Below are 144,179 nucleotides of genomic sequence, written 5' to 3'. Positions count from 1 at the left end.
TCTCAAACACTATCCGAAGCCAAGAAACATCTAGAAAAGATTAAATTACAAATTAATCCAATTTAAAGATAAAACCACTGCTGTCCCGAAGACACTGAGAGGTAATAATAAATCTGTCTGGATTGCGGGATTTCGCGATACTCAAGATGGCGTCGCCGCAAGAACATGTCGCCGGCGTGGACGACGTCTGGATCCAGGATGGTGCCGGCGGAAGATGATGTCGGGGATCGTGGAGCAGCGGCGATGACGGCGTGAGTATGAGAGACGGAGTGAGAGAAAGGGTCGTATGTGGAGTGAAAAAGTGAGTGGACGTGAGTGGAGATGGTGAAAGGTGAGAGGAGTGTGTGTTGAGGAGGAGTGGTGTGTTGAGGGTTAACATGGCAAGAGGTGTGCTGTGACGTCACCAGTTACAACTGGACGGAAGTTGTTACAACCCGGAAGCTGCTTAGCGCATTTATTATTAAAGAAGATTTGGGAGGCAGAATGAATAAACAGTTGAACACCGCACACTACTGGTTCATCCAACAAGGTTTTCAATTAGACTGTGAACTGTCATTGTCTTGGTAAATAAATTTTTTTACATTGCTTGCCATTTTTTAAGTAGAAGTGTTGAAAAATATAAAACTCAAGGATATTTTATTTAAAAAAATTGCTTTTTATGTTAGATGACTGTACAAGGAGATCAGAGGGACAGCTGACATCTTCAATTTTTAAATCTGATGATCTTGAGATCCTACAAGATACAACTGAAGTGAATGCCGTTACTCCAGACACATCATCATCCATTCACAGCAAAGATCTGTCATCTGATCCTATGAAACAGGTCCCATCTTCTGATTCATTACTGACTACTAAGGGAAACCAAAGTCACAAAAGAGACATTACAAAACAAACTGCTCCTAAAGCAAAGAAGTCATTTTCATGTTCAGAATGTGGTAAATATTTTACATGGAAATCACATTTTGTTAACCACCAGAGAATTCACACAGGGGAGAAGCCTTTTTCATGTTCAGAATGTGGGAAATGTTTTAATCGTAAAGGGAGTCTTGATGAACACCATAGAACTCACACAGGGGAGAAGCCTGTTTCATGTTCAGAATGTGGGAAATGTTTTATCAATAAATCAGCTTGTGTTAAGCACCAGAGAATCCACACAGGAGAGAAGAAGCCTTTTTCATGTTTAGAATGTGGGAAATGTTTTGCACATAAATCACATTTTGTTACCCACCAAAGAACTCACACAGGGGAGAAGCCTTTTTCCTGTTCAGAATGTGGGAAATGTTTTGCACATAAATCATATTTTGTAACCCACCAAAGAACTCACACAGGAGAGAAGCCTTTTTCCTGTTCAGAATGTGGGAAATGTTTTATCAATAAATCAGTTTGTGTTAAGCACCAGAGAACTCACACAGGGGAGAAGCCGTTTTCCTGTTCAGAATGTGGGAAATGTTTTGCACATAAATCATATTTTGTAACCCACCAAAGAACTCACACAGGAGAGAAGCCTTTTTCCTGTTCAGAATGTGGGAAATGTTTTAACATTAAATCAGATTGTGTTACGCACCAGAGAACTCACACAGGAGAGAAGCCTTTTTCATGTTCAGAATGTGGGAAATGTTTTATCAATAAATCAGTTTGTGTTAAGCACCAGAGAACTCACACAGGGGAGAAGCCTTTTTCCTGTTCGGAATGTGGGAAATGTTTTAACCAGAAAGGGAGTCTGGATAAACACCATAGAACTCACACAGGGGAGAAGCCTGTTTCATGTTCAGAATGTGGGAAATGTTTTATCAGTAAATCAGCTTGTGTTAAGCACCAGAAAATCCACACAGGAGAAAAGCCTTTTTCATGTTTAGAATGTGGGAAATGTTTTAACAATAAATCAGATTGTGTTACGCACCAGAGAATCCACACAGGAGAGAAGCCTTTTTCATGTTTAGAATGTGGGAAATGTTTTAACCAGAAAGGGAGTCTGGATAAACACCATAGAACTCACACAGGGGAGAAGCCTTTTTCATGTTCAGAATGTGGGAAATGTTTTGGCAGGAAATCAGATTGTGTTAAGCACCAGAGAACTCACACAGGGGAGAAGCCTTTTTCATGTTTAGAATGTGGGAAATGTTTTAACAGTAAATCAGATTGTGTTAAGCACCAGAGAATCCACACAGGGGAGAAGCCTTTTTCATGTTTAGAATGTGGGAAATGTTTTAACCAGAAAGGGAGTCTTGATGAACACCATAGAACTCACACAGGAGAGAAGCCTTTTTCATGTTTAGAATGTGGGAAATGTTTTAACAGTAAATCAGATTGTGTTAAGCACCAGAGAATCCACACAGGGGAGAAGCCTTTTTCATGTTTAGAATGTGGGAAATGTTTTAACCAGAAAGGTAATCTTGATGAACACCAAAGAACTCACACAGGAGAGAAGCCTTTTTCATGTTCAGAATGTGGGAAATGTTTTAGCAGGAAATCAAATTATGTTCAGCACCAGAGAACCCACACAGAGGAGAAGCCTTTTTCCTGTTAATGTGGGAAATTTTTTAACCAGAAAGCGCTTCTTGATCGCCATCAGAGCAGTCACACAGAGGAGAAGCCATTTTCATTTTCTTAATGTGGGAAATATTTTACTTGGAAATCAACTGTTAATAAACATCAGAGACGTCACATAGGGGAGAAGACTTTTTTTATATTCATAATGTTGGAATAGTTTTAACCAAAACTGAATCTTCTTAAATGGGTTGTCTCTTGTCATTCCTCATGTTTGCTGACAAAAGGATAAAACTAAACCTTATTAATTCCAAATATAAAGCTATACCCATAATTCACCCCTTGAAGATTAGTCAGAAGGTGACTAATAGAAAAAACATGTACCCCACATCTCAGTATATAGGGTGAGGTGACTTATACACACTCACTCTCCAAGCGTTTCATTTGTATGGGTTTCATCGTCCTCACCAAAGGCGACTCATCAAGAGACTATTTAATATTGACCTATATTCAAGCGATACTTTGGAAGTTTATAAGCCACTCCAGTGTCAGGAATAGGTAATATGATTTTGAATTTACCAAATGGCTGCAATGAAACAAAGAGTGAAAAATTTAAAGGGGTCTGAATACTTTCCATACCCACTGTATCAGTAAAAATAACTCCTCTTTATTAGGTAAAGTATGAAAGAATTGCGCCATTTTCCGATATCCATCGCTTCTCCATTTTTCATGATCTCGGGTTGGGTGAAGGCTTATTTTTCGTGTCAAGCTGAATTTTTTAATGGATACCATTTTGGTGCAGATACGATCTTTTGGTCGTCCTTTACTGAATTTTAATGTTGTTGTGACCAAGAAAAGTAATTCTGGCGTTTTGACCTTTTTTCTCATTACGCCATTTAGCGATCGGGTTAATTCTTTTTTATAGTGATAGGTCGGGCGATTCTGAACGCCGCTATAACAAATATGTGTATGTTTGATTTTTTTAATTGTTTTATTTTGAAAGGGGGGTGATTTGAACTTTTATATTCTTTTAATATTTTTAAAAACTTTTTTACTTTTGGCATTGTGAAGACATACAGCATTGTATCTTAATTAACCAGATGACTATTTTTTAGCAAATGAAGAATAATAGAATGTTATCTGTATGTTGGCTTTAAATTTAAGTGTTGATTTCTGGTTGGTCAACAAAACAGACTTGTTTGTGTAAGCCGATAATATTGACTTTTATTGTGCGCTTATCCTTGATCACTAGTGATGTTTGCTGATATGCTAATTATACATTGTGTTATGGAGCCAGTTTGTTGACTTATAAAGCAGAGAGGGAAAAACTATGCAAATAGCTTAAATAATCAAGTAATGCAATAATCTCATCTCCATTCTTACCCTTTATGTAAATACTGAATGAGGGACACTTTTTAAGTCTAAAAATAGTTTACATGCCTCTGTATAAAGAGACTGAGAGAGAAACAGCCAGAGAGATTCTGCCAAGACATCTATACATCCAAAGGACAAGAGACAGGACAGCAGCCACAACATCATCACAAGGGACACGGATCTATCATTCTATGGGAAACAACCTAGGGGTTTTCAGCCTCGGTTGGAAGAATACAGATCTGCTCCATTCACCATCACTGAACCATGGATATGTTCGGAGAAGCCAGATTGTGATCTTTAGATCAAGTGGCTTTGCACCTTGTATGGACTCAATGGACTGTCATCTTCCTACACTTGTTGTTACCTCCTCTCTGTGTGCGTGCCACAGGTGGAGTAGTTGACCCTGGAAGATAAAGCCAGGTTGTGATCCTCGGATCAACTGGCCTTGTATGGACTGTCATCTCCCTACGCTTGTCATTACCTCCTCGCTGTGTGTGCCACAGGTGGAGTAGCGACCCTGGAAGATCTGAAGTCACAGCTGCCATTATCGCAGCGAGTCAGCAGAAGCATGAGACTCTGTAATGTGCCCCATCTTGGGTATTTTCCTGGGACTGTTCTATGTGTTATCTGCTTGTTTTGTTGTACAATAAAGCATTGCCCACACTGTTTTACCCTCACCCTGCGTTGTCTGAGTAGCGTTTTGAACATGTTAAAAGTAGAGCAGGAGTTCAGCAGGACGATCTCTGATCCATGTGGTTTTGGCTAGCGGGCGGCGCACACAGCATTCCAGCAGTGACAAGCATAGAGGTCTGCTGGAGACCTCTGGTTATCATGCCAACCCATCGGTGACCCATGATCATGTGATGGGGTCACCGATGGGCGGGATTTCCGGAAATCTTGCTGGAAGTGCCGCTGTCAGAGGCTGTTAGGGGCAAATGGCAGCTGTTCAAAACAGCTGACATGTGCCGGAAAAGATGTCGGCTCACCGCCGGAGCCCACATCAAAGGGAGGAAGTACATTTACACCCAATGTCAGAAAGGGGATTGTTTTTACAGAGACAGAAGTGGTAATCAATCATGTACAGTATACATACAATTACAGAAATACACAGCTTCTAATGGTAAATAGTATAGAGTTACCACAAGAAAATATAATTTGTGTAAACCATGTGTAGATATAAAAATTCAGGCAAATGTCAAATGTAGCGCCATCTAGTGGCCATGTGCAAAAGTGCCATCATACAGTAACATGTATCCTAAGACAGTGTCAGTATCAGGCTGTGTGCCCACATTAGCATTTAAAACCTGACACAAAACTGGACTCCTTCCCAGAAAACGCACGTTTTTGATGCAGTTTTTTCCGCACGTCTTCTGGACTCAGGAAATGGCTAAAAACGCGGACTTATGTGGAAAATAATGTGCATGCTGCGTTTTTAGCCGCTAAGCGTTTCCTATGCGGAAAAAAATGCATCAATTGGCACAAAAAGGCCAAAATGCATTAAAATGAATGGGATGCTTATTTTAAGTGTTTGTGAAGTGTCTGATCCGGCAACAACACTTCAAAAACGCAACGTGGGCACAGCCTAAAGGTGCAAATGAGATTAAGTGCACCATATTTATTGAGTACTAGCTGAAGAGCCCGGCGCTGCCCGAGCATAGTAACCAACTGTGGTTAGTTATAACAAATTATAATGATTATATTACACATAAAAACCGTGCATCTAATCCTATCCTGTGTGATACTGACTGCTGAGCCATGTATCTAATCCTCTCCTGTGTGATACTGACTGCTGAGCCGTGTATCTAATCCTATCCTGTGTGATACTGACTGCTGAGCCATGTATCTAATCCTATCCTGTGTGATACTGACTGCTGAGCTGTGTATCTAATCCTATCCTGTGTGATACTGACTGCTGAGCTGTGTATCTAATCCTATCCTGTGTGATACTGACTGCTGAGCCGTGCATCTAATCCTATCCTGTGTGATACTGACTGCTGAGCCATGTGTCTAATCCTATCCTGTGTGATACTGACTGCTGAGCTGTGTATCTAATCCTATCCTGTGTGATACTGACTGCTGAGCTGTGTATCTAATCCAATCCTGTGTGATACTGACTGCTGAGCCGTGTATCTAATCCTATCCTGTGTGATACTGACTGCTGAGCTGTGTATCTAATCCTATCCTGTGTGATACTGACTGCTGAGCCGTGTATCTAATCCTATCCTGTGTGATACTGACTGCTGAGCTGTGTATCTAATCCTATCCTGTGTGATACTGACTGCTGAGCAATGTGTCTAATCCTATCTTGTGTGATACTGACTGCTGAGCCATGTATCTAATCCTCTCCTGTGTGATACTGACTGCAGAGCCGTGTATCTAATCCTATCCTGTGTGATACTGACTGCTGAGCCGTGTATCTAATCCTATCCTGTGTGATACTGTGTGCTGAGCCGTGCATCTAATCCTATCCTGTGTGATACTGACTGCTGAGCCGTGTATCTAATCCTCTCCTGTGTGATACTGTGTGCTGAGCCGTGCATCTAATCCTATCCTGTGTGATACTGTGTGCTGAGCCGTGCATCTAATCCTATCCTGTGTGATACTGACTGCTGAGCCGTGTATCTAATCCTATCCTGTGTGATACTGTCTGCTGAGCCGTGTGTCTAATCCTATTCTGTGTGATACTGACTGCTGAGCTGTGCATCTAATCCTATCCTGTGTGATACTGTGCTGAGCCGTGCATCTAATCCTATCCTGTGTGATACTGTCTGCTGAGCCGTGTGTCTAATCCTATCCTGTGTGATACTGTCTGCTGAGCCGTGTGTCTAATCCTATCCTGTGTGATACTGACTGCTGAGCTGTGTATCTAATCCTCTCCTGTGTGATACTGACTGCTGAGCCGTGTATCTAATCCTATCCTGTGTGATACTGACTGCTGAGCTGTGTATCTAATCCTCTCCTGTGTGATACTGACTGCTGAGCTGTGTATCTAATCCTATCCTGTGTGATACTGACTGCTGAGCCATGTGTCTAATCCTCTCCTGTGTGATACTGACTGTTGAGCTCTGTATCTAATCCTATCCTGTGTGATACTGACTGCTGAGCTGTGTATCTAATCCCTTCCTGTGTGATACTGACTGCTGAGCCGTGTATCTAATCCTATCCTGTGTGATACTGACTGCTGAGCTGTGTATCTAATCCTATCCTGTGTGATACTGACTGCTGAGCTGCGTATCTAATCCTAACCCCTAATATCCCACATCATCCCGTCAACCAGAGCCACCGGACTACTAACCCTAATATCTCACATCATCCCGTCAGCCAGAGCCACCGGACTACTACCCCTAATATCCCACATCATCTCATCAGCCAGAGCCACCGGACTACTACCCCTAATATCCCACATCATCCCGTCAGCCAGAGCCATCGGACTACTACCCCTAATATCCCACATCATCCCGTCAGCCAGAGCCATCGGACTACTACCCCTAATAACCCACATCATCCCATCAGCCAGAGCCACCGGACTACTACCCCTAATATCCCACATCATCCCGTCAGCCAGAGCCACCAGACTACTACCACTAATATCCCACATCATCCCGTCAGCCAGAGCCACCGGACTACTATCCCTAATATCCCACATCATCCTGTCAGCCAGAGCCACCGGACTACTACCCCTAATATCCCACATCATCTTGTCAGCCAGAGCCACCGGACTACTACCCCTAATATCCCACATCATCCCGTCAGCCAGAGCCACCGGACTACTACCCCTAATTTCCCACATAATCTCGTCAGCCAGAGCCACCGGACTACTACCCCTAATATCCCTCATCATCCCGTCAGCCAGAACCACCAGACTAATACCACTAATATCCCACATCATCTCGTCAGCCAGAGCCACCGGACTACTACCCCTAATATCCCTCATCATCCCGTCAGCCAGAGCTACCGGACTACTACCACTAATATCCCACATCATCCCGTCAGCCAGAGCCACCAGACTACTACCCCTAATATCCCACATCATCCCGTCAGCCAGAGCCACCGGACTACTACCCCTAATATCCCACATCATCCCGTCAGCCAGAGCCACCGGACTAGTACCCCTAATTTCCCACATAATCTCGTCAGCCAGAGCCACCGGACTACTACCCCTAATATCCCACATCATCCCATCAGCCAGAGCCACCGGACTACTACCCCTAATATTCCTCATCATCCCGTCAGCCAGAGCTACCGGACTACTATCCCTAATATCCCTCATCATCCCGTCAGCCAGAGCCACCAGACTACTACCCCTAATATCCCACATCATCTCGTCAGCCAGAGCCACCGGACTACTACCCCTAATATCCCACATCATCCCGTCAGCCAGAGCCACCGGACTACTACCCCAAATATCCCACATCATCCCGTCAGTCAGAGCCACCAGACTACTACCCCTAATATCCCACATCATCCCGTCAGCCAGAGCCACCGGACTACTACCTCTAATATCCCACATCATCCCATCAGCCAGAGCCACCGGACTACTACCCCTAATATCCCACATCATCCCATCAGCCAGAGCCACCGGACTACTACCCCTAATATCCCACATCATCCCGTCAGTCAGAGCCGCCGGACTACTACCCCTAATATCCCACATCATCCCATCAGCCAGAGCCACCGGACTACTACCCCTAATCAGCCAGAGCCACCGGACTACTACCCCTAATATTCCTCATCATCCCGTCAGCCAGAGCTACCGGACTACTATCCCTAATATCCCTCATCATCCCGTCAGCCAGAGCCACCAGACTACTACCCCTAATATCCCACATAATCTCGTCAGCCAGAGCCACCGGACTACTACCCCTAATATCCCACATCATCCCGTCAGCCAGAGCCACCGGACTACTACCCCAAATATCCCACATCATCCCGTCAGTCAGAGCCACCAGACTACTACCCCTAATATCCCACATCATCCCGTCAGCCAGAGCCACCGGACTACTACCTCTAATATCCCACATCATCCCATCAGCCAGAGCCACCGGACTACTACCCCTAATATCCCACATCATCCCATCAGCCAGAGCCACCGGACTACTACCCCTAATATCCCACATCATCCCGTCAGTCAGAGCCGCCGGACTACTACCCCTAATATCCCACATCATCCCGTCAGTCAGAGCCGCCGGACTACTACCCCTAATATCGCACATCATACCGTCAGTCAGAGCCACCGGACTACTACCCCTAATATCCCACATTATCCCATCAGCCAGAGCCACCGGACTACTACCCCTAATATCCCACATCATCCCGTCAGTCAGAGCCACCGGACTACTACCCCTAATATCCCACATCATCCCGTCAGTCAGAGCCGCCGGACTACTACCCCTAATATCGCACATCATACCGTCAGTCAGAGCCACCGGACTACTACCCCTAATATCCCACATTATCCCATCAGCCAGAGCCAACGGACTACTACCCCTAATATCCCACATCATCCCGTCAGTCAGAGCCACCGGACTACTACCTCTAATATCCCACATCATCCCATCAGCCAGAGCCACCGGACTACTACCCCTAATATCCCACATCATCCCGTCAGTCAGAGCCGCCGGACTACTACCCCTAATATCGCACATCATACCGTCAGTCAGAGCCACCGGACTACTACCCCTAATATCCCACATTATCCCATCAGCCAGAGCCACCGGACTACTACCCCTAATATCCCACATCATCCCGTCAGTCAGAGCCGCCGGACTACTACCCCTAATATCGCACATCATACCGTCAGCCAGAGCCACCGGACTTCTACCCCTAATATCCCACATCATACCGTCAGTCAGAGCCGCCGGACTACTACCCCTAATATCGGACATCATACCGTCAGCCAGAGCCACCGGACTTCTACCCCTAATATCCCACATCATCCCGTCAGCCAGAGCCACCGGACTACTACCCCTAATATCCCACATCATCCCGTCAGCCAGAGCCACCAGACTACTACCACTAATATCCCACATCATCCCGTCAGCCAGAGCCACCGGACTACTACCCCTAATATCCCACATCATCTTGTCAGCCAGAGCCACCGGACTACTACCCCTAATATCCCACATCATCCCGTCAGCCAGAGCCACCGGACTACTACCCCTAATATCCCACATCATCCCGTCAGCCAGAGCCACCGGACTACTACCCCTAATATCCCACATCATCTTGTCAGCCAGAGCCACCGGACTACTACCCCTAATTTCCCACATAATCTCGTCAGCCAGAGCCACCGGACTACTACCCCTAATATCCCTCATCATCCCGTCAGCCAGAACCACCAGACTAATACCACTAATATCCCACATCATCTCGTCAGCCAGAGCCACCGGACTACTACCCCTAATATCCCTCATCATCCCGTCAGCCAGAGCTACCGGACTACTACCACTAATATCCCACATCATCCCGTCAGCCAGAGCCACCAGACTACTACCCCTAATATCCCACATCATCCCGTCAGCCAGAGCCACCGGACTACTACCCCTAATATCCCACATCATCCCGTCAGCCAGAGCCACCGGACTACTACCCCTAATTTCCCACATAATCTCGTCAGCCAGAGCCACCGGACTACTACCCCTAATCAGCCAGAGCCACCGGACTACTACCCCTAATATCCCTCATCATCCCGTCAGCCAGAGCTACCGGACTACTATCCCTAATATCCCTCATCATCCCGTCAGCCAGAGCCACCAGACTACTACCCCTAATATCCCACATCATCCCGTCAGCCAGAGCCACCGGACTACTACCCCAAATATCCCACATCATCCCGTCAGTCAGAGCCACCAGACTACTACCCCTAATATCCCACATCATCCCGTCAGCCAGAGCCACCGGACTACTACCTCTAATATCCCACATCATCCCATCAGCCAGAGCCACCGGACTACTACCCCTAATATCCCACATCATCCCGTCAGTCAGAGCCGCCGGACCACTACCCCTAATATCGCACATCATACCGTCAGTCAGAGCCACCGGACTACTACCCCTAATATCCCACATTATCCCATCAGCCAGAGCCACCGGACTACTACCCCTAATATCCCACATCATACCGTCAGTCAGAGCCGCCGGACTACTACCCCTAATATCGGACATCATACCGTCAGCCAGAGCCACCGGACTTCTACCCCTAATATCCCACATCATCCCGTCAGCCAGAGCCACCGGACTACTACCCCTAATATCCCACATCATCCCGTCAGCCAGAGCCACCGGACTACTAATCCTAATATCCCACATCATCCCGTCAGCCAGAGCCACCGGACTACTACCCCTAATATCCCACATCATCCCGTCAGCCAGAGCCACCGGACTACTACCCCTAATATCCCACATCATCCCGTCAGCCAGAGCCACCGGACTACTACCCCTAATATCCCACATCATCCCGTCAGCCAGAGCCACCGGACTACTACCCCTAATATCCCACATCATCCCGTCAGCCAGAGCCACCGGACTACTAACACTAATATCCCACATCATCCCGTCAGCCAGAGCTATCGGACTACTACCCCTGATATCCCACATCATCCCGTCAGCCAGAGCCACCGGACTACTACCCCTAATATCCTTCATCATCCCGTCAGCCAGAGCTACCGGACTACTACCCCTAATATCCCACATCATCCCATCAGCCAGAGCCACCGGACTACTACTCCTAATATCCCACATCATCCCGTCAGCCAGAGCCGCCGGACTACTACCCCTAATATCTCACATCATCCCATCAGCCAGAGCCACCGGACTACTACCCCTAATATCCCACATCATCCCATCAGCCAGAGCCACCGGACTACTACTCCTAATATCCCACATCATCCCGTCAGCCAGAGCCGCCGGACTACTACCCCTAATATCCCACATCATCCCGTCAGCCAGAGCCACCGGACTACTACCCCTAATATCCCACATCATCCCGTCAGCCAGAGCCACCGGACTACTACCCCTAATATCCCACATCATCCCATCAGCCAGAGCCACCGGACTACTACCCCTAATATCCCACATCATCCCATCAGCCAGAGCCACCGGACTACTACTCCTAATATCCCACATCATCCCGTCAGCCAGAGCCGCCGGACTACTACCCCTAATATCCCACATCATCCCGTCAGCCAGAGCCACCGGACTACTACCCCTAATATCCCACATCATCCCGTCAGCCAGAGCCACCGGACTACTACCCCTAATATCTCACATCATCCCATCAGCCAGAGCTACCGGACTACTACCCCTAATATCCCACATCATCCCATCAGCCAGAGCCACCGGACTACTACTCCTAATATCCCACATCATCCCGTCAGCCAGAGCCGCCGGACTACTACCCCTAATATCCCACATCATCCCGTCAGCCAGAGCCACCGGACTACTACCCCTAATATCCCACATCATCCCGTCAGCCAGAGCCACCGGACTACTACCCCTAATATCCCACATCATCCCGTCAGCCAGAGCCACCGGACTACTAACACTAATATCCCACATCATCCCGTCAGCCAGAGCTATCGGACTACTACCCCTGATATCCCACATCATCCCGTCAGCCAGAGCCACCGGACTACTACCCCTAATATCCTTCATCATCCCGTCAGCCAGAGCTACCGGACTACTACCCCTAATATCCCACATCATCCCATCAGCCAGAGCCACCGGACTACTACTCCTAATATCCCACATCATCCCGTCAGCCAGAGCCACCGGACTACTACCCCTAATATCTCACATCATCCCATCAGCCAGAGCCACCGGACTACTACCCCTAATATCCCACATCATCCCGTCAGCCAGAGCCACCGGACTACTACCCCTAATATCCCACATCATCCCGTCAGCCAGAGCCACCGGGCTACTACCCCTAATATCCCACATCATCCCGTCAGCCAGAGCCACCAGACTACTACCCCTAATATCCCACATCATCCCGTCAGCCAGAGCCACCGGACTACTACCCCTAATATCCCACATCATCCCGTCAGCCAGAGCCACCGGACTACTACCCCTAATATCCCACATCATCCCGTCAGCCAGAGCCACCGGACTACTACCCCTAATAACCCACATCATCCCGTCAGCCAGAGCCACCGGACTACTACCCCTAATATCCCACATCATCCCATCAGCCAGAGCCACCGGACTACTACCACTAATATCCCACATCATCTCGTCAGTCAGAGCCGCCGGACTACTACCCCTAATATCCCACATCATCCCGTCAGCCAGAGCCACCGGACTACTACCCCTAATATCCCACATCATCCCGTCAGCCAGAGCCACCGGACTACTCCCACTAATATCCTACATCATCTCGTCAGTCAGAGCCACCAGACTACTACCCCTAATATACCTCATAATCCCGTCAGCCAGAGCCACCGGACTACTACCCCTAATTTCCCACATCATCTCGTCAGCCAGAGCCACCGGACTACTACCCCTAATCAGCCAGAGCCACCGGACTACTACCCCTAATATCACCCATCATCCCGTCAGCCAGAGCCACCGGACTACTACCCCTAATCAGCCAGAGCCACCGGACTACTACCCCTAATATCCCACATCATCCCGTCAGCCACCGGACTACTACCCCTAATATCCCACATCATCCCGTCAGCCAGAGCCACCGGACTACTACCCCTAATATCCAACATCATCTCGTCAGCCAGAGCCACCGGACTACTACCCTTAATATCCCACATCATCCCGTCAGCCAGAGCCACCGGACTACTGCTCCTAATATCCCACATCATCCCATCAGCCAGAGCCACCGGACTACTACCCCTAATCAGCCAGAGCCACCGGACTACTACCCCTAATCAGCCAGAGCCACCAGACTACTACCCCTAATCAGCCAGAGCCACCGGACTACTACCCCTAATATCCCACATCATCCCGTCACAGCCACTGGACTACTACCCCTAATATCCCACATCATCTCGTCAGTCAGAGCCACCGGACTACTACCCCTAATTTCCCACATCATCCCATCAGCCAGAGCCACCGGACTACTACCCCTAATATCCCACATCATCCCGTCACAGCCACTGGACTACTACCCCTAATATCCCACATCATCCCGTCAGTCAGAGCCACCGGACTACTACCTCTAATATCCCACATCATCCCATCAGCCAGAGCCACCGGACTACTACCCCTAATATCCCACATCATCCCGTCAGTCAGAGCCGCCGGACTACTACACCTAATATCGCACATCATACCGTCAGTCAGAGCCACCGGACTACTACCCCTAATATCCCACATCATCCCGTCAGTCAGAGCCGCCGGACTACTACCCCTAATATCGCACATCATACCGTCAGCCAGAGCCACCGGACTTCTACCCCTAATATCCCACATCATCCCGTCAGTCAGAGCCGCCGGACTACTACCCCTAATATCGCACATCATACCATCAGCCAGAGCCACCGGACTACTACCCCTAATATCCCACATCATCCCATCAGCCAGAGCCACCGGACTACTACCCCTAATTTCCCACATCATCTCGTCAGCCAGAGCCACCGGACCACTACCCCTAATATCCCATATCATCCCATCAGCCAGAGCCACCGGACTACTACCCTAATATCCCACATCATCCCATCAGCCAGAGCCACCGGACTACTACCCCTAATATCCCACATCATCCCATCAGCCAGAGCCACCGGACTACTACCTCTAATATCCCACATCATCCCATCAGCCAGAGCCACCGGACTACTACCCCTAATATCCCACATCATCCCATCAGCCAGAGCCACCGGACTACTACCCCTAATATCCCACATCATCCCGTCAGTCAGAGCCGCCGGACTACTACCCCTAATATCCCACATCATCCCATCAGCCAGAGCCACCGGACTACTACCCCTAATCAGCCAGAGCCACCGGACTACTACCCCTAATATTCCTCATCATCCCGTCAGCCAGAGCTACCGGACTACTATCCCTAATATCCCTCATCATCCCGTCAGCCAGAGCCACCAGACTACTACCCCTAATATCCCACATAATCTCGTCAGCCAGAGCCACCGGACTACTACCCCTAATATCCCACATCATCCCGTCAGCCAGAGCCACCGGACTACTACCCCAAATATCCCACATCATCCCGTCAGTCAGAGCCACCAGACTACTACCCCTAATATCCCACATCATCCCGTCAGCCAGAGCCACCGGACTACTACCTCTAATATCCCACATCATCCCATCAGCCAGAGCCACCGGACTACTACCCCTAATATCCCACATCATCCCATCAGCCAGAGCCACCGGACTACTACCCCTAATATCCCACATCATCCCGTCAGTCAGAGCCGCCGGACTACTACCCCTAATATCCCACATCATCCCGTCAGTCAGAGCCGCCGGACTACTACCCCTAATATCGCACATCATACCGTCAGTCAGAGCCACCGGACTACTACCCCTAATATCCCACATTATCCCATCAGCCAGAGCCACCGGACTACTACCCCTAATATCCCACATCATCCCGTCAGTCAGAGCCACCGGACTACTACCCCTAATATCCCACATCATCCCGTCAGTCAGAGCCGCCGGACTACTACCCCTAATATCGCACATCATACCGTCAGTCAGAGCCACCGGACTACTACCCCTAATATCCCACATTATCCCATCAGCCAGAGCCAACGGACTACTACCCCTAATATCCCACATCATCCCGTCAGTCAGAGCCACCGGACTACTACCTCTAATATCCCACATCATCCCATCAGCCAGAGCCACCGGACTACTACCCCTAATATCCCACATCATCCCGTCAGTCAGAGCCGCCGGACTACTACCCCTAATATCGCACATCATACCGTCAGTCAGAGCCACCGGACTACTACCCCTAATATCCCACATTATCCCATCAGCCAGAGCCACCGGACTACTACCCCTAATATCCCACATCATCCCGTCAGTCAGAGCCGCCGGACTACTACCCCTAATATCGCACATCATACCGTCAGCCAGAGCCACCGGACTTCTACCCCTAATATCCCACATCATACCGTCAGTCAGAGCCGCCGGACTACTACCCCTAATATCGGACATCATACCGTCAGCCAGAGCCACCGGACTTCTACCCCTAATATCCCACATCATCCCGTCAGCCAGAGCCACCGGACTACTACCCCTAATATCCCACATCATCCCGTCAGCCAGAGCCACCAGACTACTACCACTAATATCCCACATCATCCCGTCAGCCAGAGCCACCGGACTACTACCCCTAATATCCCACATCATCTTGTCAGCCAGAGCCACCGGACTACTACCCCTAATATCCCACATCATCCCGTCAGCCAGAGCCACCGGACTACTACCCCTAATATCCCACATCATCCCGTCAGCCAGAGCCACCGGACTACTACCCCTAATATCCCACATCATCTTGTCAGCCAGAGCCACCGGACTACTACCCCTAATTTCCCACATAATCTCGTCAGCCAGAGCCACCGGACTACTACCCCTAATATCCCTCATCATCCCGTCAGCCAGAACCACCAGACTAATACCACTAATATCCCACATCATCTCGTCAGCCAGAGCCACCGGACTACTACCCCTAATATCCCTCATCATCCCGTCAGCCAGAGCTACCGGACTACTACCACTAATATCCCACATCATCCCGTCAGCCAGAGCCACCAGACTACTACCCCTAATATCCCACATCATCCCGTCAGCCAGAGCCACCGGACTACTACCCCTAATATCCCACATCATCCCGTCAGCCAGAGCCACCGGACTACTACCCCTAATTTCCCACATAATCTCGTCAGCCAGAGCCACCGGACTACTACCCCTAATCAGCCAGAGCCACCGGACTACTACCCCTAATATCCCTCATCATCCCGTCAGCCAGAGCTACCGGACTACTATCCCTAATATCCCTCATCATCCCGTCAGCCAGAGCCACCAGACTACTACCCCTAATATCCCACATCATCCCGTCAGCCAGAGCCACCGGACTACTACCCCAAATATCCCACATCATCCCGTCAGTCAGAGCCACCAGACTACTACCCCTAATATCCCACATCATCCCGTCAGCCAGAGCCACCGGACTACTACCTCTAATATCCCACATCATCCCATCAGCCAGAGCCACCGGACTACTACCCCTAATATCCCACATCATCCCGTCAGTCAGAGCCGCCGGACCACTACCCCTAATATCGCACATCATACCGTCAGTCAGAGCCACCGGACTACTACCCCTAATATCCCACATTATCCCATCAGCCAGAGCCACCGGACTACTACCCCTAATATCCCACATCATACCGTCAGTCAGAGCCGCCGGACTACTACCCCTAATATCGGACATCATACCGTCAGCCAGAGCCACCGGACTTCTACCCCTAATATCCCACATCATCCCGTCAGCCAGAGCCACCGGACTACTACCCCTAATATCCCACATCATCCCGTCAGCCAGAGCCACCGGACTACTAATCCTAATATCCCACATCATCCCGTCAGCCAGAGCCACCGGACTACTACCCCTAATATCCCACATCATCCCGTCAGCCAGAGCCACCGGACTACTACCCCTAATATCCCACATCATCCCGTCAGCCAGAGCCACTGGACTACTACCCCTAATATCCCACATCATCCCGTCAGCCAGAGCCACCGGACTACTACCCCTAATATCCCACATCATCCCGTCAGCCAGAGCCACCGGACTACTAACACTAATATCCCACATCATCCCGTCAGCCAGAGCTATCGGACTACTACCCCTGATATCCCACATCATCCCGTCAGCCAGAGCCACCGGACTACTACCCCTAATATCCTTCATCATCCCGTCAGCCAGAGCTACCGGACTACTACCCCTAATATCCCACATCATCCCATCAGCCAGAGCCACCGGACTACTACTCCTAATATCCCACATCATCCCGTCAGCCAGAGCCGCCGGACTACTACCCCTAATATCCCACATCATCCCGTCAGCCAGAGCCACCGGACTACTACCCCTAATATCTCACATCATCCCATCAGCCAGAGCCACCGGACTACTACCCCTAATATCCCACATCATCCCGTCAGCCAGAGCCACCAGACTACTACCCCTAATATTCCACATCATCCCGTCAGCCAGAGCCACCGGACTACTACCCCTAATATCCCACATCATCCCGTCAGCCAGAGCCACCGGGCTACTACCCCTAATATCCCACATCATCCCGTCAGCCAGAGCCACCAGACTACTACCCCTAATATCCCACATCATCCCGTCAGCCAGAGCCACCGGACTACTACCCCTAATATCCCACATCATCCCGTCAGCCAGAGCCACCGGACTACTACCCCTAATATCCCACATCATCCCGTCAGCCAGAGCCACCGGACTACTACCCCTAATAACCCACATCATCCCGTCAGCCAGAGCCACCGGACTACTACCCCTAATATCCCACATCATCCCATCAGCCAGAGCCACCGGACTACTACCCCTAATAACCCACATCATCCCGTCAGCCAGAGCCACCGGACTACTACCCCTAATATCCCACATCATCCCATCAGCCAGAGCCACCGGACTACTACCACTAATATCCCACATCATCTCGTCAGTCAGAGCCGCCGGACTACTACCCCTAATATCCCACATCATCCCGTCAGCCAGAGCCACCGGACTACTACCCCTAATATCCCACATCATCCCGTCAGCCAGAGCCACCGGACTACTCCCACTAATATCCTACATCATCTCGTCAGTCAGAGCCACCAGACTACTACCCCTAATATACCTCATAATCCCGTCAGCCAGAGCCACCGGACTACTACCCCTAATTTCCCACATCATCTCGTCAGCCAGAGCCACCGGACTACTACCCCTAATCAGCCAGAGCCACCGGACTACTACCCCTAATATCACCCATCATCCCGTCAGCCAGAGCCACCGGACTACTACCCCTAATCAGCCAGAGCCACCGGACTACTACCCCTAATATCCCACATCATCCCGTCAGCCACCGGACTACTACCCCTAATATCCCACATCATCCCGTCAGCCAGAGCCACCGGACTACTACCCCTAATATCCAACATCATCTCGTCAGCCAGAGCCACCGGACTACTACCCTTAATATCCCACATCATCCCGTCAGCCAGAGCCACCGGACTACTGCTCCTAATATCCCACATCATCCCATCAGCCAGAGCCACCGGACTACTACCCCTAATCAGCCAGAGCCACCGGACTACTACCCCTAATCAGCCAGAGCCACCAGACTACTACCCCTAATCAGCCAGAGCCACCGGACTACTACCCCTAATATCCCACATCATCCCGTCACAGCCACTGGACTACTACCCCTAATATCCCACATCATCTCGTCAGTCAGAGCCACCGGACTACTACCCCTAATTTCCCACATCATCCCATCAGCCAGAGCCACCGGACTACTACCCCTAATATCCCACATCATCCCGTCACAGCCACTGGACTACTACCCCTAATATCCCACATCATCCCGTCAGTCAGAGCCACCGGACTACTACCTCTAATATCCCACATCATCCCATCAGCCAGAGCCACCGGACTACTACCCCTAATATCCCACATCATCCCGTCAGTCAGAGCCGCCGGACTACTACACCTAATATCGCACATCATACCGTCAGTCAGAGCCACCGGACTACTACCCCTAATATCCCACATCATCCCGTCAGTCAGAGCCGCCGGACTACTACCTCTAATATCGCACATCATACCGTCAGCCAGAGCCACCGGACTTCTACCCCTAATATCCCACATCATCCCGTCAGTCAGAGCCGCCGGACTACTACCCCTAATATCGCACATCATACCATCAGCCAGAGCCACCGGACTTCTACCCCTAATATCCCACATCATCCTGTCAGTCAGAGCCGCCGGACTACTACCCCTAATATCGCACATCATACCATCAGCCAGAGCCACCGGACTACTACCCCTAATATCCCACATCATCCCATCAGCCAGAGCCACCGGACTACTACCCCTAATTTCCCACATCATCTCGTCAGCCAGAGCCACCGGACCACTACCCCTAATATCCCATATCATCCCATCAGCCAGAGCCACCGGACTACTACCCTAATATCCCACATCATCCCATCAGCCAGAGCCACCGGACTACTACCCCTAATATCCCACATCATCCCATCAGCCAGAGCCACCGGACTACTACCTCTAATATCCCACATCATCCCGTCAGCCAGAGCCACCGGACTACTACCCCTAATATACCACATCATCCCGTCAGCCAGAGCCACCGGACTACTACCCCTAATATCCCACATCATCCCATCAGCCAGAGCCACCGGACTACTACCTCTAATATCCCACATCATCCCATCAGCCAGAGCCACCGGACTACTACCCTAATATCCCACATCATCCCATCAGCCAGAACCACCGGACTAATACCCCTAACATACCACATCATCTCGTCAGCCAGAGCCACCGGACTACTACCACTAATATCCCACATCATCCCGTCAGCCAGAGCCACCGGACTACTACCCCTAATATACCACATCATCCCATCAGCCAGAGCCACCGGACTACTACCCTAATATCCCACATCATCCCATCAGCCAGAGCCACCGGACTACTACCACTAATATCCCACATCATCCCATCAGCCAGAGCTACCGAACTACTACCCCTAATATCCCACATCATCCCATCAGCCAGAGCCACCGGACTACTACCACTAATATCCCACATCATCCCATCAGCCAGAGCCACCGGACTACTACCACTAATATCCCACATCATCCCGTCAGCCAGAGCCACCGGACTACTACCCTAATATCCCACATCATCCCATCAGCCAGAGCCACCGGACTACTACCCCTAATATCCCACATCATCCCATCAGCCAGAGCCACCGGACTACTACCTCTAATATCCCACATCATCTCGTCAGCCAGAGCCACCGGACTACTACCCCTAATATCCCTCATCATCCCGTCAGCCAGAGCTACCGGACTACTACCCCTAATATCCCACATCATCCCGTCAGCCAGAGCCACCGGACTACTACCCCTAATATCCCACATCATCCCATCAGCCAGAGCCACCGGACTACTACCCCTAATTTCCCACATCATCCCGTCAGCCAGAGCCACCGGACTACTACCCCTAATATCCCACATCATCCCATCAGCCAGAGCCACCGGACTACTTCCCCTAATATCCCACATCTTCCCATCAGCCAGAGCCACCGGACTACTACCCCTAATATCCCACATCATCCCATCAGCCAGAGCCACCGGACTACTACCCCTAATATCCCACATCATCCCATCAGCCAGAGCCACCGGACTACTACCCCTAATATCCCACATCATCCCATCAGCCAGAGCCACCGGACTACTACCCCTAATATCCCACATCATCCCGTCAGCCAGAGCCACCGGACTACTACCCCTAATATCCCACATCATCCCATCAGCCAGAGCCACCGGACTACTACCCCTAATATCCCACATCATTCCAACAGCCAGAGCCACCGGACTACTACCCCTAATATCCCACATCATCCCATCAGCCAGAGCCACCAGACTACTACCCCTAATTTCCCACATCATCCCATCAGCCAGAGCCACCGGACTACTACCTCTAATTTCCCACATCATCCCGTCAGCCAGAGCCACCGGACTACTACCACTAATATCGCACATCTTACCGTCAGCCAGAGCCACCGGACTACTACACCTAATATCCCACATCATCCCATCAGCCAGAGCCACCAGACTACTACCCCTAATATCCCACATCATCCCATCAGCCAGAGCCACCGGACTACTACCCCTAATTTCCCACATCATCTCGTCAGCCAGAGCCACCGGACTACTACCCCTAATATCCCTCATCATCCCGTCAGCCAGAGCTACCGGACTACTACCCCTAATATCCCACATCATCCCGTCAGCCAGAGCCACCGGACTACTACCCCTAATATCCCACATCATCCCATCAGCCAGAGCCACCGGACTACTACCCCTAATATCCCACATCATCCCGTCAGCCAGAGCCACCGGACTACTAACCCTAATATCCCACATCATCCCATCAGCCAGAGCTACTGGACTACTACCACTAATATCCCACATCATCCCATAATCCCGAGCCACCGGACTACTACCACTAATATCCCACATCATCCCATCAGCCAGAGCCACCGGACTACTACCACTAATATCCCACATCATCCCGTCAGCCAGAGCCACCGGACTACTACCCCTAATATCCCATATCATCCAGTCAGCCAGAGCCACCGGACTACTACCCCTAATTTTACCCTTCGCCATGACAGCACCCACTGGAGAGAGGGATCCACCCCATAGGAACAGGAAACCTACAGAAAATAAAAGGGGAGGTCTGCCTCTCCTCCTCAGTTGGTTTCCTGTTCCTACGGCATCCACAGGAAGAATCTCCTACAAGAACACATACCTGGGCCAATGCATGCCGCGGGGTCTGTGGGAAAGGCAGGGGCTGTGGTCCAGATGCAGCGTTGGAGGAGTTTCCATTTGACGGCTCCCTCCTCATCTAGTGGATGGCACGATGGCTGGGTCTGGGGAGGGCCGCCCGGTCTCACTCGGGAGACGCGCCGTCGGCTGCATGAAGCTGCGGGAACACAGCTTCTTACGGGTTCCAATGGTGACCCGGGGATGGAGCTGGGCTTCACGGGCCCCGACCAGCATAGCAGTTGCGTGGGGGGCAGCATTCCGGTAAGGCCTGCATCCTGGATGCAGCCCGGTGCATGAAGCCGAGCTGGCACATGCGCCGACTGACACAGATTTTCTGCCCCGGAAGTGAAAGTTGGACTTCCGGGGCACACAGGCTGAGGTACAGGTGGTAGGGGAAGTGCTGGTGGCGCATGCGTGATACACCGCAGCCGCTGACCCGGAACTGGATGGGGGACTTCTGGGTCATGGAAAACAAAGGAAAAAATAAAAGGGATGTGTATTATGTTCTATAAAAGCCCCCATGCCGACTACCCCCGCCACCGCATTGAACTATACCGGCATCATAGATGCCGGTACAGTTCATAGCAATGATGGATGATCATTCCCTGCTGTGCCTCTGACACTTCATTGCGCACTCACTGTGTGCCAGGCAGAGCAGGATACCGGAGCAGTGCGGGCACGAGGAGTTGAGTGTTTTGGTTTTTTTAAATGTAACAGTGACTGTGGGGCCATTCTCGGGGGGGAGGGAGAGCTGGTGCATACCATGGGGCAGTGCTGTATACCATTTGATGCTGTGTACCATTTGGTGCTGTATACCATGGTGTTGTGCTGTATACCATATGGGACTGTGCTGTATACCAGTGGGGGGCTGTGCTGTATACCAATGTGGGGCTGTGCTATATACCATGGTGCTGTGCTGTATACCATCTGGGGCTGTGCTGTATACCAATGGGGGCTGTGCTGTATACCATGTGGTGCAGTGCTGTATACCATGTGGGGCTGTACTATATACCATGTGGGGTTGTGCCATATACCATGTGGTGCTGTGCTATATACCACTTGGGGCTGTGTTATATACTTTGTGGGGCTGTGTTATATACTTTGTGGCTGTGCTATATATTATGTGACTGTGTTATATACCATGATGGGTACATTATACATTATATCCTATGGGGGAGGCTGTGTTATATAATATAGGGGGATACATTATATTCTATGGGGAGGTGGGCTGTATTCTATTCTATTCGGGGCTACATTATATTCTATGGGGGCTGTATTATATTATATTCTATTGGGGTGATCGCATCATACTCTGAGTGGGCTACATTATACTATATGAGGAGGCTACATTGTATTCTATGGGGGGCTGCATTATAGTCTATGTGGGGCTAGATTATATTGTATGGGGGCTCTATTATATTTTTTGAGGGGGCTACATTATATTCTATTGGGGCTGTATTATACTATATGAGGAGGGCTACATTGTATTCTATGGAGGGGCTACATTATACTATATTAGGGGCTGCCATATATTCTATGGAGCGGCTGCATTATACTATATTAGTGGGCTATATTATATTCTATGGGGAGTTACATTATATTCTTTGGGGTGGCTACATTATGCTCTAAGGGGTGGCTGCATTAAACTGTAAGAGTGGGGCTGCATTTTATTCTATGGGGGTTACATTATATTGTATGGCGGGGCTACATTATACTCTTTGGGGTGGCTGCATTATGCTCTATGGGGTGGCTGCATTATGCTCTATGGTGTGGCTGCATTATACTGTATCAAGGACTATGGGGAATACATTATACTATATGAAGAACTATGGGGTGCATTATACTATGGGAAGTGAATTGTACTACATGGATGACTATGGCGGTGTATTATACTATATGGAGGACTATGGGGAGTATATTATACTATATGGAGGACTGTAGGGGGTGTATTATACTATATGGAGGACTATGGGGTACATTATATTATATGGAGGACTATGGGGTGTAAACTGTAGATGTGCTGCTGATAACATGATACTGTATGGGGACAGATTGATCCATTAGGGATTGTTCTGTCCCCATCATTCTTTCTCAGACGGTGGAAAGAGGCCGGGAAACAAGTGTTGAACGACTTCAATATTGTCGATCACACTCATTTAGCAGCCTTAACTCAGCACATGTAAATACAATCGAACTGCTTCTGTGTGATGTGCAATATGTTAGCATTTGGGGCCCCATTTTAAACTTTGCCTAGGGTCCCACTTTGCCTAAAACCGGCCCTGCTCAAACACATGACATGATGCAGCATTACCGATCACAATCTCTGCCAGTACCTCCAATGTAAGATACACACACCACGCTCTTATATGGCCTAATATGTCATATGAGGCCTGTATACCGACCGTACAGACCACACTATCATCCTCCTGTATGCCGTATATAGGCAGAGAGTGCAGTCTGTACAGTATCTAAGATGGCGACAGTCTGTATGTCTTATAGGGGGCCTAATAGGAGACGACAGTCTGTATGTCTCATAGGAGGCCGACAGTCTGTATGTCTTATAAGGGGCCTAATAGGAGGCCGACAGTCTCTATGTCTTATAGGAGGCCGACAGTCTGTATGTCTTATAAGGGGCCTAATAGGAGGCCGACAGTCTCTATGTCTTATAGGAGTCCGACAGTCTGTATGTCTCCTAGGAGGCCTAATAAGAGGCCAACAGCCTGTATGTCATATACGAGGTCAATATTCCGTACATACCGCAATATCGGCATCCTATTTACTGTACATACCACACTTATGGAAAGTATCTATTATAGGAGACTGAGTCTGTATGTGATATAGGATGCCAAGAGTACAGTCTGTATGATATATAGGAGGCTGAGAGTGCGGTCTGTATGATATATTGGAGGCTGAGAGTGCGGTCTGTATGATATATAGGAGGCTGAGAGTGCGGTCTGTATGATATATAGGAGGCTGAGAGTGCGGTCTGTATGATATATTGGAGGCTGAGAGTACAGTCTGTATGATATATAGGAGGCTGAGAGTGCGTTCTGTATGATATATAGGAGGCTGAGAGTGCGGTCTGTACGATATATTGGAGGCTGAGAGTGCGGTCTGTACGATATATAGGAGGCTGAGAGTGCGGTCTGTATGATATATAGGAGGCTGAGAGTGCGGTCTGTACAATAGAAAGGAGGCTGAGTGCGGTCTGTGCGATATATAGGAGGCTGAGAGTGCAGTCTGTATGATATATTGGAGGCTGAGAGTGCGGTCTGTACGATATATAGGAGGCTGAGAGTGCGGTCTGTATGATATATAGGAGGCTGAGAGTGCGGTCTGTATGATATATTGGAGGCTGAGAGTGCGGTCTGTACGATATATAGGAGGCTGAGAGTGCGGTCTGTATGATATATAGGAGGCTGAGAGTGCGGTCTGTACAATAGAAAGGAGGCTGAGTGCGGTCTGTACGATATATAGGAGGCTGAGAGTGCGGTCTGTATGATATATAGGAGGCTGAGAGTGCGGTCTGTACAATAGAAAGGAGGCTGAGTGCGGTCTGTACGATATATAGGAGGCTGAGAGTGCAGTCTGTTCGATATATAGGAGGCTGAGAGTGCGGTCTGTTCGATATATAGGAGGCTGAGAGTGCGGTCTGTATGATATATTGGAGGCTGAGAGTGCGGTCTGTATGATATATTGGAGGCTGAGAGTGCGGTCTGTATGATATATTGGAGGCTGAGAGTGCGGTCTGTTCGATATATAGGAGGCTGAGAGTGCGGTCTGTACGATAGAAAGGAGGCTGAGTGCGGTCTGTACGATATATAGGAGGCTGAGAGTGCGGTCTGTACGATATATAGGAGGCTGAGAGTGCGGTCTGTATGATATATAGGAGGCTGAGAGTGCGGTCTGTACGATATATAGGAGGCTGAGAGTGCGGTCTGTACGATATATAGGAGGCTGAGAGTGCGGTCTGTACGATATATAGGAGGCTGAGAGTGCGGTCTGTACGATATATGGGAGGCTGAGAGTGCGGTCTGTTCGATATATAGGAGGCTGAGAGTGCGGTCTGTACGATATATAGGAGGCTGAGAGTGCGGTCTGTACGATATATAGGAGGCTGAGAGTGCGGTCTGTACGATATATAGGAGGCTGAGAGTGCGGTCTGTACGATATATAGGAGGCTGAGAGTGCGGTCTGTACGATATATAGGAGGCTGAGAGTGCGGTCTGTACGATATATGGGAGGCTGAGAGTGCGGTCTTTATGATATATAGGAGGCTGAGAGTGCGGTCTGTACAATAGAAAGGAGGCTGAGTGCGGTCTGTACGATATATTGGAGGCTGAGAGTGCGGTCTGTACGATATATAGGAGGCTGAGAGTGCGGTCTGTACGATATATTGGAGGCTGAGAGTGCGGTCTGTACGATATATAGGAGGCTGAGAATGCGGCCTGTACGATATATTGGAGGCTGAGAGTGCGGTCTGTACGATATATTGGAGGCTGAGAGTGCGGTCTTTACGATATATTGGAGGCTGAGAGTCCGGTCTGTATGATATATTGGAGGCTGAGAGTGCGGTCTGTACGATATATTGGAGGCTGAGAGTGCGGTCTGTACGATATATTGGAGGCTGAGAGTGCGGTCTGTATGATATATTGGAGGCTGAGAGTGCGGTCTGTATGATATATTGGAGGCTGAGGGTGCGGTCTTTACGATATATAGGAGGCTGAGAGTGCGGTCTGTATGATATATTGGAGGCTGAGAGTGCGGTCTGTACGATATATTGGAGGCTGAGAGTGCGATCTGTACGATATATTGGAGGCTGAGAGTGCGGTCTGTATGATATATTGGAGGCTGAGAGTGCGGTCTGTACGATATATTGGAGGCTGAGAGTGCGGTCTGTACGATATATTGGAGGCTGAGAGTGCGGTCTGTACGATATATTGGAGGCTGAGAGTGCGGTCTGTACGATATATAGGAGGCTGAGAGTGCGGTCTGTATGATATATAGGAGGCTGAGAGTGCGGTCTGTATGATATATTGGAGGCTGAGAGTGCGGTCTGTACGATATATAGGAGGCTGAGAGTGCGGTCTGTATGATATATAGGAGGCTGAGAGTGCGGTCTGTACAATAGAAAGGAGGCTGAGTGCGGTCTGTACGATATATAGGAGGCTGAGAGTGCGGTCTGTATGATATATAGGAGGCTGAGAGTGCGGTCTGTACAATAGAAAGGAGGCTGAGTGCGGTCTGTACGATATATAGGAGGCTGAGAGTGCGGTCTTTACGATATATAGGAGGCTGAGAGTGCGGTCTGTACGATATATTGGAGGCTGAGAGTGCGGTCTGTACGATATATAGGAGGCTGAGAATGCGGCCTGTACGATATATTGGAGGCTGAGAGTGCGGTCTGTACGATATATTGGAGGCTGAGAGTGCGGTCTTTACGATATATTGGAGGCTGAGAGTCCGGTCTGTATGATATATTGGAGGCTGAGAGTGCGGTCTGTACGATATATAGGAGGCTGAGAGTGCGGTCTGTACGATATATTGGAGGCTGAGAGTGCGGTCTGTACGATATATTGGAGGCTGAGAGTGCGGTCTGTATGATATATTGGAGGCTGAGAGTGCGGTCTGTATGATATATTGGAGGCTGAGGGTGCGGTCTTTACGATATATAGGAGGCTGAGAGTGCGGTCTGTATGATATATTGGAGGCTGAGAGTGCGGTCTGTACGATATATTGGAGGCTGAGAGTGCGATCTGTACGATATATTGGAGGCTGAGAGTGCGGTCTGTATGATATATTGGAGGCTGAGAGTGCGGTCTGTACGATATATTGGAGGCTGAGAGTGCGGTCTGTACGATATATTGGAGGCTGAGAGTGCGGTCTGTACGATATATTGGAGGCTGAGAGTGCGGTCTGTACGATATATAGGAGGCTGAGAGTGCGGTCTGTATGATATATAGGAGGCTGAGAGTGCGGTCTGTATGATATATTGGAGGCTGAGAGTGCGGTCTGTACGATATATAGGAGGCTGAGAGTGCGGTCTGTATGATATATAGGAGGCTGAGAGTGCGGTCTGTACAATAGAAAGGAGGCTGAGTGCGGTCTGTACGATATATAGGAGGCTGAGAGTGCGGTCTGTATGATATATAGGAGGCTGAGAGTGCGGTCTGTACAATAGAAAGGAGGCTGAGTGCGGTCTGTACGATATATAGGAGGCTGAGAGTGCAGTCTGTTCGATATATAGGAGGCTGAGAGTGCGGTCTGTTCGATATATAGGAGGCTGAGAGTGCGGTCTGTATGATATATTGGAGGCTGAGAGTGCGGTCTGTATGATATATTGGAGGCTGAGAGTGCGGTCTGTATGATATATAGGAGGCTGAGAGTGCGGTCTGTTCGATATATAGGAGGCTGAGAGTGCGGTCTGTACGATAGAAAGGAGGCTGAGTGCGGTCTGTACGATATATAGGAGGCTGAGAGTGCGGTCTGTACGATATATAGGAGGCTGAGAGTGCGGTCTGTACGATATATAGGAGGCTGAGAGTGCGGTCTGTACGATATATAGGAGGCTGAGAGTGCGGTCTGTACGATATATAGGAGGCTGAGAGTGCGGTCTGTACGATATATAGGAGGCTGAGAGTGCGGTCTGTACGATATATGGGAGGCTGAGAGTGCGGTCTGTTCGATATATAGGAGGCTGAGAGTGCGGTCTGTACGATATATAGGAGGCTGAGAGTGCGGTCTGTACGATATATAGGAGGCTGAGAGTGCGGTCTGTACGATATATAGGAGGCTGAGAGTGCGGTCTGTACGATATATAGGAGGCTGAGAGTGCGGTCTGTACGATATATAGGAGGCTGAGAGTGCGGTCTGTACGATATATGGGAGGCTGAGAGTGCGGTCTTTATGATATATAGGAGGCTGAGAGTGCGGTCTGTACAATAGAAAGGAGGCTGAGTGCGGTCTGTACGATATATTGGAGGCTGAGAGTGCGGTCTGTACGATATATAGGAGGCTGAGAGTGCGGTCTGTACGATATATTGGAGGCTGAGAGTGCGGTCTGTACGATATATAGGAGGCTGAGAATGCGGCCTGTACGATATATTGGAGGCTGAGAGTGCGGTCTGTACGATATATTGGAGGCTGAGAGTGCGGTCTTTACGATATATTGGAGGCTGAGAGTCCGGTCTGTATGATATATTGGAGGCTGAGAGTGCGGTCTGTACGATATATTGGAGGCTGAGAGTGCGGTCTGTACGATATATTGGAGGCTGAGAGTGCGGTCTGTATGATATATTGGAGGCTGAGAGTGCGGTCTGTATGATATATTGGAGGCTGAGGGTGCGGTCTTTACGATATATAGGAGGCTGAGAGTGCGGTCTGTATGATATATTGGAGGCTGAGAGTGCGGTCTGTACGATATATTGGAGGCTGAGAGTGCGATCTGTACGATATATTGGAGGCTGAGAGTGCGGTGTGTACGATATATTGGAGGCTGAGAGTGCGGTCTGTACGATATATTGGAGGCTGAGAGTGCGGTCTGTACGATATATTGGAGGCTGAGAGTGCGGTCTGTACGATATATTGGAGGCTGAGAGTGCGGTCTGTACGATATATAGGAGGCTGAGAGTGCGGTCTGTACGATATATTGGAGGCTGAGAGTGCGGTCTGTATGATATATTGGAGGCTGAGAGTGCGGTCTGTACGATATATAGGAGGCTGAGAGTGCGGTCTGAACGATATATAGGAGGCTGAGAGCGCGGTCTGTACGATATATTGGAGGCTGAGAGTGCGGTCTGTACGATATATTGGAGGCTGAGAGTGCGGTCTGTACGATATATTGGAGGCTGAGAGTGCGGTCTGTACGATATATTGGAGGCTGAGAGTGCGGTCTGTATGATATATTGGAGGCTGAGAGTGCGGTCTGTACGATATATAGGAGGCTGAGAGTGCGGTCTTTACGATATATAGGAATCTGAGAGTGCGGTCTGTATGATATATAGGAGGCTGAGGGTGCGGTCTTTACGATATATAGGAGGCTGAGAGTGTGGTCTGTACGATATATAGGAGGCTGAGAGTGCGGTCTGTACGATATATAGGAGGCTGAGAGTGCGGTCTGTACGATATATAGGAGGCTGAGAGTGCGGTCTGTACGATATATAGGAGGCTGAGAGTGCGGTCTGTACGATATATGGGAGGCTGAGAGTGCGGTCTGTTCGATATATAGGAGGCTGAGAGTGCGGTCTGTACGATATATAGGAGGCTGAGAGTGCGGTCTGTACGATATATAGGAGGCTGAGAGTGCGGTCTGTACGATATATAGGAGGCTGAGAGTGCGGTCTGTACGATATATAGGAGGCTGAGAGTGCGGTCTGTACGATATATAGGAGGCTGAGAGTGCGGTCTGTACGATATATGGGAGGCTGAGAGTGCGGTCTTTATGATATATAGGAGGCTGAGAGTGCGGTCTGTACAATAGAAAGGAGGCTGAGTGCGGTCTGTACGATATATTGGAGGCTGAGAGTGCGGTCTGTACGATATATAGGAGGCTGAGAGTGCGGTCTGTACGATATATTGGAGACTGAGAGTGCGGTCTGTACGATATATAGGAGGCTGAGAATGCGGCCTGTACGATATATTCGAGGCTGAGAGTGCGGTCTGTACGATATATTGGAGGCTGAGAGTGCGGTCTTTACGATATATTGGAGGCTGAGAGTGCGGTCTGTATGATATATTGGAGGCTGAGAGTGCGGTCTGTACGATATATTGGAGGCTGAGAGTGCGGTCTGTACGATATATTGGAGGCTGAGAGTGCGGTCTGTATGATATATTGGAGGCTGAGAGTGCGGTCTGTATGATATATTGGAGGCTGAGGGTGCGGTCTTTACGATATATAGGAGGCTGAGAGTGCGGTCTGTATGATATATTGGAGGCTGAGAGTGCGGTCTGTACGATATATTGGAGGCTGAGAGTGCGATCTGTACGATATATTGGAGGCTGAGAGTGCGGTCTGTACGATATATTGGAGGCTGAGAGTGCGGTCTGTACGATATATTGGAGGCTGAGAGTGCGGTCTGTACGATATATTGGAGGCTGAGAGTGCGGTCTGTACGATATATTGGAGGCTGAGAGTGCGGTCTGTACGATATATAGGAGGCTGAGAGTGCGGTCTGTACGATATATTGGAGGCTGAGAGTGCGGTCTGTATGATATATTGGAGGCTGAGAGTGCGGTCTGTACGATATATAGGAGGCTGAGAGTGCGGTCTGTACGATATATTGGAGGCTGAGAGTGCGGTCTGTACGATATATTGGAGGCTGAGAGTGCGGTCTGTACGATATATTGGAGGCTGAGAGTGCGGTCTGTATGATATATTGGAGGCTGAGAGTGCGGTCTGTACGATATATAGGAGGCTGAGAGTGCGGTCTTTACGATATATAGGAAGCTGAGGGTGCGGTCTGTATGATATATAGGAGGCTGAGGGTGCGGTCTTTACGATATATAGGAGGCTGAGAGTGCGGTCTGTATGATATATTGGAGGCTGAGGGTGCGGTCTTTACGATATATAGGAGGCTGAGAGTGCGGTCTGTATGATATATTGGAGGCTGAGAGTGCGGTCTGTACGATATATTGGAGGCTGAGAGTGCGGTCTGTACGATATATTGGAGGCTGAGAGTGCGGTCTGTACGATATATTGGAGGCTGAGAGTGCGGTCTGTACGATATATTGGAGGCTGAGAGTGCGGTCTGTATGATATATAGGAGGCTGAGAGTGCGGTCTGTTCGATATATAGGAGGCTGAGAGTGTGGTCTGTATGATATATTGGAGGCTGAGGGTGCGGTCTTTACGATATATAGGAGGCTGAGAGTGTGGTCTGTATGATATATTGGAGGCTGAGAGTGCGGTCTGTACGATATATTGGAGGCTGAGAGTGCGGTCTGTATGATATATAGGAGGCTGAGAGTTCGTTCTGTATGATATATAGGAGGCTGAGAGTGCGGTCTGTATGATATATAGGAGGCTGAGAGTGTGGTCTGTATGATATATTGGAGGCTGAGGGTTGCGGTCTTTACGATATATAGGAGGCTGAGAGTGCGGTCTGTACGATATATTGGAGGCTGAGAGTGTGGTCTGTATGATATATAGGAGGCTGAGAGTGCGGTCTGTTCGATATATAGGAGGCTGAGAGTGTGGTCTGTATGATATATTGGAGGCTGAGAGTGCGGTCTGTATGATATATAGGAGGCTGAGAGTGCGGTCTGTTCGATATATAGGAGGCTGAGAGTGTGGTCTGTATGATATATAGGAGGCTGAGGGTGCGGTCTTTACGATATATAGGAGGCTGAGAGTGTGGTCTGTATGATATATTGGAGGCTGAGGGTGCGGTCTTTACGATATATAGGAGGCTGAGAGTGCGGTCTGTATGATATATAGGAGGCTGAGAGTGTGGTCTGTATGATATATTGGAGGCTGAGGGTGCGGTCTTTACGATATATAGGAGGCTGAGAGTGCGGTCTGTACGATATATAGGAGGCTGAGAGTGCGGTCTGTACGATATATAGGAGGCTGAGAGTGCGGTCTGTACGATATATAGGAGGCTGAGAGTGTGGTCTGTATGATATATTGGAGGCTGAGAGTGCGGTCTTAACGATATATAGGAGGCTGAGAGTGCGGTCTGTACGATATATTGGAGGCTGAGAGCGTTCTCTTTTGCACACTGTACAGCTTGCAAAAAGGCACACGTTTTAGTGGGAGAGGCCAAAAAATGAACACGTAATAAAACTGTTTATGGTAGCCATAGGGTGGGCCCTAGGCATCCCAGTCCGACCCTGTTCATCCAACAAGGTTTTCTATTAGACTGTGAACTGTCCTTGTCTTGGTAAATAAAGTTTATTACAAAGTTTGCCATTTTTATGGACAGTTTAAGTAGAAATGTTCAAATATATAAAACTCAAGGATATTTTATTAAAAAATAATTGTTTTTTTATCTTAGCAGATGACTATACCAGGAGATCAGAGGGACAGCTGACATCTTCAACTTTTAAATCTGATGATCTTGAGATCCTACGAGATAGAACTGAAGTGATTGCTGTTACTCCAGATATATCATTATCTATTCACAGCAAAGATTTCTCATCTGATCCTATGAAACGGGTCCCATCTTCTGATTCATTACTGACTACTAAGGAAAATCAAAGTCACAAAAGAGGCAATAAAAAGCCAACTGCTCCTAAAGCAAAGAAGTCATATTCATGTTCAGAATGTGGGAAGTATTTTACATGGAAATCACATTTTGTTACTCACCAGAGAACTCACGCAGGAGCGAAACCTTTTTCCTGTTCAGAAGCTGGGAAATATTTTGCACAGAAATCAAATTTAATTAACTACCAGAGAGCTCGTCCAGGGGAGAAGCCTTTTTCATGTTCAGAATGTGGGAAATGTTTTGCAAAGAAATCAACTTTTGTTACCCACCAGAGAACTCATACAGGGGAGAAGCCTTTTTCCTGTTCAGAATGTGGGAAATGTTTTGCAAAGAAATCAACTTTTGTTACCCACCAGAGAACTCATACAGGGGAGAAGCCTTTTTCCTGTTCAGAATGTGGGAAATATTTTGCACAGAAATCAACTTTTGTTACCCACCAGAGAACTCACACAGGGGAGAAACCTTTTTCATGTTCAGAATGTGGGAAATGTTTTAACAATAAATCCGATTGTGTTCATCACCAGAGAATTCACACTGGAGAAAAACCTTTTTCATGTTTAGAATGTGGGAAATGTTTTGCAAAGAAATCAACTTTTGTTACCCACCAGAGAACTCACACAGGGGAGAAGCTTTTTTCCTGTTCAGAATGTGGGAAATATTTTGCACAGAAATCAACTTTTGTTACCCACCAGAGAACTCACACAGGGGAGAAACCTTTTTCATGTTCAGAATGTGGAAAATGTTTTGCACATAAATCACAGTTTGTTACCCACCAAAGAAATCACATAGGGGAGAAGCCTTTTTCCTGTTCAGAATGTGGGAAATGTTTTGCACAGAAATCACAATTTGTTACCCACAGGAGAACTCACACAGGGGAGAAGCCTTTTTCTTGTTCAGAATGTGGGAAATGTTTTGCACGTAAATCACATTTTGTTATCCACCAAAGAACTCACACAGGGGAGAAGCCTTTTTCATGTTCAGAATGTGGGAAATGTTTTAACAATAAATCAGGTTGTGTTAAGCACCAGAGAACTCACACAGGGGAGAAGCCTTTTTTATGTTCAGAATGTGGGAAATGTTTTAAATGGAAAATAGATTTTGATCGCCATCAGAGAACTCACACAGAGGAGAAGCCTTTTTCCTGTTCAGAGTGTGAGAAATGTTTTAACCGGAAATCACAATTGGTTAATCACCAGAGAACTCACACAGGGGAGAAGCCTTTTTCCTGTTCAGAATGTGGGAAATATTTTAACCGGAAATCAGATTTGGTTAATCACCAAAGAACTCACACAGGGGAGAAGCCTTTTTCCTGTTCAGAATGTGGCAAATCTTTTAACTACAAAGGGAATCTTGATGAACACCAAAGAACCCACACAGGAGAGAAGCCTTTTTCATGTTCAGAATGTGGGAAACGTTTTACTCAGAAACCAAATCTTGTTAAACATCAGAGAATTCACACAGCAGAGAAGCCATATTCATGTTCAGAATGTGGGAAATATTTTAAATGGAAAATAAGTCTTGATAGCCATCAAAGAACCCACACAGGGGAGGAGCCTTTTTCCTGTTCAGAATGTGGGAAATGTTTTACTCATAATTCAAGTCTTGTTAAACATCAGATAATTCACACAGCAGAGAAGCCATATTCATGTTCAGTATGTGGGAAAGACTTTAAATGGAAAATAAGTCTTGATCGCCATCAGAGAATTCACACAGGGGAGAAGCCTTTTTCATGTTCAGAATGTGGCAAATGTTTTAACAATAAGTCAAATTGTGTTAAGCACCAGAGAACTCACACAGAGGAGAAGCCTTTTTCCTGTTAATGTGGGAAATATTTTAACCACAAAGCGCTCCTTGATCGCCATCAGAGCAGGCACACAGAAGTGAAGCCTTTTTCATTTTCTTAATGTTGGAAATATTTTACTTGGAAATCATCTGTTAATAAACATCAGAGTCGTCACATAGGGGAGAAGACTTTTTTATATTCATAGTGTCGGAGTAGTTTTAACCCAAACTGAATCTTCTTAAATGGGTTGTCTCTTGTCATTCCTCATGTTTGCTGACATAAAACTAAACTTTATTAATTCCAAATGTAAAACTATACCCATAATTCACCCTCTGAAGGTTAGTCAGAAGGTGACTAATAGAAAAAAACATATACCCCACAGTTCAATATATCGGGTGAGGTGACGTATAAACACTCACTCTCCAAGCCTCTCATTTCTACGGGCTTCATCGTCCTCACCAAAGGCGACTCATCAGGAGACTATTTAATATTGACCTATATTCAAGCGAGACAAGACAAAAAAAAACTAAAATCATGTATCATGTATCATGTTATTCGAAACAGTCAGAAAACTAGCCCCATATTGGCAGATCCCAGACCTCAAACTATATACTTCGGAAGCTTATAAGCCACTCCAGTGTCAGGAATAGATAGTATGATTTTGAATTTACCAAATGGCGGCAATGAAACAAAGAGTGAAAAATATAAAGGGGTCTGAATACTTTCCATACCCACTGTAAAAATAACTCCTCTTTATTAGGTAAAGTATGAAAGAATTGCACCATTTTCCGATACCCGTCGCGTCTCCATTTTTTATGATCTCGCATTGGGTGAGGGCTTATTTTTTACTTGCCGAGCTGATGTTTTTAATGGAGACCATTTTGATGCAGATACGATCTTGTGATCGGCCGTTATTGCATTTTAATGCAATGTTGCGGCAACCAAAAAAAGTAATTCTGGCGTTTTGACCTTTTTTCTCGTTATGCCATTTAGCGATCGGGTTAATTCTTTTTTATAGTGATAGATCGGGCGATTCTGAACGCGGCTATAACAAGTATGTGTATGTTTGATTTTTTTATTGCTGTATTTTGAAAGAGGGGTGATTTGAACTTTTATATTTTTTTAACATTTTTAAAAACTTTTTTTTACTTTTGGCATTGTGAAGACATACAGCATTGTATCTTAATTAACCAGATGAATATTTTTTTAGCAAACGAAGAATAATAGAATGTTATCTGTATGTTGGCTTTAAATGTAAGTGTTGATTTCTGGTTGGTCAAGAAAACAGACTTTTGTTTGTGTAAGCCGATAATATTGACATCTATACATCCAAAGGACAAGAGACAGGACAGCAGCCACAACATCATCACAAGGGACACGGATCTATCATTCTATAGGAAACAACCTAGGGGTTTTCAGCCTCGGTTGGAAGAATACAGATCTGCTCCATTGGCCATTGCTGAACCATGGATACGTTTGGAGACAGGTTGTGATCCTCGGATCAACTGGCCTTGTATGGACTGTCAATTTCCTATGCTTGTCATTACCCCTGTGTGTGTGCGCCACAGGTGGAGTTGCGACCCTGGAAGATCTGTAGTCACAGCTGCTATTATCCTGGCGGGTCAGTGGAGGGTGAGACTCTGTAATGTGCCCCATCTTGGGTATTTTTCTTTGACTGTTCTATGTGTTAGCATACAAAGAGATAAACTGCACGGCAGGGAAATCACGGCCGCCACATGTGCTCGGTGCGATACTGCTCAGTGAGCCATGACGAGCTCATGTAACCGGACACTTCGGGTGCACACCAAGTAAAGAAAGTGTGGACCCGCAGAAGCGCAAAATGGCCGTCGTCACTCGCATACTCCATCTCCCTGAGGACATGCTGTGAACTGCTTGATCAATAAAGAACAGACTTTTTACACTGGTGAGTGCCACCTCATCTTTTCTTCGTGTTCTATGTGTTATCTGCCTGTTCTGTGGTAGAATAAAGCATTGCCCACACTGTGTTACCCTCACCCTGTGTTGTCTGAGTAGCGTTTTGCCCAAGTTAAAAGGAGAGTGGGAGATCGGCGGGATGATCCCTGGTCCGTGCGGTTTTGGCTAGTGAGTGGATTTCATAGCATTCCGGCAGTGACAAGCATAGAGGTCTGCTGGAGACCTCTGGTTGTCATGCCAACCCATCGGTGACCCATGATCCTGTGACGGGGTCACCGATGGGCGGGATTTCCGATGCGCTTGCTGGAAATGTGCATTAAATGCCGCTGTCAGAGGCTGTTAGGGGCAAATGGCAGCTGTTCAAAATAGCTGACGTGCCGGAAAAGATGTGAGCTCACCGCCGGAGCCCACATCAAAGGGAGGAAGTACATTTACACCCGGTGTCGGAAAGGGGTTAAAGGGGATTGTTTTTACAGAGACAGAAGTGGTAATCAATCATGTATACATACAGATAATTACAGAAATACACAGCTTCTAATGGTAAATAGTATAGAGTTACCACAAGAAAATATAATTTATGTAAACCATGTGTAGATATAAAAATTCAGGCAAATGTCAAATGTTGTAGCTCCATCTAGTGGCCATGTGCAAAAGTGCCATCAGAGTAAAATGTTGGCGTGACACCTAATAGTGGTTGGGACATACCCCGATGGCTTATTGGTGCAAACCGAGCGACCTGGGGCAAATGCCAATCAGAGGTCACAGGGAGCGAGTATACCCCACGTGGGTACATGCATCTGTGATGCCCCCGGGTGGTGTGTCACGTGCGGGATCCAGGAAACAGCGTCACACGCCATCCCGGGTAACTCTGCCTCCGGGTACCTCTGATTGGATGGTGTCACACCAAAGAGGAGTGACCGGAATGACGCTGGATGGACTCGTCGCCATGGAGACCGGACTAGGCCACACCAGGCGAGAGTTCAGCATCCCCAGTGAAGCAGGAGGTTCAGGATGAAAACCTGTTGGTAAGACCAAGATGAATAATGCTGCATAGAGCCATCTGGTAGCGATCAATCAGGTAAAGTGATAGTGAGGGGGGTCTGGAAACAAAACTGCATGTGAAAAGAGCCAAATGTGACCCCACCAAGTGACCAGTGAGAGTGCAACTGTGCAACGGGTAAGAAAAGAGAATAAACAGTGATATGGTAAAGATATAAAGAGAAAAGCAGCTTAATAACAGTGATGATAATAAAATCTATGGGAAGTGTTTGTGGTGAAGTGTATACACTCCTAGAAACGTTTCCTCTACAATATAGAGATATAAATGATCAGTATTAGGACGTGTAACAAAGAGGAATCTGTTATTTTATAGAGAGAATGTAATGAGCAATAAATGACGGGAAAAATCGGGAATGAAATTGTTATTAATAATATAATGAGATCCCAGCACCTGACACTTCCCGGGATATATGGGCTTATATTAGAATCCCAATTACCAACTGGAAAGATAAAAACAAAGGGAAAAGGGCGGAACAAAAAACAAGCCCCAAACACCTCATAACCCACAATGTAAGGGCAGAAAAATACCGGAAATATAAGTTTCTCTTCACACTGCAATATTAGTCACCTGTGATCTGTGTCTCTCCCAGAAGAAAAGTCATCACAGTGTCATTCCCCATAATAACCGTATAGAGGAGGAAATGATCGCGGAGAGAGCGTCCATTGTTAGAATAGTGGGGAGACACAGATGGGATCCTGTTGTGAGTTCATTTTTCCCTTCACCAGTGAGGTCTGATGAACTCCCTCTTCTGGCGAAGGAAGATAGTGAGGCTGATTACCAAACAGCTGAGCAGGTAGATGATGACTGGGTCACAGGAACTGATGACTGGATATAAGGCAGCCAACGCCCTGCTGCCTTGCCGGTGATTTTCCTGCTGGATTCTTGGAGACCAGTCTGATTTCTGCTTCTCAAAGCGAAGTTTTGCTCTGCCTTTTGTACACTTTAGTTCTGGTTTTGTTTGCCTTGTTTTTTTTTGGAGTTCAGCCATCCCCGGCCGGGGGTGAGCTGAATTCCATTTTTTCTCTGATCTGTTGATCTCTGGCTCTGTCTTCAGAATATACCTGAGTGCTGATATAGTCTTTTGAAGCCTAGCGACTTCAGGGCCTGTTTCTCCTATCAGACGGTTGGGACATTTTTTGGATAGGGTTTTTTGCGGATTGCAGACAGCAGCTTTTCTATCCTGTCCTATTTAGTTAGCTTGGGCCCCATCATTTGCTCAACCTATCTTTCTGTGTTAGTGTTTTTCATCTTGCTTCACCGTCATTATATGTTGGGGGCTGCCTATTGCTTTGGGGTCTGCTCTGGGGCAGTTTAGATTTCCCCTTTCTTTCTTTATGCCTATTTAGTTCTCCGGCTGTGATCGAGGGGTCTAGGGCACCGTAGGAACCCCCCACGGCTACTGCTAGTTGTTGTGGATAGGATCAGGGGTCTGCAATCCGATAGCTGCCAACTTCTCTGGTTTTCTGGACTTAGCTATTATTTTTATTTTTTCCTCCTTCGGTGACTCATCCATAACAGAATCACCGGCCATACCGCAGATCCTAGGGTACTCAATAGCAGGAAAGAATTGTAAAAAAAAAAAAAAAAAAGAAGGTGTCAGAATTTCTTTGTGTATATTTTTTCCTCTATATCTCTGAGGCCGTAGGGGGAATTTTTTTTCTCTCAATGGAGAGGAAGCAATTGTCTGATCATGTGGAGCAGCTTGCTGCGGAAGTGCGGGGAATTTCCGCCTATCTTACTCATTCACATGCTGCTGAACCAAAGATCCCTACTCCTGATGTGTTTTTTGGGGATCGGTCTAAATTTTTGAATTTCAAGAATAATTGCAAATTATTTTTTTGCCTTGAAGCCTAACTCGCCGGGGAGCTCCGCGCAGCGGGTTAAAATTGTCATCTCTTTGCTGTGCGGCAATCCCCAGGATTGGGCGTTTTCTTTGAAACCTGATGATCCTATTCTAAATAATGTGGATGCATTTTTTCAAGCCTTGGGGTTGTTGTATGATGAACCTAATGCTATTGATCAAGCTGAGAAAGCCCTGTTGGCAGTGAGCCAGGGTCAGGATTCTGCAGAGTTATACTGTCAAAAATTCCGAAAGTGGGCGGTCCTTACTACATGGAATGATGGTGCCTTGGCAGCTCTCTTTCGGAAGGGTTTGTCAGAAACCGTAAAAGATACTATGGTGGGATTTCCTGTTCCCTCTGGTCTTGACGATTCTATGTCATTAGCCATTCAGGTTGATCGGCGTTTGCGTGAACGCAAGACCGCACGAGAGGTTTTGCCACCTGTTGAACAAATGTCTGAACCTATGCAATGTGATAGAGTTTTGTCCAGGGCGCAACGTCAGGAGTTCAGAAGGCATAATAAGCTGTGTTTTTTTTGTGGAGATGCCTCGCATATTATTTCTGTCTGCCCTAAACGAGAGAAACGTTGTGCTCACACGTTTTCTGTGGGTGGTGTTCAACCTAAGTTTCTTCTGGCAATTACTCTGATCTGCTCCCTGTCCACATTTTCCGCCAAGGCTTTTGTGGATTCGGGAGCAGCTCTGAACCTGATGGACTTGGATTTTACTAAACGTTGTGGATTTCCTATGACGCCTTTGCGGACGCCTATCCCTTTGAGGGGTATTGATGCGACTCCTTTGGTGAAAAATAAACCTCAGTTTTGGACCCAGGTGGTAATGCGGGTCGCCCCAGACCATCAAGAAAATTGCAGATTTTTGGTGTTGCATAATTTGCATGATACCATTGTTCTGGGGTTTCCCTGGTTGCAAATCCATAATCCAGTTTTGGATTGGAAATCTGTGTCTGTGGTGAGTTGGGGTTGTCGGTGTGCCCTTAGCGATGCTCCTGTTTTCTCCACCTCTCCCCAGTCGCATGATGTTCCTGACTATTTGGCTGACTTTTATGATGAATTTAGTGAGAATGAGTCTGCGTCTTTGCCTCCTCATAGGAGTTATTACTGTGCAATTGAGCTGAGCCCGGGGTGTAAATTTCCCAAGGGTCGTCTTTTCAATTTATCTGTACCCGAGCACGAGGCTATGCGATCCTATATTAAGGAGTCGTTGGAGAAGGGTCATATTAGACTATCCTCTTCACCTTTAGGTGCTGATTTTTTTTTCGTGGCTAAAAAAGATGGTTCATTAAGGCCTTGTATTGACTATCGTGCCCTCAACAAAATTTCTGTTAAATATCAGTATCCGTTACCCCTGATTTCTGATCTATTCTCCAGAGGTAAAGGTGCTTGCTGGTTTACCAAGCTTGACCTCTGGGGGGCGTATAATCTTATTCGCATTAATCATGGGGATGAATGGAAGACGGCGTGTAATACTCCGGAGGGACATTTTGAGTACCTGGTGATGCCTTTTGGGCTCACTAATGCCCCTTCTGTCTTCCAATCCTTCATGAACGATATTTTCCGAGACTTTGTGGATAAATTTTTGATTATCTATTTGGATGATATTTTGATCTTTTCCAAGGATTGGGACTCCCATGTGGAACATGTTCGAACTGTGTTCCGGATTTTGAGGGAGAATTCCCTGTACTTCAAGGGATCGAAATGCCTTTTTGGGGTACAGAGGATTTCATTTTTGGGATTCATTTTGTCTCCGTCAACTATTGAAATGGACCCGGCCAAGGTACAGGCCATTTATGATTGGGTTCAGCCCACTTCTTTGAAGGCCCTTCAGAAGTTTTTGGGTTTTGCTAATTTTTATCGGAAATTTATAGCTAATTTTTCTAGTATTGCCAGGCCATTGACTGATTTGACTAAGAAGGGAGCTGATGTGCTGAATTGGTCTCCGGAGGCTGTTTCTTCCTTTCAGGAGCTGAAGCGAAGATTCACTTCTGCTCCGGTTCTGCGGCAACCTGATGTCTCACTCCCGTTTCAGGTAGAGGTGGACGCCTCTGAGATTGGTGCAGGAGCTGTTTTGTCCCAAAAAGATCCTGTGACATCTAAAATGAATCCCTGTGCTTTCTTTTCCCGAAATTTCTCCCCATCCGAACGTAACTATGATGTGGGGAATCGGGAACTGTTGGCCATGAAATGGGCATTTGAGGAGTGGAGACATTGGTTGGAGGGAGCTAAACACCAGGTCGTGGTCCTTACTGGCCACAAGAATTTGATTTACCTAGAGTCGGCCAAACGCTTGAATCCTAGACAGGCTAGGTGGGCCTTGTTTTTCACACATTTTGATTTTGTGGTCTCTTTTCTTCCTGGCACTAAGAATGTCAAGGCAGACGCCCTCTCTAGGAGTTTCTTTGCTGATTCTCCTGTTGTGACCAAGCCTGCTACCATCTTAGGCGAGGGGGTAGTTCTTTCTGCCATCTCGCCCGATTTGAGACGTGCTCTGGAAGAGTTTCAGGAGGACAAACCTGAGCGTTGTCCCAGTGGAAAGTTGTATGTTCCTGACCAGTGGAGGAAGAGAGTGATGTCTGAAGTTCATTGCTCTGCATTGGCTGGTCATCCAGGTATTTTTGGTACTAGAGATCTGGTGAGTCGGTCTTTTTGGTGGCCCGCCTTGTCTCGTGATGTCAGGAATTTTGTGCAGTCCTGTGGGACTTGCTCCCGGTCTAAACCTTGTTCTCGCTCTTGTGGGTTGTTGATGCCTTTGCCGGTGCCCAAGAGGCCATGGACCCATATTTCAATGGATTTTATCTCTGATATGCCTGTCTCTCAGAGAATGACCATTATTTGGGTGATTTGTGATAGATTCTCTAAGATGGTCCATCTTGTACCACTCCCTAAGTTGCCATCTTCCTCTGAGTTGGTGCCCTTGTTTTTGCAACAGGTAGTTCGCTTGCACGGGAATCCTGAGAACATTGTGTCTGACAGAGGAGTTCAGTTTGTGTCTAGATTTTGGAGGACTTTCTGTTCCAAGCTGGGAATTCAGTTGTCCTTCTCCTCTACGTTTCACCCTCAGACCAACGGGCAGACGGAGAGAACAAACCAGACTTTGGAGTCGTATTTGAGATGTTTTATTTCCGCTGATCAGGATGATTGGGTTTCATTTTTGCCCTTGGCCAAATTTGCTTTAAATAATAGAGCTAGTTCTGCCACTTTGTTGTCACCTTTTTTTTGTAACTTTGGGTTTCATCCTCGATTTTCTTCAGGGCAGGTGGAGCCTTCTGCCTGCCCAGGTGTTGAGACTGTGGTGGAGAGAATGCACCAGATCTAGGACCAAGTGGTAGATAAGTTGTCTCTCTCCCAGGAAAAGGCCCAGCGGTTTTCCAACCGACATAGGACCATTGGTCCCCAGTTTAAGGTGGGTGATATGGTTTGGTTGTCATCAAAAAATATCGCTATGAAGGTGGCTTCTCCTAAGTTTAAGCTTAGATTTATTGGACCTTACAAGATTTTGGAGATTATTAATCCGGTCTCTTTTCGGTTGGCTCTTCCTGTCACGTTTAAGATTCATAATGTGTTCCATAAGTCCTTGTTGAAGAGGTTTGTTGGTTTGGGGTGGCACCTCCTGACCCTGTATTGGTTGAAGGTAACATGGAGTATGAGGTAGAGAAGATACTGGATTCCCGTCTGGCTAGACGGAGACTCCAGTATTTGGTTAAGTGGAAGGGTTATGGTCAGGAGGATAATTACTGGGTCTCTGCCTCTGATATTCATGCCGAAAGATTGGTGCGTGCCTTTCATCGGGCTCACCCGGATCGCCCTGGTGGCATGGATGAGGGTTCGGTGACCCCTCCACAAGGGGGAGGTACTTTTGTGAGTTCATTTTTCCCTTCACCATTGAGGTCTGATGAACTCCCTCCTCTGGTGAAGGAAGGTAGTGAGACTGATTACCAAACACCTGGGCAGCTAGATGATAACTGGGTGGCTGGAATTGAGGACTGGATATAAGGCTGCCGACGCCCTTCTTCCTGGCTGGTGATTTTCCTGCTGGATTCTTGGAGACCAGTCTGATTCCTGCGTCTTAAAGCTAAGTTTTTCTGCTCTGCTTTGTACTCTTCAGTTTTATTTTTGTTTTGCCTTGTTTTTTGGGAGTTCTGCCATCCCCGGCTGGGGGTGAGGTGAATTCCATTTTTGTCTCTGATCTTTTGATCTTTTGCTTTGTCTTCAGAATATACCTGAGTACTGGTAGAGTCTTTTGAAGCCTAGCGACTTCATGGCCTGTTTTTCCTATCAGTCGGTTGGCTCATTTTGATAGGGTTTTTGCGGATGGCAGACAGCAGCTTTCCTATCCTGTCCTATGTAGTTAGCTTGGGCCCCATCATTTGCTCAACCTATCTTTCTATCTTTGTTAGTGTTTTCATCTTGCTTCACCGTCATTATATGTTGGGGGCTGCCTATTGCTTTGGGGGCTGCTCTGGGGCAGTTTAGTTTTTCCCCTTTCTGTCTTTAGGCTATGTAGCTCTCCGGCTGTGATCGAGGGGTCTAGGGCACCGTAGGAACCCCCCACGGCTACTGCTAGTTGTTGTGGATAGGTTCAGGGGTCTGCAATCCGATAGCTGCCAACCTCTCTGGTTTTTCTGGACTTAGCTGGTATTTTGTTTTTTCCTCCTTCGGTGACTCATCATAACACCCACCTCCACCTTGCTGGCGTCTGAGTCGGAGAGGAGCTCTCTGGCTTTACTGATCCAGCCTCGGGCCCATCCATCTGGCCCATCAAGATTCACTCTCATTTTATCAGTCCATAAAACCTTAGAAAAATCAGTCTTTACATATTCCTTGGCCTAGTCTTGACATTTTATCTTATGTTTCTTGTTCAAAGGTGGTTGTTTTTCAGCCTTCCTTACCTTGGCCATGTCCCTGAGTATGGCACACCTTGAGCTTTTTGATACTCCAGCAACGTTGCAGCTCTGAAATATGGCAAAACTGGTGGCAAATGGCAACTTGGCAGCTTTACGCTTGATTTGAGGGTGTCTGCTTTTACGGACCCCCTTCAGTTTGCGTATCGGCAGAGTCTGGGGGTGGACGATGCTGTAGCGTATCTACTACAAACAGTACATTCCTTTTTGGACAATGATAGAACCACTGTGCGTGCCATGTTCTTCGATTTCTCCAGTGCATTCAACACCTTACAGCCACTATTATTACGTAAAAAGCTGGTTGAAATGGCGGTTGATGAGGGACTAGTGAATTGGATCATTGATTATCTGTCGGACAGGCCACAGTTTGTGAGGTTGGGGGCGGCCGTATCGGATAGTGTGCGGAGTAGTGTTGGAGCCCCTCAGGGAACGGTGCTGTCGCCATTCCTTTTTACGTTATACACAGCTGATTTTCAGTATAAATCAGACCTTTGTCACCTTCAGAAGTACTCTGATGACTCAGTGATAGTCGGAGGTATTGAGAGAGACCGGGGGGAGGAGGAATACAGAAGGGTGGTTTTGGACTTTGTTGACTGGTGCCAGGCTAACCATTTAGAACTCAACGTAAAGAAAACCAGGGAGCTGGTGTTGAGTTATGGAAGGTGCATGAAGGATTGCTTACCTATCACTATTGATGGTCAGGATGTGGAGATGGTGGAGAATTTCAAATATTTGGGGGTTCACCTGGACAGCAAGCTTGATTGGAGGTGCCATATGGAGAAGGTTTGCAAGAAAGGGATGAGTAGACTTTACTTCCTAAGGAAGTTAAGGTCGTTTAATGTGTGTAGCAAAATGCTTGAAATGTTCTACCAATCCATTGTGGCGAGTGCAATCTTTGATGCAATTATATGCTGGGGTAGTAGTGTGCGCACAGCTGACGCGAATAAGCTGAATAAACTTATCAAGAAGGCTAGTGCGGCGGTGGGTCTACAACTCAGGACTTTCGAGGAGGTATTAGAGGATAGAATTACTAAGAAATGCAAGGCTATAATGAGCAACAATACACACCCGCTCTATGAACTGTTTGCGAAGCAAAAGAGCACATTCAGCAAGCGTCTACTCCAACTAATGTGTAAAAAGGAAAGATATAGAAAATCGTTTGTTCCGACAGCTGTGGGGATGTTTAACAAATGTATAAGTGTAAAGCATCCCAAGACTAAATGAAGTTCAAAGTGTATGGGGGGGAATTGGTGAGTTACAAGTACCAGTCTATCCGCATCTGCTGTCCATATAGACTTATTTTGTAAAGTGTGTATTGTTCTTGTAATGTTCTTGATCTTTGTTCTGCTGCTGTAATACTGTAATTTCCTCCGGGATCAATAAAGTTTATCTAATCTAATCTAATCTAATCTAATTTTCCTCAATTCATGGGCAGTTATTTTGAGCCTTTTTTTTATCAACACGTTTCTTGCGACCCTGTTGGCTATTTGCCATGAAACGCTTGATTGTTCGGTGATCACGCTTCAAAAGTTTGGCAATTTCAAGACTGCTGCATCCCTCTGCAAGACATCTTACAATTTTTGACTTTCATAGTCCGTCAAATCTCTCTTCTGACCCATTTTGCCAAAGGAAAGGAAGTTGCCTAATAATTAAGCACACCTTATCTAGGGTGTTGATGTCATTAGATCACACCCCTCATTACAGAGATGCAATCACCTGATTTACATAATTGACAGTTGGCTTTCAAGCCTATACAGCTTGGTGTAGGACAACATGTATAAAAAGGATGATGTAATCAAAATACTCATTTGCCTAATAATTCTGCACACAGTGTATATGGGGCCCATCATATACTAGAGCATCATATGGGGTTCATTATTTATGGGGAATCACATGGAGCCCATTATATGAAGCATTACATATGGGGACCAGTATATTTGGAGCATTATATGGGGCTCATCATACACTGGAGCATTATAAATGGGGCCCAATATACACTGGAGCATCATATGGGGCCCATTATATATGGAGCATTATATAGGCCCATCATACACTGGAGCATCATCCATGGGGACCATCATACACTGGAGCATTATAAATGGGGCCTATCATACACTGGAGCATCATATAGGGGGCCCATTATACACGGGAGCATTATAAATGGGGCCCATCATACACTGGAGCATCATATACGGGGCCCATTATACACTGGAGCATCATATGGGGCCCATTTTATATGGAGCATTATACAGTATAGGCCCATCATACACTGGAGCATCATCCATGGGGGTCCAGCATATACTGAAGCATTATGTGGAGCTCATCATATACTGTATGGAACATTATATGGGATAAATTATTTATGGAGCAATATATGGGGATCATTATTCTGTATAGTGCACTATGTGGTGGCCATAATACTGTATGGAGGAATATACTGTCCAGTTTTTGAGATATTGTAGAATTTAAAATAGATACCACTCATGTAATGTAAGAAATGAACTATTTGTCATTGTACTATACCTATATTTCTCTGCCGTATCGGAGCATCATGAATTGTGGTATGTGTTAAAGGGGCCCACTGGGACTTTTTGGCCTGGGGCCCTCGAAAACCTGGAGCCAGCCCTGCCCCCCCACAACTTTAGCCAAATAACCCCCAGTTTTTTTTAAACACAAACTTTATTTCAAATTTTCATAAACAATGCACTGTTTCATATATTAAAACGTATTTCCAATAAACAGACAATAACTTAGCCTATCCTCCTCCCATCCAACCCTCCCTTAAGCTAACCCTAGTCATCGTACATTTTCGGTAACCCCCCCTCGCAACTTCGCACACACTATATGCCTAGACCACTTGGAAAACACAGATTATAATCACCACCTCTGTGATATAGCACCACGTGTATTATCCCCCCGTCCCAACCCGGACCTTACACCTCACCTTCATTAATCACCTTCAATTTCCCCAAAGTGCCATGGATATCTTCCAATATATACCATTCTGTATACTTAAAGGGAGTTACTATTTTCCTTATTTCCTCTTCACCGCACTGTTGTACTATGAAATTCCTCCATTTTTTGAAAAATTTACCCGTCAGGCCCTCCTTATTCCTTTCCGCCTCCAGCTGTTCGATTCTGAGTAATGATTTAATCTGCCTCAACACCTCTTCCTCTGACGGCACACTTCCTTCAAGCCATTTGGACAATAAAGCCCTTTTGCCTATCATAGCCACTCCATGGAACAATTTTGGTAATTTGGGCCTCTGGTCCCCCCCTCCTGCTATTATTTGCCCCTTGTTCCTATAATGGAAGATCCACAGCAATGGATCCAGTTCGACTTCCACACTCCCCACTTTTTGTATAAATGTTTGCAATCTTTTCCAGAATTTCTGGCTCTCTGGGCATTGCCAGATCCCATGAAACAGGTCCGTTTTTGACCATTTACATTTGGGACATTGGATCACTCTGTTTATCTGTTGTGTATTTGGGATGTTAAAACCATAGATTGCTCTATGCATCAACCGAAATTGTGCATCCCTCCACCCTTCATTAATCACCTCCTTCCTCATCGTCATCCACCCCTGCAATATCTTGTCCCCTACTTCGACGTCCTCTAATTGTCTTGCCCATGCTCTCCAGATTTGTTCTGGGCATATTGGAATCAAAACCTCCCTCATAGCTTTATATAAAGCTGAAATAGTGTTCTCATGTCGATCTTTCATAATAATTCGGTCCATGTCATTCGTCACCTGTTCCATACTAACATCCCTCAATTGTAACATTAACCCTTTTTCTATCTGTTTGTATTGAAGGATTTGGAATGTGGATAGCCCATATTTTGTCACGATTTCCTGGTATGTCAGCCATCTATTTTCCGTTTCATGTAATAGATCCGTCACCCCTTCTATCCCCTTATTCCTCCATTCTGAAAATAATTTATTGTCCCTTCCCGCTGGGAAATCTGGGAATTTCCATATATTGAGATGTTTGGAGATTCTCCAGGACAAACCAAATTTTTTCCTCACTGCTTTCCAAGCCATCACCGTATCTCTACATACCAGTGAGTGTTTGATTTTCTTTGGTATGTTAGCCAATGACGTGTGAAGTAATGCCCCTAAATTCCAGGGTTTACAAAACTCACTCTCTAAACGTATGTCTGAGTGCCCGTTTGTCTTCCTTAACCAGTCTATGGCGTGTCTCATCAGGCATGCCAAGTTATACCCTCTAATATTTGGCATTTTGATGCCTCCTTTTTCCAAAGATTGCATTAATTTTTCCGTTTTGATTCTTGGTCTTTTCCCCCTCCACAAGAATGTCGAGAATGCTTTATTCAGTCTATTTATGTCTGTATGCTTCAATAACATGGGGATTGTCTGCATTGGGTAGAGTAACTTTGGAAAACTCATCATCTTCAAAAGATGATTTCTACCTAGCAATGATAGCGGTAGCCCCTCCCACATCCTTAGTTCCCGTTCTATTTTCTTTATCAAAGGTTTGTAGTTCAATTCGTATATCGACGCTGTTGTACGTCCCATCTGTATTCCCAAATATTTAAGGTGAGACCGTGCTATCGGTATCCCAGAGATGCCATCTCTTGTTCCATCGGCAACCATCAATTGCATCTTTTGCTCACACAGAAACAAAATTTCACACTTTGCTCTGTTCAATTTAAAGCCTGATAAGCCCCCAAACTCCTCTACCTGTTTTATCACTTTTGGGAGATCCCTCTGAGGGTTGTTCATAAATAGTATGATATCATCCGCAAATAGGGCTGAACACAATTGTTCCTTCCCGACCCTAATACCTTCGAAACAATCTCCTTCATTTAACAGTCTAGACAATGTCTCAATGGCCAGATTAAACAGGAGGGGTGACAGTGGACATCCCTGTCTAGTCCCCTTGCTCAATGGGAAAGATCTTGACAGGAACCCGGGCGTCGCCACCCTCGCCTGAGGATTCGCATACAATACCCCTATGAATGTACGAAAGGCTCCCCTTATCCCCATGTTATCTAGTACCGTCTCCAGCCATGTCCACCCCACGCTATCAAACGCTTTTTCAGCATCAAGTGTGACCATGGCTGGACACTCCTCCTTTCAAAGATCCCTATGTCTAATGGCATCCATTACCAGCATAGCCCTCCGCACATTCGTCACCGCTGCCCTCCCCTTAACGAACCCCGATTGTGCCGGTGATATTAAATTTGGTAGTATCTCCGCCAATCTATTGGCCATCAATTTGGCCAATATTTTGAGATCTTGGTTTATTAATGAGATTGGCCTATAGTTTGCTGGGTTGTCTAGATTTCTGTCCCCCTTGTGTATCAATTTTATGTACGCAGTGTTAAGGTGTCCCGAAATTCCACCTCCTCTCATTATTTTGTTATACATTCTAGTCAGGATCGGTGCTACCTGCTCTCTCATTACTTTATAAAATTCCCCATTAAACCCGTCAGGTCCCGGTGCCTTGTGTACGTTCAGATCTCCTATTGCCGTCTGTACTTCTTCTAATGTTATTTCTGCGTTCAATCTAGACAGCTCTTCCGTATAAATTTGCGTGAGTTTTATGTTTTTCAACCAGTCATTTTCCCTGCCAACCGTCTCTTCCCCCTTACTATATAATTTTGCATAGTAATCCCCCAGAATCTCAGTAATCTCTTGTGGGCTTGTCGATTTGCTCCCGTCAGGTCTAGTCATGTTAGTTATCAAAGTCATTGGTCGTCGACCTTTTGCCAGATTGGCCAATAGTCTCCCTGCCTTATTGCCAAATTTGTGTAAATCAACTTCCTGTTGTGATCGTATCAGATCCTCCCTTTTCCCCGCCCAAGATTGAAATTCCTGTCTTGCTGCTTTCCACTCCTCTTTTGCCTCTTGTGTCTTGTTTTCTAGATACCATGTGTACTTCTCTCTGAGGGCCTCACTTGCAGCCTGGTATTGTTTGTGGGTATGTTTCCTAAGTTTAGCTACATGTCCCATCAATCTTCCCCTTAATACTGTTTTTGCTGCTTCCCAAAACAACATTATATCCGCCTCATGTTCACTATTGGTTCTGCTATAGTCTTCCCACCATTCGTTCAGTGTTTTGGCAAATTCCTTGTCTCTAAGTAGAAACGACGGAAACCTCCACAAGTAGTCCGTCCCCCTCAGTGTTGTATCAGTGATTTCTAGAAGCACAGGGCTGTGATCCGATATCACCATATCTCCAATAGCCACATCCCTTACCCTATGCATCAGAAATTGGTCTACCAAAATGTAATCAATCCTGGACCACGCTTCGTGTGGATGCGAGTAGTGAGAATATTCTCGGTCATTTGGGTGAAGCATTCTCCAACTATCTTTTAAATTTGTGTCCTCCAAAAGCTTGACCATTAATCCTTTTACCTCCCTGATCAGTCTGCCGTCGTCTCTACTATATCTCTTATCTTCCCCCCTTGAAACCACTGCATTAAAGTCCCCTCCGACTATCCGTTTGAGTTCTGTGTCTTTTCCCAATTCAGTAGTGATAAAGTTAAAAAATGAAGTTTGTTCATTGTTAGGGGCGTATATGTTATATATATATCAAACTCTCCCTGTGGACTGGTAAGCTTAATGTGAATATACCTCCCTTCTTCATCATTGATCTGAGACACTATCGTGTGATTAAAATTTTTGTTAATTAGAATCATCACCCCTGCCTTTCGTCCCAGGGAGCCTGACCCAACTACTTTTCCCACCCATAGTTTCTGCATACGGAAGAAATCCCCCTGGGGTAGGTGTGTCTCCTGTAGTAATGCTATATCGACTTTCAGTCTTTTGAGTTGCCTCAATATCATCATGCGTTTATGTGGTGACTTCAGTCCTTTCACATTCCATGTCACTATTCTAACCATTGTCCCAATTTCTCAAGTATTTCACGTCGACATGTGGTCTTTCATATGTGTGGTGTTGTGACCCCTCCAAGCGTTCGGTGCACCTATAACGTTGCTTTCCCTGAACCCATCTGCTCATCCTAAATCTATTATCAACTAACAACCCCTCAACTGTCCCCCCTTTACAGTCAATCGTCTCTTCACTTCCATTTTTTCTGTGATGCTCCTGGCTCCGCAACTCCCTCTCAGCTCACTGATTAGTAATTACCCATAGCCTATCCCCCATTCTTCTGCTCCCCACTATATCAAGGCAAGGCCTTCTTGGTCAATAATCTTGTCAACATACAATACCCCTTCCCTCCTTTCCCATACACCTTGTTTGGTGCCTCTGAACCCAATCTCCCTCTCCTTCCTAACGATATGGTCCTCCCAGCACCCAATAGAGAGATTTGGAAGAGAAGCCTGGACCCCCATGAACGCCAAAGCTCCTCTACCCCCCAGAGTATGCAGGATCCCGGGATCCATAGAGACCAAAGAGGAGGGGAGAATCAAAGAGAAGATGTAAGAAAAGGAAAAAAAAAATGTCCACCTCTACTTTCCGTCATTCCCCCCTCCCATAGGTCCCCCAGTTCGGTCCAAAATGATATATCTTCTCCTTAGAGTCTCTCTCAAGGCGCTCCCCTGCCCCGGTCTCCAGATTTGCGTGGCGGCGATCTTCTTTCCTTGGGATTCCTCGTATGGAGCTCCTTCCCCTCCTCTCCCTCCATTCGTTCTGGCCCTCTTCTCGAACCTCCCCCTCACTTTCCCCGCATCGACCACCCCTCCTCCCCGAAGATTCTCTTGTCTGGTCACTTTCCTCCGCCTCCTCCATCCATCTCTCCGCCTCTTTCAAGTCCTTTGTCACAAAAAAGGATCCATCTTGTCTTGTCACTCTCAGTAGGGCAGGGTAGAGCAACTGGAACTTTATACCTTTGCGGTACAGTGTAGTGCAGATCTTGCTGAAGGTCTTCCTTTTCCGGGTGACCTCTGCCGAATAGTCTCCAAATATCAATACTTTATGTCCTTGTAAAAACAATGGGATCCTCCTTCCTCTAAATGCTCGCAGCAACTCTTCTTTGTCCTTATATTCCAGGTATTTTATTATGACTTGGTGCGGTCTGGCTGTTCCAGTCGCCCCCGCATTGTCTTCCTTCCCGCTCGTTCTCCACATGCCTGGATTCTCTCTTACAGGTCCCACTCTGTGCGCTCTTTCCACTCTGCAATTATGTGTCAGACCCAGCACCTTGGGGAGCTCTATTTCACAAATGTTATCCAATTGTCGCATGCTTATAGATTCCGGCAGCCCCACCAGCATTAAATTGCTTCTCCTGGATCGGTTTTTCAAATCCTCCAGTTTGTCTTTTATAGCCTGGGAGCCCTCCGACATCTCCTTCAACTGCTCCTTTAATGTTATCACCTCGTCCTCTGCAGCTGATATTCTTTGTTCCGCCTCTGCCATCCTGGTTCCCTGCTGTGTGACCTGTTCTTTAATGGAGGATAGCGCAGCCCCCACCATAGCCTCCAGGGACTCTTTTATCCTGTCTGCCAGGTGCGTTGCCACTGCCCCAGCCAAACGGTCATAGTCTATCTGCATGTGTTATCTGGCTGCGCTGCTGGGCTGCCGACTTTTCGTTCTGCCTCTCCCCTTCCTCCTCCACCAGGCTCTGCTCACCTTCCTGCAGACCGCTGTATCCCGCGTCTGCCGCCATTTTATGGTCCCGTGCTGTGTGGTCTCCCTCTGCAGCTCCTTGCTTTAAGTGCTTGCCGCCACTCCGGAGAAGGTACCGCTCCATATACCGATATCTCCTGCTCCCTGCCTCTCGCTTTCCACTGTCTCTCGCGGCCGTGGGGTGTTCTGTGTCGGTCTTTGTAGCTGAGGATTGCACGGAGCTCTGTCTCCTGCGTCCTCACATCAGAGCGCCGGAACCGGAAGTCCAACCCCCAGTTTTTAATGGGTAACTATTATTATAAAGTAAATTAAAGTTGACAAGCTTAAGTAATAAGAATTGATGGCGTTGGTATTGCAATGGGCATTTTAGTTGTGTTTACAGTCCTCCAGCCGACTTTTCTTCCCCATTGACTTGCACTGGGTTTCGTGTTTCAGTCGAACCTTCGACTTTTCCCGATATTTGGCCGATTTTGTTCGACTCGACTTTTGAGAGTCGGGTGACCCGAAAAAAGGCTATGTCGCTCATCTCTACTCCCAAGACCTCCTTCTCTCCTCCACACTTATTCGCTCCTCACCCAACCGCCTCCAAAACTTCTCCCGAATTGTCCCCATCCTCTGGAATTCTTTGCCCCAACACGTCCAGCTATCAACCACACTCGGATCCTTCAGACGGAACCTGAAAACCCATCTCTTCAGGAAAGCCTACAGCCTGCAATGATCCCCGCTGCCCCCTCACCACTACTGGAGCTACCACCTCACCATCACTGGAGCTGCTGCAACCCCCCAACCTACTGTCGCCTTCCCCATCCTGTAGAATGTAAGCCCGAAAGGGCAGGGTCCTCTCCCCTCTATATCAGTCTGTGATTGTTAGTTTGTTTACTGTAAGTGATATCTGTAATTTGTATGTAACCTCTTCTCATGTACAGCACCATGGAATCAATGGTGCTATATATATAAATAAATAGTAATAATAAAAATAATAATATTGCACTCATTTCTTGACAGACCGCAGCATGGCCATTAGTTAGAAGCTGCTAATGATCTTTGGAGCAGGTAAGTTTTCCCTGAGTGGTACATATTGGGCCGTCTGAAGACTGAGTTTAGTCTGGACAATTTGTCTACACTACTAATTATCAGCAGTTACAATACCAAACTAGGGCAGTCCCTATAGGAGAAAAACACAAGAATTATACTGTATTTTCACATACTATCTATTCCTGACACTGGAGTGGCTTATAAACTTACCAAGTATATAGTTTGAGGTCTGGGATCTGCCAATATGTGGCTAGTTTTCTGGCTGTTTCGGATAACATGATACGTGATTTTAGGGTTTTCTTCATCTAGTCCCGCTTGAATATAAGTCAATATTAAATAGTCTCCTGATGAGTCGCCTTTGGTGAGGATGAAACCCGTAGAAAAGAGAGGCTTGGAGAGTGAGTGTGCATATGTCACCTCACCCTATATACTGAGATGTGGGATATTTGTTTTTTCTATTAGTAACCTTCTGACTAACCTTCAGGGGGTGAATTATGGGTATAGATTTACATTTGGAAGTAATAAAGTTTAATTTTATCCTTTTGTCAGCAAACATGAGGAATAACAAGAGATAATCCCTTTAAGAAGATCCAGGTTTGGTTAAAGCGATTTCAACATTCTGAACAAAAAAGGCTTCTCCCATATGTGACATCGCTGATGTTTATTAACAGTTGATTTCCAAGGAAAATACTTACCACATTAAGAAAATAAAAAAGGCTTCTCCCCTGTGTGACTGCTCTGATGGCGATCAAGAAGCGCTTTCTGGCTAAAACATTTCCCACATTCTGAACATGAAAAAGGCTTCTCCCCTGTGTGAGTTCTCTGGTGTCTAACAAGATTCCCTTTATGGATAAAACATTTCCCACATTCTGAACATGAAAAAGGCTTCTCCCCTGTGTGAGTCCTCTGGTGCCTAACCAATGTTGAGTTACGATTAAAACATTTCAAACATTCTAAACATGAAAAAGGCTTCTCCCCTGTGTGAATTCTCTGGTGAACAACAAGGTCTGATTTCTGTTTAAAACATTTCCTACATTCTGAACATGAAAAAGGCTTCTCCCCCGTGTGAATTCTCTGGTGACTATCAAGCTCTGATTTCTGTTTAAAACATTTCCTACATTCTGAACATGAAAAAGGCTTCTCCCCTGTGTGAATTCTCTGGTGAACAACAAGGTCTGATTTCTGATTAAAATATTTCTCACACTCTGAACAGGAAAAAGGCTTCTCCCCTGTGTGAGTCCCCTGGTGCCTAACCAATTTTGAGTTACGATTAAAACATTTCCCACATTCTGAACAGGAAAAAGGCTTCTCCCCTGTGTGAATTCTCTGGTGGTATACAAAATGTGATTTAGATGTAAAATATTTCCCACATTCTGAACAGGAAAATGACTGATTTGCGTTAGGAGCAGTTTGTTTTTTAATGCCTCTTTTGTGACTTTGATTTTCCTTAGTAGTCAGTAATGAATCAGAAGATGGGACCTGTTTCATAGGATCAGATGACAGATCTTTGCTGTGAATGGATGATGATATATCTGGAGTAATAGCAATCACTTCATTTGTATCTTGTAGGATATTAAGATCATCAGATTTAAAAACTGAAGATGTCAGCTGTCCCTCTGATCTCCTGGTACAGTCATCTGCTAACATAATAAAATAGTACTTTTTAATAAAATATCCTTGAGTTTTATATTTTTGAACATTTCTACTTCACTTGATATTTTTATGGACAGTTTATGTAACAAAAACTTAAATTTACAAAACAATGACAGTTCACAGTCTAATAGAAAACCTTGTTGGATGAGCCAGTAGTGTGTGGTGTTCAACTGTTGGTTCATTCTGCCTCCCAAATGTCAAATATAAAGAAACCAATCAATGTTATGTAGGCGAAAATAATACCAATTCTCATCTCACAAAAAACAAGTCCCCACTCAGGTCCATCATCTGTCAATGGAAAAACAGAGGTTCCCACACTATTAGTGGCTCAAAAGCTGTTGAAAAGCAACAAGGTTTCCATAAACCAATCCAGTGAAATCCGCTCTCACTTCGGAGTCTTGCAGTGTGCGCAAACAACATTTAGGATCCCTGTATTTAGCAATACTACAGTGAGAAGAATCCACTTAATTTGCGGTGTCTCCTGGAGCACAATCTGGGCACTATGTGCTGGGTAATAAAATGGCAAATGTGTAATTTTCACTCTCCAACATCCACTGCGTGTTAATTTCCGGAAAGTGGCTGTGGAGTCAAAATATTCACTCCTCCTAAGGATTATAACCCTCAGTGAATTAATTTATAAAATGGAATCACTTTATTGGGATTTCTACTATTCTGGTTTTCTGTCATTTAGTTATATTAGGGCTTCTGCATATGGTGTGTCCAATCTCATCTGGGATCTGTTCCTGCTGTCCAGCTGGAGTAATCTGCTCCCTACTTCAGCCAATTGGAAAGTACCACACCCTACTAAAGCGCAAAGCACATGGCCGGAATCTGCCAGATACAGCGCTGTTCTCCTCTGGTTCAGTCCTCTGTGCTCAGCTTGCGGCTTGTGTATTTGTTTCCTGCTGTGACCGTGGCCCGTTTACTGACTACTCTTGTGTCTTCTGATTCTGTATTCTGGCCTTCTGGTTCTGACCCAGCTACCTGACTATTCTTCTTGCTATCTAATATCACAGAATAGCAGGTAACACCATGGTCCAAGCCTAGGGGTCCCAGTGTAAGTCCAGATCCATGTAATTGTGTTAAAGGGCGATGAGCAAGGCAATCCTTGGGATATGGAGAGTAGAGAAGATAGAGCCAAGCATGTTCATGGAGGACATCTTTTGAGCTGCCAGGTGACCATGAACAGTGCTCCCAATACATTGTGTCTGTAAACTATTCCAGCTAGATCTGCATTCAAATAGCTAAATATATATAACAAAAATGGGGCGCACCAACTGTACCAATCACAAATATATAAATGAAGGTTTAGGTGCAGCAACAGTGGAATAATAAACATGAGAAGAGAAGAAAAAGAACCACTGCAAATAGCGCACACTGAACCAGTACAAAAACAATGTTTTATTGATGCAGCAATACAATTAAAAACATAATAAAAACATATGAAGCATCCCACAATATATAACAGTGAAGTATGGCATATCACAATTATAGATTATGCTGTAATAACCTGTATATCAACCATGTGGTCCAACCTCACTGCAATAAATCACAACAACCACCCCATAAACCTGCTCATGGAGACCAAGGGCCCTAATATTGTACAATCACTGCATGAAATAATTCCATGCATGTGTCCCTAAATATTCACTGGTTAGGGCACACAGGCCATAATAAGCCAACAGCAATATGGCCAATGCCCACAATCCAATATTCAATTGTACCACACAAAAATTACTCCAGAGCAACCAATGATAAGGTCGCAGTGAAAATACAGCTATAACCAAGTGGGTGCTACACCCAGGATCATACCCCACGCGTATCGCCGCAACCCATGCGGCTTCATCAGGGGAGCTAAATAGCTAAATGGCGCTCCTTCCCTTCTGAAGACTTCCATGTGCCCAGACATTAGTGTACAATTGTATGTAGGGATTAGTGCGAAGCTGGAAAATAATTTGTAAGATTCATTTGTTTTCTATTATCCTTTGTGAAGAATTCCAAACTTATCACCACATAAAGTGACACACGTCAGATATTAATAATGGGGCCTGATTAGGAACTACTAAAATGACCAAACTCCACAGTCTCCATCAGTAATAAATGAGCAGCTAGTGGTGAAACCTCTCTGGGGTAATTAGAGTATGGGGCTCGGTGACTTCACAATCTATACTATCGTAAGGTCCAATATTTCTGTCAGATGAGTTTCAAGAAGAAATATTAGGCATTTAAAGAGAACTGTGTACAAGGCCGGTTTCACACGTCCAGATATTTTCGGTACCGGAGATGTCCATGTGTGTAATACTTGTGGCACATGTGTGACAACTGTGTGCAGCATCAGTACCACATGGACGGCCGGCAGGGAAGAAGCGCTACAGTAAGCGCTGTTCACCGGCGGCAGGTGCTGAAGACGCTCTCATCATTCTCCTCTGCTCTGTCGGCAGGGAGAATGATGAGAGTTATATTAAAGTCAGAATGATGACAGCAGGTGGCGGCTTTTGGGACTATTACTCCCATCAACCTACACCTGCTGCTAAGAACAGTAACAGCAGGAGCGGATGATGGGAGTATTCCACACATTTAAAAAACTGCATGGGGTCCCCCCCATTTTTGACAACAAACCTTGCTAAAGCTGACAACTGGGGGATGGTATTCTCAGGCTTGTAAGGGGCCAGCCTAAAAATAACAGCCCGCAGCTGCCCAGAAAAGGCACATCTATTAGATGCGCCAATTCTGGTGCTTTGCCCGGCTCTTCCCACTTTCCCTGTAGTGGTGGCAAGTGGAGTTCATATTTGTGGGGTTGATGTCACCCTTGTAATGTCAGGTGACATCAAGCCCATGGCTTAGTAATGGAGAGGTGTCTATAAGACACCTATCCATTATTAATACTATAATTATATGGTAAAGACACAGCCAGAATAAAGTCTTATATTAGAAATAAAACAAAACACAGTTTTCATTTTTTATTTAACAATAACACAGAGAATTAGCTTGAACTGTGGTGACCTCATCACTGGCTATTTTCCACAGTCCTGAGGTCATTGCAGTTCAGCCTGGCTGGAAACCTCGATGATGTCACTTCTGGTTAATGATGTTGCGCTTGCAGCAGCTCATTCACCAGTGGTTCTCTGCCTGCATGGTTGCATCTTGGCACCGTCCAGGTTGAAAACGAATTATCCCCCAGACATGGATTATGGCGTGGGACAGAGGAACAGACAGGTATGGTATATTGTTGTTTTATTTTATTTTTATTACAGGAGAACGAGCTCTTCGGTGGAAATAGGCGTTAGGTGAGTATAACTGTGTTTGTTATTTTTAAATAGAAAAGGAAAACTGTTTAGTTTTATTGCTAATAAAAGGCTTTATTCTGGCTGAGTCTTTATTTTCCATGTAGCCAGGGCCGGACTGGGAGTGAAATTCAGCCCTGGCATTTGTAAGACCACAGGCCCACGTCTTGTACCCTCTGTAATCTTGCTCTCTAGATCGTCTAATACAGGTCAGCGGCCTACAATCACAACGTTTAGTGTTGTGACCTGCAGAGCTGACAGCCACTGAATTATGGCCACTTTAGATGAGCCGATAATCATGAAATGTGGGATTGTAAGAGCCCGGCTTCCTGATTATCGGCTCATTTCAATAGCTCAGTAATCACCTGATGGAAGGAAAAATGATTATTAGTCACGGCTTAAAAATCCAGGTTCTTGGTGGCACATTGCTCGGGGTAAACAGGACATGCGCTCCTGAGAACAGGACAGTCTACGTGCACAGAATATATTACCAGTCGCTGTGTGCACAGAGAAGTGCGTCCTCCTGTGTGAACAGGCCGTAGAGGACACTGACTGATGTGTCTATGGCTGGTCGGTGGTCGTGGACATGCTGGAGCACAGTAATGACCGGAAAGTCTCAGTCAGACGGCCGTTTCTCACGTCCATGTTCTCTCTGTAGTTTTCATTACTTCTCTTCCATTATAGTCTATGGTGCTGCTCACAGGCTCATGTTTTTGCAGACTGTGTCTCCCCAAATAAAAATCAGACATTTTCATTTTTAATTGTTGTCACAGACACAATCCCCTCCACAAGTCTCTGAACCTGCGCCGATCACAGACCCCACATAGATCGCCCCAGTGCACTCTGCGCGGATTAACACTGTAATGTATAGGAGAAGATTTTCATTCATTTAGTTTTTTTCATACGTGAAAATCACTAAAGTTCCCGTCTGGGGTCAGCACCCATCACCGGCCCATGTGTAGTGACCCATTAACCAGTTTATCGCTGCCTTGCCTTCCTTATAGAAGCGGCAGACACTGGACAGATGGCTTTCATGCTGGGATGCCTGTATTTTGTGGCTGCAGAACCAAGGTAAGGGGATGTGCACACATCTTTGTCAGGCGGATTGAAGAAGCGCCACAAACCTGCCGCTAAACATGAACTTAGTGCACGGCAATGGAAAACCACATTGCTGTACCCGCTCCGTCTGTTACATCTTTTATCTGCTTCAGTGCTTGGAAACTGAGGCCATTAATACAAGTAGCACATTCTGTCACCTGCAACTATAATAGAAACTATCGAGAAAAGACGCCGGTGGCACAAAAGACATGGCGCCTTCAGGTAAAAGACCGGAGACACTTTCCTGAAGCAGCTCTGCCCCCTGAAAAAAAACTGTGTGCACATACCCTAGATACAAACACAAGGCTACAGCACCCTGCAAACACTGAGTACAAGAATCATTCTAAGGCCGGGGTCACACTAGGGTGTGTGATGCGAGAAACAACACCCGGCACTGCCACCGGCACTTGGACCGGAGTGTGCGGCTACATGGATTTCTAAGGGCCAATGCAGACGGCCATATATATCCTCTGATCTGAGAGAATCGGCCAATTATACTGTACAGCTGACACTTGGATCAGGATCTGACCCGAGTGTCAGCACAGTGTGGTCCGATTGTCTAGGATGAGAGATTCAGAGAACACTGAGGAAAAGATGGAGAACAAACTCTTCTCCATTGTGTCATCGGAGTGCAGTCCAGTGTTTTCCACGCACTCATTGTATTGCATTACTGAGCGTGATCGGAATATCATACGTTAACAATATATAACATATAACGCATGTTCCAACCCCATGGATAGAGACAAACACCTCGGTCGCCTCAGAAAGTCCTTTTTGAGTCAGGGCTACCATCCAAGAACAATAGAAAACCAAATTACAAGAGCCACCAGAATATCAAGGAATCACCTGCCACATTACAAAGCTAAAGAAGAGAATAACCGGGAGCCTCTAGTGGTCACCTACAACCCAAATCTGGAGGTGCTAAGGGGAGCGGCACGGAAATTACAACCTTTACTACAAAACGATGCCCGATTACAATCCATGTTTCCAGACCCCCCACTACTGTGTTTTAGGCAGCCCCCTAATCTAAGAAGCATCATTGTCAGAAGCTCCCTGTCCTCTCCAACAGCTACAGAAACCTTTCCTTGCAACCAGAAAAAATGTAAAACCTGTCCATTTATAATGACCACGGACAAGATAAAGATCCCCAACTCACATCAGGACTATAAGATCCCAGGTACTCTCAGCTGCATCACATCTAATGGGGTGTACTTAATTATTTGTACTAAATGTCCATCTGGGGGGTCTGTATGTGGGGAGAGACCAGGCAAACACTGAGAACAAGGATGAATTCTCATTGCCACACAATAAGAGAAAAAAGAAGGGATCTACCTGTGGCAAAACATTTTTGTATCCCCGGTCATAGCATGATGGACATTAAATTACTTGTATTAAAAGGTAACTTCAACTCTCAGAGAGACAGGAGGGTCTGGGAGTATAAATTTATGACAACTTTTGACACACTCAGTGCAGGAATGAATGTGTCGCATGGATTTGTCTTTTTACATCAATTAAGGAATTTGCTCTTCAGACCTTCTGGGGTCATCACACAACACAGAACCAGATCCCAATCAGAGGGCAATAAAACCTTCACACTCCTAATCTATAAACTGTTCCAATATTTATGACAATTCTGCTAAATGTTACTTGTCTTGTCTGTTGCGTTATTTTTGTGCTGTTTTGTGTATAAATATGTGATTTTTCAGATGTTGCATTAGTCTAGCCTGATGAAGAGACCTGAGGAGTCTCAAAAGCTTGCAATGTGCTACCACCTTTTCAGTTAGCCATTAAAAGGTATCAACCACTGAGGACTCTCAATTCTAAATATTCTTTTATCTACTGGCTAACACGGTACAAAGTTATATATCTTTCCTGTATCAAAGTCATTTGAACAGTTTTGGGTGGAGGAGAATGTTGTGGTCTAGAGGCAAAATGGTGATCATGGAAATACGGCCGGACTACACCACCGATAAAGCAGCCACAGCCGGTGACTGAGAGGAATCTGTGACGTCTCTGCATTCAGTGGTTACTACTCACCTGGGTAGTCATATGTGGGAATCTCCTCTTTACACCAGTCATCACCCTTCACATATGTCTCTGTAGTATTAGTATGGGTCAGATCTTCACCCTGAAACAAATATTGTAAGAGTCACCGACAGATGGAGAAGTCCCATCTATGATCAGCTCTAATCCTGCCATCTCCACCGCTCTCATTACACAAGTATAAAACATATAATACTGGTGGATAAAACAAGACTGAGCACAAGACCTTCACAGCCGTCTACACATCATAGGGGAGATCTCCTGACACCTTCTCTCCATCTACCTGATGATCCTGAGGAGCACTGGGATCTTCTTGGTTACAGTCCTGTGGAAGAAGAGGACGGGGACATCTCTCTGGTGTTGTCCTCTTACTGGATAGATCTGGAGGAAACACATACAGGGACTGAATTCATTCTCTACATACAGATAATTTTAGGCCGTGTGTATTTAGTCCTGTCTATTACCTGGTGATGTGAGGGGCTGGGGAACCTCCATTATGATGTCCTTGTACAGATCTCTGTGTCCTTCTAAATACTCCCACTCCTCCATGGAGAAATAGACGGCGACATCCTGACACCTTATAGGAACCTGACACATACAATGATACCGTCATCCCCCGATCCCTTCATAGCGTTACTGTATAATGTCCCAGCATTCCCAGCAGTGTCACCTCTCCAGTCAGCAGCTCAATCATCTTGTAGGTGAGTTCTAGGATCTTCTGGTCATTGATGTCCTCATGGATCAGGGGGTGAGGTGGAGGCCCCGTGATTGGGCTCAGGGGTCTTCCACATCCCTCAGACACAGGGTCCTGACAGCGATCACTAGAGGTCTTCTTCACCACTGTGTAACCCTGGTTATGGAGAGACACATTAATAAATCTCACTACAGACATTCCCAGAGTCCTCACCTCTCCAGTTCTGTCCATCTGTTATTCACATAGATAAGAATGATGTAATGTGACGTCATCAGAATCTCTCACCTCTCCAGTGAGACGGAAGAGGATCTCTAGGGTGAGGTGTAACATCCTCTCCGCCATCTTGTCTCTGTCCATATCCATCCTTGATGGGTAAATCAGGAAAATTCTCTTCTGTAGAAGATCTTCACTGAGAGGATCCGATATTGTAGAGACCTGAATGAGAAGAAGATGATCCGATGTAACATCATAAGAATCCTGTGTAATAATACAATTACTGGAGATAATAAGGGAAACATATGAGGAGATTTATTATCTTACAGGGTTTAGTTTTCTTCCCTGACATCTACTAATAAAACCTATATATTTAGGCCCCAGACAACAAGCAGTTTCCTCCTCGGAGTCGGCAGCTGAACACGTTCCTCATAGACTCATCAACGTCACCATCAATTCCCATCAGAGTGAAGGAACATCGCTCCTCTATTCAGCTCTATGGATCCAGGATGAAATCCACTGCGGCCCCTGCAAGAAAAGAGCGAAGTCTGGTGAGACCCCCGAGGCCGGAGATTTCTACAGCTGCTCTGTGCGCACAGGACCTGTGATGAGGTCACAGGAGGGGAGGAGTCAGGGGTCACCTGATCAGGGGCCTCAGTGTGTGCAGGACTCTGCTGTGCTGGTTGTCATGGTGCTGGATGAGGGGAAGTTTATGTGTGGGGTCAGGAGGGGTTTACAGGGTGGATGTAGCAGAGCCGTGTGTGTACAAGGTGTACGGAGCGGAGCCGTGTGTGTACAAGGTGTACGGAGTGGAGCCGTGTGTGTACGAGGTGTACGGAGCGGAGCCGTGTGTACGAGGTGCACGGAGAGGAGCCGTGTGTGTACGAGGTGTACGGAGCGGAGCCGTGTGTGTACGAGGTGTACGGAGCGGAGCCGTGTGTGTACGGTGTGTACGAGGTGTACGGAGCGGAGCCGTGTGTGTACGAGGTGCACGGAGGGGAGCCGTGTGTGTACGAGGTGTACGGAGCGGAGCCGCGTGTGTACGAGGTGTACGGAGCGGAGCCGTGTGTGTACGGTGTGTACGAGGTGTACGGAGCGGAGCCGTGTGTGTACGAGGTGTACGGAGCGGAGCCGTGTGTGTACGAGGTGTACGGAGCCGAGCCGTGTGTGTACGGTGTGTACGAGGTGTACGGAGCGGAGCCGTGTGTGTACGAGGTGCACGGAGCGGAGCCGTGTGTGTACGAGGTGTACGGAGCGGAGCCGCGTGTGTACGAGGTGTACGGAGCGGAGCCGTGTGTGTACGGTGTGTACGAGGTGTACGGAGCGGAGCCGTGTGTGTACGAGGTGTACGGAGCGGAGCCGTGTGTGTACGAGGTGTACGGAGCGGAGCCGTGTGTGTACGAGGTGTACGGAGCGGAGCCGTGTGTGTACGAGGTGTACGGAGCGGAGACGTGTGTGTACGAGGTGTACGGAGCCGTGTGTGTACATGGTGTACGGAGCGGAGCCGTGTGTGTACGAGGTGTACGGAGCGGAGCCCTGTGTGTACGAGGTGTACGGAGCAGAGCCGCGTGTGAACGAGGTGTACGGAGTGGAGCCGTGTGTGTACGAGGTGTACGGAGCGGAGCCGTGTGTGTACGAGGTGTACGGAGCGGAGCCCTGTGTGTACGAGGTGTACGGGGCGGAGCCGTGTGTGTACGAGGTGTAAGGAGCGGAGACGTGTGTGTACGAGGTGTACGGAGCGGAGCCATGTGTGTACGAGGTGTGCGGAGCGGAGCCGCGTGTGAACGAGGTGTACGGAGTGGAGCCGCGTGTGTACGAGGTGTACGGAGCGGAGCCGTGTGTGTACGAGGTGTACGGAGCGGAGCCCTGTGTGTACGAGGTGTACGGAGCGGAGGCGTGTGTGTACGAGGTGTACGGAGCGGAGCCGTGTGTGTACGAGGTCTATGGAGCGGAGCCGTGTGTGTACGAGGTGTGCGGAGCGGAGCCGTGTGTGTACGAGGTGTACGGAGCGGAGCCCTGTGTGTACGAGGTGTACGGAGCAGAGCCGCGTGTGAACGAGGTGTACGGAGTGGAGCCGTGTGTGTACGAGGTGTACGGAGCGGAGCCGTGTGTGTACGAGGTGTACGGAGCGGAGCCCTGTGTGTACGAGGTGTACGGAGCGGAGGCGTGTGTGTACGAGGTGTACGGAGCGGAGCCGTGTGTGTACGAGGTCTACGGAGCGGAGCCGTGTGTGTACGAGGTGTGCGGAGCGGAGCCGCGTGTGAACAAGGTGTACGGAGCGGAGCCGTGTTTGTGTGGACCCCTCTGTATACACCTGTATACCCCAAGCTTCAGTCACAGACCCCGCGTCTCTCACACTGTATACACCCGTATACCCCAAGCTTCGGTCACAGACCCCTGTGTTCACTGTATACACCTGTTTATCCACAGTTTTGGTCGCAGACCCCTGTGCATACTGTATTCACCTGTATACCCCCAGCTTCGGTCGCAGACCCCTCTGTGTACGCTGTATACACCCGCATACCCCCCGTTTCGGTCGCAGACCCCTGTGTACACTGTATACACCTGTATACCCCCAGCTTCGGTAACAGACCCCCCCGTGTACGCTGTATACACCCGCATACCCCCCGTTTCGGTCGCAGACCCCTGTGTACACTGTATACACCCTTATACCCCCAGCTTCGGTCACAGACCCCCCCGTGTACGCTGTATACATCCGTATACCCCCAGCTTCGGTCACAGACCCCTCTGTGTATGCTGTATACACCCGTATACCCCCAGCTTCGGTCACAGACTCCTCTGTGTACGCTGTATACACCCGTATACCCCCAGCTTCGGTCACAGACCCCTCTGTGTATGCTGTATACACCCGTATACCCCCAGCTTCGGTCACAGACTCCTCTGTGTACGCTGTATACACCCGTATACCCCCAGCTTCGGTCACAGACTCCTCTGTGTACGCTGTATACACCCGTATACCCCCAGCTTCGGTCACAGACCCCTCTGTGTATGCTGTATACACCTGTATACCCCCAGCTTTGGACGCAGACACCTGTGTACGCTGTATACACCCGTATACCCCCAGCTTCGGTCACAGATCCCTGTGTACACTGTATACATCCGTATACCCCCAGCTTTGGTCGCAGACCCCTGTGTATGCTATATACACCCGTATACCCCCAGCTTCGGTCACAGACCCCTCTGTGTATGCTGTATACACCCGTATACCCCCAGCTTCGGTCACAGACCCTGCATCTCTCACACTGTAGAACTGATGCCGGACACACACGGTAAAACTGCGGTCGTCGGTCTCTCATCTCTCGCACTTATACTGATAACATAAGATGGAGTCAGACGAACCCTCCTACAAAACGTGAGAACAAAGTCATTACTACAGGACTGTGTGAGAAAGGGATTTATTCTACAAGAAACGCTGGGGCCACAAATGAGAATAACATAATGTCGCTCATCTTCTCTTTCACCATAGATATTGGCAGTGAGGGCGACTTCCACTTTGCCGCAATGTGGATTTTAGTGGCCATACATAAGTAGTTTACTAGCTTCTGAAAGCTTTTTGGAAGCCGGGAAGGCCTGGTTCCCAGTAAAAGGGTAGAAGGTTCCAGATCAACCGGTCCACCATACATCTGTGCTATCAGATGCTTCACCTTCTCCCAAAGCCCAGAAACCACCATACAAGACCACCAAATATGTCTCATGTCACCAGATATTCCACAGCCCCTAATACAGTCTCCCAAGATTTTAGGAAAAATGCTGTGAATTTTTTCCTGTACATAATAGACTCTGTGCAATAGTTTTAAGGAGGTCTCCACAAGGGAAGTCTGGTGACTACCTCATGATAGGGTGTCATAGCTACGATACCATTCATCAATTGACTGTTCAAACCCCAGATCCTCCTCCCACTGTAACATACTGTATACTTCAAATTTTTTATCATCTTGTGGGGAATTTATAGCACAGTAGATCAATGAGAGATCGTTCCCCTGCCCAAAGGGTCATTTAGACATTAATTTTCAAAACTCGCCCTGAGAGTAGTACCGCTCGGGAGGATCTGCTTTGCAAAGTGGAAAGATCTGGTTCAGTCGCATTACCTCCCTAACTGGAGGTTCAAATATTTGAACAAATTCCTGTCTGTCAAGTAAGATATTAAATGGGGACACAAATGTTTAAGTATATGAATACCTTTCAGCTTCCACCAAGAAAACATTTGTGGCTCAAGGCCTGGCGGGAACATGGGGTTTTGTAATATAGCTGTCAGGGGAGAAGGGCTTGATTGTAAGTTATATTTAAACTTTCCTCCAAAGAAGCAACGAGTGGACTGTAAAAGGAGCCACATTCATTAACCCCCGTGGAAGTCGGTCTGTGGTCCACATTAGGCCTGATAAAGAGAATGGTTTGGAGAGAAATGATTCCAGAATAACCCATCTCGGACTATTGGGATATGAACACGCACTTATTAATGGAGCAATCTGTGCCGACTTGTAATAAAGTGTAAAATTAGGGAGGGATAAACCCCCTTCTTTTCTGTGACCGAACATAAGTTTTTGCACAATTCTGGGTTGTTTTCCGAGCCAAAGAAACTTAGACATCATAGAGTGTAACTGAGTGATCGTTCTGGCTGGTACCATAATTGGGAGGGACCTAAATAGATATAAGAAGCGAGGCAGTGACACCATTTTTAATGCATGTATTCTGCCGAGCCAGGATAACTTTGAGGAAGCCCATCTATCCAGGTCCCTCTGGAAGTTTTGGATCAGTGGAGTGTAATTCCTCCTAAACAGAGGTGACCTGTTGGTTGTTAAGTTGATACCCAGATATGTTAGATAATGTTCTTTGTGTATAAACCCAAAATGGGAGGCTATATTAGTTTGCTCTTAGGAAAATTTACAAATAATGCTTCGGATTTATCAATGTTAATCTTTAACCCTGAGATCTTCTCAAATTCGTGAAGGAGGGAAAACAAGTGAGGGAGTGTAGTGTGGGGACTTATTAATGTTAGCAGGAGATCATCCGCAAAGAGGCTGACTTTATATTGGTCTCCCATATTCTCAGGGCCCAGGATATTCTGATCTCTCCTTATTGCTTCCACAATGGGTTCCATTGTAAGTGCAAAAAGATCCGGAGATAGAGGACAGCCCTGCCTGGTACCCTCTGAATATTAATTGGAGGGGGATGTGGTGACGGGAGTTTTACATAAGCGATAGGGCTATCATATAACAATTGGAGGCACTTTATAAGTTTAGGGGAGAATCCGACTTCCGATAGAACCGTAAAGAGATACGTCCAGGACGCCGAATCGAAAGCCCTCTCAGTATCTAATGCAAGCAGGAGAAGTCGCTTTCGTTGTAGGTTAGTTGTATGAATAATATTTAACGCTCTCCTAATATTATCTGGGGCCTGTCGCGCTGGTATAAAACCAACCTGACCCCGATGGATGAGGTGAGGGAGGATTTTATTGATCCTGTCACAATGGAGGTAAAGATTTTGAAGTCAATGTATAAGAGGGATATAGGTCTATAATTTGTTGTGAGATGATCTTTCTTAGGATTAGGGATTACGGTTACATGCGCCACGTAGAGCTCAGGGGGCAGCTGTGAGCCATTTAGTAGTGAATTACAGAGGCTTTTATATGTGGTGTCAGCACATCGCTGCATTTTTTATAATATATTGCTGTAAGACCATCCGGCCCCGGGGCCTTTCCTCTTTTTAGTTTTTTGGTTGTTGAAACTATTTCCTCCTCAGAGATGTGTAAATGGAGTTGTTGTGCCGCGGACTCAGTCAGGTTAGGTAGATGTAGTGTGTGAAGGAATGACTCCAGTAGTGGGGGGGGGGGTGATTGTGGGGGCGAATACAAACTCTGGGGGTATTCATTATAAGTGCTATACATGACATCGGGGTGGGCTGAGGTCTGACCCTTAGGGTCCTTTATAGAGGAGATTATATGCAGTGACTCTCTCATTCTGAGCTTACGAGCGGCATCTTATTAGGCTTATTGGCATGGTGATAAAACGCGGCTTTACTCCAAGTTAGCGCCTCTCCGTTCTGGTGGTGAGAATGGCGTCTAATTGTCATTTCATGTCTTGTATTTGTGTAGATAAGTATAGGGGTGAAGAGCGCTGATTGGCCAATTCTAACTCCTGCAGTTTCTCCTCCAGTCTGGGCTGTAATTCAGACCTTTCTTCTTCCTGTCGGCCGATAACTTATCACAGAACCGGGAATAGATTTTCTGTGCGCGAGTCACATTGCTCCAAGTGAGGCCTCCTGCGCTGTGTGAGTTTAGGGGAAATTTGTTATATCTTCTCTTATAGCGGTTACATTAGAGATTTGGGCATTTTAGCTCCTGGTGTGGAGTCGATAGCACAATCATATGCCGCCATATAGTAGACGGCCGGTAACTAGGGATAATTCCCTCATGTGTGGGGTCTATTTCCCTCCAGAGAAATCACACGTCACATTCCACACATAACACTGTGTAGAGAAGGTGGCGCGGGGTAATTGTGCCAGTAGTGAGGGGCAAATAATGGCGGGAATGTCACTGACTGAGGAGAAGGCTCCATAGAGGTCTGCACTCCGGAGATCATGTGACCCCTGACTCCTCCCCTCCTGTGACCTCATCACAGGTCCTGTGCACAGAGCAGCCATATATGTGGAGTGCGGCTCTGCAGGTTAGTGATGGGCAGTCCGGCTCTTCTGGCTCCTTTCCCCACTTATCTCACTCCTGTCCCTTCACTATAAAGCCTGGGCCTCATTATACAGCTGTACAGGGGTCTAGTGAAGGCTTTTTAGCCCTTTCCTCAGACTGTAGCTCCTGGGCACAGGCCCTCACTCCTGTCCCTTCACTATAAAGCCTGGGCCTCATTATACAGCTGTACAGGGGTCTAGTGAAGGCTTTTTAGCCCTTTCCTCAGTCTGTAGCTCCTGGGATCAGGCCCTCACTCCTGTCCCTTCACTATAAAGCCTGTGCCTCATTATACAGCTGTACAGGGGTCTAGAGAAGGCTTTTTAGCCCTTTCCTCAGACTAGCTCCTGGGAACAGGCCCTGACTCCTGTCCCTTCACTATAAAGCCTGGGCCTCATTATACAGCTGTACAGGGGTCTAGTGAAGGCTTTTTAGCCCTTTCCTCAGACTGTAGCTCCTGGGAACAGGCCCTGACTCCTGTCCCTTCACTATAAAGCCTGGGCCTCATTATACAGCTGTACAGGGGTCTAGTGAAGGCTTTTTAGCCCTTTCCTCAGACTGTAGCTCCTGGGAACAGACCCTCACTCCTGTCCCTTCACTATAAAGCCTGGGCCTCATTATACAGCTGTACAGGGGTCTAGTGAAGGCTTTTTAGCCCTTTCCTCAGACTGTAGCTCCTGGGAACAGGCCCTCACTCCTGTCCCTTCACTATAAAGCCTGGGCCTCATTATACAGCTGTACAGGGGTGTAGTGAAGGCTTTTTAGCCCTTTCCTCAGACTGTAGCTCCTGGGAACAGTCCCTCACTCCTGTCCCTTCACTATAAAGCCTGGGCCTCATTATACAGCTGTACAGGGGTCTAGTGAAGGCTTTTTAGCCCTTTCCTCAGACTGTAGCTCCTGGGAACAGGCCCTGACTCCTGTCCCTTCACTATAAAGCCTGGGCCTCATTATACAGCTGTACAGGGGTCTAGTGAAGGCTTTTTAGCTCTTTCCTCAGACTGTAGCTCCTGGGAACAGGCCCTCACTCCTGTCCCTTCACTATAAAGCCTGGGCCTCATTATACAGCTGTACAGGGGTCTAGTGAAGGCTTTTTAGCCCTTTCCTCAGACTGTAGCTCCTGGGAACAGGCCCTGACTCCTGTCCCTTCACTATAAAGCCTGGGCCTCATTATACAGCTGTACAGGGGTCTAGTGAAGGCTTTTTAGCCCTTTCCTCAGACTGCAGCTCCTGGGAACAGGCCCTGACTCCTGTCCCTTCACTATAAAGCCTGGGCCTCATTATACAGCTGTACAGGGGTCTAGTGAAGGCTTTTTAGCCCTTTCCTCAGACTGTAGCTCCTGGGAACAGGCCCTGACTCCTGTCCCTTCACTATAAAGCCTGGGCCTCATTATACAGCTGTACAGGGGTCTAGTGAAGGCTTTTTAGCCCTTTCCTCAGACTGTAGCTCCTGGGAACAGACCCTCACTCCTGTCCCTTCACTATAAAGCCTGGGCCTCATTATACAGCTGTACAGGGGTCTAGTGAAGGCTTTTTAGCCCTTTCCTCAGACTGTAGCTCCTGGGAACAGGCCCTCACTCCTGTCCCTTCACTATAAAGCCTGGGCCTCATTATACAGCTGTACAGGGGTGTAGTGAAGGCTTTTTAGCCCTTTCCTCAGACTGTAGCTCCTGGGAACAGTCCCTCACTCCTGTCCCTTCACTATAAAGCCTGGGCCTCATTATACAGCTGTACAGGGGTCTAGTGAAGGCTTTTTAGCCCTTTCCTCAGACTGCAGCTCCTGGGAACAGGCCCTGACTCCTGTCCCTTCACTATAAAGCCTGGGCCTCATTATACAGCTGTACAGGGGTCTAGTGAAGGCTTTTTAGCCCTTTCCTCAGACTGTAGCTCCTGGGAACAGGCCCTGACTCCTGTCCCTTCACTATAAAGCCTGGGCCTCATTATACAGCTGTACAGGGGTCTAGTGAAGGCTTTTTAGCCCTTTCCTCAGACTGTAGCTCCTGGGAACAGACCCTCACTCCTGTCCCTTCACTATAAAGCCTGGGCCTCATTATACAGCTGTACAGGGGTCTAGTGAAGGCTTTTTAGCCCTTTCCTCAGACTGTAGCTCCTGGGAACAGGCCCTCACTCCTGTCCCTTCACTATAAAGCCTGGGCCTCATTATACAGCTGTACAGGGGTGTAGTGAAGGCTTTTTAGCCCTTTCCTCAGACTGTAGCTCCTGGGAACAGTCCCTCACTCCTGTCCCTTCACTATAAAGCCTGGGCCTCATTATACAGCTGTACAGGGGTCTAGTGAAGGCTTTTTAGCCCTTTCCTCAGACTGTAGCTCCTGGGAACAGGCCCTGACTCCTGTCCCTTCACTATAAAGCCTGGGCCTCATTATACAGCTGTACAGGGGTCTATTGAAGGCTTTTTAGCCCTTTCCTCAGACTGTAGCTCCTGGGAACAGTCCCTCACTCCTGTCCCTTCACTATAAAGCCTGGGCCTCATTATACAGCTGTACAGGGGTCTAGTGAAGGCTTTTTAGCCCTTTCCTCAGACTGTAGCTCCTGGGAACAGGCCCTGACTCCTGTCCCTTCACTATAAAGCCTGGGTCTCATTATACAGCTGTACATGGGTCTAGTGAAGGCTTTTTAGCCCATTCCTCAGACTGTAGCTCCTGGGAACAGGCCCTCACTCCTGTCCCTTCACTATAAAGCCTGGGCCTCATTATACAGCTGTACAGGGGTCTAGTGAAGGCTTTTTAGCTCTTTCCTCAGACTGTAGCTCCTGGGAACAGGCCCTGACTCCTGTCCCTTCACTATAAAGCCTGGGCCTCATTATACAGCTGTACAGGGGTCTAGTGAAGGCTTTTTAGCCCTTTCCTCAGACTGTAGCTCCTGGTCACCATGTGATCTCACCATAACCCTAACAAGCTAATTAAGGTGTGAAATCTTGGTCAAAATTATCTCAGTACACAAATCTCCAAGGGTGCCCAAAGTTTTGCATCGCCCCTTTTTCCTTTTTGCAATTATGAAATTGTAAAAAAGTCTATATATATATTTTTATTATTATTTTTGCCTAAAATACAAAGGCCATGTGTGATCTTAGAGGTTCGGCCTTTTAGAGATCATTTCATCTTCATCTTACTACTGCTCACAATAACGGTCATTTTGACCCGGGGCGCTCACACTTTTACATGCCGCTGTCAATGCTTCATCCCGCTGGTGCTCAATATTTAATAGGGTCTTACTATTAAACTTAATGAAAAGTTTGGTGAATTTCTTTGAGCTGTTATTACTAGAGATGAGCGAATATCGTCGGAGAAGTTGTTATTGGCTAATATCGCTTACCGAATAGCTGCATCGGGACCCCGGATCCCTGGAGCGCTCCCGATAATCAGCTGCATGTGTCGCCCTCCATGCAGGTGCTGTGACTATCACACAGCGCGACACACGCAGCTGATTATCGGGAGCGCTCCAGCACACTGAGTCCTGCACACACTGAGGCCCCTGATCATGTGACCCCTGACTCCTCCCCTCCTGTGACCTCATCACAGGTCCTGTGTGCACAGAGCAGTCATATATGTGGTGGACACTCCTGGATCTTCTGCTTTCTGGGCCGGTTCCTCCTGTGAGTCCTATTAACCCTTTCGCTCTCTGTATTCTCCTTTCTGACAGGACAATATCTGAATTCGGACAGTGTGACAGGAATTTAAGCAATGTGGAAGGAAAAAATTACAATTTTACTTTTTTCCCTCACAAAAATGTGACTTTAGCCCCAAAATTGTCAGCGTAACAAATCCTTATTTCCCCACTGTAGTTTGTAGACTCCATATACAGATCCCTTAAGTGTGAAAAGAGCTGAATTCCCCACTTAAGTTATTGCATTTTGGAAATTGCCCCCACTGGGAATTTATCTCCAGGTAAAGGCACAATTGTGTCTCCATGGGGGTTGTGCTCACAGCCCAACATCGTGCGGCCTCCAAAGAAATGCCACCCCGCACCATTACTGACCACTGCCAAACCGGTCATGCTGAAGGATGTTGCAGGCAGCAGATCGCTCTCCACGGCGTCTCCAGACTCTGTCACGTCTGTCACATGTGCTCAGTGTGAACCTGCTTCCATCTGTGAAGAGCACAGGGCGCCAGTGGTGAATTTGCCAATCCTGGTGTTCTGTGGCAAATGCCAAGCATCCTGTACAGTGTTGGGCTGTGAGCACAACCCCCATCTGTGGACGTCGGGCCCTCAGACCATCCTCATGGAGTCAGTTTTTAACCATTTGTGCAGACACATGAACATTTGTGGCCTGCTGAAGATCATTTTGCAGGGCTCTGGCAGTGCTCCTCCTGTTCCTACTTGCACAAAGGTGGAGGTAGCAGTCCTGCTGCTGGGTTGTTGCCCTCCTACAGCCCCCTCCACATCTCCTGGTATCACCTCCAGCCTCTGGACACTACGCTGACAGACACAGCAAACTTTCTTGCCACAGCTCGCATTGATGTGCCATCCTGGATGAGCTGCACTACCTGAGCCACTTGTGTGGGTTTTAGAGTCCGTCTCATGTTACCACGAGTGTGAAAGCACAACCAACATTCAAAAGTGACCGAAACAACAGCCAGAAAGCATTGGTACTGAGATGTTGTCTGTGGTCCCCACCTGCAGAACCGCTCCTTTATTGAGGGTGTCTTGATAATTGCCAATAATTTCCATCTGTTGTCTATTCCATTTGCACAACAGCATGTGAAATTGATTGTCAATCAGTGTTGCTTCCTAAGTGGACAGTTTGATTTCACAGAAGTTTGATTTACTTGGAGTTATATTCTGTTGTTTAAGTGTTCCCTTTATTTTTTTGAGCAGTGTATATAGATAGAGAGATTTTTTTTCTTTGCGTTGGAGGGTCCAATTCCAGCTATTGCTGTGGGATCTGTGATTTCTATCTACTCCACTGTGTACAGGATAATAGAGTATAATAAAGTAGTTATGGACGTGACGTAACTAACATTGTGCAGTGACTCTGCTTTCCATATAGTGATGGATATTTCTTGTTGCTGAAACTGTGATTTTTTTTCCACTTTAAACCTTTTTTAAACCCCTCTGATCAGTGCGATCATACAACATACAAGCCTCTGATGGCTCCGGTGATGCCCTGTACTACTGTAGTGCCGTGTATCATCACTGCCTGTCAGTGTAATACTAACGCCCCCATACACATGAGATCAGAGTTGGCTGAACGGTCATTTGGCAGACGGCGATCTCTCCCGACTCCCCCATACACACAAATATTCCAGCTTTCCTGTGGTCTGTATGAGAGAGTCGCCTCCAGACTCCTCTAGCAGAGGATTATCTACAGGAAGAACAGACGGATTATCCTCTGAAATTCAGGATGCCAGATCCTTCTCTGCCCTGACATCATCTGTCGGGAGGCCCCCAAATACATTATATGGTCGGCCAAACCCCCCGAAATCAGTGCTTTCATGGAACTTTAGTGTAATGTGTATGGGGGCGTTATAAGGTAACTTATTGGACGCTGCCTCTGGCCCGGCCTAATAGACCTTCATACATTGCAGCCCAGACCCCATTATTAGGCATGTAAGTATCGCAGTAACTAGGCCGCCCCATACTATCGAGTACTTGGGGGCGGGGGGCATTCAGCCGAACTCTGTCACACCTTCTTAGATGCCATGTTTGCTTTTCACAGCAGCAAGTGGTTAAACTGTCAGGGTTTTTGTTGAAGCCTCATCTGTGCCGTCCCTGCGGTGTACATCTATGTTCTGGGGTCCAAAAAGATTCATTCCTTTTTAATAAATGTTTAACATGTTAAAAATTATAAAATGTGTCTTCTGCTTTTTGCATATTTTTTTATTTTTACAAGAATTGTTGGCTCCAATTTTCTTTAGAAACATTTTAATATCGGCTTTTTCTGGAGTTTTTCTTGTAATATAGGAAAGCCTAAGGCCAGAAATAATCCCCATAAATCACTGTACATGGAGACTTTGGGATCAGATTATTTCTGGCCGTTGTGATTGTGGAAACAAAAAATCTTCTATAAAAGCCTCAAACTTCTGTGTGTGACTCAGAGCTGAGATCTAACGTGATAGAAGATTCCAGTGCGGGGAAGACGGGAAACCTCCATATAGACGGCCGGTGGGGATGGAGGCAGTGACCGACTCTGGCCAAATCTGTCTCTAGAGCCGCAGTAGAAGATGAAGATGTCGTCCTCATCATGAAGGAGTTATTTCTCATGTCGCGTGTAATGAATCTCTCCTGCAGTATTGCTAATGCCGATTCCAGTGTCGGTAATGAGACGAGAATTAGCGTTATGGAAGATGAGTCTATGAGGAACGTGTTCAGCTGCCGACTCCGAGGAGGAAACTGCTTGTTGTCTGGGGCCTAAATATATAGGTTTTATTAGTAGATGTCAGGGAAGAAAACTAAACCCTGTAAAATAATAAATCTTCTCATATGTTTCTCTTATTATCTCCAGTAATTGTATTATTACACAGGATTCTTATGATGTTACATCGGATCATCTTCTTCTCATTCAGGTCTCTACAATATTGGATCCTCTCAGTGAAGATCTTCTACAAAAGAGAATTCTCCTGATTTACCCATCAAGGATGGATATGGACAGAGACAAGATGGCGGAGAGAATGTTACACCTAACCCTAGAGATCCTCTTCCGTCTCACTGGAGAGGTGAGAGATTCTGATGACGTAACATTACTGTCATGATCCATGCTGGATCAGGATATATAAAAGCACTGGTAACCTTTTTTTTTCCCTAAGCTGTCCTTAAGTTTGGTTTTTGCCCCCGGTGGTGGTGAGCGTCATTGCAGTCTAGTTTCTTTAGTTAAGTGCACATGATTATAATGCAGGTGATTGCTGGCTCTGCTATAAAAGAGTCACAGGTGTTGCAATCAGTGTTGGTGATAGTGTTTATTTCAACCATCCTTGGTGGAGGAAGGATTTAGAGCGAGGTCCTGGCAACACTGTCTTAGCCCTGGTGTGAAAGGAGTTATAGGGGATTTCCTTAGCTCTGACAGAGCTTGGAGGCAGCGATTCAGTAGGAGAGCTGCATGCTGGTGGTGGACTCTGTTGCCAGGAACAAGTGCACCAGAGTAAAGCTAAGTGGTGTTTCCCTGTTTGTGTTTTTCCTTAGTGTGTATTAGTACAGCGGGGGGGGGCAGTGCCTGCACCACCCAGCTCCCTAGCAACTTATAGGTGTAGGGTGTGCTGGGGCGACAGGTTCCTGATCGGTGCCCGGTGCGGAACCGGTATAGGGAACTTTAGGGACACTGACTCAGGGGAGTGCAGGAGGTCTCCACGTCCCCCTTTCCCTTTCGCAGGGCCCACCGTTGAAACTGTTTCCCTCCCCCTTGTCTTGTTTTAGTTACCGGCCTGCGAGCCATGTCACACAGGACGGGTCCACGTGACAATTACATCATTCTTATCTATGGGAATAACAGATGGACAGAACTGGAGAGGTGAGGACTCTGGAAATGTCTAGTGATTTATTAATGTTTCTCTCCATTACCAGGATTACACAGTGGTGAAGAAGACCTCTAGTGATCGCTGTCAGGACCCTGTGTCTGAGGGATGTGGAAGACCCCTGAGCCCAATCATGGGGCCTGCACCTCACCCCCTGATCCATGAGGACATCAATCACCAGAAGAACCTAGACCTCATCTACAAGATGATTGAGCTGCTGACTGGAGAGGTGACACTGCTGGGAATGCTGGAACATTATTATTATTTATTTATAAAGTACCATTGGTTCCATGGTGCTGTACATGAGAAGGGGTTCCATACAAATTACAGATATCATTTACAGTAAGCAAACTATCAATGACCAACTGATACAGAGGGGAAAGGACCCTGTCCTTTCGGGCTTACATGCAACAGGATGGTGGTGAAGGAGTCAGTAGGTTGGGGGGGTTGCAGCAGCTCCAGTGATGGTGAGGTGATATCTCCGGTAGTGGTGAGGAGGCAGTGGGGATCATTGCAAGCTGTAGGCTTTCCTGAAGAGGTGGGTTGTCAGGTTCCGTCTGAAGGATCCGAGTGTGGATGATAGCCGGACGTGTTGTGGCAGGGAATTCCAGAGGATGGGGGCTATTCAGGAGAAGTCTTGGAGGCGGTTGGGTGAGGAGCGAATAAGTGTGGAGGAGAGAAGGAGGTCTTGGGAGGACCAGAGATTACGTGATGGAAGGTATCGGGAGATTAGATCAGAGATGTATGGCGGAGACAGGTTATAGATGGCCTTGTAGGTCAGTATTAGTAATTTGAATTGGATACGCTGAGGGAATGGGAGCCAGTGAAGAGATTTGCAGAGGGGAGAAGCGGAGGAGTAGCGAGGAGAGAGATGAATTAGTCAGGCGCAGAGTTAAGGATGGACTGGAGAGGTGCAAGGGTGTTAGCAGGGAAGCCACAGAAAAGGATGTTGCAGTAGTCAAGGCGGGAGATGATGAGGGCATGCACAAGTAGTTTAGTAGATTGAGGGTTCAGGAAGGGACGGATTCTGGAAATATTTGAGCTGGAGGCGAAAGGAGATGGAGAGAGTTTGAATGTGAGTTTTTTTTGGTTTGAAGAAAAGGGTAGAGTCAAGGGTTATTCTAAGGCAGCGGACCTCCAGTAGGGGGGAAAGCGTGATGTCAATTGTTATGGAAAGGTCGGGTAAGGAAGATCTGTGAGATGGGGGAAAGATGATTAGTTCAGATTTGTCCACGTTGAGTTTGAGGAAGCGAGAGGAGAAGGAGGATATAGGTGATAGACACTCCGGGATTCTGGAGAGCAGAGAGGTGATGTCTGGGCCAGAGAGGTAGATCTGAGTATCATCGGCATAAAGGTGGTACTGGAATCCGTGGGACTTTGAGTTGCCCCAGGCCAAGTGTATAGATTGAGAAGAGTAGGGGTCCTAGAACAGAGCCTTGGGGTACTCGAACAGAGAGAGGGTGGGATGAGGAGGTAGTGTGGGAGTGGGAGACGCTGAATGTGCGGTTGGAAAGGTATGAGGAATTCCAGGATAGGGCGAGGTCTTTGATGCTGAAGGAGGAGAGGATCTGTAGTAGGAGGCAGTGGTCAAATGTGTCGAAAGCAGAGGACAGATCTAGAAGGAGGAGTATAGAGTATTGTCCGTTAGCTTTGGCTGTAAGTAGGTCGTTGGTAATTTTGGTCAGGGCTGGCTGTCTCAGTGGAATGATGGTGGCGGAAGCCAGATTTTAGATTGTCAAAGAGCAAGTTAGATGAGAGGTGGAAGGAAAGTTCAGCGTGGACATGCTGCTCCAGGAGTTTAGAAGTGAATGGGAGCAGCGATATTGGGCGATAGCTGGACGTGGCTGTTGGATCGAGGGTTGGCTTTTTAAGGATAGGCGTGATTGTGGCATGTTTGAAAGCGGAAGGGAAGGTACCAGAAGTTAGTGATAGGTTGAAGAGGTGGGTTAGGGATGGGATAAGTGTGGTGGTGAGGTTGGGGAGGAGGTGAGATGGCAATAGGGTCAAGTGCACAAGTGGTGAGGTGTGATTTGGAGAGAAGATGAGCAAGCTCCCCTTCAGTGATGTTAGATAAGGAGGTTATGGGGTTTGGGCATTGGTCTGGTGTGCAAAAGGGTTGTGGTGGTTGAGCAATAAAGACTTGCCATGTTTGGTCTATCTTGTTTCTGAAGTGTGCGGCAAAGTCCTCGGCAGAGATGAGGGAGGTTGGAGGGGGCAGTGGTGGGCGGAGGAGGGAGTTAAAAGTATTCAACAACTGTTTGGGGTTGTGGGATAAGGAAGATACAAGGGATGTAAAGAAGGCCTGTTTAGCAGACGTGAGGGCAGATTTGAATGCGAGTGTTGCTTGTTTGAGTGCAGTGAAGTCGTCTTGCGAATGCGTTTTCTTCCAGCGCCGTTCAGCAATTCTGGATGCTTGCCAAAGCTTTTTAGTGGTGTTATTGTGCCAGGGTTGTCTATTGATTCGTCGCACTCTGTTATGCATGATAGGGGCGATCGAGTCGATGGCTGATGCAAGAGTGGCATTATAGAAAGTAGTGGCATTGTCAGTGTCATGGAGTAAAGATATGGAGGACAGTGGTAAAATAGAGTCAGAGTGTGTGCGAGTGTCTAGATGTGAGGTTTCTGCGGGGGTGCGCATGCTGCTGGACATGGGTGACAGGAGGAGGACAGGGATGAGAAAGTGCGTAGATGGTGGTCAGATAGAGGGAGAGGGGAGGTGGTGAAGTTAGAAAGAGCAGAGGCGGGTGAACACCAGGTCTAATGTATGTATGTCCGTCTGTGTGGGTGGCTGAGGAGGACCACTGAGTAAGTCCAAAAGATGAAGTAAGGGACAGGAGTTTGGAGGCTGCTGAATGGTGGGTGTCATTGGGGATGTTGAAGTCACCCATGATGATGGTGGAAATGTCAGCAGAGAGAAAGTGAAGGAGCCAGGTGGAGAATTGGTTAATGAAGGCAGTGGTCGGGCCTGGAGGTCGGTATATGACGGCCACTTGGAGGTTGGAGGGAGAGTGGACTTCAAAAGAGGGGACGATAAGGGAGGGTAGAGGTGGGATTGGGTTGGAGGTGCAGTTGGAAAAAGGAGAAGGCCCACTCCTCCCGCATGTCTGTTGCCAGGGCGAGGAGTGTGGGTGAAGTGGAAGCCGCCGTAACACAGCGCAGCAGAGGAGGCTGTGTCAGAGGGTGTCAGCCATTCTTCGGTGAGGTCAAGTAAGGAAAAATTATGAGAGGTAAAGAGGTCGTGAATCACATGGAGTTTATTGCAGACGGAGCGGGCATTCCAGAGTGATCCAGAGAGTGGGAGCAGGGTGGTGGGTGTCAAGGGCACGGATTTGAGGTGGGAAAGATTTCTGGTGTTTGTGTTGATTTGGGAACGATAGAAAGGGGTAATAATTGGAGGTATGGGCTGTTGGGGTCCAGGGTTGGGAGATATGTCGCCAGCAGTGAGGAGAAGCAGAAAGAGGGAGAGCATGTGGGAGAAGGAGGGTGGGTGGCTTGTTTTGTATTTTATTAGGAGAGCTCTGAGATCGAGGAGCAGGTCAGCAGAGGAGGTCAGGTGGGGAGGCAAGAGGGAAGAAGAGATTATTATTTGGTTAGCGGGTGCTGGGGTTTGCGGATAGCGAAAGAGAGTGAGGAGTAGTGGAGCCAAAACTGTTTGTGCGTATGTCAGCATGGTGAGAGTAATTTAGAAGGCAAAAGAAATTTAGAACATGTAAACGCAGCGGTTAGTCGTACCTTCTGGTCACTTCAGGCTCATTTCAGATGTTATCCTTAGAAGACATCCTTGGAATAACAGACCGAGGTCAGGCTGACCTCTTAAGCCCCCGTCACACACAGCGAGATCGCTAGCGAGGTCGCTGCTGTGTCACAAGTTTTGTGACGCAACAGCGATCTCATCAGCGATCTCGCTGTGTGTGACGTATCAGCGACCGCCCCCCCGCCGGGTATCGCTGATCGTGCTCGAATGCCCTGGACATTTTTTTTGATCGTTGGTCTCCCGCTGGCCAGCACGCATCACTGCGTGTGGCAGCGGGAGACGATCGATCAGCGAGCTGGAGCTGGTATCCAAGGTAAACCGCTGGTAACAAGCGCGCGTGTCGCTTAGTTACCCGCTGTGTACCTTGGATACCAGCTCCCAGCGCCAGCACGCTGGTTTCCATGGTACACAGCGGGTAACTAAGCGACGCGCATGCTTGTTACCCCCGTGTCGCTGGTCCTGATAGCTGATGAGATCTGCCTGTTTGGCAGCTCACCAGCGATCATATAGCAACACACCAGCGATCCTGACAAGGTCATATCGTTGTCGGGATCGCTGGTGCGTCGCTATGTGTGACGGGAGCTTTAGTCTGAATTTATACTAACTTAACAGCACCTGAAAGGGCCCAGGTGTGATCAGAAAGTGAGGAGCAGTAGGGGGACTGGATGCAGACACAGGAGATGATTAATTAGAAGTCACAAGAGGAAATGCAAAGGGAGATAGTATTGCAGCCATAACACATACCAGTGATAGCAGACAGATACAGGGGTGATTGGGGTTCAGGAAAGATGGGTGATGATGGTTTTGCAGCCAGAACACATACCTGTGGATGAAGCAGATCGATTGTCAGAGTGATAGTAATAGTGAAGCATAGTAATAATAATAATGAAGCATCTATAGCAGGGAGTCATTTTCAGGCATATTTCAGATGTTATCCTTAGAACGACATCCTTGGAATGACAGACCGACATTATACAGTAACACTATGAAGAGATCGGGGGATGACGGTATCATTGTATGTGTCAGGTTCCTATAAGGTGTCAGGATGTCGCTGTCTATTTCTCCATGGAGGAGTGGGAGTATTTAGAAGGACACAGAGATCTGTACAAGAACGTCATAATGGAGGTTCCCCAGCCCCTCACATCTCCAGGTAATAGACAGGACTAAATACACACGGCCTATAATTATCTGTATGTAGAGAATGAATTCAGTCCCTGTATGTGTTTCCTCCAGATCTATCCAGTAAGAGGACAACACCAGAGAGATGTCCCCGTCCTCTTCTTCCACAGGACTGTAACCAAGAAGATCCCAATGTTCCTCAGGATCATCAGGTAGATGTAGAGAAGGTGTCAGGAGATCTCCCCTATGATGTGTAGACGGCTGTGAAGGTCTTGTGCTCAGTCTTGTTTTATCCCCCAGTATTATATGTTTTATACTTGTGTAATGAGAACGGTGGAGATGGCAGGATTACAGCTGACACCAGTGACCGGAGGTAAACTTTTTACCTCCGATCACAACTGAGCAGTCATGCTGTGTTCTGACAGCGTGGGAACCGCGGCTCTGTGACCGGCAGGGATGATTTTACCGCCTATCAGAAGGGCTACACCGGTGTTTACCACACTGCCACACAGCTTGGGAAACACCGGCTTTTGTGTTGTGCATGTTTGGCTATATTCTGCGATTAAATCAGCAAATATTGCAAATTCAGAGATCGTGAATCGAACATTGAAATATTCGCTCATCTCTCGCCATAATACTGTGTGAGGTGCTGTGGGGCCGTCATACTGTGTGGGAGACCTCATACTGAGCTACATGGCCACACAGGAGAACAATTTCCTTGTGATGAGTCAGAAAGTGAGAAATCCAGGCCTTTGGTCTATCTGATTGCCGTCCTCCTGAATTGATATGGTGTTGTGTGCCAGGAGGGAGACATCGGATAGTACGTTCTGAAGGAAAGCAAAGATATAATGGCAGTAAGAATTCGGATTCCAGGCAGGGAGCATAGCGGAGACACAGAGCAGGAAGAGGTCATTAGCTCAGGTTTGCTGCACTATTGTGGCTTATAGTAAAGGTTATGTACCGCCGCATGGAACCGGAAAGTTCCTGACTGCATAATGCAGAAGAAGCATTCGTAAAGTGTTGCACCTGCCATCTGATGTGTATACTTCTCATCAAGTTCTTGTTAAGTGAAGGAAAGTCTATTTTTGAACTTTGGTCTCCCTCATTCATCTCCATACCATCTGGTCTGGGCCTACTACGACAGCATGCAATCTGCAGAGTCGGGATATATGACTCTGCCAAATATATATTTAACGGGTGGTGTAGAAAATTGCTTTGGAAAGGCTTCTGGGATCGACTTTGAGATTGCCCCTTGCAGACCTGGGGGGCTGGACCCTCATCTGACCTTGTTATCCATGGGCACACCGCTGGTGAAGGTTCCGTCTCTTCCTGCTGCACGCGCCATCTTCTTACTCTGTGGTGACGTCACCGCTACCCGGTGTTCGGGCGGTGTGGAGATTTCCTTCTGAACAGCATCTGCGTCCTGCCTTAGTGTTGCCCCTTGCTGACCGGGGGGTTTTCGCCCTCCTCTGCTCAAGTTAAGGCAGGGCACATCGCTGAAGTTTCTGTGGAGGACTGCTGCGGGTGCCATCTTCCTCCACCTTCAGTAATGTCCCCAGGCGCGACCAAACAGCGACGCGGGATTTCCGTTACAGACAGACAGAATTAGACGATTATATATAGCTGACCCGTGGAAGCGCTGTTAGGCCGTCGTCAGAGTTTGCTCACTCCTTTCTTCATCCCCCTGGCCATGAAGTTTTACACTTTTGCTACAAATAAACTACGGACTTTCAAAATGGATCAGTGAGTGCTGCAGTCCTTACTTTCTTTGGTGAAATTATATATATAGATAGATATGTGAATGTATATATATATTTGGCAGAGTCATATCTTCCGACTGCAGATTGCTGCTGTCATTGTATTATTACACAGGATTCTTATGATGTTACATCGGCTCATCTTCTTCTCATTCAGGTCTCTACAATATCGGATCCTCTCAGTGAAGATCTTCTACAAAAGAGAATTTTCCTGATTTACCCATCAAGGATGGATATGGACAGAGACAAGATGGCGGAGAGGATGTTACACCTCACCCTAGAGATCCTCTTCCGTCTCACTGGAGAGGTGAGAGATTCTGATGACGTCACATTACATCATTCTTATCTATGGGAATAACAGATGGACAGAACTGGAGAGGTGAGGACTCTGGAAATGTCTGTAGTGAGATTTATTAATGTGTCTCTCCATAACCAGGATTACACAGTGGTGAAGAAGACCTCTAGTGATCGCTGTCAGGACCCTGTGTCTGAGGGATGGGGAAGACCCCTGAGCCCAATCACGGGACCTCCACCTCACCCCCTGATCCATGAGGACGTCAATGACCAGAAGATCCTAGAACTCATTTACAAGATGATGGAGCTGCTGACTGGAGAGGTGACACTGCTGGGAATGCTGGGACATTATACGTTAACAGTATTGTCAGAGTGATAGTAATAGTGAAGCATAGTAATAATAATAATGAAGTATCTATAGCAGGGAGTCATTTTCAGGCATATTTCAGATGTTATCCTTAGAATGACATCCTTGGAATGACAGACCGACATTATACAGTAACACTATGAAGGGATCGGGGGATGACGGTATCATTGTATGTGTCAGGTTCCTATAAGGTGTCAGGATGTCGCTGTCTATTTCTCCATGGAGGAGTGGGAGTATTTAGAAGGACACAGAGATCTGTACAAGAACGTCATAATGGAGGTTCCCCAGTCCCTCACATCACCAGGTAATAGACAGGACTAAATACACACGGCCTATAATTATCTGTATGTAGAGAATGAATTCAGTCCCTGTATGTGTTTCCTCCAGATCTATCCAGTAAGAGGACAACACCAGAGAGATGTCCCCGTCCTCTTCTTCCACAGGACTGTAACCAAGAAGATCCCAGTGCTCCTCAGGATCATCAGGTAGATGGAGAGAAGGTGTCAGGAGATCTCCCCTATGATGTGTAGACGGCTGTGAAGGTCTTGTGCTCAGTCTTGTTTTATCCACCAGTATTATATGTTTTATACTTGTGTAATGAGAACGGTGGAGATGGCAGGATTAGAGCTGATCATAGATGGGACTTCTCCATCTGTCGGTGACTTTTACAATATTTGTTTCAGGGTGAAGATCTGACCCATATTAATACTACAGAGACATATGTGAGAGATGATGAGTGGTGTAAAGAGGAGATTCCCACATATGACTACCCAGGTGAGTAGTAACCACTGAATGCAGAGAAGTCACAGATTATTCTCAGTCACCGGCTGTGGCTGCTTTATCGGTGGTGTAGTCCAGCCGTATTACCATGTTACCATTTTGACTCTAGACCACAGCATTCTCCTCCACCCAAAACAGTTCAAATGACTTTGGGCATTGAAAGCCCTTTTCTATAGAACTTACCACCTGGAGGATCCTCCTACCCCCTGGGATTAGTGTGAAGGTGATCCCTTAAAGCGATATCTATATGATTACTTGTACCTGACCCAATATAGGCCGAGTGCGCGCTTAAAGAGTCACACCGAATACAGAGTTAGGCCGGAATCAAACTACCGTGTGATACAAGAAACGCATGAGTCTCTCGCATCAACATCCGGCGCTGCCGCCAGTACTCAGGACTGGAGCTGCGGCTGCATAGAAATACATGGCTGTTGATGCGAGAGACTCGTGCGAGTTTCTCGCATCACACACAGTAGTGTGATCCCGGCCTTACATGTCTTCTCTTTTCTCAGTAAAGGCTTGCACACAACTGAAGTTTATTCTCAAGACAAAGAGACAGGAATTAGCCATTCTCTCCTTCACATTAGGAGACGCTGACCGTTACCTGCCCAGATCTGTAACTATAAAGCCAAATGACAGCGTACGTAGAATGTGCTGACAAGATAGAAAATCACTTGAAGAAAAATCTTATGCTGGGTCTGTAAGAGAAAGCGGAGGGTAATGATGCTGTTGGCTTCCTAGATCCCTGAGATCTTATCGGATGAATCTTCTCTCCCTTCTGTGCTGCGGAATGTCTCATGGTCCCTACAAGACCAGGTCCAGTCTTTCTGGCCAATCTTTCCTTTTATGATTAACAACAGTAAGGCTGCGTTCACACATCGCGTTTTTTTCGCGGTGGTTTTTACCGTGCGATTTTGCCACGAAAAAACAGCATCCCATGCAATCCTATAGGATTCTGCAATGCTGTGCTAATGCTACGGGTTTTCCCGCGGCGGAATCGCTTCGCGGTAAAATCCGCAGCATGCTCATTAATTTGCGGAATCGCGGCGATTCCTCCCACATAGGAATGCATTGTTCTGCTTACTTTCCGCATGTGGCTGTGCCCACCATGCGAAAAGTAAGCAGAACATTTGCAGATGTTACCCACGGTCCGGAGGAGAGGAGACTGTCCTCCAGGCTCTGGGTACCATATCCTTGTAAAAAATAGAATTAAAATGAAAAAATCGTCGGGTTATATTCACCTTCCGGCGTCCCGCGCAGCGACCCCAGGACTCAGCGATACACGCGGCAGCTCCCGTTCCCAGTAATGCATTGCGATGCCTTTGCTGACGTCACGTGTCGCGATCATGTAGCGATCTCACGAGACCGCGACCTCAAAGGTCATTGCCGCAATGCATCACTGGGAACGGGACCTGCCGGAGGATCGCGGAGGCCTGGGGATGCTGCGCGGGACGCCGGAAGGTGAATATGGCCTGATTTTTTATTAATTTTTTTACTTACTATTTTTAACATTAGATCTTTTACTATTGATGCCGCATAGGCAGCCTCAATAGTAAAACGTTGGTCACACTCGTCAAACACTATGTTAGACAAGTGTGACCAACCTGTCAATCAGTTCTCCAAGCGATGCTACAGATCGCTTGGAAAATGCTAGCATTCTGCAAGCTAATTACGCTTGCAAAACGCTAGTTTTTCCGCCGGAAAATTGCGGGAATTTAAATTTCCCACGGAATGGAATTCCGGAATTCTCGCGGTAACTTCCACGGGAGTTCCGCAACGTGTGAACATAACCTCACTGCACATTTAGGCTAAGTGTGAATTTCTGTAGAATAACAGCAGAGTTTCCCTTTATCCTGACTTTTCAATTTGTATTAAAACCAACTAACTTCAAGGAGGATTGTGATAATCTCCAGGACAAACATTCCACCTGTGCCATGATAGATCTCTAAGCTGTGCGTGGCTGAGGGCTGTAATATACATTTATTCCCGCCTGCAGGAGATGTGTTGGCTCCAGCCCTGGTTTCATGGATTCACTCCACGTCATACATTACATTGTTTTCCATCCTAAGGAATTCAGATTACTGCACAATCTCTCCTGAAATGGGGAGCAATATTATTTTCTCTAATCTTCTGGTCAGGATCCATAGTAGCTCCAATGATCCACCATAAATGAGGGCAACTCTGGTTTACTGTTGTGTAATCTGTATTTGTAGTTTTCAGTTAATGAGATTCTCGTGCTCTGGGGCGGGGCTGTGGGTGGGGTTGTGGGCGGGGCTTTATGTTATACTCTGATTACATATTCATCTGTATTGGCTTATGACAGGTCGCTGACCCCTCACTGACCTGCCCCCATTATTACATAATGCATATAATAGCATTGATGTTATTGTTGACTAGAGGTGTGCCCGATGTTATCGCATCGAGAGGGAAGTGTGTGTGTGTCCCGCAGCTGCCTGTGCACCCACCTCCGTGCAGTCACAGCCAGCAGAAAAGAGGGTGGTTTGTGGCCTGTGCTGGAGTTGTGTGTGTGAGTACATGTGTGTATATGTGTGTATGTGAGTACGTGTGTGTGTATGTACATGGTGGGCAGGCAGCGGCGGGGGGTTCTAGCAGCGGCCAGCTGGCAAGAAAGACAGTGGCTTGCGGCCTGTGCAGGAGATGGGGTGCGGCGTCACCAGAGGGCGCCCGCACCCCATCTCCAGCACAGGCCGCAAGCTGCGGTCTTTCCTGCCGGCTGTGACAGAGGTGGGTGTGCAGGCAGCGGCGGGTCCGGTGGTGGCGGGAGGGTCCCGGCGGTATCCCACTGGTGGTACTGTGGAAGGGCCTGGTATCACCAGCAGGTGCCATATTGGAATACCCATCACTTTGGTATTCCAATATGGCGGTTGGCGTACTTCCGGTGCGGCGCGGTGGATTGTGGGATTTGAGGACATCCAGACGGAAGTGGATGACAGACAATTTAAGGTAAATATATATATATATATAGATAATGCCTATAATACTGTGGCTATTGTGAGGCTTAGAAAAAAAATTACATCCAGTAAAATGTCACCAGCGGCGCCTGTCCAGTAGCCTCTATCTCTTACTTATAGATGCTACTGTGCAGGCGCCGCCATCGCCGGTGACATTTCGCTGGATGTAATTTTTTTTCTTAGCCTCACAATAGCCACAATATTATGGGCATTATCACCAATAATATCAATGCTATTATATGCATTATGTAATAATGGGGGCAGGTCAGTGAGGGGTCAGCGACCTGTCATAGGCCAATACAGATGAATATGTAATCAGAGCACCACATAAAGCCCCGCCCACAGCCCCGCCCCAGAGCACCGCCCCAGAGCACGAGAATCTCATTAACTGAAAACTACAAATACAGATTACACAACAACCACAAGACGCATTTCATCACCAGGTATCATTGTAATCAGTATAACGGCGCCGACCTGACAGTGTCTGTAGGTTACTGAGCACAATCCGGCTGACAGGTTCCCTTTAAGACGTCTCCGCTCTGCACTATTATACACAGTTCTCTATAAATGTGTAATATTTCTCCATGAAACTCATCTGACAGAAAATATTGGAGCTTACGATAGTTTAGATTGTGACGTCACCGAGCCCCATACTCTAATTACCCCAGAGAGGTTTCACCACTAGCTGCTCATTTATTACTGATGGAGACTGTGGAGTTTGATCATTTCAGTAGATGTTATTGTCTATAGTCACAGTGTTTGATTACAGTAGTGTCCAAAATCCTCTGATTTAACCTCTTCCTGCAGCCAGATTTGTGTTCTTTATCAGGCCCCATTATTAATATCTGACGTGTGTCACTTTATGTGGTGATAAATTATTCACAAAGGATAATAGAAAACAAATGGATCTTACAAATTATTTTCCAGCTTCACACTATACCCTACATACGGTTGTACACTACTGTCTGGGCACATGGCAGTGTTCAGAAGGGAAGGAGCGCCATTTAGCTATTTGAATGCAGATCTAGCTGGAATAGTTTGCAGACACAATGTATTGGGAGCATTGTTCGTGGTCACCTGGCAGCTCAAAAGATGTCCCCCATGAACATGCTTGGCTCTATCTCCTCTGCTTTCCATATCCCAAGGATTGCCTTGCTCATCGCCCTTTAACACCCTCACATGGAATCTGGACTTACACAGGGACCCCTTGGCTTGGACCATGGTGTTACCTGCTATTCTGTGGTGTTAGATGGCTATTCTGTGGTGTTAGATGTCCACCATGAACCTGCTTGGCACTTTCTTCTCTACTTTCCATATCCCAAGGATTGCCTTGCTCATCGCCCTTTAAGGCTGTTACATGAATCTGGACTTACACTGGGACCCCTAGGCTTGTACCATGTTGTTACCTGCTATTCTGTGGTGTTAGATGGCAAGCAGAATAGTCAGGTAGCTGGGTCAGAACCAGAAGGACAGAATCAGAAGACACAAGAGTAGTCAGTAAACGGGCCACGGTCACAGCAGGAGACAAACACACAAGCCGGAAGCTGAGCACAGAGGACTGAACCAGAGGAGAACAGCGCTGTATCTGGCAGATTCCGGCCATGTGCTTTGCGCTTTAGTAGGGTGTGGTACTTTCCAATTGGCTGAAGAAGGGAGCAGATTACTCCAGCTGGACAGCAGGAACAGATCCCAGATGAGATTGGACACACCATATGCAGAAGCCCTAATATAACTAAATGACAGAAAACCAGAATAGTAGAAATCCCCATAAAGTGATTCCATGTTATTAATTAATTCACTGAAGGTTATAATCTCTACACACGGGGTCAAAATTGTTGGTACCCCTCGTTTAATGACAGAAAAACCCACAATGGTCACAGAAATAACTTAAATCTGACAAAAGTAATAATAAATAAAAAATCTATGAAAATGAACAAATGAAAGTCAGACATTGCTTTTCTTTTCCAACAGTTTATTGGGTTTTTAAATTTAAAGTGTAGGGAGGGACGGAGAAGGAAGGGCAGGGAGGGGGGGAAGGAACGAGGAAAGAGGGAAGGAAAGGGGAAGGAGAACTCAAAACAGATCATACATAGACATTGCTTTTCAGCCATGCTTCTACAGAATGTGTAAATCGCAGTGTGTCCACTAATTTGCATCACAGGTGTCTACAATCCTGGAATCCGTGAGTGGCCTGTATAGAGGCTACAGATACTCCCTGTGCTGTGTGGTGACATGGTGCGTATCACACTCAACATGGACCAGAGGAAGCGAAGGAAAGAGTTGTCTCAGAAGATTAGAAAGAAAATTATACACAAACATGTTACAGGTAAAAGTTATAAGACCATCTCCAAGCAGCTTCATGTTCCTGTGACTAAAGTTGCACATATTATTCAGAAATTTAATATCCATTGGACTGTAGCCACCCTCCATGGACATGACCATATGAGGAAAATTGATGACAAACCAAAGAGACAGATAATACGAATGGTAACAGAGCCCAGAAAAATTTCTAAACAGATTAAAGGTGAACTTCAAGCTGAAGGAACATCAGTGTCAGATCCCACCATCTGTCGTATGAGCCAAAGTCGTCTTCATGGGAGATGACCAAGGAGGACACCATTGTTGAAAAAAAAATCATAAAAAAACAGACTGGAATTTGCCAAACTACATGTTGACAAGCTACAAATCTTCTGGGAGAATTTCCTATAGACAGATGAGATAAAAATGGAACTTTCTGGCAAGGCACATCAGCTCTATGTTCTCAGATGGAAAAATGAAGCATATCACAAAAAGAACACTGTCCCTGCTGTGAAACATGGAGGAGGCTCTGTTACGTTCTGGGGCTGCTTTGCTCTATCTGGCACAGGGTGTCTAGAATCTGTGCAGGGTACAATGAAATCTCAAGACTATCAAGGGATTCTAGAGAGAAATGTGCTGCCCAATGTCAGAAAGCTTGATCTCAGTCGCAGATCATGGATCTTGCAGCAGGATAATGACACACAATACAGGGCTAAAAACACGCAAGAATGGCTAAGAGGAAAATATTGGACTATTCTGAAGTGGCCATTTATGAGCCCTGACCTAAATCCTAATGAGCATCTTTGAAAAGAGCTGAAACATGCCGTCTGTAAAAGGCAACCTACAAACACGAGACAACTGGGGCAGTTGCTCTTGAAGAGTGGGACAAAATACATGTCGAGAGGAGCAGAAGTCTCATTGACAGTTACAGAAATCGTTTGATTGCCATGATTGCCTCAAAAGGTTGTGCAACAAAATATTTTAGTTAAGGGTGCCATCATTTCTGTCCAGGCCTATTTCATGAGTTTTACTTTTTTAAATTCTGTGGAAGCATGGCTGAAAAGCAATGTCAGACTTTCATTTGTTAATTTTCATAGATTTTTGATTTATTATTACTTTTGTAGGATTCAAGTTATTTCTGTGACCATTGTGGGTTTATCTGTCAGTAAACGAGGGGCACCAACAATTTTGACCACATGTCTAGGAGGAGTGAATATTTTGACTCCACAGCAACTTTCTGGAAATTAACACGTAGTGGATGTTGGAGAGTGAAAATTACACATTTGCCATTTTATTACCCAACACATAGTGCCCAGATTGTGCTCCAGGAGACACACACCACAAATTAAGTGGGTTCCTCTCACTATAATATTGCTAAATACAGGGATCCTAAATGTTGTTTGCGCACACTGCAAGACTCCGAAGTGAGAGCGGATTTTGCTGGATTGGTTTATAGAAACCTTGTTGCTTTTCAACAGCCTTTGAGCCACTAATAGTGCGGGAACCTCTGTTTTTCCATTGACAGATGATGGACCTGAGTGGGGACTTGTTTTTTTGTGAGATGAGAATTGGTATTATTTTCACCTACATAACATTGATTGGTTTCTTTTTATTTGATATTTGGGAGGCAGAATGAACCAACAGTTGAACACCGCACACTACTGGCTCATCCAACAAGGTTTTCTATTAGACTGTGAATTGTCATTGTCTTGGCAAATAATTAAAGTTCTTTACATAAACTGTCCATAAAAATGGCAAGCTAAGTAGAAATGTTCAAAAATATAAAACTCAAGGATATTTCATAAATAAATAATTGTTTTTTATCTTAGCAGATGACTGTACCAGGAGATCAGAGGGACAGCTGACATCTTCAATTTTTAAATCTGATAATCTTGAGATCCTACAAGATACAACTGAAGTGAATGCCATTACTCCTGATATATCATCATCTATTCACAGCAAAGATCTGTCATCTGATCCTATGAAACAGGTCCCATCTTCTGATTCATTACTGACTACTATGGAAAATCAAAGTCACAAAAGAGGCATTAAAAAACAAACTGTTCCTAAAGCAAAGAAGTCATTCTCATGTTCAGAATGTGGGAAATGTTTTACATGGAAATCGCATTTTGTTACTCACCAGAGAACTCACACAGGGGAGAAGCCTTTTTCCTGTTCAGAATGTGGGAAATGTTTTAACCAGAAATCAAATTTGGTTAATCACCATAGAACTCACACAGGGCAGAAGCCTTTTTCCTGTTCAGAATGTGGGAAATGTTTTAACCAGAAATCAGATTTGGTTAATCACCATAGAACTCACACAGGGGAGAAGCGTTTTTCCTGTTCAGAATGTGGGAAATGTTTTAACCAGAAATCAGATTTGGTTAATCACCATAAAACTCACACAGGGGAGAAGCCTTTTTGCTGTTCAGAATGTGGGAAATGTTTTGCACATAAATCACATTTTGTTAGACACCAGAGAATTCACACAGGGGAGAAGCCTTTTTCCTGTTCAGAATGTGGGAAATGTTTTAACAGGAAATCACAATTGGTTTATCACCATAGAACTCACACAGGGGAGAAGCCTTTTTCCTGTTCAGAATGTGGGAAATGTTTTAACCTGAAATCTGTTTTGGTTAATCACCATAAAACTCACACAGGGGAGAAGCCTTTTTGCTGTTCAGAATGTGGGAAATGTTTTGCACATAAATCACATTTTGTTAGACACCAGAAAATTCACACAGTGGAGAAGCCTTTTTCATGTTCAGAATGTGGGAAATGTTTTAACCAGAAATCAGATTTGGATAGTCACCATAGAACTCACACAGGGGTGAAGCGTTTTTCCTGTTCAGAATGTGGGAAATGTTTTAACCAGAAATCAGATTTGGTTAATCACCATAGAACTCACACAGGGGAGAAGCCTTTTTCCTGTTCAGAATGTGGGAAATGTTTTATACAGAAATCAAATTTTGTTACTCACCAGAGAACTCACACAGGAGAGAAGCCTTTTTGCTGTTCAGAATGTGGGAAATGTTATGCACATAAATCACACTTTGTTAAACACCAGAGAACTCACACAGGGGAGAAGCCTTTTTCATGTTCAGAATGTGGGAAATGTTTTAACCAGAAATCAGATTTGGTTAATCACCATAGAACTCACATAGGGGGGAAGCGTTTTTCCTGTTCAGAATGTGGGAAATATTTTGCACGTAAATCACTGCTTGTTACTCACCATAGAACTCACACAGGGGAGAAGCCTTTTTCCTGTTCAGAATGTGGGAAATGTTTTGCACATAAATCACTTTTTGTTAGACACCAGAGAACTCACACAGGGGAGAAGCCTTTTTCCTGTTCAGAATGTGGGAAATGTTTTAACTGGAAATCACAATTGGTTTACCACCATAGCACTCACACAGGGGAGAAGCCTTTTTCCTGTTCAGAATGTGGGAAATGTTTTATCCAGAAATCAGATTTGGTTAATCACCATAAAACTCACACAGGGGAGAAGCCTTTTTGCTGTTCAGAATGTGGGAAATGTTTTGCACATAAATCATATTTTGTTAGACACCAGAAAATTCACACAGGGGAGAAGCCTTTTTCATGTTCAGAATGTGGGAAATGCTTTTGCACTAAATCAGAGTGTGTTAGGCACCAGAGAACTCACCCAAGGGGAGAAACCTTTTTCATGTTCAGAACGTGTAACAATTTTTAACCAGAAATGGAGTCTTGTTCCACACCAAATAACACACAGGGGAGAAGCCTTTTTCCTGTTCATAATCTGGGAAATATTTTAACCGGAAAGCATTTCTTGTTAGACATCAGAGAAGTCACACAGGGGAGAAGCCTTTTTTATTTTCTTAATGTGGGAAATATTTTACTTGGAAATCAGCTGTTAATAAACATCAGAAACGTCACATAGGGGAGAAGCCTTTTTTATGTTCATAATGTTGGAATAGTTTTAACCAAACTTGAATTTTTTTAAATGGGCTGTCTCTTGTCATTCCTCATGTTTGCTGACAAAGGGATAAAACAAAATTTTATTAATTCCAAATGTAAAACTATACCCATAATTCACCCCCTGAATATTAGTCAGTAGGTGACTAAGAGAAAAAAACATATACCCCACATTTCAGTATATAGGGTGAGGTGATGTATACACACTCACTCTCCAAGCCTCTTATTTCTACGTGTTTCATTGTGATCACCAAAGGCGTCATCAGGTGACTATTTAATATTGATCTATATTCAAGCGAGACTGGACAAAAAAAAATTAAAATCGTGTATCATGTTTTCCGAAACAGAAAACTAGCCACATATTGGCAGATCCCAGACTTCAAACTATATACTTCATAGTTTTTACATCACGAGGGACACGGATCTATCATTCTACAGGAAACAACCTAGGGGTCTTCAGCCTCGGTTGGAAGAATACAGATCTGCTCCATTGACTATCGCTGAACCATGGATACATTTGGAGAAGCCAGGTTGTGATCCTCGGATCAACTGGCCTTGTACCTTGTATGGACTGAATGGATTGTCATCTTCCTACACTTGTCGTTACCTCCTCTCTGTGCGTGCCACAGGTGGGGTAGCGACCCTGGGAGTGAATCAGCGGAAGAGTGAGACTCTGTAATGTGCACTCTGTTGGGTATGTTGCTGGGACTGTTCTTTGTGTTATCTGCCTGTTGTGTGGTTCAGTAAAGCATTGCCACACTGTTTTACCCTCACTGTGTGTTGTCTGAGTAGCGTGATGCCCATTTTAAAGGGAGAGCCGGTGCTCGGTGGGACGATCCCTGATTCATGTGGTTTCAGCCAGCGGACCGCAGCACCCGCTGACCACCCCATGTCTTCACAGGCATGCTTCAATAGTCTCAATGTGAGGCTAGAAGCTGCTATAACCCGATCGGCTCTGCTACATACAGGCAATGATCAGATCACCTGTATGTAGCAGAGTTGCTCACTTGCTATGAGCGCCAACCACTTGGCAGCGCTCATAGGATCCGGCAGTGACAACCATAGAGGTCGGCTGGAGACTTCTGGTTGTCATGCCAACTCATCGGTGACCCGCGCTCATGTGACAGGGTCACCGATGTGCGGGATTTCTGGCCCATCATGTGCGAGAAAAGATGTAGGCTCAGCGCCGGTGCCCACATCAAAAGGACGGAGTCCGACATCAGTGTACATTTACACCCGATGTCACAAAGGGGTTAAAGGGGATTGTTTTTACAGACAGAAGTGGTAATCAATCATGTATACATACAAATAACTACAAAAATACACAGCTTCTAATGTTAAATAGTATAGAGTTAACACAAAAAAATATAATTTGTGTAAATCGTGTAGATATAAAAATTCCGGCAAATGTCCAAAACCACAGCAAAGAGGCAGAGATGCTGACCTGCCCAGGCCCCCAAACAAATGCACTGTCAGGGTGAGTGGGCCCATATAGTTTTTTTTAAATCAGATAAATTTTTATTTAACCAAATTTAAGGTACAAAACAAAAGAACAAAAATCGCAATGAGAACAGCATTAACAATGGACATTAGTTTCAGAAATTCCTTTCCCCTCCCCCCATTACATACAAGAGCAGCAAATAATGCATGGTGTAACCTAAGTTCAGGGTCATCTTCTCTCCACCCAAGGTGTCCACAGTGTCTCAGATGTTCTTTTGCCTTTTCTCTTAATGTAAATGTTTTTTTCCGTATTCACAATATAGTCAGATTGTCTGAAAAATTCCCTCAGTGTCGGCGGATCTTCATTTATCCAGTGTCTGGCGATCAGTTTTTGCGCAATATATAATAATCTAGCTAGAGCCACCTTATATTTATTATGTACCTGGACCTCCTCCACATATCCCAGTATACACACCACAGGATCCCTCTCAATCCTACAACCATACGCGCCTCCTATGGCATTACGCACCGCCGTCCAATATGGGTTCAGATTTGGACACTGCCATAACATATAGAGAACTCCAGCCCCCTCCATTCGGCACCGAGGACACTCAGAAGTCTGTCTCAGACCCGCTCTATACAGCCATCCAGGAGTCCTATATACTCTATGGAGTACATATATCTGCGAGAGTCTGCCCGGTTCACTCAGCGATAATTGGGGTATATATTCCATAATCACTTCCCATTTATCTTCCTCTATCCTACCCAACTCCTCCCATTTCCCCTGTGCTCTAATAGGATAATTATTTAAAAAAGTATGCATTAGATCCTTATAAATGCCCGACACTACCCCTTTTGTTCCCCCCTCTGCACAGACATAATCAATATATCCTTGTGAATCTCCATATTCATCGTCCTACTCTGCGTAACATAAGCATGCCTACACTGCCCATATTGAAATCTGCAGACCTCCCGTAGCCCATAATCTTCCTGGAACTTTCCAAACGGCACCAGTCTCTGCACGTCCTGCACCTGAACCATGTACTGTATTCCCAGTCTCATGCAATTTTTAAATTCTCCCATTTTAACAAATTCTGGTAGAGTCTCATTTTGCCATATCGGGGAAAAATTTGTCAAGTGTTCCAAACCCCTCATCTTTTTAATTGCTTCCCAGACTTTATGTATCAGCGCTAAAGTAGGATACATCAAACCCAACTTCCTAAACCTTCCTGCCTCCAACCCCTGAACCAAGGGATCCCTCCCCGTCACCTGGACGAAGACCCTTTGTATTGAACCAGCCCCAGACACATCCCTCCACCCCCTCATCTGTTGGCCCTGAGCAGCTAAGTAATAAATCCAAGGGTTCGGAAGCGCCAGTCCCCCTCCATCCTTGGGCCTCTGTAATATCTCAAGTCTGATCCTTGGCTGCTTTTTTCCCACACAAGATCCCTAAATATAGAGTCAATAGTACGAAACCACCGCTTAGGGAACCAGATAGGGGCATTGTGCAAGGCGTATAGCAGTTGGGGCATCAAAATCATCTTAATCAGATGAATTCTTCCCACTACTGAAAGATACAGTTTACACCACACCCCTACTTTACTCCCAAACTTACTCAGCAGTGGAATCAGATTCAAATCTGCATAGCTCGAAATCAGAAGTGTCACCTGAATGCCCAGGTATTTAAACTGTCACACCACTGCCAACCTACTACCCTCCCCCGACACTGGCAAATCAACAACACAATCATCTACAGCCATGACAGTGGATTTTTCCCAGTTAATTTCTAATCCCGATATGGACCTAAATGTTTTAATAATTTCCATTGCTCTCAACAACGACTCTCCGGAATCCTCCAAATAAAGCAACACATCATCTGCATACAGTGATACTTTTTCTTCTACCAAGCCATATCTGAACCCTTTAACCGAAGCCATCCTCCTAATTGTCTGCTCCAGGGGCTCCACTGCCAATGCAAAAAGTAGCGGGGACAGCGGACACCAGGGGCTGGCTGGCACTTTTCAGCCTCGGGGGCAATCACAAGGCAGTGACCCTCGAGTTGTGGTGGCCCACCTCTGTCCTGCTTATCTCTGGTCGCTGCATTAAAGCAGCAGCAATGACAAGCTTTAAAGACAGGCTGGTACATAGATATGCGAACAGAACAAAGCTTGCTGCATAGATATGGGAGTAGAACCAAGCTTACTGCCTACATAGATACAGTAACAGAAGCAAGCTAACTGCATAGACACAAGAACGGAACCAAGAATACTACTTAGATAAGGGAACTGAAACGAGCTTACTACAGCAATAAGGGAGCAGAGCCAAGCTTACTACAGAGATATGGGAGCAGAGCCAAGCTTACTACAGAGATATGGGAGCAGAACCGAGCATACTACAGAGATAAGCGAGTAGAACTGAGCTTACTACAGAGCTATGGGAGCAGATCCGAGCTTACTACAGAGATATGGGAGCAGAAATGAGCTTACTCCAGAGATATGGGAGCAGAACCGAGCATACTACAGAGATATGGGAGCAGAACTGAGCTTACTACAGAGCTATGGGAGCAGATCCGAGCTTACTACAGAGATATGGGAGCAGAGCCAAGCTTACTACAGAGATATGGGAGCAGAACCGAGCATACTACAGAGATATGGGAGCAGAACCGAGCATACTACAGAGATAAGCGAGTAGAACTGAGCTTACTACAGAGTTATGGGAGCAGATTCGAGCTTACTACAGAGATATGGGAGCAGAAATGAGCTTACTACAGAGATATGGGAGCAGAACCGAGCATACTACAGAGATAAGCGAGTAGAACTGAGCTTACTACAGAGCTATGGGAGCAGATCCGAGCTTACTACAGAGATATGGGAGCAGAAATGAGCTTACTACAGAGATATGGGAGCAGAACAGAGCTTACTCCAGAGATATGGGAGCAGATCCGAGCTTACTACAGAGATATGGGAGCAGAAATGAGCTTACTACAGAGATATGGGAGCAGAACCGAGCATACTACAGAGATATGGGAGCAGAACCGAGCATACTACAGAGATAAGTGAGTAGAACTGAGCTTACTACAGAGATATGGGAGCAGATCCGAGCTTACTACAGAGATATGGGAGCAGAAATGATCTTACTACAGAGATATGGGAGCAGATCCGAGCTTACTACAGAGATATGGGAGCAGAAATGAGCTTACTACAGAGATATGGGAGCAGAACAGAGCTTACTCCAGAGATATGGGAGCAGAAATGAGCTTACTACAGAGATATGGGAGCAGAACAGAGCTTACTACAGAGATATGGGAGCAGAAATGAGCTTACTACAGAGATATGGGAGCAGAACAGAGCTTACTACAGAGATATGGGAGCAGAAATGAGCTTACTACAGAGATATGGGAGCAGAACCGAGCATACTACAGAGATAAGCGAGTAGAACTGAGCATACTACAGAGCTATGGGAGCAGATCCGAGCTTACTACAGAGATATGGGAGCAGAAATGAGCTTACTACAGAGATATGGGAGCAGAACCGAGCATACTACAGAGATAAGCGAGTAGAACTGAGCTTACTACAGAGCTATGGGAGCAGATCCGAGCTTACTACAGAGATATGGGAGCAGAAATGATCTTACTACAGAGATATGGGAGCAGATCCGAGCTTACTACAGAGATAAGCGAGTAGAAATGATCTTACTACAGAGCTATGGGAGCAGATCCGAGCTTACTACAGAGATATGGGAGCAGAAATGAGCTTACTACAGAGATATGGGAGCAGAACAGAGCTTACTCCAGAGATATGGGAGCAGAAATGAGCTTACTACAGAGATATGGGAGCAGAACAGAGCTTACTCCAGAGATATGGGAGCAGAAATGAGCTTACTACAGAGATATGGGAGCAGAACAGAGCTTACTCCAGAGATATGGGAGCTGAACCGAGATTATTAAGTCTACTACATAAATACGGGAACAATACCAAGCTTACGGCATACATATGGTACCAGAATCTAGATTACTACATCGATACAGTATCAGAACCAAGCTTACTGCTTAGATATGGTACCATAACTGAGCTTACCTTCAAACATACAACTCCGGAAACACGGACATGTAAACACACAGTACGCAGGGGTGTTGCTAGGGTCCTAAAAGACCAGGGGTCCAAGCCCCAAAGTGCATGTTTCCCCATATGACCGCCCTATATCCATATAAAATAGCATCTGTAATTACAGTATATCACTGTTGCTAGCCAACAACACACAATGCAAAGACCAATATTATCAAAATGACTACTACAAAAGACCAAACAATACGGCTACACAATGTCCACTATCATCACCAATACACAGAGAATACATAATAATATGACCATTATCTCTACATAACAAAACACTCTATACAAAGACCAATGATACCACCATACACCTTCTACTACATAATGACTGAAACACATTAACCTGTTACTAAATAAAAAAAATAAAAACACTACTAAAAAGAGCAATCTTACCACCTTACAGTAACTGTATATTGGTAGATACCAGTCCCACAGAACATACACGTGATTACAGTACAGTTTAACTTACACATGACGTTCTTTCTGATTCGGGTTGTTCACTTTTCCAGTCTTTTCCATCTGGCCCAGACCTCCATTACCACTTCTCCAGCCACAGCTTGTCTGCACAGATTACAATAAAAACACATTTAAAGCGACGTAGCCATCTATTTCCAACCTACAAAAACTCCCCACTCTGCGTGCACTTGCGGTGTGGAGCACTGACCCCAATATTTAAAAAATTATGGCATCATTAGGATTACTCCCTCCCCAAAAAATTCTATATAATATCCCAAGTGCCCCCTTCCAGCAACAAATACTCTTGAGTGTCCACTTAAAGTTAATAATGCCCCCCCCAACAAAAATAAATAATGGGACCTGAGTGCCCCTATCAAAACTAATAATGTCTCCTTTTATAATAAATAATGTCCTTTGAGTACCCACACAGCTCTGTATAGACAGAATGATAGTCCTACAGCCCTCAATACACAATATGATTTTCCCCAAAGCCCTTTATAATACATTGAGGACCCCAGAGCTCCCTATATATAGTAAAATGGCTACATAGCCCCTATATACAATATGATGTCCCCACTGCCCCCTATATATAGTATGAAGGTCCTCACTGTCCTATACGTATCATACAGTGGGGAAAAAAGTATTTAGTCAGCCACCAATTGTGCAAGTTCTCCCACTTAAAAAGATGAGAGAGGCCTGTAATTGACACCATAGGTAGACCACAACTATGAGAGTCAAAATGAGAAAACAAATCCAGAAAATCACCTTGTCTGATTTGGCGGATCAGTTTTTTTTCCCATTGACTTGCATTACTGGCGGATCTTGACGGATGGGGATGGCCATCCGTTGAATCCGTTTTTTTGCGGATCCGCCATTTCTTTACCGTCCGCCGACATGCCCAGACGGAGCATGTAACGTTTTTTTGGCTGAATGATCCGCATTTTTGTATTGCGCATGCCCGGAGGCATGAACTCAGCCGGCAATTTAACCCTGAAATACTTTCTGGCGCACGGAAAAATTCTCTCTCTCTCTTTCTCTCTCTTTCTCTCTCTTTCTTTTCCCCAAACTGCGGTTCCTTAAAAATTCTTCAGTCAACGGATCAGTAAAAAAAACGGTCCGCTGCCGTCCGTTTGCATCAGTTACGAACGGATCCGCTTTCCACCATTTTGGCGGATTGTAACTGACAAGAAAAAACTGACGTGTGAAACAGGCCTTAGAGGGACACATCAGTCACAGTCACATTAACATTTTAGATGTCTGTGAATGTGGCTAAAACACATTTTCCCATACTTGCTGTGCTGGAGGAGCCTGCCTGGGCTGGAGGACACACGATCAGTAGTGCACTCAGTGGAGCGAGTCACGAGTGGACAGTTTGAGGCCTGGCTGAGGGCTGAGGCTCTCACTGTGTGAGCAATGGCGGCTGATCTCTGCCTCTTCTCTCAGATATGGCTGCGGACGGTTCAGAGACGTGCTTACGTAGCACGCTGTACACATGACCCACCCACCCCCCTCTCTCTGAACCTCGGCCAGATCCTCCAATCACAGGCTGCCACGTCTGTGCTGTCTCACTGTCTCAGTCAGCCTGCAGTGACAGTCTGACTCTGTGTGCAGTGACTGAGTGCCCCTCCCCATGTCTCTGTACTGCTACACAGTACTATAATGAATGATGCAACCTATGTGTGCTGCCGTGTCCTGCGCACCCCCCCTGTGTCAGTTAATGTGCTATGTGTGTGCGGCGGCCCGCCCCCCGTGTCTGCTAATGCTATGATAATGTCACATAGCATTTAGCAGACACATGGAGGGAGGGCGAGTGGGCGGGGCGCCGCACACACATAGCCTATGTGTGTGTGGCTGCAGTAGTGCCCGGCCACCCGCCCAGCAACCCTGTCTCAGCTAATGCTAACCTATGCCTATGCTATGTCTGTGTGGCAGGCAGCCCGCCCGGCCCCCCTGTGTCTGCAGCTGCTAGTGCGGCGGCCGCTCTCCTCCTCCTGTCTGCAGTCCTCTGATGATGCCGACAGTACTATTATGTACACAACAAGCACTGTGGCCCTGTCCTTCTGCCAATTAACCGGCCCGGGGGGAAAATTCCTCCCTGCCACCCGGCCCAGCCCGCCACTGGTGGACACCCCTGCCTAGTCCCCCTATGAAGCGAAAAACTCCCAGACATTTGCACATTAACTCTGACCCTAGCGGTCGGAAAAGTATATAGCAACCGTATCCATGAAATAAAGGTTGGCCCAAAACCAAAGCGTTCCAACACCCTCCAAAGATACTGTCACTCAACACTATCAAATGCTTTACACATGTCCAATGATACCACAACCCTACTGCCCCTATTGTCCGACGGCAGCTGCAAGTTCAGAAAAATTCTACGCAAATTAATCGCCGTAGACTTATTTGGCATAAAACCGGATTGGTCCGGATGGACAAGATCCTGAACCACACTCGCCAAACGGCTAGCCAAAATTATTACATCCACCGTCAGCAACGAGATGGGCCTATAAGATTCTGCCAACCCCGGATCTCTTCCCTATTTCGGAATGACCACCACCACCGCCTCCCTCATGGACGCCAGTAATTCACCCTCCCGAAGAGCCTCTTCAAAAACCTTTTGCAGTCTGAGTGTCACCATCTCAATTAATTGTTTGTAGATTTCACTCGGATACCATCTGCCCCCAGGGCCCTATTATTAGCCATAGATGTAACAGCCATTTCTATCTCTTCTTTTGTTATGGGCAGCTCCAGTCTCCCCCTATCACTGTCTTTAATCCTCTGGAGCCCTGCTTCCTGAAGAAAACCCTCTATGTCCCCAAATGAGTCCCCCAATCCCGAAGAATATAACTGATTATAGAATCGTCTAAATTCCTCCAAAATACTCTGTGTCCCCCACCTCCCTTCCCTCATCAGTCTTCAATTTATATACATAAGACGATTCCCTCTGCGCTGCTACCGCCACTGACAACAGAGGCCCCACTTTTTCATCTTCATCATAAAATTGCATTTTCTGGAAGGCCCTCCTCCTCTCTGCTTTCCTCAGATACACCTTATTAACCTCTTCCTGTGCACCCCTTAGCCTACTATGATTTTCTGCTGACGGGTCCAGTACCATATCCCTCTCCACCCTCTCCAAAGTTTCTATTATTTTCCTGTCTTCTAGCTGAGATTTCGACCTACACCTGGAAATGTCTCGAAACACGAGACCCCTTAGGACCGCTTTCATAGCGTCCCACACCACCCGACTATCAGCACTCCCTTCATTAATCCGCCAATACTCCTCCAATTCTTCCTTGATAATATTCATATCAATATATTCCAGCCACACTGGGTTCAACTTCCACCCACCTCCCTTCCCATTCTTCCCCCCTACCCATCTAATGGACAATTCTAGAGGCTTATGGTCTGGAATCACCCTTGGGAGGTATTCCACTCCACAGACCAGTTGTGTCATTAGTTCATGTCCCAGTGCCATATCTATTCGTGAGAGAGACCCATGTGTCGCCGAATATGGCCCAGGAGGTCCCTTCCAACTCTACGATTCTATGATTCTATTCTAACTGGGATGATTTAGCGAATCCTGCTTTGAGCAGGGGGTTGGACCAGATGGCCCAGGAGGTCCCTTCCAACTCTACGATTCTATGATTCTATGAATAACAAGAGTAGCACACCGCATTCTCATTCCTCACCCTCCACAGGTCCATCATTCCAATCTCTGTAATATAATTCCCAAGTACCGTCAGTTTCCTAATGCTTTTACCTGCACTCTGTTTAGGTCTATCCCGCCCCTCATCTATAACATTATTGACATCACCAATAATAAGTAGTGGTAATCCCGTACCCTGCTTATATAATTCCATAACCTCACATAGCTTTGTCCCGCTACATGGCGGTGGTATGTACATAGCTACTATACATAGTGATTGCCCATAGATTCTACAAATAACAAAAATATACTGTCCTTCACTATCAACATGGCTTTCAATTTCTTCACATGGCGTAGACGCTCCTATTAATAGAGACCCCTCTAGCATATGAAGAATACGTGGAATGATATGCTCTCCCAATCCACCTCCTCTTCAACACCTCCACCTTTTCCCATAGTAAATGAGTCTCCTGGAGGCATAGAACTTTTTTTTCCATAAGCTTTTTATTAAATTTAAATAAAGTCATTAACAAGGTAAAACAAAAAAATTAGTCTCACTGTGTCCTATATTATTATTCAGTTCGTCTTGCAATGTAGTGGGTCTCCAGCCAATAGTCGTGACTTGCGACTTATCATAAGAAAGATGTTTTGGCAGGGGCGTGGCTATGTAAGCGACGGAGTGAGGACGCGCTTTGTGGAAGCTCCTGTTATCCTGATAATATCCGGCCAGCGGACCCCTGCTTCGGCAGCACACTTGCCTGTCTTCTGACCCCTCTGGACTCGGGGCCGCTCCTGGACCCCCGCGGGAGAGCGGGGCTGGATTCTTCAGTGCCTGCGGCTCTGTGCACTTGGGCGGCCGGCGGGGCCTGCACAGGGCGCCGGTCATCTTGGAGGCACGCGCTCTGCCTGTGAGAGATGCGGCGCCGGGCTCCATCGCTGCAGCGCTGAGGATGCCGGAGGACGGTGAGCGGACAATCTGACCAGTTGTGAGGGACAAGCGGTGTGTGCCCTGAAAAATTGGGCCCCGCGTCCCCCTCTTTACTATATCGCCTGCCCAGCCAGCGCCATAACTATAGGGATTTGGATCCCTCTCTAACTGTTGTCCCTGTGGGGTCCTGAGGGTCATTCCCTGGGCTGTGGGGGCCCTTGCCTGCCTCCTGGGGCTGGACATTACCTCCCTGTGAGACACTGCGGGTCTGTGCTGCTCCTGGGACCCTGCAGCCATCATCTGATCATTATACCCTGTCTGTAACGCTGATTCAGAAGACTCCAGAGTGCACTGTTTCTAATACCCGGCTGTGCCCTATTGCTACTAAAATGAGTTGTTCCAAGGGGTCTGGAACAACGGCTGAAAGGCTAAAGGAATATGCCAGAATAGACCATGCTGAGGGCTCAAGATCTATTAAAAATAGTCCCTCACAAGCTCAGCGTAAGAGCCGCCCCTCTAAAGGTGGGGAAGAGAGTGAGGAGGAGGAATTAACCCTTAAACAGGCGTCCGAGCAACTCTTGCAGGCCATCTCCTTGACCAGGACATCTCGGTCTGGGAAGATAGAGGATGTATACACCGAGGTGGGATGCCTCTGACAAGATATGCAAGCCATGAAGGGCCGCATTACGGAGGTGGAGACGTGGGTATCCCAGTTGAAGACACCATCACACCCATGGAAGCTAAACTAACGAAAGTGGCAGGCTCCATGAATGTGTGGAGGCAAAAAGCAGATGACCTGGAGAATAGAATGCGTCGGAACAACATCAGAATTATTGGCCTCCCGGAGCGATCGGAAGGACAACACCGGGAGCAATTCCTAGAAGACTGGCTTAAAACCACTTTGGGCGACGAATTCTCCTCAATCTTTGTGGTGGAAAGGGCTCACAGAGTCCCTACTAGGCCTCTTCCTCCGGGAGCCCCACCTAGACCCTTTCTGGCGCGCATCCTCAACTGCAGGGATAGAGACGTGGCTCTACGTCTGGCGCGGAAAAAGAGTCCTATCAAGTTCAACAATGCCACGATCTCAATTTTCCCGGATTTCTCTGCGGAACTCCAGAAACAACGGGCGCAGTTTACGGAGGTCAAAAGACATCTACGGGAGAGGAATGTTGTGTACTCGATGATTTACCCGGCCCGGCTCTCGGTGGTTCACCGGGGCTCTACTCTGTTTTTTACAGACCCGGCAAAGGCGGCGGAGTGGCTGCGATCCCATGGAGGGTCTGCTGAAAAAGAATCCTAATGCATCTATTTTTACAGGATGAAAATGATGAAATGGTAAGACAGGATGTTGAGAAGGCTGAACTTTTAAATTCCTATTTTGCATCTGTTTTCTCTCAGAAAGGAAATGTAACATCAACTGTTATTCACTGTCCTATTAAGGGAATAGAAGAATCCAGGATATCTATAAACAGAAAGATAGTGAGGAAACACTTAGCTAACCTAAATGTATTCAAGTCTCCAGGTCCAGATGAATTACACCCCAGAGTACTGAAGGAGATAGCAGAAGAAATTTTTGAACCCCTCTCCATAATCTTTGAAAATTCTTGGAGAACAGGAGAAGTGCCAGAAGACTGGAGAAGAGCAAATGTTGTTCCTATCTTCAAAAAGGGGAAGAAGGTGGACCCAGGCAACTATAGGCCGGTGAGTCTGACTTCTATACCAGGAAAGATCTTTGAACAAATTATTAAACAACATGTATGCCAATACCTGGATAAGAATGAAGTGATTAAACAGAGTCAGCATGGGTTTGTAACTAATAAGTCATGTCAGACTAATTTAATTTCCTTCTATGATGGTATTACTGATTGGGTGGATCAAGGAAATGCTGTAGATATAGTATATCTTGACTTCAGCAAAGCATTTGACAAAGTCTCTCATACAATCCTTATTGAAAAAATGACTAAGTATGGAATGGACAAGGCAACTGTTAGGTGGATTCATAACTGGCTTAGTGATCGGACCCAAAGAGTGGTCGTAAATGGCTGCACATCCAGTTGGAAGAATGTCTCAAGTGGGGTACCACAGGGCTCTGTCCTGGGCCCTGTATTGTTCAACATCTTTATCAACGATTTAGATGAAGGAATTGAGGGTAAACTGATTAAATTTGCTGATGACACAAAGCTAGGAGGGATAGCTAATACTAGAGAAGAGAGAGAGAGGATTCAAAAAGATTTAAATAAACTGGAGAAGTGGGCAGCAACTAACAGAATGGTTTTTAACAGGGAGAAATGCAAAGTACTACATCTGGGCAATAAAAATGAAAAAAGCATATATAGAATGGGAGGAATAGGGCTAAGTGACAGCACATGTGAAAAAGACTTGGGTATACTAATAGATCACAGACTGAATATGAGTTAACAGTGTGATGCAGCAGCAAAAAAGGCAAATGCAATTCTAGGATGTATTAACAGAAGCATACAGTCTAGATCACGTGAAGTAATTATTTCCCTCTACTCCTCTTTGGTCAGACCTCATCTGGAATATTGTGTCCAATTTTGGGCACCACATTTTAAAAAAGACATCAACAAACTGGAGCAAGTTCAGAAAAGAGCGACCAGAATGGTGACCGGTCTGCAAACCCTGTCTTATGAGGAAAGGTTGCAGGATTTGGGAATGTTTAGTTTGCAAAAGAGAAGACTGAGAGGAGACTTAATAGCTGTCTACAAATATCTAAAGGGCTGTCACATTGTAGAAGGATCAACTTTATTCTCATTTGCACAAGGAAAGACTAGAAGCAATGGGATGAAACTGAATGGGAGGAGACACAGATTAGATATTAGAAAAAACTTTTTGACAGTTAGATTGATCAATGAGTGGAACAGGCTGCCACGAGAAGTGGTGAGTTCTCCTTCAATGGAAGTCTTCAAACAGAGGCTGGACAGACATCTAACTGGGATGATTTAGCGAATCCTGCTTTGAGCAGGGGGTTGGACCAGATGGCCCAGGAGGTCCCTTCCAACTCTACGATTCTATGATTCTATGATTCTATTGCTAGTTGGTATTTTTTTTTCTCTATTAATCGGCTGATTGGAGCTTTACTCGAAGGCGTCCAGGTTACCAACAATACCGGACACAGGGCTCAGTGATGGTATCCCCTTGTTTGTTTTGTGATGTGAGTACAGGACTCTGCTCCTACGTTGTTTGTTGTTTATTCACTTTGTTTTGTTTTTTTTTCCGTAGTGGTTTTTGGTATTTTTTAGGTTATAATTGCAGTCAACAACAATTTCAGTCTCTAGGTGATGTCTCTAAACTTTGCCCGGGTAATACTATGCACCATGTTCAGAGGAGTAAAATATGGAGTCGGAGTTAATATGTATGACATGGAATGTGAGGGAAATAAAAACTCCTCGAAAAAAGATCAAGGTCTTCTCACAGGTCAGACATTATCACCCTCACATTGTGGTCTTGGTGGAGACGCACCTGACTAGGGATACAGCGCGGTGAGTGCAGAAGCCCTGGGTACAATGGTCTGCCCATACATTCCATACCAGCTACTCGAGAGGGGTCTCACTGTTGGTACATAAAGACGTCAGATGGGAAGCGAGGGAGACTCGGAGGGATCCTGAGGGTCGTTTTATTTCTGTCCATGCATTTATAAACACCAGGAAATATGTGGTCTTATGTATTTATAACCCCCCTCCGGCTCGTATATCCATCCTGCAGAAGGCAATGAGTTTTTCCCTTAACTACCCAGACGCAGATGTTATTTGTATGGGCGACTTTAATATGGTCATGAACAACCGCCTTGATAAATTTAGGCTGGATGATGAAGCGACTGGGGGGTCTTCTCCAATGACTACAACCCCATTTTCATCATTTATGGGGGGTGGTGGGTGGTTGGATTTGTGGAGGGTGCGTCACCCTGAGTTAAGGGAATACACTTGTCACTCATCCACTAAATGCTCTCTATCACGCATAGACTATATATTTGGTTCTGGCGGTCTGGCAATGCGGGTGGCTGATATAGAGCATGGAAGTAGGGGGATCTCAGACCATAGTCAGGTCATCCTTAAACTCAAATATGGGCAAGTAAACAGTGGGATAGCTTGGAAGTTTAATCCTTTCTGGTTAAAACTGATGGGGTCTCCTGACAGAACAATTGATCAGTTGAATTGCTTCATCGCGTCCCCCCCGGAACCCCAAGATATTAATTTATTCTGGGATGCCCTTAAGGCATACCTGAGGGGCTGTTTGTCCTCCACGATCTCTTATATTAAGCGGGTAACCGCAAGGAAGGATGATGAGGTGGAGCAACGTCTGAAAGACGCAGAGGCAGCGTATGTATCTAACCAAACTAGCGGGAACAGGATTGAGTGGCTGGCTGCCCAGAGGTTATATACTCAGCACGTGGACACTAAATCTAAGCGTAAATTATTCTTTACTCGTCAATCCTATTTTGAACTGGGGAACCAGGCGGGTACATTTTTGGCCTACCTGGTGCGCCAACATAACACCTCTAATATGATATTGCAAATTCGTAGGGTGGACGGTACATTGGTGTCTTCGACCGAGGATATTCTTGGCTGTTTTCAGGATTACTACAGGTCACTATATGAATCTAAAAGTGACTTTGACACTTTGGGGTGCTTAGACTATTTGTCAGATATATCATTCCCCACTAGTGTTGAGCATTCCGATACCGCAAGTATCGGGTATCGGCCGATACTTGCTGTATCGGAATTCCGATACCGACTTCCGATATTTTTTCAATATCGGAATTCGGCATCGGAATCGGAAGTTCAGTTGATTGACGGCCTGACGTCATCATGATGCGCGGTGTGTGCGCATCATGATGCGCCGTCATTTCGGGCCTTCCGGGGGTCTCTGCCGGCCTGCCGGGGGGCTGTGCCGGCCTGCCGGGGGGCTGTGCCGGCCTGCCCGGGGTCTCTGCCGGCCTGCCGGGGGGCTGTGCCGGCCTGCCGGTGGTCTGTGCACCCTGTGGGGGTCTGTACCGGCCTGCCGGGGGGCTGTGCCGGCCTGCCGGGGGGCTGTGCTGATGTCCGGGGGTCTGTGCAAGCATCGTCCGATGGGACTACAAGTCCCATCGGGCGATGCCTGCTACCATGACAGTTATTGACACATTAGCCAATGATGGGACAGTAGTAGTCCCATCATCCGGCTAATGTGTTAAATGTTAAAAAAAAAAAAAAAAAAAAAAATACTACATACATACTACATGCTACATACATACTACATACATGCTACATACATACTACATGCATGCTACATACATACTACATGCATGCTACATACATACTACATGCTACATACATACTACATGCATGCTACATACATACTACATATATACTACATACATACTACATACATGCTACATACATACTACATACATACTACATACATACTACATGCATGCTACATACATACTACATATATACTACATGCATGCTACATACATACTACATGCTACATACATACTACATATATACTACATGCTACATACATACTACATGCTACATACATACTGCATGCTACATACATACTACATACATACTACATACATACTACATGCATGCTACATACATACTACATATATACTACATGCATGCTACATACATACTACATGCTACATACATACTACATATATACTACATACATACTACATACATGCTACATACATACTGCATGCTACATACATACTACATACATACTACATACATACTACATGCATGCTACATACATACTACATGCATGCTACATACATACTACATGCATGCTACATACATACTACATATATACTACATGCATGCTACATACATACTACATGCATGCTACATACATACTACATGCATGCTACATACATACTACATATATACTACATGCATGCTACATACATACTACATGCTACATACATACTACATATATACTACATGCATGCTACATACATACTGCATGCTACATGCATGCTACATACATACTACATACATACTACATGCTACATACATACCACATATATACTACATACATACAATACATTCATACAATACATACATAGACATACAGTACATATAACATAGAGTAACATACTTACCAATACTTGTCACATTGTTCCCCGAAGCCATTGTCTTTCCGGAATAAATATTAACATAACAAACCACAAAAATACTCACCCACGATCCGAAGCAGTCCACGAGTGTGTCCCACGACGATCTTGGGTAGAGAACTGCAGCATCAGATGATGCTGCCGTTCTCTACGGGCTGCAGGAATCCAATGACGGAAGGTAGGTATCCTTCCGCACTGTATTCCTCCGCCACTTAAAAAAAAAAAGTCCCTAGTCTCACTTTATGCCATTGCTGTGTGGGAAATTCCACAGAGACAATGGCTTCGGGGAACAATGTGACAAGTATTGGTAAGTATGTTACTCTATGTTATATGTACTGTATGTCTATGTATGTATTGTATGAATGTATTGTATGTATGTAGTATATATGTGGTATGTATGTAGCATGTAGTATGTATGTAGCATGCATGTAGCATGCATGTAGTATGTATGTAGTATGTATGTAGTATATATGTAGTATGTATGTAGCATGTAGTATGTATGTAGTATGTATGTAGCATGCATGTAGCATGCAGTATGTATGTAGCATGCAGTATATATGTAGTATGTATGTAGCATGTAGTATGTAGCATGCATGTAGTATATATGTAGTATGTAGCATGTAGTATGTATGTAGCATGCATGTAGCATGCATGTAGTATGTATGTAGTATGTATGTAGTATATATGTAGTATGTATGTAGCATGTAGCATGCATGTAGTATATATGTAGTATGTAGCATGTAGTATGTATGTAGCATGCATGTAGTATATATGTGTTATGTATGTAGTATGTAGCATGTAGCATGCATGTAGTATATATGTAGTATATATGTGGTATGTATGTAGCATGCATGTAGTATATATGTAGTATGTATGTTGCATGTAGTATGAATGTAGCATGTATGTAGTATGTAGTATGAATGTAGCATGTATGTAGTATGTAATTTTTTTTTTTTATTTTTTTTTACATTTAACACATTAGCCGGATGATGGGACTACTACTGTCCCATCATTGGCTAATGTGTCAATCACTGTCATGGTAGCAGGCATCGCCCGATGGGACTTGTAGTCCCATCGGACGATGCCTGCACAGACCCCCGGAGCCTGCACAGACCACCGGCAGGCCGGCACAGCCCCCCGGAGCCTGCACAGCCCCCCGGCAGGCCGGCACAGCCCCCCGGCAGGCCGGCACAGCCCCCCGGAGCCTGCACAGACCACCGGCAGGCCGGCACAGACCACCGGAGCCTGCACAGACCCCCTGGCAGGCCGGCACAGCCCCCCGAAAGGCCCGTACAGACCCCAGAGAGGCTGTACAAGGGCAGGAAAGGGTTTTTCTTATTCCGATACCGGAAGTCCCATAGACTTGAATGGGACTTCCGGTATCGGAATCGGCGATACCGATACTTTTTTTAAAGATCGGCCGATACCATCCGATATGATACTTTGAAGTATCGGACGGTATCGCTCAACTCTATTCCCCACATTAAATTCGGAACAGCGGGCCCTTGTGGACACTGAGTTTACTGCAGAGGAGATAGATAACGCTATGACAGACATGGCTTCTGGGAAGGCCCCTGGACCTGATGGGTTACCTATTGAACTATATAGGAAGTACCGGGATATATTGACGCCACTCCTTGTAAAGGTATTTCGGGGAATATGGGAGGGGAATTCTATGCCTGAGTCCTTTTACGGGGCTAATATCATAGTGCTTCGGAAGGAGGGGAAGGACCCTTTAGAATGTGGATCCTATCGTCCCATTTCATTAGTGAATGTGCACTATAAAATTTTTACCAAGATTCTAGCTACCAGGCTGAATTCCATTATATTGAATCTCATACATCCAGATCAAATGGGCTTTATGCCTGGCAAAAGCACTTCTATCAACATCAGAAGAGTCCAGTCAATAGTCCACTATAGCTCCCTGGTGCCAGACAACAGATGGGCATTGGCATCGTTAGATGCTGCCAAGGCTTTTGACTCTCTTGAATGGCCTTTCCTCTCTGCATGTTTGCAAAGGTATCGCTTTGGCAATAAATTTATAACATGGATCAAAATATTATACATGAAACCTAAGGCCTGTATTATAATAAATAATTCTATATCTGAGTCTTTCGCGTTGCATAGCGGAACCCGTCAGGGTTGCCCTCTTTCCCCGGCTCTCTTCGCCCTTGTGATTGAGGCACTAGCAATACGTATAAGGTCCTTCCCTAATATCCGAGGTATAGATATAGCAGGCAGGGTAGATACCATAGGCCTATATGCCGATGACATGGTGATATTCTTGAATAATGTGGAAGAAACTTTACCGCAGGTGATATCCCTTATAGATAAATTTAGTAAATATTCAGGCTTACATATAAATTGGGAGAAGTCTGCCCTGTTACCCCTTTCCCATGCTCCGATTCCCCAGCTAGAGGCTCTCTCCTCGCTGCCTATTGTATCTAGTTTTAAATATCTGGGTATCCACATTTCTAATAATAGTACGCTTGATCTACAACTTAATGTCCACCCGCTGCTGGACCTAGGTAAAGCTAAATTTGGAGTAGGCTCCCATTATCTGTGGCTGGACGCATTAACCTGAGTAAAATGATATTACTCCCTAAATTTGGCTACTCGCTCCAGCACAGTGCGGTAGCGGTGCCCAAGTCCTTTTTTGTTAATCTTAATTCTCTGGTCACGGCCTTTATTTGGGGGAAAACTAGGCCCAAACTTAAATTGTCCACTTTACAAAGACCAAGAAAGGGAGGTGGGGCGGCGCTGCCAGATTTTTTCCTATACTACCTAGCTGGGCAGGCTAAAGCTTTAAATAAATGGATGACGGGTAATTGCCTCCCTAATTCTGAAAGCCACCTACTTCACGCTGCACAAGCGGATTGCCCATTAGGCTTCCTTGAGTTAGAAAAAAACAGTGCTCCGCGTCTATTACCCCTGCTCCGGCTGGCACGATTAATATGGAGGCAAATTAAGAAGGTAACAGGGTTTAAAGATGTTGTAGCTGAAATGCCCCTGTGGAGTAATAGCTATTTTCTGGAGCTGCTGAACCACCCGTCCGCTGTTTTTTGGGCTCAGTGTGGCATTTCTTCAGTGGGAGACTTGTATGACCAAGGGACCGTAAAGTCTTTTGAACAATTACAAGCCACGCATGATATTCCGAGGTCTCAGTTTTTTCGCTATCTGCAGCTGAGATCGGCTCTTCAATCACATGAGGGATGGGGGTGTGGACCGCACTATTTCATCTTTACCTCTGATAGGAATCCTTAATTCGCAGGGTCCCCAGGGTCTCATATCCTCCTTGTACACATAAATGCTGTCAGTAGGGGCAGAATCGGCCATAAGCTCTATAGAGATGAAGTGGGAACGACTCATCCCTGATGCACAAAGAGAGGAGTGGGAGGAGATTCTGGAGTCTCCGATTGGAGTATCACCATCTATCAATAACAGAATGATACAGCTGTATATAATAAATCAATCATATTTGACTCCGTTGCGACTTTTTAGGATGGGTCGGCTTCAATCATCAGAATGTTTGCGATGTCACTCGCCAGATGCTGATTTTATCCATATGGTGTGGCAGTGTCCCATTATTCTACACTACTGGAAAGAGGTGACTACACTACTGACATCCCTGGTGCGGGCCCCTGTCCCTCTAGAGCCATTGGTCTGCTTGTTTGGGGTGTGGGAGGAGGAGATTTGGGATCGCTATGCTGGGGTCTTCTTGCGCGAGATGCTGTTTATGACACGGAAGGTGCTGGCACTGAGGTGGATGGGGGGTTCATGTCCTTCCCTTAGGTTTTGGATCAAGTTGGTAAATTCAATTGTTCCATATGAGCGCACGCTATACCAAAACAGGGGATGCCCGGGTAAGTGTGAAGAGATCTGGGAGAGGTGGAATTCCTCTCACCTCACGTTGCAAGACTGAGACATCACATGCGACACAATATGATATAGAAACCAGGCTGCGGAAATAGTAGATATTAGTTGATGTAGCGGTAGTTGTAGTTTAGGAATTTTTAGTTAGTTCTTATTGTTGCATGATATGACAAGGTTTGTGAAATTGGATTGATGTACATGTAGGGAAATACATAAACGGTTATCCTTTACATATGCTTGGAAGGAAAAGTACACATTACCTTGTTTATCTATAAGAGTGTGCAATCTCTTTGTATTATGTTTTACTATGGATGGAGATATGTGTGCTTTGTATAATGCCTGTTATCATATGCCATTGTGTATGTTGTACATTCTTTGTACCCTGATATTTAATAAATGAATTTAAAAAAAAAAAAATTTTGGCAAGTCCCAAAAATTTATAAAATCCTCAAATTTATTTCACATATTTTAAAAGCTCATACATTTTGGGGATACATCTCAACGCGTTTCTGGCAAAAGCCCTTATTCACTGAGATACAGATTCCTTATGATACATGGTCTAAAAACAAATGGTAACCAACCGCTGATCAATGAACACACATGTTAGCAATCAATCACATTTTGAGAATAATTTGCATAATCAGCAAGCTAGATCCCAAGGAAAAAAAAACCAAAAACCTCCATAATCAAACCACCGGAATTTAATATAGATAGGGTCATTTCTATCATTCTTACCATTGGGGCATTTTGTGTCACGTTTGATGATCCAAAATCGTTCCCTTCGGAGGAGTTTTTCTTCCACTCACCGCCTCTGATAGGATTCTCCACTCTTTCTATCCCATAGAGTGAAACATTGGTTGTTCCCCCTTCTGTCTCTCTGCACAGTGTTTCCGGCTCCTGAGTAGGAGGCCTTCTTATCTCTGATGTTAGTAGCATGTTCTGTGTCCTTTTCTGTAATTTACGCATTGTGCGGCCCATGGATTTCATTTTACGTTCTTTGCAGAATATACAATACACGGCATGGTTTGTGCTACAATTGATGAATCTTCTGATCTCATTGGCGGCATCAATCTTTGGCGTTTGCAGGGTATACTGACACACGGCACATTTGGGACATGCACATTTAATAAACCTCTGCAGCTTAGCCAAGGTTCTTTATCACTTTTTGGAGGCCTGTATAGACTTGGGGAAAGAGCAGCACCTACTGATCGCCCTATTCTCGGCACACATACTAATCCATTTTCCAGGATTTTATATAAGTCCTGACCTTGGAATAATATAGGGACATATCTATGTACAATGTTTTTATTTCCTGAAATTGGCCACTATATGGAGAACTAAAAATGGTTTTATTTTTCATTTTGTTATTACTTTGTTATTACTTTTTATTCCGTCATCTCGAGTGTTTCTTACAAGAACTTTTTTTATTGCTGTATCAGTTTGTTTCTTCCTGTGTCCCCATCAGTCTCGATGTCGCTGTCTCTGCTTGCTCATGGCATAGTGTGATGTCGGAGCGGTTTCTATAGATTCTATTTAGTCCCCATAAGGGATGAATTCGCAGTGTGTGCAGGGTGGCAGCTGTCCGCTCTAAGGGTGGTGTTCCCACTGATTTTCTGTAGTGCCGATATCTGACTTTTTGTTGTTTTACATCTCCCATAAGAAACAAATCCAAGAGACTGATTTTATCCTGTGGTTCGGTATATGTAAATTTTACATTTACATCATTGGCATGGATATAGGATACAAAATGTGGGATTTTCTCCACTTGCCCGACCCATATTAATAGAACATCATCCAAATATCTCACATATAGCTCAAGGTCAATTTTGAATGGATTTTTGTCGGTAAAAATAATGTTTTCTTCCCACCACGATACAAAAAGTACCGCTAAAGATGGAGCGAAGCACGAGCCCATTGGGCAACCTCTGATTTGGAAGTAATATTCCTCATTGAACATAAAGTTATGCTGTAACAGATATTCAGTGCTGCGGAGAATAACTTCCTTTGTTTCATCCGTGTATCCGCTGTGTTTTTGTAGGTGATGGAACACAGCAGTGCTAAGTTCTGTGGAATAGATGAGAACAGGTTCACCACATCACACGGCAGGCATTTAGACTTTTCAGACCATTTTACATCTTTCATATAATCGATTACTGATGACGGATCTTTTATAACCTGGGCTTCTGGGAATGAATGGCTGTAGATAAAAATCTACCCATCGGCTTAAATTCTCATTCAAGGAAGAAATGCTGGATATAATGGGACGCAGGGTGTAGGAAATCTAATTTATAGAAGCCCATGGAATATTGGTGTTATCGGATTATCAGGTATAATATTGCAAATTATTTTATTAGAGAACACCCCCATTTTCCCTCCATCTTCTACCAGTTTACCCAGGGTTTTTCTGCACGATTCTGTAGGGTCAAATTGAATCCAGGATATCATAAACCCATTTTCCATAAAGTTTCTTATCCATAAGGACCATGCAGTCGGCTTTATCGGATTTCTTAATCACCAGGTCATCTCTTTGGGATAAGCTGGTGATTGCTTTTTTCTTATTTTACCGAAAAGATTCCAAGGTAGAATGTATTTCAACTTTTCAGTCTTTAATTGAAAGAGATTTGATAGAGCTTTCTCCAAAAAAATAAACAGAATGTATCACTCAAAAGAAATAATCTAACCATAGAGGAAAAACACCAATATTTCATGGGCTTCCAAAAACCCATAAATTAGAATTTCCTACACCCCTGCGTCCCATTACTTCAAGCATGTCTTCCTTGAATGAGAATTTAAGCCGATGGGTAGATTTTTATCTACAGCCATTCATTCCCAGAAGCCCAGGTTATAAAAGATCCGTCATCAGTAATAGATTATATGAAAGATGTAAAATGGTCTGAAAAGTCTAAATTCACTCTAGGTATAATAATACCTATATAATGACTTTTCCCTTTGTGGGATTTTTGATAAAAAGGTTGACAACTAGTTGGACAACCCCTTCTCATTCCTCATGTTTGGTCCTGTTAGAATAAAAACACTTACACAAACCTCCCATGCTGGCACCGTCTCAGTGGTGTCGGCACTTGCGTTCTTTGGTCTCTTTTGAGGTTTTTACGTCATGTGAGCCCTGTGCCCAATCAGCGCTGACGTCACTGTCCCCACCTTCGGACAAATCAAGCATCATGAGGCCGTCAGAGAGCAGCCGCAGCCCTGGCTTCATGTTCATGTTCAATACGTCCGAAGGAAGGAACAGTGAAGCTGCCGCTGATTGGGTGCAGGGCTCGTGTGATGTGAGAACCTCACATAGGCCCCGGGACAGTGAGTCTCAACACCACTGAAGTGGAGCCGGCTCGCCAGCGGAGTATGTGTGTTTTTATTTTAAAGAGGCCAATCATGAGGAACGAGTTCACTGAGAAAAAAAAAAGATGTATATACCGTATTTTTTGGACTATAAGACGCACTTGGTTTTAGAGCAGGAAATTAGGAAAATAAATTAATGCAAAAAATGTGGTCAATTCTGTACTTAATATCCCCCATCCTGGTATATATGGTCCCCTCACCCCCATCCGATACACAACCCCCCCCATCCCTATCCTGGTATGCAGGGCCCCCATCTCGTCCTAGTATGCAGGGCCCCCATCTCGTCCTGGTATGCAGGGCCTCCTCCCCCATCCTGGTATGCATGGCACCATCAGAAAACATTAAAAAAAATTACACTTACCTACCCGGCGCTCCCTCACAGCGTCCTGCTCCAGTGTCAGTAACTGCTATATGCTTGTAAGCAGCACATGGCAGGGACATCATACGCTGCTCACAAGCAGAGCACAGCTGCCAGAGTACTCGCCAGGACTGTTCATCGGAGATCGCAGTGAGTACTCATTGCTCTTCAGTAGCGTGCAGAGTCAGCCACCGGCATCCTGCTGCTGCCGGTGGTCATGTGTGCCGCTACTTATGAGAAATGAATATTCATTGGATTCATTGATCAGGAGACTATTTAATATTGAACTATATTCAAGCGAAACTAGACGAAGAAAACCCTAAAATCATGTATCATGTTATCTGAAACAGTCAGAAAACTAGCCACATATTGGCAGACTCCAGCTTCAAACTATATACTTTGTAAGTTTATAAGCCCCTCCAGTGTCAGGAATAGATAGTATGTGAAAATACAGTATATACCGCTCAGGGAACACTTACCTTTCAGAGATAATTTCCATATTCATACTAAATAATGGCACAGATCTCCCAGACATTATGACTGCACATATCCCTAGTCTTTATACCGATATTGCACTCATTCCCTGACAGACCGCAGCATGGCCATTAGTTAGAAGCTTCTAATGATCTTTGGAGCAGGTACGTTTTCCCTGAGTGGTACATATTGGGCCGTCTGAAGACTGAGTTTAGTCTAGGACAATTTGTCTGCACTACTAATTAACAGCAGTTACATTACCAAACTAGGGCAGTCCCTATAGGAGAAAAACACAAGAATTATACTGTATTGTCACATACTATCTATTCCTGACACTGGAGGGGCTTATAAACTTACACAGTAGATAGTTTGAGGTCTGGGATCTGCCAATATGGGGCTAGTTTTCTGACTTTTTCAGATAACATGATACATGATTTTAGTTTTTTGTCTAGTCTCGCTTGAATATAGGTCAATATTAAATAGTCTCCTTATGAGTCGCCTTTGGAGAGGACGATGAAACCCATAGAAATGAGAGGCTTGGAGAGTGAGTGTGTATACGTCACCTCACCCTATATACTGAACTGTGGGGTACATGTTTTTTCTATTAGTCACCTACTGACTAACCTTCAGGGGGTGAATTATGGGTATAGTTTTACATTTGGAATTAATAATGTTTAGTTTTATCCTTTTGTCAGCAAACATGAGGAATGACAAGAGACAACCCATTTAAGAAGATTCAATTTTGGTTAAAACTATTCCAACATTATGAACATAAAAAAGGCTTCTCCCCTATGTGACGTCTCTGATGTTTATTAACAGTTGATTGCCAAGTAAAATATTTCCTATCTTAAGAAAATGAAAAAGGCTTCTCCTCTGTGTGACTGCTCTGATGTCTTACAAGAAGCGCTTTCTGGTTAAAACATTTCCCACATTCTGAACATGAATAAGGTTTCTCCCCTGTGTGACTTCTTTGGTGCCTAGCCAATTCTGATTTATTGATAAAACATTTCCCACATTTTGAACAGGAAAAAGGCCTCTCTCCTGTGTGAATTCTCTGGTGACTAAAAAGATGACATTTCTGGTTAAAAGTTTTCCCACATTCTGAACATGAAAAAGGTTTCTCCCCTGTGTGAGTTCTTTGGTGATTAACCAATTGTGATTTCCGGTTAAAACATTTCCCACATTCTGAACAGGAAAAAGGCTTTTCCCCTGTGTGAGTTCTCTGGTGATTAACCAATTGTGATTTCCGGTTAAAACATTTCCCACATTCTGAACATGAAAAAGGTTTCTCCCCTGTATGAGTTCTTTGGTGATTAACCAATTGTGATTTCCGGTTAAAACATTTCCCACATTCTGAACAGGAAAAAGGCTTCTCCCCTGTGTGAGTTCTCTGGTGATTAACCAATTGTGATTTCCGGTTAAAACATTTCTCACACTCTGAACAGGAAAAAGGCTTAAATCCTGTGTGGAGTCTCTGGTGCTTAACACAATCTGATTTATTATTAAAACATTTCCCACATTCTGAACAGGAAAAAGGCTTCTCCCCTGTGTGAGTTCTCTGGTGAGTAATAAGATGCTCTTTCTTGTTAAAACATTTCCCACATTCTGAACAGGAAAAAGGCTTCTCCCCCGTGTGAGTTCTATGGTGATTAAACAAATCTGATTTCCGGTTAAAACATTTCCCACATTCTGAACAGGAAAAAGGCTTCTCCCCCGTGTGAATGCTCTGATGTCTAACAAGAATCGCTTTCCGGCTAAAACATATCCCACATTCTGAACAGGAAAAAGGCTTCTCCCCTGTGTGACTGCTCTGATGTCTAACAAGAATCGCTTTCTGACTATAACATTTCCCACATTCTGAACAGGAAAAAGGCTTCTCCCCCGTGTGACTGCTCTGATGTCTAACAAGAATCACTTTCTGGCTAAAACATTTCCCACATTCAGAACATGAAAAAGGCTTCTCTCCTGTGTGGATTCTCTGGTGCTTAACACATTCTGATTTACTGTTAAAACATTTCCCACATTTTGAACAGCAGAAAGGCTTCTCCCCTGTGTGAATTCTCTGGTGAGTAACAAGAGATTTCTTGTTAAAACATTTCCCACATTCTGAACATGAAAATGACTTATTTACTTTAGGAGAAGTTTGTTTTTTACTGCTTTTTTTGTGACCTTGATTTCCCTTAGTAATCAGTAATGAGTCAAGAGATGGGACCTGTTTCATAGGACCAGATGACAGATCTTTGCTGTAAATAGATGATGATATATCTGGAGTAACAGCAATCACTTCACTTGTATCTTGTAGGATCTCAAGATTATCAGATTTAAAAATTGAAGATGTCAGCTGTCCATCTGATCTCCTGTTATAGTCATCTGCTAAGATAAAAAAACAATTTTTTTTAATAAAATATCCTTGAGTTTTATATTTTTGAACATTTCTACTTAAACTGTCCATAAAAATTGCAAGCTATGTAAAAAACTTTAATTATTTACCAAGACAATGACAGTTCACAGTCTAATAGAAAACCGTGTTGGATGAGCCAGTAGTTTGTGGTGTTCAACTGTTTGTTCATTCTGCCTCCCAAATATCGAATAAAAAGAAACCAATCAATGTTATGTAGTCGAAAGTAATACCGATTCTCATCTCACAAAAACAAGTCCCCACTCAGGTCCATCATTTGTTAATGGGAAAACAGATAAGGCAGGTTACAGTTAATGCTATAGATAGGGTTAGTGTTGGGGCTAAAGTTAGGGTTACTGTTAGGGTTACTGTTAGGCTAAAGTTAGGGTTTATTCTAAAGTTAGGGGTAGGCTAAAGAATTAGGCTTTTCTCAATTGTCTCCCAAATAATTTGGTCACGTCAGAGTTTTCTATTTCCAGAAAAAAAAAAATAAAAACAAATAAAATGTCCCGTCAGTATTATAGTGCAGAGGAGGCTTATGCACTTTTATGTTCTGACAGTGAAGAAAGTGCAGTGTCAGATGGCGATGTGGATTTCGAGGGTTTTAGTAGCAGCGACAGTGATAGCTCAGAAATGAGCAGTGATTCTGGTCCATCCTCACACACAAGGACCAGTACAACAAAAAGGACAAATAGCGCTTCTGGAGAAATGTCTCCAACTCAGGGAACAATGCCCAGTACTAGCGCTGTCCCTAGTGCTCGTGAATTGGCGCACACCAATGTCCAAGGGGCTTTGCCTCTTGATGTAGCATTTCCCAGATGGGAGGCTTCAGATTCGGCTACTCCATTCATCCCTAATTTTAATGCCATTCCTGGTATAAATGTGGAGGTGGAACATTTTGGACCAATTATTTTTTTTAATTTGTTTATGACAGATCGCTTGCTAGAGCATATTGTCCTACAAATTTATATGTGTCCCAATTCATCAGCCAGAATCCACGATCCTATTATGCTAGGTCAAATTTATGGACACCAACTAATGTCCTAGAAATGAAAACATTTTTAGGACTTACATTCGCTATGTGGCTTGTTAAAAAAACGAGCATTCGGTCCTATTGGTCCAACCGCCCTGTTCAAGCCACCCCTATGTTTTCTTCCATTCTTCCTAGGACCTATTATGAAAGCTTTTCGTATTTATGAGGGGAATGATAGCCAACTAAACCCACCAGGATGCCCTACTTATCTGTGGACATCTGGAAAAATCGTTTGGGAGCGGATAACTCCATTTTTACAAGAAGGCTACAATCTGTATGTTGATAACTATTACACCAGCATATCTCTATTAAAAAGTCTGGTTGAACATTAGGGGCTTGTGGGACCATTCGCAAAAACCATCAGGGGTTTCCACAATCAATGGTCAGCAAAAAGTTCTGAAAGGGGCAGTCAGGGGCTTTCCGCAATGGACAGCTGCTTGCCATTAAGTATAAGGATAAAAAAGATATTTTTATCCTGAGCTCGATCCACACAGATGCCACAAGTGCCACTGCAGACCAACAGGGATCCACTACTCCAAAACCTGTGTCTGTCATTGACTACCACAAATATATGGGGGTGTGGACCTTGCAGATCAGGTTCTACAGCCATACCAGGTATCAGACAAATCATATCTCTGGTATAAAAAGTTAGTCATGTATTTGTTTCAGGTGGCCACATATAATTCTTTTGTGTTATACAAAAAAGCCGGAAATGCAGATACTTTCCTTGAGGAAAAGGTCACTGAAAATTTTGTTTTTGATAATTCTTTCCCCGCCAATCCTTTAGAATGTGAAGATGTCAGAAGACTCACTGAGCGACATTTTATTGCACTCATCCCAGTAACTGAGACAAGAAAGAACCCCAGAGAAGATGTCGTGTATGTTCCTAGAGAGGAATGAGGCATGATCCCCGCTATTATTACCCACAATGCCCATCACTGCCAGCCTTATGCCTCCATGACGGCTTTACAATCTTCCACACAGAACCACGGTTTTGAACTGTTTTGAGATTCAAGCATTTGGTTTATTTAGTGACAGACACATTTGAGTGGAGCTGACTTAACAATTTCCGGGGGTAGGTGGGGGGAGGTCTCCAGAGACACAAGCTGGGCACAATATATTGGGCACTACCATGACATTGCTGCAATTTTTGCTCTGAAACTTCTACTACGAGTTTCTGGAAATCATCCATGTAGTGAAAATGGTCACTATATCCATAGATGAATTCCCAGAGGGGTGTCATTTCCAAAATGGGGTCACTTCAGGGGGGAATTCATCTATGGATATAGTGACCCTTTACCTATCTACCTATTTTCCAATATAAAATCTGGGGTTAAAAACATTTTAGTGGTAAAAATGTAATTATTTTTTCTTCACTGCCCAATGGTATAATTTTCTATGGAACAGCTGTGGTGTCAGTATGCTCACTGCGCCACTAGAAGAATTCATTCAGGGAAGTATTTGGTAAAATGCAGTCACTTTTGGGGGCTTATGCTGTTCTGGCACCTCAGGGGCTCTGACAATGTGACATGTCACCCACAAACAATTCCAGCAAAATCTGCTCTCCAATACGGCGCTCCTTCCCTTCCGAGCTCTGCCATGCGCCCAAACAGTGGATTACCCCCACATATGAGGTGTCAGCATACTCAGGACAAATTGCAAAACAACTTTTTGGGTCCAATTTCTACTGTTACCATTTTGGAAAAAACATTTGAGGTCGAAAAGTTCATTTTTTGTCCAAAAAATATGATTTTTTATTTTCACAACTGTATGTAACTAACTTCTGTGAAGCACTTGGGGCTTCACAGTGCTCACCACACATCTAGATAAGTTCCTTGGGGGGTTTAGTTTCCAAAATGGGGTCACTTCACTGTTTAGACACGTCATTGTCTCTGACAATGTGACATGTCACCCACAAACAATTCCAGCAAAATCTGCTCTCCAATATGGTGTCTCCCTAACTTCCAAGCTTTGCCATGCTCCCAAACAGTAGTATTCTCCCACATATGGGGTATCTACGTGTTCAGGAGAAATTGCATGGAGCAATTTCTCCTCTTACCCTTATGAAAATGCAAAATATGGAGATGAAAAGATTTGTGAAAAATAGTATTTTTTATTTCCACGGCTCTACGTTATAAACTTCTGTGAAGCACCAGTGGTTTCAGCGTGCTCCATACACATCTATATAAGTTTCCTAAGGGGTCTAGTTTCTAAAATGGGGTCCCTTGTTGGCGGTTTCCACTGTTTAGGCACATTAGGGGCTCTCGAAATGTGACATGGCAACCGCTAATTAGTCCAGCATATTTTACATTCAAAAGTAAAATGGCGGCGCCTGCGCAGTAGCATATATAAGTAAGAGATAGAGGCTACTGGACAGGCGCTGCTGGTGTCATTTTGCTAGATGTAATTTTTTTCTAAGCATCACAATAGCCACAATATTATAGGAATTATCACCAATAATATCAATGCTATTATATGCATTATGTAATAATGGGGGCAGGTCAGTGAGGGGTCAGCGACCTGTCATAAGCCAATACAGATGAATATGTAATCAGAGCACCACATAAAGCCCCACCCACAGCCCCGCCCTAGAGCACGAGAATCTCATTAACTGAAAACTACAAATACAGATTACACAACAGTAAACCAGAGTTGCTCTCATTTATGGTGGATCATTGGAGCTACTATGGATCCTGAGCAGAAGATTAAGTCTGCTGATTTCTATGCAGCCGCATCTCCGGTCCTGAGTACCAGCGGTAGCACCGGATGTTGATTACGAGAGATTCGTGCGAGTTTCTCGTATCACACAAGGTAGTGTGAATCCGGCCTAACTCTGTGTTCGGTGTGACTCTTTAAGCGCGCACTCGGCCTATATTGGGTCAGATACAAGCAATCATATAGATCTCGCTTTAAGGGATCACCCTCACACTAATACCAGGGAGTAGGTGGATCCTCCAGGTTGTAAGTTCTATAGAAAAGGGCTTTCACTGCCCAAAGTCATTTCAACAGTTTTGGGTGGAGGAGAATGTTGTGGTCTAGAGGCAAAATGGTGATCATGGTAATACGGCCGGACTACACCACCGATAAAGCAGCCACAGCCGGTGACTGAGAGGAATCTGTGACTTCTCTGCATTCAGTGGTTACTACTCACCTGGGTAGTCATATGTGGGAATCTCCTCTTTACACCACTCATCATCTCTCACATATGTCTCTGTAGTATTAATATGGGTCAGATCTTCACCCTGAAACAAATATTGTAAAAGTCACAGACAGATGGAGAAGTCCCATCTATGATCAGCTCTAATCCTGCCATCTCCACCGTTCTCATTACACAAGTATAAAACATATAATACTGGTGGATAAAACAAGACTGAGCACAAGACCTTCACAGCCGTCTACACATCATAGGGGAGATCTCCTGACACCTTCTCTCCATCTACCTGATGATCCTGAGGAGCACTGGGATCTTCTTGGTTACAGTCCTGTGGAAGAAGAGGACGGGGACATCTCTCTGGTGTTGTCCTCTTACTGGATAGATCTGGAGGAAACACATACTGGGACTGAATTCATTCTCTACATACAGATAATTATAGGCCGTGTGTATTTAGTCCTGTCTATTACCTGGTGATGTGAGGGGTTGGGGAACCTCCATTATGACATTCTTGTATAGATCTCTGTGTCCTTCTAAATACTCCCACTCCTCCATGGAGAAATAGATAGCGACATCCTGACACCTTATAGGAACCTGACACATACAATGATACCGTCATCCCCCGATCCCTTCATAGCGTTACTGTATAATGTCCCAGCATTCCCAGCAGTGTCACCTCTCCAGTCAGCAGCTCAATCATCTTGTAGGTGAGATCTAGGATCTTCTGGTCATTGATGTCCTCATGGATCAGGGGGTGAGGTGGAGTCCCCGTGATTGGGCTCAGGAGACTTCCCCATCCCTCAGACACAGGGTCCTGACAGCGATCACTAGAGGTCTTCTTCACCACTGTGTAATCCTGGTAATGGAGAGACACATTAATAAATCTCACTAAAGACATTTCCAGAGTCCTCACCTCTCCAGTTCTGTCCATCTGTTATTCCCATAGATAAGAATGATGCAATGTGACTGTGGTGCCTCTGAGGGTTCAGTCGTCACAGAGGTACTGCACCTCCTCCTGAGGTGTGGTGCCCCACCATCCAGGTAAGGTGGAGACACCTGACCACGCTCCAACACCTGCATCCCACACAACATAGTAGTGTAGCAAAGCACCTTTGGTGGCTCCCTGCTTGGAACACGAACAACATGGGTGGTCCTAAGAAAAGAGCGCAAACTGTTCTGGGCCTCCCCTGCCTAAACTTCTATGCTACAGCAACATGGCCCACCCCCAGAGGGGTTCGTATACTGGCCTGTTATGGAGGAGTAGGAAGAAGATGCCGCCCCCAGAAGGAGGAGCGAAGCCCCATGGTGGGAAAGGAGCCCAGGAAGGAGAGAGAATGCCAGGACACCATGATGGAAGAAGGATGGGGGCCAGGAGAAAACGGTGGAGAAAAACAACTCTCTCCGAGACAGCACCTGCGGAGCCCACGGCCGCTGCGATACCAGTTGCAGGACCCGCCACAACCTCCAAGTCGATACTGCCACTGGATGCGGCCTGCCAGGAGGAGATACATGAGAGTCCCAGAGCAGCCTGTGGGGCAAGGGCTGTGTCCCCGCCCGGACCCGGCGTGGCCGTGCAGGTCCCTACCGGAGGCATCGGCAGGCACCAGTCCTGTGCCCGCTCAGATCCAGCTGTCACCCGCTCACCAAGCAGCTCCGGAGGTTGCAGCTGCCACCGTTCACCACCCGGTACCTGCACCGGAGCCAGAACATCACCAGGAGGCACCAGGTATGATCACTGCCCCTGCCATGATCCTGGTGCTGGGAACTGTACCTGTGGACCAAAATGGTCCAGTGCTTGCTCAGGTCTTAAGCGGCAGCACTCAAGTTTCACCAGCTGTCAGACCAAAAAGCAGAGCAGCGGAGATATCACCTGAAGCTGAGGAACAACACACATTGGTACAAGTTGCCACCCCTGCTGTACCCCAGGCAATGGTTCCATCAGCTGCCACCCCATCTACACAGGCAGCTCCAGCCACCACCTTAACTCCTTGGGAGCAGGAATACCTGCAATTTGTCGATCATCAACAGGAAGAGGAAAACCTGAAGTTTTCCCCTGGAAGCAGCCCAAGAAACCTGCTTCCACCACCCAAGGAGGAGACCCACATTAAGGAACATGTCCACGATAACTAACTGTTACCCAGGAGGGTATTAGCACCGTTGTGCCTTTTTGTTATCATGTTTTCTTCAGTTTTCTTTTTGCTTAGTTGCGTTGGCAGCATTTCTTATTGAACTGCAGAGATCATGGACAATGAGTGATCCACAAACTGTCCTTGTAAATAGTTGAGCCTCTTAAGGTGCCCTCTCTTGGTTTTACATAAGTCTTTTATAGATAAGAACTACCTAATCTTGGAGCATGGCTCCCACCCAAAGGACACTGCAAGAAATCCCGGCTGGGAGCGGTGTCCAACAAGTGCAAGAATTATTGACGTCTTAATGTGAAGTATTATATGATGTGCCTTAAAAATATTAATAGCAATAGAGTATAGTTATAGAACTTTATAGTGGTCTTTAATAAAAATGTTGATAGCAATAGAACAGATTTTATATAGAGTTTAGCTGGTAGTAATATCTAGGTATCTGATTAGGAGTGAATATTTTACAGAATTTAGACTTATGGTAGCACTTTGATAAGGATGTGTAAAATTTGAATAAAGATTTGAATACAGGTGACAAACCAGGCATCAGCGGTCTGACTAAGTAGTCTGTGAGATAAGATCCTCTGAGTGGGATGGATTGAAGGAAGTGCTGCAGCAGACCTCAGTGACCTGTGTCTGCTGGCACAGGAAAGAGATATTCAGAAAGCCTAATTCTCCATAGGAAAGATAGTTTTGTTCGGAACGTAAGGAGAAGAAGAGAACTAAGGACTAGGGTTAGAGCAGAGGCCTTCCTCAAGTTCTAACCGAATGGCCGGGGTCCGGTCCCTGAGGTTGTATGGATACTAATGGTCCTGCAGCAGACACCGGAGGAATAGAAGTTGTCACCACTTTATTCCCACACAAGACTTGGGGGCACAACAGCAACGTGAGTGAGCCGGGACTTAGTAGCAATTAGTCCCCGAAGCAGGCTACAGCTGTCTGCCGTACAAGTAGAGTTCATAGGAACATCTGACAGGAGGAACTCCAGTGTAACTCAGTACTAGGAGTACTTCAAATAGGCGCTATAAGGGAGACGTTCAGGAAAGACATATGTTGGCGGAGTGTTAGAATGGAGTACTTCATCTTGCCTGGAGGTTGGCTGAGCTCCTGACCTGGAGGACACGGCATGGATGCGGGCACCTGTATGCACAACAGACTGTGAGTAAAGCTTTGGAACTACATGCCCTGGTGTCCTCCACTTATTCCTGCACCAACACACTCAGCACTGCTACATCTCTGTGCTTAACACCGCACCATCTCCCTCTTTTCACTGTCTCTACGTCTACTCTGCCCTGGGACTGCAGCCCTACCTGTGGAGGGCCACAACATCATTGCTGCACCACACCATCTGTCCCAGAGGATCTGTCTGCAACGTCGGCTTAAAATCTTCATTGCCGAACACCACAGGTGGCATCACGAATCATCCACTCATAAACTTTAATCATTATCCACAAGTACTTGCAATCATCCCCCTTTTACAATGGACGCCCAGGGCCACGGACCGGGTCACAGCTACCGTGACAACTCCCATTGAGATCAACGGGCCCGGTACCGAGTACCCCGCCGCCCTGGGTGAGGGCGATCCATGACGTCATCAGAATCTCTCACCTCTCCAGTGAGATGGAAGAGGATCTCTAGGGTGAGGTGTAACATCCTCTCCGTTATCTTGTCTCTGTCCATATCCATCCTTGATGGGTAAATCAGGAAAATTCTCTTTTGTAGAAGATCTTCACTGAGAGGATCCGATATTGTAGAGACCTGAATGAGAAGAAGATGATCCGATGTAACATCATAAGAATCCTGTGTAATAATACAATTACTGGAGATAATAAGGGAAACATATGAGGAGATTTATTATCTTACAGGGTTTAGTTTTCTTCCCTGACATCTACTAATAAAACCTATATATTTAGGCCACAGACAACAAGCAGTTTCCTCCTCGGAGTCGGCAGCTGAACACGTTCCTCATAGACTCATCTTCCATAACGCTAATTCTCGTCTCATTACCGACACTGGAATCGGCATTAGCAATACTGCAGGAGATATTCATTACACGCGACATGAGAAATAACTCCTTCATGATGAGGACGACATCTTCATCTTCTACTGCGGCTCTAGAGACAGATGTGGCCAGAGTCGGTCACTGACTCCATCCCCACCGGTCGTCTATATGAAGGTTTCCCGTCTTCCCCTCACTGGAATCTTCTCTCACGTTAGATCTCAGCTCTGAGTCACACACAGAAGTTTGAGGCTTTTAGAAAAGATTTTTTGTTTCCACAATCAACGCGGACAGAAATGATCTGACCCCAAAGTCTCCATGTACAGTGATTTATGGGGATTATTTCTGGCCTTAGGCTTTCCTATATTACAAGAAAAACACCAGAAAAAGCCGATATTAAAATGTTTCTAAAGAAAAATTGGCTCCAACAATTCTTGTAAGAAGAAAAAAATATGTAAAAAGCAGAAGACACATTTTATAAATTTTAACGTGAAACATTTATTAAAAAGAAATGAATCTTTTTGGGCCCCAGAACATAGATGTACACCGCAGGAACGGCACAGATGAGGCATCAACAAAAACCCTGAAAAGCAAACATGGCATCTAAGAAGGTGTGACAGAGTTTGGCTGAATGCCCCCCGCCCCAAGTACTCGATAGTATGGGGCGGCCTAGTTACTGCGATACTTACATGCCTAATAATGGGGTCTGGGCTGCAATGTATGAAGGTCTATTAGGTCGGGCCAGAGGCATCGTCCAATAAGTTACCATATAACGCCCCCATACACATTAGACTAAAGTTCCATGAAAGCACTGATTTCGGGGGGTTTGGCCGACCATATAATGTATTTGGGGGCCTCCCGACAGATGATGTCAGGGCAGAGAAGGATCCGGCATCCTGAATTTCAGAGGATAATCCGTTTCCTCTTCCTGTAGATAATCCTCCGCTGGAGGAGTCTGGAGGCGACTCTCTCATACAGACCACAGGAAAGCTGGAATATTTGTGTGTATGGGGGAGTCGGGAGAGATCGCCGTCTGCCAAATGACCGTTCAGCCAACTCTGATCTCATGTGTATGGGGCCGTTAGTATTACACTGACAGGCAGTGATGATACACGGCACTACAGTAGTACAGGGCATCACCGGAGCCATCAGAGGCTTGTATGTTGTGTGATTGCACTGATCAGAGGGGTTTAAAAAAGGTTTAAAGTGAAAAAAAAATATCACAGCTTCAGCAACAAGAAATATCCATCACTATATGGAAAGCAGAGTCACTGCACAATGTTAGTTACGTCACATCCATAACTACTTTATTATACTCTATTATCCTGTACACAGTGGAGTAGATAGAAATCACAGATCCCACAGCAATAGCTGGAATTGGACCCTCCATCGTAAAGAAAAAAAATCTCTCTATCTATATACACGGTTCAAAAAAATAAAGGGAACACTTAAACAACAGAATATAACTCCAAGTAAATCAAACTTCTGTGAAATCAAACTGTCCACTTAGGAAGCAACACTGATTGACAATCAATTTCACATGCTGTTGTGCAAATGGAATAGACAACAGATGGAAATTATTGGCAATTATCAAGACACCCTCAATAAAGGAGTGGTTCTGCAGGTGGGGACCTCAGACCACATATCGGTACCAATGCTTTCTGGCTGATGTTTTGGTCACTTTTGAATGTTGGTTGTGCTTTCATACTAATGGTAGCATGAGACGGACTCTACAACCCACACAAGTGGCTGAGGTAGTGCAGCTCATCCAGGATGGCACATCAGTGTGAGCTGTGGCAAGAAGGTTTGCTGTGTCTGTCAGCGTAGTGTCCAGAGGCTGGAGGTGAAACCAGGAGACAGGCCAGTACACCAGGAGATGTGGAGGGAGCCGTGTAAGGGCAACAACCCAGCAGCAGGACCGCTACCTCCACCTTTGTGCAAGGAGGAACAGGAGGAGCACTGCCAGAGCCCTGCAAAATGATCTTCAGCAGGCCACAAATGTTCATGTGTCTGCACAAATGGTTAGAAACTGACTCCATGAGGACGGTCTGAGGGCCCGACGTTCACAGATGGGGGTTGTACTCACAGCCCAACACCGTACAGGACGCTTGGCATTTGCCACAGAACACCAGGATTGGCAAATTCACCACTGGCGCCCTGTGCTCTTCACAGATGGAAGCAGGTTCACACTGAGCACATGTGACAGACGTGACAGAGTCTGGAGACGCCGTGGAGAGCGATCTGCTGCCTGCAATATCCTTCAGCATGACCGGTTTGGCAGTGGTCAGTAATGGTGTGGGGTGGCATTTCTTTGGAGGCCACACGATGTTGGGCTGTGAGCACAACCCCCATGGAGACACAATTGTGCCTTTACCTGGAGATAAATTCCCAGTGGGGGCAATTTCCAAAATGCAATAACTTAAGTGGGGAATTCAGCTCTTTTCACACTTAAGGGATCTGTATATGGAGTCTACAAACTACAGTGGGGGAAATAAGGATTTGTTACGCTGACAATTTTGGGGCTAAAGTCACATTTTTGTGAGGAAATAAAGTAAAATTGTCATTTTTTCCTTCCACATTGCTTAAATTCCTGTCACACTGTCCGAATTCAGATATTGTCCTGTCAGAAAGGAGAATACAGGGAGCGAAAGGGTTAATAGGACTCACAGGAGGAACCGGCCCAGAAAGCAGAAGATCCAGGAGTGTCCCCCACATATATGACTGCTCTGTGCACAGGACCTGTGATGAGGTCACAGGAGGGGAGGAGTCAGGGGTCACATGATCAGGGGCCTCAGTGTGTGCAGGACTCAGTGTGCTGGAGCGCTCCCGATAATCAGCTGCGTGTGTCGCGCTGTGTGATAGTCACAGCACCTGCATGGAGGGCGACACATGCAGCTGATTATCGGGAGCGCTCCAGGGATCCGGGGTCCCGATGCAGCTATTCGGTAAGCGATATTAGCCAATAACAACTTCTCCGACGATATTCGCTCATCTCTAGTAATAACAGCTCAAAGGAATTCACCGAACTTTTCATTAAGTTTAATAGTAAGACCCTATTAAATATTGAGCACCAGCGGGATGAAGCATTGACAGCGGCATGTAAAAGTGTAGGCGCCCCTGGTCAAAATGACCGTTATTGTGAGCAGTAGTAAGATGAAGATGAAATGATCTCTAAAAGGCCGAACCTCTAACATGACACATGGCCTTTGTATTTTAGGCAAAAATAATAATAAAAAATTATATATATATAGACATTTATTACAATTTCATAATTTCAAAAAGGAAAAAGGGGCGATGCAAAACTTTGGGCACCCTTGGAGATTTGTGTAATGAGATAATTTTGACCAAGATTTCACACCTTAATTAGCTTGTTAGGGTTATGGTGAGATCACATGGTGACCAGGAGCTACAGTCTGAGGAAAGGGCTAAAAAGCCTTCACTAGACCCCTATACAGCTGTATAATGAGGCCCAGGCTTTATAGTGAAGGGACAGGAGTGAGGGCCTGTTCCCAGGAGCTACAGACTGAGGAAAGGGCTAAAAAGCCTTCACTAGACCCCTGTACAGCTGTATAATGAGGACCAGGCTTTATACTGAAGGGACAGGAGTGAGGGCCTGATCCCAGGAGCTACAGTCTGAGGAAAGGAGTAAAGAGCCTTCACTAGACCCCTGTACAGCTGTATAATGAGGCCCAGGCTTTATAGTGAAGGGACAGGAGTGAGGGTCTGTTCCCAGGAGCTACAGTCTGAGGAAAGGGACAAAAAGCCTTCACTAGACCCCTGTACAGCTGTATAATGAGGCCCAGGCTTTATAGTGAAGGGAAAGGAATGAGGGCCTGTGCCCAGGAGCTACAGTCTGAGGAAAGGGCTAAAAAGCCTTCACTAGACCCCTGTACAGCTGTATAATGAGGACCAGGCTTTATAGTGAAGGGAAAGGAATGAGGGCCTGTGCCCAGGAGCTACAGTCTGAGGAAAGGGCTAAAAAGCCTTCACTAGACCCCTGTACAGCTGTATAATGAGGCCCAGGCTTTATAGTGAAGGGAAAGGAATGAGGGCCTGTGCCCAGGAGCTACAGTCTGAGGAAAGGGCTAAAAAGCCTTCACTAGACCCCTGTACAGCTGTATAATGAGGACCAGGCTTTATAGTGAAGGGACAGGAGGGAGAAAAGTGGGGAAAGGAGCCAGAAGAGCCGGACTGCCCATCACTAACCTGCAGAGCCGCACTCCACATATATGGCTGCTCTGTGCACAGGACCTGTGATGAGGTCACAGGAGGGGAGGAGTCAGGGGTCACATGATCTCCGGAGTGCAGACCTCCATGGAGCCTTCTCCTCAGTCAGTGACATTCCCGCCATTATTCGCCCCTCACTACTGGCACAATTACCCCGCGCCGCCTTCTCTACACAGTGTTATGTGTGGAATGTGACGTGTGATTTCTCTGGAGGGAAATAGACCCCACACAGGAGGGAATTCTCACCGGTTACCGGCCGTTTACTATATGGCGGCATATGATTGTGCTATCGACTCCACACCAGGAGCTAAAATGCCCAAATCTCTAATGTAACCGCTATAAGAGAAGATATAACAAATTTCCCCTAAACTCACACAGCGGAGGAGGCCTCACTTGGAGCCATGTGACTCGCGCACAGAAAATCTATTCCCGGTTCTGTGATAAGTTATCGGCCGACAGGAAGAAGAAAGGTCTGAATTACAGCCCAGACTGGAGGAGAAACTGCAGGAGTTAGAATTGGCCAATCAGCGCTCTTCACCCCTATACTTATCTACACAAATACAAGATATGAAATGACAATTAGACGCCATTCTCACCACCAGAACGGAGAGGCGCTAACTTGGAGTAAAGCCGCGTTTTATCACCATGCCAATAAGCCTAATAAGATGCCGCTCGTAAGCTCAGAATGAGAGAGTCACTGCATATAATCTCCTCTATAAAAGACCCTAAGGGTCAGATCTCAGCCCACCCCGATGTCATGTATAGCACTTATAATGAATACTCCCAGAGTTTGTATTCGCCCCCACAATCACCCCCCTCACTACTGGAGTCATTCCTTCACACACTACATCTACCTAACCTGACTGAGTCCGCGGCACAACAACTCCATTTACACATCTCTGAGGAGGAAATAGTTTCATCAATCAAAAAACTAAAAAGAGGAAAGGCCCCGGGGCCGGATGGTCTTACAGCAATATATTATAAAAAATGCAGCGATGTGCTGACACCACATATAAAAACCTCTGTAATTCACTACTAAATGGCTCACAGCTGCCCCCTGAGTTCTACGTGGCGCATGTAACCGTAATCCCTAATCCTAAGAAAGATCATCTCACCACAAATTATAGACCTATATCCCTCTTATACATTGACTTCAAAATCTTTACATCCATTGTGACTAACAGGATCAATAAAATCCTCCCTCACCTCATCCATCGGGATCAGGTTGGTTTTATACCAGCGCGACAGGCCCCAGATAATATTAGGAGAGCGTTAAATATTATTCATACAACTAACCTACAGCGAAAGCGACTTCTCCTGCTTGCATTAGTTACTGAGAGGGCTTTCGATTCGGCGTCCTGGACATATCTCTTTACGGTTCTATCGGAAGTCGGATTCTCCCCTAAACTTATAAAGTGCCTCCAATTGTTATATGATAGCCCTATCGCTTATGTAAAACTCCCGTCACCACATCACCCTCCAATTAATATTCAGAGGGTACCAGGCAGGGCTGTCCTCTATCTCCGGATCTTTTTGCACTTGCAATGGAACCCATTGTGGAAGCAATAAGGAGAGATCAGAATATCCTGGGCCCTGAGAATATGGGAGACCAATATAAAGTCAGCCTCTTTGCGGATGATCTCCTGCTAACATTAATAAGTCCCCACACTACACTCCCTCACTTGTTTTCCCTCCTTCACGAATTTGGGAAGTTCTCAGGGTTAAAGATTAACATTGATAAACCCGAAGCATTGTTTGTAAATTTTCCTAAGACAGATCAAACTAATATAGCCTCCCATTTTGGGTTTATACACAAAGAACATTATCTAACATATCTGGGTATCAACTTAACAGCCAACAGGTCACCTCTGTTTAGGTGGAATTACACTCCACTGATCCAAAACTTCCAGAGGGACCTGGATAGATGGGCTTCCTCAAAGTTATCCTGGCCCGGCAGAATACAGGCATTAAAAATGGTGTCACTGCCTCGCTTCTTATATCTATTTAGGTCCCTCCCAATTATGGTACCAGCCAGAACGTTCACTCATTTACACTCCATGATGTCTAAGTTTCTCTGGCTCGGAAAACAACCCAGAATTGTGCAAAAACTTATGTTCCATCATAGAAAAGAAGGGGGTTTATCCCTCCCTAATTTTACACTTTATTACAAGTCGGCACAGATTGCTCCATTAATAAGTGCGTGTTCATATCCCAATAGTCCGAGATGGGTTATTCTGGAATCATTTCTCTCCAAACCATTCTCTTTATCAGGCCTAATGTGGACCACAGACCGACTTCCACGGGGGTTAATGAATGTGGCTCCTTTTACAGTCCACTCGTTGCTTCTTTGGAGGAAAGTTTAAATATAACTTACAATCAAGCCCTTCTCCCCTGACAGCTATATTACAAACCCCATGTTCCCGCCCGGCCTTGAGCCACAAATTTTTTCTAGGTGGAAGCTGAAAGGTATTCATGTACTTAAACATTTGTGTTCCCCATTTAATATCTTACTTGACAGACAGGAATTTGTTCAAACATTTGAACCTCCAGTTAGGGAGGTAATGCGACTGAACCAGATCTTCCACTTTGCAAAGCAGATCCTCCCGAGCGGTACTACTCCCAGGGCGAGTTTTGAAAATAAATGTCTAAATGACCCTTTGGGCAGGGGAACGATCTCATTGATCTACTATACTATAAATTCTCCACAAGATGATAAAAAAATTGAAGTATATGTTACAATGGGAGGAGGATTTGGGGTTTGAACAGTCAATTGATGAATGGTATCGTAGCTGTGACACCATATCATGAGGTAGTCACCAGACTTCCCTTGTGGAGACCTCCTTAAAACTATTGCACAGAGTCTATTATGTACAGGAAAAAATTCACAGCATTTTTCCTAAAGTCTCGGGAGACTGTTTTAGGGGCTGTGGAATATCTGGTGACATGAGACATATTTGGTGGTCTTGTATGGTGGTTTCTGGGATTTGGGAGAAGGTGAAGCGTCTGATAGCACAGATGTATGGTGGACCAGTTGTTCTGGAACCTTCTACCCTTTTACTGGGAACCAGGCCTTCCCAACTTCCAGAAAGCTTTCAGAAGCTAGTAAGCTACTTATGTATGGCCACTAAAATCCACATTGCGGCAAAGTGGAAGTCGCCCTCACTGTCAATATCTGTGGTGAAAGAGAAGATGAACGACATTATGTTACTCTCATTTGTGGCCCCAGCGTTTCTTGTAGAATAAATCCCTTTCTCACACAGTCCTGTAGTAATGACTTTGTTCTCACGTTTTGTAGGAGGGTTCGTCTGACTCCATCTTATGTTATCAGTATAAGTGCGAGAGATGAGAGACCGACGACTGCAGTTTTACCGTGTGTGTCCGGCGTCAGTTCTACAGTGTGAGAGATGCGGGGTCTGTGACCGAAGCTGGGGTTATACGGTGTATACAGCATACACAGAGGGGTCTGTGACCGAAGCTGGGGGTATACGGGTGTATACAGCATACACAGAGGGGTCTGTGACCGAAGCTGGGGGTATACGGGTGTATACAGCGTACAATGAGGTGTCTGCAACCGAAGCTGGGGGTATATGGGTGTATACAGCATACACAGGGGTCTGTGACCGAAGCTGGGGGTATACAGGTGTATACAGTGTACACAGGGGTCTGCGACCAAAGCTGGGGGTATACGGGTGTATACAGTGTACACAGGGATCTTTGACCGAAGCTGGGGGTATACGGGTGTATACATCATACACAGGGGTCTGTTACCAAAGCTGGGGATATACGGGTGTATACAGCATACACAGAGGGGTCTGCGACTAAAGCTGGGGGTATACAGGTGTATACAGCATACAGAGAGGGGTCTATGACCAAAGCTGTGGGTATACAGGTGTATACAGCGTACACAGGGGTCTGCGACCGAACCTGGGGGTATACGGCTGTATACAGCATACACAGGGGTCTGCGACCAAAACTGGGGATATACGGGTGTATACAGTGAACACAGGGGGCTGTGACCGAAGCTTGGGGTATACGGGTGTATACAGCATACACACAGGGTTCTGAGACTGAAGCTGGGGGTATACTGATGTATACAGTGTGAGAGACGTGGGGACTGTGACTGAAGCTGGGTGTACATGGGTGTATATAGTGTACACAGGGGTCTGCGACCAAAACTGGGGATAAACAGGTGTATACAGTGTACACTGTGGGGTCTCCGACCGAAGCTGGGGGTATACAGAGTACACAGAGGGGTCCACACAAACACGGCTTCGCTCTGTACACCTCATACACACACGGCTCCGCTCCGTACACCTCGTACACACACAGCTCCGCTCCGTACACCTCGTACACACACGGCTCCGCTCCGTACACCTCGTACACACGCGGCTCCGCTCCGTACAGCTCGCACACAAACGGCTCTGCTCCGTACACCTCGTACACACACGGCTCTGCTCCGTACACCTCGCACACACACGGCTCCGCTCCGTACACCTCGTACACACGCGGCTCCGCTCCGTACAGCTCGTACACAAACGGCTCTGCTCCGTACACCTCGTACACACGCGGCTCCGCTCCGTACACCTCGTACACACACGGCTCTGCTCCGTACACCTCGTACACACACGGCTCCGCTCCGTACACCTCGTACACACACGGCTCTGCTCCGTACACCTCGTACACACACGGCTCCGCTCCGTACACCTCGTACACACACGGCTCCGCTCCGTACACCTCGTACACACACGGCTCCGCTCCGTACACCTCGTACACACACGGCTCCGCTCCGTACACCTCGTACACACACGGCTCCGCTCCGAACACCTCGTACACACACGGCTACGCTCCGTACACCTCGTACACACGCGGCTCCGCTCCGTACACCTCGTACAGACACAGCTCCGCTCCGTACACCTCGTACACACACGGCTCCGCTCCGTACACCTCGTACACACACGGCTCCGCTCCGTACACCTCGTACACACACGGCTCCGCTCCATACACCTTGTACACACACGGCTCCGCTCCGTACACCTCGTACACAGACGGCTCCGCTCCGTACACCTCGTACACACGCGGCTCTGCTCCGTACACCTCGTACAGACACGGCTCCGCTCCGTACACCTCGTACACACACGGCTCCGCTCCGTACACCTCGTACACACGCGGCTCTGCTCCGTACACCTTGTACAGACACGGCTCCGCTCCGTACACCTCGTACACACACGGCTCCGCTCCGTACACCTCGTACACACACGGCTCCGCTCCGTACACCTCGTACACACACGGCTCCGCTCCGTACACCTCGTACACACACGGCTCCGCTCCGTACACCTCGTACACACACGGCTCCGCTCCGAACACCTCGTACACACACGGCTACGCTCCGTACACCTCGTACACACGCGGCTCCGCTCCGTACACCTCGTACACACACGGCTCCGCTCCGTACACCTCGTACACACACGGCTCCGCTCCGTACACCTCGTACACACACGGCTCCGCTCCGAACACCTCGTACACACACGGCTACGCTCCGTACACCTCGTACACACGCGGCTCCGCTCCGTACACCTCGTACAGACACGGCTCCGCTCCGTACACCTCGTACACACACGGCTCCGCTCCGTACACCTCGTACACACACGGCTCCGCTCCGAACACCTCGTACACACACGGCTACGCTCCGTACACCTCGTACACACGCGGCTCCGCTCCGTACACCTCGTACAGACACGGCTCCGCTCCGTACACCTCGTACACACACGGCTCCGCTCCGTACACCTCGTACACACACGGCTCCGCTCCGTACACCTCGTACACACACGGCTCCGCTCCATACACCTCGTACACACACGGCTCCGCTCCATACACCTTGTACACACGCGGCTCCGCTCCGTACACCTCGTACACACGCGGCTCCGCTCCGTACACCTCGTACACACACGGCTCCGCTCCGTACACCTCGTACACACACGGCTCCGCTCCGTACACCTCGTACACACACGGCTCCGCTCCGTACACCTTGTACACACACGGCTCCGCTCCGAACACCTCGTACACACACGGCTCCGCTCCGAACACCTCGTACACACACGGCTCCGCTCCGTACACCTTGTACACACGCGGCTCTGCTCCGTACACCTCGTACAGACACGGCTCCGCTCCGTACACCTCGTACACACACGGCTCCGCTCCGTACACCTCGTACACACACGGCTCCGCTCCGTACACCTCGTACACACACGGCTCCGCTCCGTACACCTCGTACACACACGGCTCCGCTCCGTACACCTCGTACACACACGGCTCCGCTCCGAACACCTCGTACACACACGGCTCCGCTCCGTACACCTCGTACACACGCGGCTCCGCTCCGTACACCTCGTACAGACACGGCTGCGCTCCGTACACCTCGTACACACACGGCTCCGCTCCGTACACCTCGTACACACACGGCTCCGCTCCGTACACCTCGTACACACACGGCTCCGCTCCATACACCTTGTACACACACGGCTCCGCTCTGTACACCTCGTACACACACGGCTCCGCTCCGTACACCTCGTACACACGCGGCTCCGCTCCGTACACCTCGTACAGACACGGCTCCGCTCCGTACACCTCGTACACACACGGCTCCGCTCCGTACACCTCGTACACACACGGCTCCGCTCCATACACCTTGTACACACACGGCTCCGCTCTGTACACCTCGTACACACACGGCTCCGCTCCGTACACCTCGTACACACGCGGCTCTGCTCCGTACACCTCGTACAGACACGGCTCCGCTCCGTACACCTCGTACACACACGGCTCTGCTACATCCACCCTGTAAACCCCTCCTGACCCCACACAGAAACTTCCCCTCATCCAGCACCATGACAACCAGCACAGCAGAGTCCTGCACACACTGAGGCCCCTGATCATGTGACCCCTGACTCCTCCCCTCCCGTGACCTCATCACAGGTCCTGTGCGCACAGAGCAGCTGTAGAAATCTCCGGCCTCGGGGGTCTCACCAGACTTCGCTCTTTTCTTGCAGGGGCCGCAGTGGATTTCATCCTGGATCCATAGAGCTGAATAGAGGAGCGATGTTCCTTCACTCTGATGGGAATTGATGGTGACGTTGATGAGTCTATGAGGAACGTGTTCAGCTGCCGACTCCGAGGAGGAAACTGCTTGTTGTCTGTGGCCTAAATATATAGGTTTTATTAGTAGATGTCAGGGAAGAAAACTAAACCCTGTAAGATAATAAATCTCCTCATATGTTTCCCTTATTATCTCCAGTAATTGTATTATTACACAGGATTCTTATGATGTTACATCGGATCATCTTCTTCTCATTCAGGTCTCTACAATATCGGATCCTCTCAGTGAAGATCTTCTACAGAAGAGAATTTTCCTGATTTCCCCATCAAGGATGGATATGGACAGAGACAAGATGGCGGAGAGGATGTTACACCTCACCCTAGAGATCCTCTTCCGTCTCACTGGAGAGGTGAGAGATTCTGATGACGTCACATTACATCATTCTTATCTATGGGAATAACAGATGGACAGAACTGGAGAGGTGAGGACTCTGGAAATGTCTGGAGTGAGATTTATTAATGTGTCTCTCCATAACCAGGATTACACAGTGGTGAAGAAGACCTCTAGTGATCGCTGTCAGGACCCTGTGTCTGAGGGATGTGGAAGACCCCTGAGCCCAATCACGGGGCCTCCACCTCACCCCCTGATCCATGAGGACATCAATGACCAGAAGATCCTAGAACTCCTCTACAAGATGATTGAGCTGCTGACTGGAGAGGTGACACTGCTGGGAATGCTGGGACATTATACAGTAACACTATGAAGGGATCGGGGGATGACGGTATCATTGTATGTGTCAGGTTCCTATAAGGTGTCAGGATGTCGCTGTCTATTTCTCCATGGAGGAGTGGGAGTATTTAGAAGGACACAGAGATCTATACAAGAACGTCATAATGGAGGTTCCCAAGCCCCTCACATCTCCAGGTAATAGACAGGACTAAATACACACGGCCTATAATTATCTGTATGTAGAGAATGAATTCAGTTCCTGTATGTGTTTCCTCCAGATCTATCCAGTAAGAGGACAACACCAGAGAGATGTCCCCATCCTCTTCTTCCACAGGACTGTAACCAAGAAGATCCCAGTGCTCCTCAGGATCATCAGGTAGATGGAGAGAAGGTGTCAGGAGATCTCCCCTATGATGTGTAGACGGCTGTGAAGGTCTTGTGCTCAGTCTTGTTTTATCCACCAGTATTATATGTTTTATACTTGTGTAATGAGAGCGGTGGAGATGGCAGGATTAGAGCTGATCATAGATGGGACTTCTCCATCTGTCGGTGACTTTTACAATATTTGTTTCAGGGTGAAGATCTGACCCATATTAATACTACAGAGACATATGTGAGAGGTGATGAGTGGTGTAAAGAGGAGATTCCCACATATGACTACCCAGGTGAGTAGTAACCACTGAATGCAGAGAAGTCACAGATTCCTCTCAGTCACCGGCTGTGGCTGCTTTATCGGTGGTGTAGTCCGGCCGTATTACCATGATCACCATTTTGCCTCTAGACCACAACATTCTCCTCCACCCAAAACTGTTCAAATGACTTTGGGCATTGAAAGCCCTTTTCTATAGAACTTACAACCTGGAGGATCCACCTACCCCCTGGGATTAGTGTGAGGGTGATTTCTTAATGCGAGATCTCTATGATTGCTTGTACCTAACCCAATATAGGCCGAGTGCGTACTTAAAGAGTCACACCGAACACAGAGTTAGATGTCTACTCCTTTCTCAGCAAAGGCTTGCACACAACTGAAGTTTATTCTCAAGACAAAGAGACAGGAAATGGGTGTCACACAATCTTCTGAGTAGCCAGTGTCAGTCTATGATGGGTCCATTTCAGCTTCACTTCCATATATGGTATCCAGTATCTCAGCTTCTGCATTCCAAGGATTCCTTCCAGGGTGTTGTCTGAAGACACAGATGCCATCTTGGTACACCATATCTGAACTGACATATAAGGGTTAATAATTGATTTCATTAGCCATTCTGTCCTTCACATTAGGAGACGCTGACCGTTACCTGCCCAGATCTGTAACTATAAAGCCAAATGACAGCGTACGTAGAATGTGCTGACAAGATAGAAAATCACTTGGAGAAAAATCTTATGCTGGGCCTGTAAAAGAAAGCGGAGGGTAATGATGCTGTTGGCTTCCTAGATCCCTGAGATCTTATCGGATGA

The 144,179-nt window shown here is 46.3% G+C and overlaps 6 protein-coding genes across 6 annotated transcripts; 3 read left to right on the top strand and 3 right to left on the bottom strand.

The window, feature by feature from the left end:
• Positions 1–483: 483 nt before the first annotated feature.
• Positions 484–4,538, top strand: LOC141076826 (uncharacterized). The gene has a single exon (XM_073564133.1). The coding sequence runs from the start codon at positions 659–661 to the stop codon at positions 2,525–2,527; it is 1,869 nt and encodes a 622-aa protein (XP_073420234.1). The 5' UTR covers positions 484–658; the 3' UTR covers positions 2,528–4,538.
• A 29,019-nt stretch (positions 4,539–33,557) lies between these two features.
• LOC141076825 (uncharacterized) lies at positions 33,558–36,203 on the top strand. The gene has a single exon (XM_073564132.1). The coding sequence runs from the start codon at positions 33,571–33,573 to the stop codon at positions 35,446–35,448; it is 1,878 nt and encodes a 625-aa protein (XP_073420233.1). The 5' UTR covers positions 33,558–33,570; the 3' UTR covers positions 35,449–36,203.
• A 19,196-nt stretch (positions 36,204–55,399) lies between these two features.
• LOC141076827 (uncharacterized) lies at positions 55,400–122,498 on the bottom strand. Its single transcript, XM_073564134.1, has 3 exons — positions 120,867–122,498; positions 105,844–105,857; positions 55,400–56,006 (listed from the first exon to the last, which is right to left on the bottom strand). Exons 1-3 carry the CDS (start codon positions 122,409–122,411, stop codon positions 55,457–55,459), a joined length of 2,109 nt encoding a protein of 702 aa, XP_073420235.1. The 5' UTR covers positions 122,412–122,498; the 3' UTR covers positions 55,400–55,456.
• On the bottom strand, positions 60,049–63,960 carry LOC141076824 (gastrula zinc finger protein XlCGF66.1-like). Its single transcript, XM_073564131.1, has 4 exons — positions 63,815–63,960; positions 63,506–63,685; positions 63,300–63,423; positions 60,049–60,059 (listed from the first exon to the last, which is right to left on the bottom strand). The coding sequence occupies exons 1-4, from the start codon at positions 63,890–63,892 to the stop codon at positions 60,049–60,051; spliced, it is 393 nt and encodes a 130-aa protein (XP_073420232.1). The 5' UTR covers positions 63,893–63,960.
• Positions 93,060–95,970, top strand: LOC141076818 (uncharacterized). Its single transcript, XM_073564126.1, has one exon. It carries the CDS (start codon positions 93,225–93,227, stop codon positions 94,953–94,955), a length of 1,731 nt encoding a protein of 576 aa, XP_073420227.1. The 5' UTR covers positions 93,060–93,224; the 3' UTR covers positions 94,956–95,970.
• Positions 122,499–126,994: 4,496 nt separating the features above from the next.
• LOC141076808 (oocyte zinc finger protein XlCOF7.2-like) lies at positions 126,995–127,472 on the bottom strand. Its single transcript, XM_073564116.1, has 3 exons — positions 127,455–127,472; positions 127,218–127,397; positions 126,995–127,135 (listed from the first exon to the last, which is right to left on the bottom strand). The coding sequence occupies exons 1-3, from the start codon at positions 127,470–127,472 to the stop codon at positions 126,995–126,997; spliced, it is 339 nt and encodes a 112-aa protein (XP_073420217.1).
• Between the last annotated feature and the right edge of the window lie 16,707 nt (positions 127,473–144,179).

The sequence above is a fragment of the Dendrobates tinctorius genome, unplaced genomic scaffold (genome assembly GCF_039654945.1).
Source record: "Dendrobates tinctorius isolate UK_male_01 unplaced genomic scaffold, ASM3965494v1 ptg000430l, whole genome shotgun sequence".
Taxonomy (NCBI): Eukaryota; Metazoa; Chordata; class Amphibia; order Anura; family Dendrobatidae; genus Dendrobates; species Dendrobates tinctorius.
Note: the sequence above shows the minus strand (reverse complement) of the source record. Positions and strands in the feature narration are given on the sequence as shown.

Excerpts from the sequence above, each read along its gene's own strand:
- LOC141076827 (XM_073564134.1), bottom strand. The coding sequence starts at position 122,411 with ATGGACAGTTTAAGTAGAAATGTTCAAAAATATAAAACTCAAGGATAT.
- LOC141076818 (XM_073564126.1), top strand. The coding sequence starts at position 93,225 with ATGAAACAGGTCCCATCTTCTGATTCATTACTGACTACTATGGAAAAT.
- LOC141076825 (XM_073564132.1), top strand. The coding sequence starts at position 33,571 with ATGAAACGGGTCCCATCTTCTGATTCATTACTGACTACTAAGGAAAAT.
- LOC141076824 (XM_073564131.1), bottom strand. The coding sequence starts at position 63,892 with ATGGATATGGACAGAGACAAGATGGCGGAGAGGATGTTACACCTCACC. Across the intron at positions 63,686-63,814 it reads TCTTCCGTCTCACTGGAGAG|GGTTACACAGTGGTGAAGAA; the intron begins GTGAGAGATTCT and ends CTCCATAACCAG. Across the intron at positions 63,424-63,505 it reads TTGAGCTGCTGACTGGAGAG|GTTCCTATAAGGTGTCAGGA; the intron begins GTGACACTGCTG and ends TGTATGTGTCAG.
- LOC141076808 (XM_073564116.1), bottom strand. Across the intron at positions 127,136-127,217 it reads TTGAGCTGCTGACTGGAGAG|GTTCCTATAAGGTGTCAGGA; the intron begins GTGACACTGCTG and ends TGTATGTGTCAG.
- LOC141076826 (XM_073564133.1), top strand. The coding sequence starts at position 659 with ATGTTAGATGACTGTACAAGGAGATCAGAGGGACAGCTGACATCTTCA.